At 35.9% G+C, this 129,725-nt stretch overlaps 2 protein-coding genes across 7 annotated transcripts; both read left to right on the forward strand.

Moving 5' to 3' along the window:
• Window positions 1–5,640: 5,640 nt before the first annotated feature.
• On the forward strand, window positions 5,641–53,706 carry LOC121410061 (general transcription factor 3C polypeptide 2-like). 3 transcript variants are annotated; one of them, XM_041601910.1, is made up of 17 exons: window positions 5,641–5,810; window positions 13,335–13,516; window positions 18,692–18,810; window positions 24,703–24,775; window positions 29,503–29,623; window positions 30,653–30,686; window positions 31,273–31,359; window positions 36,562–36,692; window positions 39,507–39,714; window positions 41,834–42,066; window positions 42,496–42,636; window positions 44,363–44,506; window positions 44,916–45,087; window positions 46,549–46,612; window positions 47,501–47,614; window positions 49,911–49,982; window positions 51,752–53,706. In XM_041601910.1, exons 1-17 carry the CDS (start codon window positions 5,693–5,695, stop codon window positions 51,857–51,859), a joined length of 2,121 nt encoding a protein of 706 aa, XP_041457844.1. In that variant the 5' UTR covers window positions 5,641–5,692; the 3' UTR covers window positions 51,860–53,706. The 3 variants fall into 3 exon arrangements, with proteins under 3 accessions (XP_041457844.1, XP_041457845.1, XP_041457846.1); XM_041601911.1 differs by having other exon boundaries at window positions 42,499–42,636; XM_041601912.1 differs by lacking the exon at window positions 13,335–13,516 and having other exon boundaries at window positions 5,671–5,810.
• Window positions 53,707–68,460: 14,754 nt separating this feature from the next.
• Window positions 68,461–115,680, forward strand: LOC121410062 (telomeric repeat-binding factor 2-interacting protein 1-like). 4 transcript variants are annotated; one of them, XM_041601913.1, is made up of 14 exons: window positions 68,461–68,601; window positions 76,364–76,419; window positions 78,444–78,548; window positions 86,042–86,098; window positions 91,189–91,297; window positions 95,309–95,423; window positions 95,773–95,988; window positions 101,299–102,082; window positions 105,248–105,348; window positions 107,410–107,449; window positions 109,262–109,368; window positions 113,041–113,117; window positions 113,590–113,704; window positions 115,538–115,680. In XM_041601913.1, the coding sequence occupies exons 1-14, from the start codon at window positions 68,476–68,478 to the stop codon at window positions 115,654–115,656; spliced, it is 2,127 nt and encodes a 708-aa protein (XP_041457847.1). In that variant the 5' UTR covers window positions 68,461–68,475; the 3' UTR covers window positions 115,657–115,680. The 4 variants fall into 4 exon arrangements, with proteins under 4 accessions (XP_041457847.1, XP_041457848.1, XP_041457850.1 ...); XM_041601914.1 differs by having other exon boundaries at window positions 113,041–113,112; window positions 113,588–113,704; XM_041601915.1 differs by lacking the exon at window positions 68,461–68,601 and adding an exon at window positions 73,904–73,921.
• The last annotated feature ends 14,045 nt before the right edge of the window (window positions 115,681–129,725 follow it).

The following is a 129,725-nucleotide window of genomic DNA, read 5'->3' on the forward strand; positions in this document are numbered from 1 at the left end:
ATTAATTCATCACAAAACCCCAAACTTTGCAAGTTCCAAACAAAAAACACTTAAAAAAGAAATTGGAATTCCGATTCCGGCCCAGCCTAATTTTTATACCCTTTGTTTCAGTAAGCAGTGCTTGCTCAAGAATGAATGGTTTTCCAACCTTTTGGTGTCTTGTGAGAGTTGACTTTATTGGCTTTTCATATAAATACGTCTCCCCCCAAGTGATATATCTTTTTTTATTTGGTAGCCATTTCAAATGTGTATAGTTTTTCTTTTGGACGCACTGTAAAACATTAACATATAAAACATTTACAGTTCGTGCTTACGTTCGCATTAGTGGATTGGTGAGATATAACTTGCTCGTGAATTCCTAAAGAAAAAAAAACAGTCCTTAAAATGTCCCTTTTTTCTGGTCTGAATGTAAAAAGAGATTCACATCGTTTGGTTAGTGAAATATGGATGGTCTTAATGAATTCATACAAAAAAGCCTTAGAATGCCCATCTTCAGGTCTGAAAAAAAAATCAGCTCGCGCTTCGGGCTCGCAATATTTGATTAGAGAGATGTACGTACCATATGATTACCTTATGTTTTTAGGAGTCATTCTAAAGAAACTCAGCATCCACTTGGCGCTTGCATTAGTATGCTCTTCATGAATTCCTTGAAAATAAAGTCCTTCAAATGTCCCTGTTATGGGGTCAATAATACAAAAATTCAGCTCGCGCTTCGCGCTCGTATTGTTTGTTTCGTGAGACAGGTATCATGATTACAAAAATTGCTTACAATTTCCCTTCTTAAGGTCTTTTTAGGTCTGCACTTTCACTTTAATTCAACATTATGATTACAACTTTTTTCATTTGAATTTTTCCCTATCTACTTTTTTGGTAATATTTCTGTTATTTTGTGCAATAAAAGATAAGTCTCTTTTATTGCACTGTTGATCTGGTTTTCTTTCCCTTTTCCTTTCGAGGCCTTATCAATTTAAAAGCTTTAATCTTAAAGGACAGGTCCACCCCATCCAGAAGTTGATTTGAATAAAAATTAAAAAATCCAACCAACATAACAATAAAAATTTTATCAAAATTGGGTGTAAAATAAGAAAGTTATGACATTTTAAAGTTCTGCTAATTTTCTCAAAATATGCACATCCTGGTCAATATGCAAATGACAGATGATGTCATCCACTCACGATAGGTTTTTGTATTATGATATATGAAACATTCTAATTTTCTCCTCATTGTCAAGTGAAAACAGCGATTAATTCCTCACTGAACATGTTGAATTAGCATGTTTAATACTATATGACTCATTCAAGTTGGTCCTCGTCAAATTTGTAAGAAATGAAATAATGTATAAACTAAACAATAAAACCAAAAGAAATAGTGAGTGAAGGACATCATTGACTGTCTCATTTGCATGTCCTTGAATTGTGTATATCCATGTTTTGTGAGAAATAAGCAAAACTGAAACATGTTAAAAATGTCATAAATTTCTTATTTTACATCCGATTTTGATGAAATTTTCAGCATTATGTTAATAGGATTTTTTTCTATTGATTCACGTCAACATTTTTCTGGGGTGGACTTGACCTTAAAGAAGGAGGTCTCCCATTTACGTCTCAAAATGTATTATGTCGATGATGAATATATTTTGTTCTGCTATTTGTTTTAATAATTAAAAAAAAAGAAATTCATCATGTATAAATATTTTTCAATTAGATTGTTAGAATGTATACATGCATATGTTATTCATTATGTTATTGGAATGTGGGAGCAAATAAATCAAATCAAATCGCGCTTCGCGCTCGCGCTATTTGATCAGTGACACGCATAATCTTTTAATGGCACAGTCCTTAAAATGTCTTTATTAGCTCAGAATATCTGGCTATATTGACCTGGCTTCGCGGGCCCATTAAGCCCGGGCAATTATCGCCTATGCAAATGTCGTGAAAAACCCAGGCATAAACCGTTCTGGAAACCTTGCTCAGTGTTTCCACTTTGAAGGAAATTTCCCGAATTCGATAAATCATTTTCAGATAAATTTTGAGAAATGAAAAATCTCCAGGAAATTCCAGGAAATTCCGGGAAATCTGAATATTACACCCTAACAAAAAATTTATTGTAAAAATAGCAAAAAAAAATAAGAATATTGCCGAAGGTTTGAGAAAAATTCCATTCAAGAATTAAAAAATTATTAGAATTTTTATTAGGGCCTATTAGATTTGTGACGTCACATGCGAGCAGCGTAATGGCGAATGTGAAAAAATGAATGAAATGTCATTTTATCAGAAACTTGATTTTGATCTTTTACCGTACCTTTTTTATATCAATATACAAATCATTTCACACCTGATCATGAGAGGAAAACAAAAGTAAGTCATCAAAAAATGAAATTCATGCATCTCATATGGGGCAGCTGCTCGTTAATGTCGTCACAAATAAAAAAAATCAAAATTCTAATAACTTCACCAATATTTGTTATTATTTATTTATTTTTTTACAACAAATTTTTATTCAGGGTGAACTTCCTCTTTAAATACAATGAACGTAGCAGCTGCTATACAGGGCAGGAGAGATGGTCTTGCACGATTTCTTGAGATCTTTCCTTATAAATAATAGCTTCTTTCCTTTTACTTTTCCTAACAAATTTTTAGACTCAGTTTCAACAACGAAATTATTATGCTTTTGAAGAAACTGAAAAAAAGGAAAGCAAATTAAAAGGCAACAATAGTCAAAACTGACTAGTTTGCCTATGCAAAATAATAACAACAACCACAACAGCTTTTATATTAATATTCATTTTATAATTGTTTTTTATCTTATACCGGTAGCCCGAGCTCCGCTCTTGAACTTTGTAATTTTGTTCCTATTGAGGCTGAGAACCAAAGATGTTGAATCTCATGATTTTGGTAATTTGGACCAAATTAAGGCTCGCTCTACTATTATCCGATTTTTTTAAAAAATCAAATTTGAAAATTCCCACAGGAAATGTCTATGTATTGCAGGAAATTTGGGATTCAGTTTTGGGAAATTTGTTTGGGAGCAAACGGCTTGCCATGCCTTACTCATGCTACGTTGCGCGAGTAGTCTGCTATGCAGACTCTGAATGGCTCGTGAGGTGGGATCTGCTGATTTGCGAAGCGAGCATGACAATGACAATGATTTTATTTCTTGACGGCCCCTCCTGGGGGCATAGAAGAAATATAACAACTTATAACAATGGCAATAATATTCATAAGAAAAATACAAAGGTGACAACAATAAATAAAAAGAAAGAAAAAAAAGAATCAACACCATGCACCCCACCCCAGACATGCCAGAGAGTATCTGGAGACCAACGAATGTATTTCTGTGCTGGAGACCGGTATAAAGACACATACCCCACTGAGCATGTGTGGGCGCAATCCAACAAAATCTGAAATCATGCACTAATACGAACCAAGACAGCACACATGATATCCGGGGGGGGGGGGGGGACTTCCATTCACGAGTGGATACCAAGCGCGACCATGGGATCTCGAAAAGCACCCTAAACACGTTTCCGTATTGAAAATGAACCCCTCAACAAGTATTGGCGTGCAAAACTCTACCCTCAACAAGTATTGTAAACAAATATACTCCTAATTGGAAAGTGTGAAATGAACCCCTAAACAAGTACAGCCATATTTTATTGTTATATCACGGTTGCTTCTGTCGTCGGTTTTACCGGCCTTTACACATCATTTGGCTTAGTACGCCCTCACCTTCCACACCTCGCGCAAATCGTAGTGTTGGGGCAAAAAGGACATCCTTTATGGGCCTTTATAAAACATTTTAATTTTGTTTTATCATCCCCACAAATTTGACCCTAAGCACGTAACTTTCCTAGCGAAATAGATACCCTTTTTATGTGTTTTTGACACCCTTATCACGTTACGTACGTAACGTGCCCTATCTTGAAAAAGACATCTTTTTTAAACGTGTTTTTTTTTTTGGTCGTGGTATCCACTCGTCAATGTAAGTGGCCCCCGGGGATGATATAAATCTTTTGACATAATGAATTTACAAAACCTTGACAAATTTTTCAAGTCTTTTGTATTTCTCATATTAAACAGCTTGTGCATTTTAATCACGTAACTTTCCTGGCAACAGGCAATCTATGATTTTCACAACGATATTTACAGAGTTCAATCCTATCTGCAAAATCTAATTTCACTAAGTAGATAATTATCAAAACCGAAATCTTGTTTGAATATCCTATAATTCATTCATAAACGATTTCTATTAATTTCAGTATTCCATTCCTGTTTGGCAATATCATCCAATCTGAGACCCACAGTTGACTTTACCCACTTAACGTCCAAGACCATATTCTCATGCAGCACTCCACAGGTTATCCCACATCTATGTCTTTTACTTTTACTATCCATGGTGACTTATAAATTAGGTCCCTGTCATCATGGTCATGAAGGTGACGCAAAAGCCTATAAATCATACTTGATAACTTAGATTTTCCATTTACACTTTGACGAATCCTAGCCCAAAAATTTATCATACGCTTTCAAACTGCCTCTTCCCAATTCACCATATGCCATGCAATTCGCAGATCCTCGACTACTAGTACGGAATTATGGGGGGGGGGCAAAATGGTATGTTTGCCCCCCAAATATTTTCATTGGTGGGGCGATCGCCCCCCCCCGCATCCCCCCTGCCCCCCCGCCCAGAGGCGTCGATCCTGGGGGGGCAGGGGGGGCGATCGCCCCACCAATGAAAATATTGGGGGGCAAACATATCATTTTGCCCCCCCCAATAATTCCGAATATGGCAAAAAAAAAAAACAAGATTGTAATGCTCAGCAAGCGAGAATGAGATACACAACTCGTTCTTTATTTAAAATCGTGCTCAAAATGCCCGCTTTTCTGATTGGAATATAAAAATTTTCAGCTCGCGCTTCGCGCTCGCATCATTTATGTAGCAAAAACCCATACTTTTTTATGATTAAATAGGTGAATGCAAATGTCCCGTTTTCACTTTAAAGCTTCAAAAGAACTCCTGCTTCGATTTGCAATCATCTTTTCTTGGATATATATCTTGTTCTTTATCAAAAACGTCCAGTAAACTGTCATTTTTTCAGATCAAAAAATCAAAATTTTCAGCTCGCGCTTCGCGCTCGCATCTATTCTTCTTTTAGATGCCAATTTTAATCATTGGTACCAAAAATGCTTAGAATATCAAGCTTTCAGGTCAGACTATAATTTTTTTAGCTCACTCTCGGCACTACTATCTGTGTAGTGATGTATCCTCCTCATGAGTTACTACAAACAGTTCTAAACAGGCACCCTTTTCCTGCCAGTATACTAAAAAAAAATCAGCTCGCGCTTCGCGCTCGCATTAATTTGTTGGTGAGATACGTGACTGTGTATCATATGTCATATATATATGTGTGCATATATATATATATACATATGTGTGTGTGTGTGAGGGTGTTCGTGTGTATGTGTGGGTGTCTTGTACGATCCAGCGCTTTGGAACGTTAATGATTTTGCCCCCCCAATCTGAAAAATGGATCGACGCCCCTTCCCCCGCCCCCAGGATCGACGCCTCCGCCAGTCTGATATGGCTCCTTGAATCAGCTGTGACTGCAGCAGATGTGCGGGTCTTTACGTCTACAATTTGTAGATCGTACGCGTGCGCTAGCTAGCTGCATGCACTATTTGAGTCGGTCACCATGCCCATGAAGCATCGACGACGAGTTCGTGGATGTGCACCTGGCTGTGGCGGTCCTGGACCGGGCCATGGTCGTGATCGTGGCAGAGGTCGCCCTCGAAACGCAGGAGCTGATCCTGGTAATATCGATTTTTGTGGTACCATACAAAAAATAACACGTTTAATAATCAAGTTCATTCTTAGGCCGCACTGCACATTTTGACATCTAAATGATGTAGCCGGTGATTTTTCTCATGTACTATTCGAATGCATGCATCAAGAAATCGGGGTATGGCTCATTCGCTCGTACAGATAAGAAATTGCACACATTTGTAATCGACATGGCCTCCTTTGCGCAACGTCTTGGGAAAAGTTCCATTGTTCATTTATTTCTTCCTTTCACAAAAATATTGTTCAGAAAATGATAATGAAATAAATAAGGCCATAAATAGCAAGATAAAAATAGATTGTTAGCTCTAAACTTTTACATAAAGGGGCCCGTTTCTCAACACCCGGACAAGTTAGTCATAACTCGTATGATATATTTATCCACAAACCACGGAGTTAGTTCCAATCTTACTAAACCTGTTTCATGAAAGGCTTCATCACAAAATAGCATAATTTTCAAAAAGAAAAATTATGACAAAATTGCAAATATTGTGAATTCGAGATTACAATTACATCTTTTAAAAATAATCAGTAGAGGCGCTGGTCAGAAAATTGGGATCGTCCCAGTTTACAGGGACTGTCTCAGTTTATAAAGATTTCTTCACACAAGAAATCTAGGAATGTTCATTGACCTGTCAAGTGCCGACACCAATCAAGTGTGCTAGTCAATGTAAACATATCAGGTTTCATAACAAGATTATTGGAAGACGGTGAGTCATGAAAAATAGACGGTGAACTGGGGGGAATTGAGGTCGCTGAATCTATTTTTAGCACTCTCATTTTCCGTAATTGCTGTTTTTGTCCCGTAGGAGGAAGTGAAAAAAAACATCCCCATAAACAAGGACAGTCTCAATTTATCAAGACATGATTTGTCTTGGTTTATGAGGATATCCTTGTTTTCTGGGACAATCCCAATTTTTGGACCAGCGCCTCTACTGATAATAGCACAGGTAAATTATGCATCATACATACTTAGACCATGAAGTCTGGGGCATTCAATTGCTGAAAATTGAATTATGAATAATTTATTTCACGACTAAAAATATCACATGTGGTCGTTGAGATGGGTACCCCCGGGATATCCAATTTTAATAGTTTACGAAAGTAAACCATAACGGTTTTATTTGTAAAATTATAATTATACAATGTTTTACGATTCCAAACATCATCGAAATATAGTTTAACATTTTTTTTTTATAAATCTTTGATACCGATCTTACGATTTGACAAATTCTATGCATAAATTAGAGATTAGAATTTATCCAAATGTCAATAGGGTCTGAAAACGACAAATACAAGTCCAGTTATGGATGGCCCGATGTGGTAGAATTTTTATCGATTAAATTATTTTACTATTTCAAAATGAATGGGCATTGTACCAACACTTTTCATAGTTACTTTGTATTACAATGATCATTGAATGCATTATCCCACTTGTTTTGGGATTTAATTTCAACCTCTATGGTTGATTACGTAAGATTATAATTTTCAAATTTCTCGGCACTTTCGCATGTCACAGTCTACCCACGTGATGCCATACGTCATTAAGAAAGAAGTTATGACAGGTTCGGAGGTGTCATAAATATTTAGTGAGGTTGTTGGGCCCGATCTTGGTAAAGAGGGCTTCGTGAAACAGCAGACAAGTAGCTCACTATCTCCGATTTAGTCAAGAAGTTAGACTTATGACGGTGTTGAGAAACGGGCCCCAGGTTGTTGCATGAGTCATATCATCTCACAAGACAGAGTATTCCGGAGACAAAAGTTATACACAAAATTTCACATTTGGAAAGAGAGTAGACCTTAAAAAGTTAGGCAAGGTTCCCCCAATAAGGATAAAATAAGTGTATAGGGGCATGTCCAAGCTATTTTAGCCAGGCAGGAGGCTTCTTCTAGGGAGTAAAAATAATTTACTAACGTAAACGGTAAGGTTACTCTCATAACCTTGTTCATTGAATGAGTGCTCTCATACGAAGTCAGGTCTTCCTTTGTATTCGTTTGTGTTTACCACCAAAAATCCTGAAACTTTTGCCCCCGAGATTTCTACTTTCTAAAATATCTAGCCCTAAATCATGTACATGGGATACAACTTTATTTCCGACATTTCTACGCTATGGATTTTATTTTTAAGCAAGAATTCAAAAATATCATGAAAAGACGGAAGAGACTTGCCGGATGTTTACGCTGCCATCTTGTTTCCTAATGTTCTTCCCCAACGTTACCCGACGCAAGCGTCCGTAAAAAAACCTTTAAAAAAACTTTATGACCTTATAATTATGAAAAATTTCATTAATAACTTAACCAGGGCTCGACACTAGCGGCGGTCCGGCGGTCCGACGGTCCCGGACCGGTAAAAATCGCTGTCGGGCCCGTAGATTTTCAGAAATAGGAAGATTTACTGGTCCGACATGACCAGTAAAAAATATCATTGTCGGGCCAGTAATTTTTCCAAAAATAGCAAGATTTTAAGGGTCCAACATGACCAGTAATAAAAACCATTGTTGGGCCAATAACTTTTCCAGAAATGGTCAAATTCACTGCAAACCATTCCCCCGATAAATTCTGTCATTCACACACAGAATACACACAGAATGAATCGCACGTAATTGCTACAAAAGCAGATACAGTACAGTGTACATATGTAGCTAGCCAGCCACACAACTCACGTGGTAAATTCTTTACTGGCTGCGCAAACGAAGCTTGGCTAAACTCTGGCAGAAATCTCTCACAGAACTGTCAAAATTCGCGGTTCATACTCATGAAAGGCTCTTATAATGTCCATATTTCCTAAAAATTGGAGTAACTCTGTCATTTTTAAACAGTAAAAGGATAAATTTTCACTTCTGTTTGGTTCAAACAGATCGGGTTTCGGGTGATATCGTCTGAATACAAGTTAGCCCCACATATGCATTTATGTGTGTGTTGATACACTTGGTTTCTGACTTTCTTTCGTAGCTATTTTAATTGAGCCAAAAAGAAATTGATAAATCATTTATGATGATAGTTTTAGCTTTCTTCCTCTGTTTTCTTCCTATCTTTCTTTCCTTCTTTCTTTTCAATCTTTGTTCTTCCCTAATTTTTTTTGTTACTGTCTTTTTATTTTCTCTTTTTTTTTCTTTAATTCGTTCTTTCATTCTTTCTATCCTTTTAAAAAATATTTTTTTCTGTTTCTTTTTTTTTTCTCTCTTTCTTTCTTTCTTTCCTTCCTTCCTTCCTTCCTTCCTTCCCTTCCTTCCTTCCTTCCTTCCTTCCTTCCTTTCTTTCTTTAATTCTTGAGTCCATCCATCCTATATTCATCTCTTCTTCCTTTCTTTCCTTCCTTTTACCCTTTTCTTTCCTTCATTCTTCGTTACTTTCTTTTTTTTATTTCTTCCTTCCACCAATCATTTATTTACCTTTTTTTATTTCTTCTTTTCTTCATCTCTCTTTTTTTCTTCCTTTCATCTATTCTTTTACCTTTTCTTTTTTTATATTGCTTGTGTCTTTCCTTCTTTCCCTTCCTTTATGTCTTTCCTTAATCTATCATTTTACCTTTCCTTTATTTCTTCCTTAATTTCTTTCTTCTTTCAATCCTTCCTTCCTCTCTTTCTTTTGTCCTCTTTCCATCTCTCCATTAACCCTTCCTTTTTTTATTGCTTCTTCTTTCATTCCTTTACTACTTTTCGGATTCGTTCTTTCTTTCTGTATTGCTTCCTCCTTTTTTCCTTCTTTCTTTTTTCTTTTCCTTTCTATCTTTCTTTCTTATTTTTGTTCCTTCTTTATTCCTTCCTTCCTTTTCTTCTTTAGTTCTTTTTTTTTTCCTTCCTTCACATCTATCCTTTCTTTACCTTTTCTTTTTTACTTCCTTCCTTCCTTCCTTTTTTATTCTTTCTTTCTTTTCATCCCTTTCCTTTCTCTTATTCTTTCTTTCTTTTCCTTCCTTTCTTCTTTCCTTTCTTTCTTTCCTTCTTTCTTTCTTTCTTTGTTTCTTTTTGTCCTTCATTCCTTCATTTCATTGGGGGGGGGGGGAACGAAAGGCTAGACAAATAAACTTGCGCCTTTTTTTAATGTTTCTTTATTTTTGGGGACCAGTAGATTTTGGGTTCGGACCAGTAAAAATTTGAAAAACTGGGTATCTACTGGTCCGACATGAATAGGTTGGACCAGTAGAAAAAATGGGTTAGTGTGGAGCCCTTAACTAATTAATAATAATTAATGTTATTTATTACATGGTAACTGTATTATCAGCCTTTTACCAATATTCAACTAGTGATATATTATTTATCTCAATTTACATTATCTTTGCTCCTTATTAAAAATAACCTTAATTAGAAATACATACAAATCCCATGGTGTGTCCCGTACTGCATACATTCATAATTCTGAAGCTTCATTATTTCGAAGGTTCGGATATTCCGAAAGTTCGTTAGTCCGAAGGTTCGTTAATCCGAAAAAGAAATGAGGTTCGTAATTCCGAAAGTTCGTTAGTCCGAAAACTAAATGATTAACTAATCTTATTTCGTTTTCGGACTAACCAACCATCGGAACAACAAACCTAATTTTGTTTTCGGATTATTGAACCTTTGGAATAATGCCACAAATGTTCAGATTAACAAACCCTTTTACGTTTTTGGATTAACGAAGATCGAGGTATATGCGATTTACGTGTTTCGGAATTACGAACCTTCGGAATAAAGAACCTTCGGAATTAGGAAGTGTAACCGTCCCGTACGTCACAAAGCTTAATTAGCTGATATAAGTAAACATGAAATTAATTCGGTATATTCACTTTAATTTTTGGATGTATAGTAATATAAAATAGAACTCTCCAAAGTGTGAAGAAAACTGTTCAACTTTTTCTTAAATTAGAATTAAAAAAACATATGCTAAATTGTGACGTACGGGACACTGCCTGTTGGACACCAGATGATTAACTTAATTAGTTAATTTTCAAAATCATTTTTTTCTCAAATGTTTGCATGAAATTAGCAGCACAAGTCCCCACAGAAATATTTTCTAATATATAATTTGCATTATCTGCAGATAAAAAATGTGATGTCCCGTACGTCACGCTAATGAATGATTTCTTGGATTCGTGACCTTGGCATTCATTAACCTCGCGTTTTCAGAAGAAAAAATATAGGGAAAAAAACTTTAAAATGACATACAATATGTTAGATTTAGGCAAAGATTTAATTTCGGCTTCAGAGGGGACAATAGCTTGGACTTGCCCATAGATATTTTACATACTTTGAATAAGAGTAGGCTATGTACACAGCTAAATCTACATATCGAAAGAAAAGGAGAAAAAAAGAAATACGGAGAGAAATTAGCAAAAGAAGGAAAGAGTGAATATATTTATGAATTTATATACAGAATGAAAAAGACATGAGAAAAGATAAGAAAGGGTTTATATACAATGGAAAAATTTTTTTGAGATGGCAAAGAGAGAGAGAGAGTTATATGGGAAGTGTATAAATGAGGTTATAAGATAAACACCAAAAGAGGAAAGAAGAAGTGTACAACAAAAAACAAAGATTAAAATAAATTATCTATTTTACACTAAATGTTTTAAAGGGGAATGAAATCTTTGGAATAAATAGGCTTGTGTAGAAACAGAAAAATCAAAGAATAAGAATAAAGAAAGTTTGAGAAAAGTCGAGAAATAATGAGAAAGTTATGAGCATTTGAATATTGCAATCACTAATGCTATGGAGATCCTCCCATTGGCAATGCGACAAGGATGTGTGATGTCACTGATGAACAACTTTCCCTTTGGTGGACTGTAAAATACCCTCAAAATGTCTCTTTTTGCTTTTTCTTATGATGATACAAACTCTTTATCCATGATGTATTCTTAAAAAATATGTATTATATGCCCTCATGTAGAAAGAACACATGATCTATGGATAGATGTGATAAAAGAGGCAATTCAAGTGAAATATATACTAAAGTAATGGGAGAGTTGTTCACAAGTGACATCACACATCTTTGTCGCATTGCCAATTTGCTATCTCCATAGCAATAGTGATCGCAATATTCAAATGCTTATAACTTTCTCATTATTTGTCCGATTTTTCTCAAACTTTTGTTGATTTGTTTCTTTGATTTTTCTGTTTTCACACAAGCTATCTTGTTCCAATCGTTTCATTCTCCTTTAAGAGTTTCAGCATAAGCTTTAATTTAGGCCCGTTTCGGGTACACGTGTACACGCACGGTCAAGTCAGTGCACGTGTACTAAATTCCATCACCGTGTACACGGTAGCATCTGCATAAAGCTTGCGTGGGACTGTAAAGTCAGTGAACAAGCTCACAGCCTCACATTAATTCTTAGTTCTAAGACACTGCACATGTTTTAATCACTAATATGTCAATATATTTCAATTAATCTAGAGTGAGTTTACTTCCAAAATCGCCGATTTAATCCACATTTATTCTGGAGACTCAAGTTTTTGTACCACACGAAATGGGTATGCTCCGGTCAGTGCAGGGCCCTAGTTAGCGCCGACGTTCGTTGGATGCGCAATTTGCATACTGTACCGTACATACATGCACAGATCGCTGCAGAATTGAGTGTAACTGAAGTTATCGATTGATTTTCATTATTTTAATGCCAATTTGAGGAGCGTGTGTTTGTAGGCTTGTAGCTCATGTGTATGAGCGTGTAACACGTAACGAGACTCTCGAAAGCGTTCTTCAATCACTTTTAGAGCCAATTTGAGAATCACCAATTGCGACAGCGATCATTGCTCCAGTTACGTGTTATACGCTCATAAACATATGCTACAAGCCTCCAAACACACGCTCCTCAAATTGGCAATAACATAATGAAAATCAATTAATAACTTCAGTTACACTTAATTCTGCAGCGATCTGTGCATGCATGTACGGTACAGTATGCAAAGTGCGCATCCAACGAACGTCGGTGCTAACTAGGGCCCTGCACTGATTTACTTTTGCATTCTTTATTAATTTAATGCGCTGCTAAGCTGAGTAAACTTTTTAATTGCACCAATTTTTGTGGATTGACACTTCTAACTTCTCAGGTAAGCTTTAAAACTGTGACTTAGGCTACATGTAGGAACATACTGTAACTCACTCTCACTCAGTGTTTACAACGTGTACACGACCGAAAAACACGCCGTGTACACGTGCATCAAAAATGGACTTTCAAACCGGGCCTACTTTAATTTCAGTTTATGTTTCAAGACCGACACACTGACAGAATGAGTTACTTCAATGGGAAGTGTGTTTAGGAACAAAATGCAATATTAAACATCTTTGAAATTGGATGTAATTATTAAATGTGCATGCAATAACAGATAACCATTTGGTTTTTGTTAAGGATTATGATATGCCACCATGAAGATATTCTGTAATGATGAAAAGTGAGCCACTGGAAGGAGTGTCATGAAGTGCAGAAATGGTGATAGATAGATGAAGCAATCTGTATAAAAAGTGATATAGTTAAATTTTAAATATCCCAATGATTAAAATTTTCTTTATATTTATTTGAATAGAGACAATGATCGTAAAAGATGATAATGCAGCTGTTTTGAAGACCAAGGGACGCATCAAATGCTCTCAACCTGGATGTCCAAAATCCTTTAGCAATAAAGCTGGATATGATTATCATGTGAAAAGATGTGGGGTGAATCCTGAAGATATCCAGAAATACTACTGCCCTCACTGCCCAGATAAGGTAAATCATTTTGCACACTAGTCTCATATTGATTTCTGGTATTTATACCTAATGAAATATTACCCAAAGCCTTATATCAAATATTAAACCTACAGTGTAATGTGCTTCAGATATTTATAATTTAGATACTGTAGGGTTTTCAGAGGTGCAGATATTTTTTGACATCTTGCGAGGTTGTTTCAAAGAGACAAAATATTAAAACTGATTTTTAAAGTGTATACCTATCAAAAGCATATTATTATCCATATTGGATGAAATGAATATTTTGCCCTACCCACAAGATTATCATTGGTTAATATATGATTGTACGCATGAAAGTATTGTTACATCACAATGAAATTGCAGTGCATATTAGTTGCCAGGAGGTATGGCAAATTAGCAAGATTGTGTTAATTTATTGAATTCAAATGCACTTGCATTGTATGCTAGCGCATCTTTATGTACAGAGATTTCTTTAAAAAAATGACAATACTCAGTCACCATGCTCATGATTTACATGATTGACATAAAATCATACAATTTTTTTTTGCTTTATATTGAATTTATGTTTAGCTTTGTGGGGGTAGCTAAATAATAATAATAATATTGTATGACTAATTTTCGTAGGATGCGTAGAAATACTACTACTTGCTGAAGAACAATATTTCTATGCATCCCACTCACAGGGATGCTACTTTTCCGTATTTATACGGAATTCTGTCTTTTTCCCTGTTGTCCGTCTTATTTCCATATTTCCGACTTTTCCTGTTTTCAGTGTACTAAAAAAAAGTCGGAAAATCCTCATTTTTTCCCCCTACAACTCTCGATTGCGATGCGTGTCGATCGACCGAGTGGAAGATATTTCCCTGAGATATTTGCTTTTATACAGTACATAATTTATAAACGCGCGCACTGCCCACTACGTTCATTGAGTTGTGCTTTTATCAAGGCTTTCCGATTTGGAATCCTCAATATCCTGGCCAATCAATGCGAGCGACAAGTTCCGAACGCATGCACTTAGACAAGCGCAAAACAGCGGCACGAATCGCGATGTAATAGCGAATGGTAAATACGTCTGTAAAGATGATGACGTCATCCAAGATGGCAACTTACAATGACCAACGAAAGGATCGAGGATGACTAAGTTTTGATGATAATTTGAAAGGAATTAGCAGTAACTGCTGTATAAGGTACGATGTTTCTGAATTTTATTTTCTCGTGAATTTGGATGTGATTGTTTTTTCATAATGTGACATTTTATGTACCAAAAACGATCCAAATATCAGTCTGCCGAATGTTGGATCTAACGTTACAGCTGCATTCCGATACGGTACATAACCCAGGGAGCTCCGGCCCGCTTCGCTGGCCGGTGCTCCCTGGTAAAGGGTTAGCACTTTGTCTTCATGTACAGGCCAACAACTCTTCAGTCTATGTATTGGTGAGTGGAGCCAACGCGGTTCAGCGGAGCAACCAAAATACAGAGACTGAAACTTTTAGTCTAGCGTTCTATAGGTTTTCCAGGTCAAATGTCCGCAGATTGGAACCAATTGTCCAAATAGATATTTCAAATGTCCGTGTACACGAACAAATGTCCGAATAAGAAATCGGATGTCCGATTGGGGAATTTCAAATGTCCACGTAGGTTCAAAGTGTCCATATAGCTAAATCAAATATCCGATTAGGGAAATCAAAAGTCACATAGGGAACTAAATGTCCAATTAGAGAGTGAAATATCCCACTTGGGAAAACAAATGTCGTATAGGGATCTCAATTGTCCACGGTTTGAAATAATGATGACTCGAACGTGATAACTTCATTTTTCATCTTTCACTTTTTCATTTTCTGTCACTCACCTTTCCCTTTTTCTTCCTGCTCGATCTATCCATTTGTTAAGCAAGGGATTTCGCCCTCCCCCCCTCGTTTCACAAATTTGTTGACCTCCTTGATTTTTATCCTTATTTTTATTTAATTATTTATTCATCTTTTATCTCCTTTTTTTTGGGGGGGTGGGTTTGGCCCTGTATGTTTATTTATTTTTGTATAAAAGTATCAAATAGTGATTTCAATAGTCTCTATGGGTGTAAAATTTCAATTTTCTTGCATATTCTGTTGTTATTTACCAAATAATTACATTCCTTCCACTACATATTGAACACCACGCAACATGACCTACAGACAAACGACGGATATATTATTTACAATATTTTTTTTTTCTCCAACCCAGAATATATAAATCTATGGCATTTAATTTCATCATTCATATGAAAAACTCATTGTTTGTGAAAATGTTTGTTCCTCATGCACAGTTATGAAACCTATTTAACTCATAAAAATAATTATTGTTTAATTCTTCTTATAAAGTATTAGTTTATATATAAATAAATTTTCTCAGTCTCTCATCCATCCCAAACATTTATCTTCCTGCAGGCACAAATAAAAATTATTTCTATTTATGTCTCTATTTTTATAATGAATATACCTACAACCTTATTTTTTGTGCCATGTGCTAAATCAACTCTTCATGAAAATGTATGTTAATTCAAAACGGTTACATTTTCATACACTCATTTGCATTACCTGCAAACGTGCAACAATCTTGAATGCTGTTAGAAATCCTCTTAATTATAAATTTATTTTGGTAATTCAGATAAACGTCTTAGACGAAGTAATTTTCAATGTGGGATTTAATTTTGATTACTTTAAGTCGATTTGATTAGATGGGGTGGGTAGGGTGTATCTAACTCGATAAGAAGTAATCATTTTGATAGGCTCACTCAGGCAGGGTAGCAATTTCAAGTTTTTGTTGTTAAAACAAAAATCATCATTATGCAACTAACTCTGATTTATTAAAAGTACCTCCTAATAATTCAAACAATAGTTCTGCTATGTTTATTAACGATTATTTATTTTTTCATATCTTTTTCATCATTAATTACCTTGTTTTGGACCCTAAATGGTAAGCTAGCAGAGTGATCGATGAGAACAGATATTTAGACATAACAATCAACTTCAACGCATTTTCCATTAAGTAAATGTTATTTATACACTCTCGTAATGAAGCATGTTTGTTTCTGTAAATCTTTCTATATATTTTCAAGTATCCTTCCCCCCTTTCTTTCAATAAACCAAATTGTAATTGGTTTTTACTTTGTTTGAATAATCTTTACTACTGAACAGAATTTCGATACTTAATTGTGTACATTTGTCATACATCAAAATCAATCTCTTTTCAACATCATTAGCAAATGGACATTTGAATTACCTAAACGACATTTGATTTACCTATGTACGACTTGATGTCTTAATTTATGCATGATTGTGTAACATTTGCTATTCAACGGATATTTGAATTCCCTATGGACATCTTATTTACCTATTAGGACATTTGATTTGCAAGATGGACATTTGATTTACCTATTGAAAAATAAGTTCTATTGTGCGGACATTTGAATTCTCTAAGGACATTTTATTCATCTATTGGGATACAAGTCTGGCTAATGGGACATTTGAAATCCCTATTGACATTTGAATTACCTAATCGGACACTTGCTCTGACACGGCGGACATTTGACCTGGAAAACCTATATTACTTTAGAAACACACAACTAACTACAGTCAGTTTTTTCAAACCTTGGCTTCAATTTCATTGATCACAACAAGGTAAGAAGCCTCTTGCCCCACCCCCTAAATTTTTTTTTTTTGCTTGCTTGTCCAATTCTTTACCTGTGTCCATCCCAATATTGAACATGGACTCCCTAAATTTTTGGGCTTCCGGCGCCATTGCCCCAATTCACTGATCTTGGACACTGTCCCCGCCCGCGATAAGTTTCAGTATTTTTGGAGGACGCCTAGTGGCATCCCTGACTCAAGGCCATCCAATATTTCTAAATATTGACTTAGGTGGATAGGACGATGTGTCCCTTCATTCTCCTTTGGGTGATCCTATTCCATTCACTTCTACCCTGGGCTGGGTCTTCAGCATCCAGTAGAGGGAGACCCACATCTCATCTGTCTTGGTCCCTCCATCTGGAAAGGAGACATCCTGGTGGTCTCCCCTTGTCAAAGTCATTTCTGTATGCCTTTTGAAAGCAGTTTTGTGACATACGGCATATGTGCCCAAACCACCTCAGATTTTTTTTTGTAGCTTCCTTACATATTTTGTTTTTGATATGTACATGTGTAATCTCCTCCGCTTTCCTGACTTTGTCCAATAAATGTACACTTATAATGATGCAAAGGCATCTCATTTCAAAGACTGTAAGCCTACAGGGTCCATGTTTCTGCACCATATAATGCAATAGGAAGAATTAGGGATTTGTAGATCCTGATCTTCAGTAACCTTGGGATGTTTTGGTTGCACCAGATGTTACTTTTTAGCCTCCCAAATGCCCAGGTGGCTAAGGATATGTGTTGTTTTAAGTCATTCTCCACCGTGGGGACTACACTTCTGAGGAAAACAAAATAATCAACTTTGTCAATGCTAGTGTCATTTAGGGTAATATCATGATAATCTTCAGTCATAATTCAGCACTTTGAGGCATTAATTTATTTCTCCAGGCCTTCTCCAGGGTGTCTGTTGAGAGTTAGTTTTGGAGTTTATCAGACCCATATTGACTAAAATTGTGAATTCATGTGCAAATCCTGTGTCAAGACAAAATAATGTATATAACATGTAACTATCTTCAATTTTTACTTTCACTGATAACACTCTTTTAATTATATGTTGGTTTATAACGGGAAAAGTATTCGCTGGTAGCTTCCATAAAAAGAAAAGCCAGGGTAAATATGCTGAATTACTGTACAGAGCTTAGAGACTTCTGATAAAGTAAGTGCTAAACATTATGAGCATGTATGATTATTCATTATTAGTATTAATTGTCCAATATTTATTTATGTATAAATCAGCATAATTGATTCATACATGTATAACATGGAATAAATACATAGCTTAAGTGAACTCATACATTATGCAACCTTTAAAATCATAGTGTAAGTTTACCCAGTATGAAAATTATCAATATTTACACAATCCATGGCTGAGATCTTAAGGCACGCCCCCCCCACCCTCGGCATTTGCGAGACTTAGAATACGTATAGAATATTATAGCCAGATACAGAATGCATATGTGTTCAGCATTTTGTATACAATGTGTTTGATACAGCCTCTTATGGAGCAAAACTTATTTTTCTTCACAGGTTTATACAAGTAAAGCTGGTTTGGATATTCATCGGAGAACAATTCATGAAACACCTGAACCTATTCTAGACCAAGGAGAGGATCTCGGAAGACATCGTCAACGCAAAGCTGCTCAGAAGTGGGTACTTATATAAAATGATGATGATAATGATACTACTACTACTAATAATGATAATAATAATAATAGTAATGATAATAAAAAAAGAAAAGAAATAATAATAATTATTACAAAATAATAATGATAATAATAATAACAATAATAATAATGATAATAATGGGACTTATAAAGCACCAATTCCACTCTCAGAAGTACCCAAGGAGTATACAGTGGGCACTGAGAAAGATTAAAAAAAAGTTTTTGAGATTTTTAATATAACTTAACCTACTTGTCATGCATGATTTGGATAACTTATTTTGTAGAAAATTGTAGAAAGCTTGTTTCTACGTGCTAATATGACATGTTAATCAAAAAGTAGCAAAAGGTATCAAAGTTCTGTTTTTATGCATTTCCGTGTATTCTTTTATACACATACTGTATGTACTTTATATTTCCAAAGGTGTGACAACGGCTCAAGCATCTGCCTTTATTGCCATACAACTGCCTGTTTGTTAGTTGTTACTTCAATATCTTCTAAATGATCATCATTTTAATGTAATATTTATTATATTTACTTTTGTGATGGTCACACTGTGTACATTGTCATGACATGCAGAAATGAATAAATAAGATATTTTCAGTTCACTGGTTCCCTCTTAATACTATAAGCTGAAAATGACTTGAGTTCTGGAGGCCACCCAATTCTTGAATTATAGGTAGAAAAATTAGAGAAACATGTTAATGAAAATCTACCAATTAATAAAAGAGTTACTGGGGTATTTATTTTCAAAGTTTTGCAGTTTGTTAAAAAGATGAGTGAAAATGAAATTTTTCTATGTTTTATATAATGGCAGGTGATCATGCAAACAATTGTTTGGTAAAATTATGAGAATGCAATTAAAAAATAAATGAACAGTCGTTGATTTTAGCTGATTCATCTTTTCTTGATTGAGGTATTGGGCTTAAGTCCAAATGGTCAGTCCACTAATTGACAAACTGATGCTGCCGGTCACCGATGTACATGTAATTTTCTTTCCAGACTGATGGACTGCAAAAATAAATACATTCAGACTAGGAACATTATGTAGGAGAAATGTATAGATTGTGGATATGGTCTTAAATGCTAAGGTTAAGATATGGGGATAATTGTTGTGTCATTAAAAATTAAATGAATATGGTAGAGCAGAAAATGCCATTTAAAAACTGCTAAACTGCCACTCCGAAGTAAGCCTCAAATCCGTCTCTGAGAAGACCTGATTTTGATGACATGTTTTCTTGTACGAGACATGATCGGTTTGCTATATCAAAGTGTAAAAATTGTGTTTACGGTGCTCTCCCAGAGTGTGGGTAGCTAAACTGTTAGAGCTGTGCATTTAGAAATAAAAAGAGCATGTGATAAATTCTGAAGACATGCACTTGTTCATATACGGTGGATTTTTTCCACCCTGCAAAGCAGAGTGAGACTATAGGCGCTGCTTTTCCGACGGCAGCGGCGTCAACACCGAATCTTAACCTGAGGTTAAGTTTTTGAAATGACAGCATAATTTAGAAAGTATATGGACCTAGTTCATGAAACTTGGCCATAAGGTTAATCAAGTATTACTGAACATCCTGCCATAGTTTTTGGTCACATGACCAAGGTCAAAGGTCATTTAGGGTCAATGAACTTAGACCATGTTGGGGGAATTAACATCAAAATCTTAAGTTAAGGTAAAGTTTTTGATATGTCATCATAACTTAGAAAATGTATGGACCTAGTTCATGAAACTTGGCCATAAGGTTAATCAAGTATTACTGAAAATCCTGCTTGAGTTTCACGTCACGTGACCAAGGTCAAAAGTCATTTATGATCAATGAACTTTGGCCAAATTGTTGAATTACCATCATAACTTTGAAAGTTTATGGATCTGATTCATGAAACTTGGACATAATAGTAATCAAGTATCACTTAACATCCTATGCAAGTTTCAGGTCACATGATTAAAGGTCAAAGGTCATTTAGGGTCAATGAACTTTGGCCAAGTTGGGGGTATTTGTTGAATTACCGTTATAACTTTTGAAAATTTATTTCATCTAGTTCTACAATGTATATCTAGTTCATGAAACTTGGATATAAGAGTAATCAAGTATCATGAAACATCCTGTGCGAATTTCAGGTCACATGACCAATGTTATAGGTCAATGAACTTTGGCCATAATGGGGGTACTTGTTGAATTACCATCATAACTTCGAAAGTTTATGGATCTGAGTCATGAAACTTGGACATAAGAGTAATCAAGTATGTCTGAACATCCCATGTGAGTTTCAGGTCACATGATCAAGGTCAAAGGTCATTTAAGGTCAATGAACTTTGGCCACGTTGAGGTATTTGTTGAATTACAATCATAACTCTGTAATTATTGGTCTACATGTAGTTCATAAAACTTGGACTTAAGACTCATCAAGTATCACTGAACATCTCATGCGAGTTTCAGGTCGCATGACGAGAGTCAAAGATCATTTAAGGTCATTGAACTTTGGCCATTTTAGAGGTAATTATTAGATTGCTGTCATAACTTTCATAGTCTATCGATATACATGTAGTGGAAAAAATGTTGATATACAAATGTAGGCGTAATCAAGTTTCACTGACAAGTTTTAGGTCACATGATCAAGGTCAAATATCAATGAACGTTGTGTTGTATCATATGAATGGTGTTTTTTGTGAATAGTAGTTTACAAAGTCAGCACTGCTGCTATATTGAATTGCATGATACAGATGAGACCGCCAGAGGCATTCCACTTGTTTTTTTTGTACAACGCCTCCTTAACTCCTGAGGAAATAATTGATTATTATTTGTATAATTTTTTCTAACTTCTGAGGCATTGTTCAACACAAATAGTGAATATTCTAATATGTGCAGTGGTGCGACATTTTGCATTTGATGAGAGAAAGACACACTCTATTCAATGAGGTGAGCCGAGTCAAATAGAGCATTTGTGTCGCCTGCATAGCAGAGCGAAACTATAGGCGCTGCTTTTCTAACGGCGGCAGCGCTGTCAACATTGAAATCTTTACCAAGGTTAAGTTTTTGAAATGTCATCATAAGGTGGAAAGTATTTGGACCTAGTTTATGAAACTCAGGGTAATTGTGTATCACTGAAGATCCTGCCTGAGTTTGAGGTCACATGACCAAGGTCAAAGGTCACTTAGACCAAATTTTGGCCATCTTGGAGGTATTTGTGGAATATCACAACTAAAATTTTATGGATTTAATTCATGAAACTGAGACATGAGAGCAATCAAGGATTCCTTAACATCCTGTGCTAGGTTAAGGTCACATGACCAAGGTCAAAGGTCATTTAGAGTAAAAAAAACTTTGATAATGCTGGGGGTGTTTGTGGTATTGTGGTAACTTTAAAATTTTATGGATCTAGTTCATGAAACTTGGACATAAGAGTAACCATGTATCCTTGAATATCTTGTGTGGGTTTTTGGTCACATGACTAAGATCAAGGGTCATTTTAAGAACTTTGGCTGTGTTTGGGGTATTTGTTGTAAATATTGGTATCATAACTCAGAATTATAAATCTACACATTTACCTCATGAAATCAAGTATAAATGACTGTCATGCACACATCTTAGGTCACACAATAATGGTCAAAGGTCATTTTGGGTCAATGGACATAGTATATTAATTATCATATGAATTTTACTTTTGTTAAGAATCATTTAATAGCTGTTTTCAAAGTCAGCACTGCTGCTATATCGAATTGCGTCATGCAGGCGAGTCTGCCAGAGGTGTTCCACTTGTTCTTTCACCTTATGTGAAAATCTTTCACCATCGCACTCGCCTATAGATGCCTATTCGCTATTGGATTACTAATTTCCTTTTTTAATATAAAAATGCAATACCTGTGAATTCAATTTGACATTTAAGTTTGAAAGTGATAAATATTTTTTTAGATTAATGCTCGGCACTAACGTTAGTAGGAGTTTTCAACACAATCAACAGTAGGAATTTTTATTTTAAAAGAGGTGGGTTCATCTGTGATTTCTGAATATATTTATAAGTTTATTGTCTTAATTTCCACTTTTCACATAGATCTAAACATAGTTGTTAAAAGTAGTCGCATCTCCATTTAAGTGCACACGCATTGCCAGTGTGAGTGTAGTGTAGTAGGCTGGGAATGGACGTAAATATCAATCCATCCATCCATTCAAGTGGCATCTGATATTGCCAACATGTCAAAATATGTTCTTCTCTTTCTTTATAGCAATGACGTATGATGTTAATGGGCTGTGTGTCTGTAGCATCACTATAAAGCCAAGAGAAGAATGTCAAGTGTACTTGTGCTCTCTTTTGTTCTATAGTAAAGGCCACTGTCTCTAAAGTGTTTTTGTCTCACCTGCGTAGCAGAGTGAGACGATAGGCACCGCTTTTCCGACGGCGGCGGCGGCGTCTCCATCAAATCTTAACCTGAGGTTAAGTTTTTGAAATGACATCATAACTTAGAAAGTATATGGACCTAGTTCATGAAACTTGGTCATAAGGTTAATCAAGTATTACTGAACATCCTATTAGAGTTTCATGTCACATGACCAAGGTCAAAGGTCATTTAGGGTCAATGAACTTACATGTAGACCGTGTTGGAAGAATCAACATCGAAATCTTAACCTGAGATTAAGTTTTTGAAATGTCATCATAACTTAAAAAATATATGGACCTAGTTCATGAAACTTGGACATAAGGTTAATTAATTATCACTGAAAATCCTGCATGAGTTTTATGTCACATGACCAAGATCAAAGGTCATTTAGGGTCAATGAACTTTTTCCAAATTGGGGGTATCTGACTATCTGTTGAATTCCCATCATAACTTTGAAAGTTTATGGATCTGATTCATGAAACATGGACATAATAGTAATCAAGCATCACTGAACATTTTGTGCAATTTTCAGGTCTCATGATTAAGTCAAAGGTCATTTAGGGTCAATGAACTTTGGCCGATTCGGGAGTATCTGTTGAATTACCATCATAACTTTGAAAAGTTATTGGTCTAGTTTGTTAAACTTGGACATTAGAGTAATCAAGTATCACTGAACATCCTGTGCGCATTTCAGGTCACATGACCAAGGTCAAAGAACTTTGGCCGAGTTGGGTGTAACTGTTGAATTACCATCATAACTTTGAAAGTTTATGGATCTGATTCATGAATCTTTGACATATAATCAAGTATCACTTAACATCCTGTGCGAGTTTCAAGTCACATGATCAAGGTCAAAGGTCATGTAAGGCCAATTAACTTTGGCCATGTTGGTTTTTTTTGTTGAATAACCATCATATCTCTGTAAGTTTATTGGTCTAGTTCATAAAAACTGGACATAAGAGTAACCATGTACATGTATCACTGATCATCTTGTGCGAGTTAGAGTAGTTTTCAAAGTCAGCACTGCTGCTATATTGAGCCGCGTGATGCAGGAGAGATGGCCAGAGGCATTCCACTTGTTATGAAGAATGTGGCCTGATTTGGAATATTTCATGGCCGCTACTTCCGCATTCTAAGCTTTCTGAGAGGGGTCTGAAAACCTCATAATTTCATAGTTTCCATTGGTAAACATGATGATTAACATATTACACCATGTTCTGCATAATTTCTCCCTTAAGTTGATATATATACATACAAGTTGATCTATGGAAATATTGAGCATGATTTCTCAATTGTCTTTGAATTTATTGGCCTTTGATAGTATGATCCCATTGCGGGGATGTTACTATTTTGTCCTGTTTATGATGTTTAATACACTGCAGTAGTGGAAGTTACAGTCACAAGTGGATGAAAAAATGTGTGCCCCCTCTCAGCTTGATTATTCCTGTATGTAGATATATAATTGTAATATTAAAATTCTTTTTCATATACTTGCATGCAGGGCTTTGGCACAGGTGAAGCTTTTGAAGGATGCAATTTGTGATGTTCCAGGTATAAAAAAGGATAGACAAAAAGTAAGTTTGAGTATTAAGCAGATAACATTGAAAAAAAAGGAGGAAGATAATGATTAGGGATGGAATATATCAATACATTGTATGTGCACCATGCAAGTTCATATGGTAGTGTACATAAAAATTTTACATTTAATTAGATGGGAAAAGCGTTTCTTTACTTTGCCCATACAATCGTCTACTTGGGTTTTAAATTTAATGATTAGCTTTGAAAAGTTTGTTTTACTTACAATCATTAAAAGGGAAAGTTCACCTTGACAGAAAGTTTATTTTGAAAATAGCAGAAAAAATAGTATAAAGTATTGGTGAAGATTTGAGAAAAATGGATTAAAGATAAATAAAAGAATTTTAAGGTTTTCATTTGTGACATCGAATACAAGCAGCCGCCTCATATGTTATCAAGTAACATAATAACCGTATAAATAATGTTAATTTTTGAATGGTTCTTTATGACTAAATATTTCTCCGTTCAGGACAGGTACAATAAAACCTGTTACCAATTTTTTAAAGAAAATGACATGTCATTGATTTTTAGCTCATCAGGCCCGAAGGGCCAAATGAGCTCTGTAGGTGGGGATTCAAGACTTCTACACAGAATTTTCAAATTCATTAAATATGCTAATTTGTGTGCATTTTTCAAAATTCACGAAAAATGCTTCTTCTTTATTTGTTGGCTGATTTTAAATTTTGTGCTTCCATCTGGTAGAGCTTCATGAGGATCACCAAACTTTGAATTGTGAAGTTTTGACTCACTAGAACATTTTTTATGCTAATTCATGCAAAATTAATTTATGCATATGGTCAATTCCATTGTGACTTATGGGACATTTGATACTTTTTTCCACATAACTGAGGTGCATATCTGAAATAGTAGCTGCACAAACATGGATTTACTTTATTAAACTGTAAGAAGAATACTTAAACTTACTATATACAAAAATGTATGCTTTCAGCTTGGTTGCATAGGGTGCTAGATATTCAGAAATGTCATTGTGACTTATGGGACATCGATGGACCACACAAATTGGGCTCTTTTGTTCAAAGTGCCATATCTATCTCAGTTTTATGACAATGTTTTTAGATTTGGGCTTGGAGATTAACTAGTGATAGGGCTCACTAACAGTACTTGAATTGGACTTGAATCATTTCATTTGTTTCAGTAGTTGTGTGCAATCGTGTGTGACTTATGGGACAAGTGAATGTGACTGATGGGACCCTATCTCATTTCATGGAATTTACATTTCCTCTCGATGACTTTTTAAGTCAAACTTAATTTCAGCATGAATAAATATTCCCTAATAAGATGACACCTTTAATAATTCATGCCATTGTGTCAGAAATAAATTCAACAAAGGGCAGAAACATCTTTTCATGCACTTCATTTATATAAAGGGAACATTAACCAAAAAAAAGCTTCCTTGTCATCAAGTTTTAAGAACTGTAATCAAATAAGTACAAAATAATCAATAAACAATTACAATCATACATGTAAATCTTTAGCAAACAGATGAAAAATGAACAATTAGAAAGAATGTACACACTTTCAATTGTGACTGATGGGACATAACGATAGGACATATTTGTTACAGATGGGACAAATAAATGTTGCTTTTCTCTATCTGTCTCATACAGTATGGTAAGAAAATGACCTTTACAGTGTATTACATGTAAGAAATTAAGACATTAATGCTGCCATGAAGTATATCAATATTCTTGTTAATATACTCTATTTTGTGTCAAATGCTCATATTTTTCATTAGCTGTTGATGTTTATGATAAAACAGATGGATATCAGTGCACAGGCAAATTTTTGACAAAAAATATTAAAATTTTGGCATAAATTTTTTTAAAATTCATTAATTGGACTGTCTAGAAAACGGTTGCAATCGCTTTCTACTATCTAAACTGCACGTACATGTATACTTGTATTCATTTACATGGAAGATTTACCATTGTCTGTGCAAAAAATATGAAAATAATTGATTTTCATGAAAAATCCAAGATGGCCGCCAAAAATTGCCAATTTGGAACCCCATGGGACATGATTTGACAAAGGGAACATCAAGATTCATTAACTATACACTTCAGGCAATACAAAAAATGTTGGTTAAAATATACCATGGGGATGCACCCTATCACAACTTCTTTTTTTGCCAGCTGCTTGGGTTGATATGTCATCTCTTTCATAGAAATTCTGAATGCCTGTAAGGACATCATCATTTATAGAGTACCAAAGTGATGTTAGTTGTCATGGTGTAATGGCAGCCCGGTTCTAAACAAAATAACCTGGGGCCATTTCATAAAGCTGTTGTAAGTTAGGAGCAACTTTTCAGAATGACTAGTGATCCTTTCTTATATGCTAAAACATTGCCAATTTATGATGACATTTACCACAAGGATCATCGGTCGTTCTTAAAGTCGCTCTTAAGTTACGAAAAGCTTTATGAACCAGTGCCCTTTTACGACTATCAGAATGATGGTAACAACCAGGGACAACACACATCACCATTTTTGCAAATACAAATGTGTAAGACGATCATGCAGCTGCGACTAGGTTTAGAACCGGCGATTCGATGTTCATGACATTGTGACACCACCCTTTGGTCCTTTTATATGTGCATGTTCCTTTCTATTGGCAGGCGGCAGGAATGATTCTGAGAAAACTTGATTGCAAGCTTCTGAACAATTTTTGGGCATTTACATGTACAGGGGCTTTAATAGCTCTGCTCATGGTAGCCTTAAATGCATCTGAGGACTGGTGCTCTTATTTTGACAGGATCCAGAGGGTCGCTCAACTACAAAATTTGTGACTGATGGGACATTGACATAGGTTTTAATAGTTTCCATGGAACTACATGTATATACCAAGTTCACATCATATGTAAAACAGTGGATGCATACTCCAAGGGGACAAGAAAACCAAGGGAATGATCTGGACCTAAAAAATGAATAAAAGCTAGGGTGAAACAAACCCAATTTACCTGCACTCAGCTTTGCATTTTAGCGATCATATTCAGTTTTCTCCTTCTTTCTGGACTGGGCACACAATGCAAACTTTTTTGTTGTTGTTCAATTCACTGCCTATGATATTCAGACTGTTTTTTTTTCTGACAGTCAGCATACTGTTCTCCAGCTTTTAAGCATTCTTGTCTCTCTCTTTGCTGTCATGGACAGCTTTAAGGTGGCATGGTTTACGAACTGTATATGTGACTTATGGGACATGTGACTTATGGGACTGAAATGTATGTCCCCCCAGTATAGCTATTTTAAGTCCAATACAGATGCTGCTTGATTTGTTGAAGCAAGCATGTACTATGGTAGATAAAAAAGTCCAATACTTGTCTCCAGGAGTCTATGGCAGCATATGAGGGAAACTTAATGCTCAAAACTGTGACTTATGGGACATCAAACATACACACCTTGAAATGTATTTTGTGCCTCACAGTTTAACTGCAGCGTGTAAAACAATACAGCTAATGCTGAATTATAGCTTGGAGGTCACATGGACAGTGGAATTTTTCATCAGCAGCCTTTGCTTGCCAGGAGCCAGGGATGGGTGAAAGTTGTACATTTTCTATGAAATCTTAGTACCACAATGCAACAGAGTGTACATTGTGTATTTTATGAATGAATGAGGGTATAGTAAATATAAGTGTGTTTTTGTAAACCTTAAACTGTATACTTACAAACAGTATAAACAAAATTGCTCAGAAAAGAAATTTTTGAAAATGGAAAAATGCAACATTTGGCTGGAATTGACCATATATGTTTTTTGAATTCACATAAAATGCTTCTTCTTTATTTGTTAATTGATTTTGATTTATTTTCTCCCATCTGGTAGAACTTCATGAGGTTCACCAAACTTCTACACAGAATTTTGAAGTTTTCAGTAGAAAATTATTTATGCTAATTTAAGCGAAATTTATTCTTAAATCACAGAAAATACCTCTTCTTCTTTATTTGTTGACAGATTTTGATTTTTTTTCTTCCATCTGGTAAATCTACATGAGGTTCACCAAACTTGTACACAAATTTTGAAATTTTGTCTGGAAAATTATTTATGCTAATTTATGCAAATTTTATTCATAAATCACAAAAAATGTTTTTTCTTCTTCATTTGTTGATCAATTTCAATTTTGTTTACTTTATATGATAGCTTGAGGTGGTGATACAAAATTTCAACACAGAATTTTGAAATTCATTAAATATGCTAATTTATTCATATATTTTCAAAACTAAAAAAAATGTTATTTGTTGATTGATTTTGATTATTTTTGTGCCATCTGAGAGCTACATGAGGTTCACCAAGGTTCTACACAGAGTTAAGAAATATAGACTAGAAATTTATTTATGCTTAGTTTATATGAAATTTATTCATAGATCACAAAAAATGCTTCTATGTCATTTCTTCATCAATTTCAATTCTATATCCTCAATTTATGTCACCAATATAATTCACTACAGTGTCAACTGGGCTGAAATTAAAATTGTGTTAAATTTTGTTGCGAGATGGCGGATGAGCTCCACATACATCTGCTTGCATATATGACCTCACAAATAAAAAAAATTAAAATCTAACTTTTTAAATTATTGATCGATTTCCCTCAACCTTCACTTCAATTTTTTTATTATTTTTATGCTATTTTTACAATTTCAATTAAGTTTACACATGAAAAATGTTTTGAAGTTGATATTGTGCATTTTATTTCAATTGTCTATCTTGCATCTAGAAACGCAAGCGAGAGTTGGATCGAGATGACTTTTTACCAGAAGATGGTGAGTCTGAAGATGATGATGAGGATGATGACTGTGATGAAATCAATCGCTCATCACTCAGAAGGGACATCAACCGTAAGCTTAAATTTTTAATTGCTTTTTTCACTTTGCTCTTATTATAAACATTATCATTTTGGTTCTTGAATATGGGATAAACATGAAGTTCCAAAGTATATCTGAAAGAACCATTTTACAATTTTGGAGATGTAAACCAATATTTGAAAATGAGTGGGGTTGGTTTCATTGACTGTGCATATAGAGCGAATCTGTACTAAAACACATAAACTCAGGGTGAGTCCACTATGACCTACATACAGTGCGTACAAGTACCCAAATTTACAGTGTGGATAATGATAAGTTTGTTCCAGTAGCATATGCAGGGGATGGTTACAGGTGTTCTAACCCTTGACAACATTTCATACAGCTTGAAAACCCCCCCTTTCAAAAATCCTGCATATAGTACTGGTATGTTCATAGGAGTTACACACAATGAAATGTAGTCAACACAGCCAACAGAATTTTTAAAGGAGAATGCAACTGTGGATATTAAAACGTGTGGGAAAGGAGAAAAGAATGGAGAAATATTGCTTTAATATCCGAATGAAAGAAAAATATAGTTTGAAATTAAAAAAAGAACATTTTAAGAATTTTATGTATTGTAGTATTTCTAATGGGAGAGTATTCTTTGCCTTACATTGCTATGACATCACCAATGCGGCCAATTGGAAATCTACATGGATATAGCAATTACTAATTTTTACAACTTTTAAATTCATAACTTTCTCATAGATTGTCCGATATTGTCAAAACTTTCACCAATGTACTTCACCCAAGCATTTCAGAGACCGTTATCAATTTGATGGAATGCCTGCCTTAGCTGTCACATTATGGTTGACAAAAGACTTTATGCACGGTCGATGGACATCAAAATGAAGTGTTTAGTAATTCTGGTTCTGCACCCTTAATTTTTTTTTGATGGGGGAGGGGAACCCCCCCCCCCCCATGGTGCAATGCAAAGCACTCAAACCTCTTAAAAAAAAAGAAACATAAATACTTTTATTTCAATTTGAAAGTAAAAAATGGATTCTTTTTCTTTATTTTCAGGAAATGCAAAGTTACATAAGATGTCATATTACTAGTAAGTATTTACAATTTTAAGACTTTTTGTCTGAGAGCTGAAATGTATTGCTGCTTGACTACAGAATTATCACATTTAAAAAAAAATATTATTAAAGCTACATTATGATTATGGTATTAATAACCCAGACTGGACCCAAAAGTGAAATTGACAAATCATATACCAATCAAAAGCTTACATGTATAATCTTCTGAACACAGCAATGCAAGCTTGGTGCAAATTCAATGTTTACCAGCTTAGTATTTTTCTTAGCATTGTGATTTCATAGGTTTGTACAGTGAAAAACTTGGTCAATGTTTGGGTGAATGGAATCTAAAATGGAGCAAATTACCAATTTGAGTCAGTGGGGCTCTTATGTCTGATGCTACAGGATAAAAGCTCTATTTAAGTAAAAAGGGCATGGATGCCAGACACATTCTTGAGTGTATCCTAGTCTACTTGTGGTATAGCGATAATGCCTTTTTATACTAAATCAAGTTGGCCAACTTTGATATTGCATGGCAATAAACTATATGGTGGATCATTACTTTATCATCACCGTTGTTTTCCACAACAATGCGAATAATTCAATCTTTATATTTTGCAGCCACTGTGAAAGATTATGTTTGATGCAGGAAATACTATTCCCTGGTCTTAGGAGCAAGGTATCTACATGGCCCAAAATTCTAGAAAGGTGAACAAGAAAAGTAATTTTTTATGCTTACTTCCTCTTACTCCTCCTTCTACTCTTAATACTTCTACTGTTATTGCTGCTGCTGCAACTTCTTCTGTTTTTAGCTCATCCGGCCCGAAGGGCAAGATGAGCTTATGCCGTGGCGTGGCGTCCGTTGTCCGTCGTCTGTCGTCCGTCCACAATTTCAAAATGCTACTTCTTCGCCATTTCAAGTCCGATTTCAATTCTGTTTGCTTTATATGATATCACTAGGTGGGGGAATCAAAACTTCTACACAGAATTTTTAAAGTCATTAAATAAGCTAATTTATGCGCATTTTTCAAAATTCACAAAAAATTCTTCTTCTTTATTCGTTGACCGATTTTGAATTTTTTGCTTCCATCTGGTAGAGCTTCATGAAGTTCACCAAACTTCTACACAGAATTTTGAAATTTTGACCAGAACAATTTTAATGCTAATTTATGCAAATTTTAAAAAATTCACATAAAGTGCTTCTTCTTTATTTGTTGACTGATTTTGATTTTTTTCTTCCATCTGGTAGAGCTTCATGAGGTTCACCAAATTTCTACACAGAATTTCAAAATTTTGACTAGAACAATTTTTGTGCTAATTTATGCGAAATTAGTTTATTCATATTTTTAAAAATTCACATAAAATGCTTTTTCTTCTTTAATTGTTGACCGATTTTGATTTTTTTTCTTCCATCTGGTAGAACTTCATGAGGTTCACCATATTTTTACACAGAATTTTGAAATTTTCAGTAGAAAATTACGTATGCTAATTTATGTGAAATTTATTCAGAAATAACAGAAAATGCCTCTTCTTCATTATTTCTTGACTGATTTAGATTATTTTTTCTTCCATCTTGTAGAACTACATGAGGTTTACAAAACTTCTATACAGAATTTTGAAATTTTCACTAGAAAATTATTTATGCTAGTTTATGCAAAATTTATTCATAAATCACGAAAATGCCTCTTCTTTATTTGTTGACAGATTTTGATTTTTTTTCTTCCATCTGGTAGAGCTGCATGAGGTTCACCAAACTTGTACACAAATTTTGAAATTTTGTCTGGATAATTATTTATGCAAAATTTATTCATAAATCACACAAAAAAGATTCTTCTCCATTTGTTGATCAATTTCTATTTTGTTTGCTTAATATGATAGCTCGAGGTAGTGATACAAAATTTCAACACAGAATTTTGAAATTCATTAAATATGCTAATTTATTCATATATTTTCAAAACTAAAAAAAATATTTAGTTGTTAATTGATTTTGATTATTTTTGTTTCATCTGAGAGCTACATGAGGTTTACCAAGGTTCTACACAGATTTAAGAAATTTTGACTAGAAAGTTATTTATGCTTAATTTATATCAAATGTATTCATAGATCACAAAAAATGCTTCTATGTCATTTCTTCATCAATTTCAATTCTATATCCTCAATTTATAATTCACTACAGTGTCAACTGGGCTGAAATTAAAATTGTGTTAAATTTCGTTGCAAGATGCCAGATGAGCTCCACATCATTGATGTGCTAGTTATACCAGTAATAGTGCTACTTCCACTCGTACAACTTCATGAGGTTCACCATATTTCTTTCTATGTACTACATGGCAGGTCCAAGCTATTTGACTTGTGACGTACGGGAATAGAGACTTTAAAGTTGTGTAACATAAAAAATAAATGCACAACAGAGAATCTTTTATGGATTTTGGAAGGCCAGTCATGCCCAGTTTATTCATGAAAAAAAATTAGTGATCTACATTTTCATTAACGATGTAATATTTTAATTAATATGCACCGTGACGTACAGGACCAGACGAAAGTTGATTTTTTTAGAAAAAAAGTTTGTCATTAAAACTCTGTGAATTGGAATAAGCTGGAAATCTTTCATTATCATGTTTTCATCTTGTATCTTATCAAGTTTCATTAGCCATGAATGAAATGATAGAACTCATTGGTGTTATTATGTAATAGCTCAAAATATAAACAACCGCGCTGTGACGTACGGAACATGTGACGTAGGGGACATTTGTCCATGTGTAAAACGAATGGGGAAAGTGAAATTTCATGAAAATTTATAATTAACTTGATGCAAACCAAAGTAAGTTAAGTTTTACATGGATTATCATGATTGATATATATTTCTTAAATAGCACACACTGAAACAAAACATAAACACTTTACAACCGTATAAATATTACGAAAGCTGTAGTGCACATAGTTCCATTGTTAAACGAATGGGGAAATTGAAATTTCATCAAAATTTATCATTACTGGATGTAAACCAAAGTAAGTAAGTTTTACATGGATTATTATGATTTATATATATTTCTATTATAATATATGATTAAACAAAACATAAAAACTTTTATGACCTTATAATTATGAAAGATTTAATTAATAACACAACTAATTAATACTAATTAATGTTATTTATAACAAATTTTAACTTTTTTATCAGCCTTTTACTAATATTCAACCACTGATATAGTATTATTTATCTCAATTTACATTATCTTTGCTCCTTATTAAAAATAACCCTAATTAAAATTACATAGAAATCCTATGGTGTGTCCCGTACGTCACACATTTGTCCCGTACGTCACAAAACTTAATTAGCTGATATGATTAAACATGAAATTAATTCAGTAAATTTTTGGGTGTATAGTAATATAAATTAGAACTCTCCAAAGTTTGAAGAAAACTGTTCAACTTTTTCTTAATTAGAATCTAAAAAAACATGCTAAATCGTGACGTACGGGACACTGCCTGTTGGACACCAGATAATTAACTTAATTAGTTTTCAAAATCCTTTTTTTTTCTCAAATGTTTGCATGAACTTAGCACAACAAGTCCCCACAGAAATATTTTCAAATATATAATTCGCATTATCTGCAGATAAAAAATTGTGATGTCCCGTACGTCACACTAATTAATGATTTCTTGCAATCGTGACCTTGGCATTCATTAACTTTACGTTTTCAGAAGAAAGAAAATATAGGGCAAAAAACTTCAGAGTATAAGCTCTAAAATGATATACAATATGTTAGATTTAGGCAAAGATTTAATTTTGGCCTCAGAGGGGACAATAGCTTGGACCTGCCCACCAGGGAATTTTTTTTTTCGGGGGCTCCATTTTCATTTTTGTTTCGCCTGCGTAGCGATGTGGGATCACCAATTTCAGACCAGAGGTCCATCTCCTGAAGGCACTGGTCAAGTTCGAATATGAGTCGAATTTGAATAAGGTCAAAGGTCAATGAACTTTTCATGACTGGCACTGTGCTGTGTTGTACACCCAATAACTTTCTATAGCTTGGAGGTGGGATCACCAAATTCATACCAGAGGTTCATCTCCTGAAGGCACAGGTCAAGTTCGAATATGAGTCGAATTTGAATAAGGCTAAAGGTCAAAGGTCAATGAACTTTCCATGACTGGCACTGTGCTGTGTTGTACACCCAATAACTTTCTACAGCTTCGAGGTGGGATCACCAAATTCATACCAGAGGTCCATCTCCTGAAGGCACAGGTCAAGTTCGAATATGAGTCGAATTTGAATGAGGTCAAAGGTCAATGAACTTTCCATGACTGGCACTGTGCTGTGTTGTACACCCAATACCTTTCTACAGCTTCGAGGTAGGATTGCCAAATTCATACAAGAGGTCCATCTTTTGAAGGTGCAGGTCAAGTTTGAATGTGAGTTGAATTTGATTAAGGTCAAAGGTCAATGAACATTTTACTTCAGAACTCAGTACTCTCTATACTTGAACCAGATTTTGTATTTTACTTGTTTATTCTTTAAAAGCTGTTGTTATTTATTTAATGAGCTATAGTTCTTGGCACCATTTATAATATTCACACAAATTTGCCAAAGGTACAATAGAAAAGCTGTCAAATTTTTCACTCACATTATTATGAATTACATTCTTTTTCACTAACATTCATTTCCTTACTTCCATGGAAATCATTATAGCTTCATAGTATTAACAGCATTCTTAGTGTTATCTCATTTCCTAGGGATAAAGTAGGCCTATAGCATTATGCATATGTAAACTGTCAGAACCACAATTCACCCCCTAAACTGCTGACAGCCTCGGAAGTCATATAGCATAGTTTTGACATACATTCTCTTCATGACTGCAATATGCAGGCGAGACAACGCTTGGCGTTTGCCTAGTTTTTATAATTTTTGGGGCTCCATTTCTATCTTTCAGGGGCTACTTTTTGTATATTGGGGGCTCTTTCAAATGCTTTTTTGTGCTCGAGTATGTAGCACTAGGGGCCCACTGAATTGTTATTGTTCAGCAATTATTTCGGGGGCGACTTCCAGATTTTATGTTGCCCCCGAAAGCATGATTTGGGGTGATTTCGAGGGTGACTTCAGGCATTTCCGTGATGTACTACCACTACTGCTACAACTAATTCTACCTCTACTTCTTACGCTGATTTGTTTATGTTTGCTTTGATATGATAAAGAGATGAATTAAAGTTGTAGTAGACAAACCTGCTTTTAGTATCTTTTCTAGTTTTATAACAACAGTAATTGAAGACAAAACGAAATCATATTGAGATTACTTGTGTACCATCCCATTGCCTGTTATACTAAGCAGAGCAGTAAATTGTACTGAAGCAGCCTCCACTCTCTGTGACATGCTATGGCTATGAAGTACAGAAGCACTCTTTAAGGTACTGGTATGGTATTTGTAAGACATGAATTCTGTAACCGCTTGGTCTCAAGCTCAGACCATTCATGTCTGTTCTACAGTGTGTCCCAGGAAAAAACAAAACCGAGAATTATTAATGATTTATCATAACTTTAACAAATACAATAGGCAAGTGTTATATCAGTGAAACAACATTTGTTCTGGTTGGGCAATTGCTCTCGGCTTTATTTTGTCTGTAGGGTTGACATAAGAGGCACTCCACTTATTTTGTATTGCTTTGCATATTGGGTAATGTGTTATATTCTGAAATTTTGAGCCCAAGTTTTATTTTTGCAATTAATTATACGATCATTCTGATGAGGGAAATAATCACAAACTGGGGAAACATTTTTTCACTATCTGTGTGTTGAGAATTTATTCAGTGAATTTCTTCATCTGAGTTATGAAATGAATGCTTTATTCTGATCATTTCGAAAGTAATAATTTGGCTTATTGTTAATAGTAATCTGGCCTTTTTTTTCTACTTAGACCTGATGACTTGACTTCTGAGAGCCTTGGAAAAGTAATTCAAGATGGCACTAAGAAAGATGTAGAAAGTTTGTTATTGCCATTATATAGTGCAACTGAGATCAAACGTGACACCAAAAATGGTGTAAAAGGTATGTCATCTTTACGTTGTATAATGCAACTGAAAGTTTATCTTCATTGCCATTGTTATAGTGCACCTGAAAGTATGGGATAGTTCTTAGAAAAAAGGTAGCAATTCATTATCCCACCCATGTTTTGGCCTAGAGCTTTGTATTTTCTGTGATTTCTGTTACATGGATAGCTGGTCATGGTATCATGTAGTGGCCTCTATTAAGTAGTTTAAAGGAATGGTCCGAGCTGAAAGTATGTATAGCTTTAATGAATAGAATAGAATTTACTGAGCAAAATGCTGAAAATTTCATCAAAATTGGATAACATAACAAAGATATTGAATTTTAATGTTAAGCAATATTTTGTGAAAACAGCGAAAACACATGAATATTCACTAGATGGGCTGACGATGTCACATCCTCAATTGTTCTTTTGTATTTTATTATATGAAATTAGGTTTATTCAATTTTTGTCCTCCAAGAACAAGAAACATTGGATTTAGAAATGATTTAGTGCATTATATATTTATTGCTGCAATTTATTTCATCATAAGGGAGACATCTTATTCACACAAGTATGAAATAATGAAAAAAAATTTAATTTTATGTAATAACATAAAAAAATGGAAAGTGGAGATATGACATCATCAGCCCACGTAATGCAAATATTCTGTTTTAAAAACAGACAGTTCATGTAATTTCCTTGTAACAGATGACTGAAGTGGATAGTAATTAGGCAAATTGTTAGCAATGTCGGAACCTATTGATGAAAAATAGCTAATGAAAGAATTAACAATTTACTCTGCGTGTCGGAAATCGCTAGACCATTGCTTTCAATGAGGTCACATTGCACTTTACCGTGGGTTCTATTGAATAATTCATTGATAACATTTCATGTTGATTTGACATCATTTTTTACATCATTAAATTTGTTAAAATAATAATTATGTTTTCTATTATGTACTTCATTTGTAGCCATGTTTTCATAATTTATATATACATTTATATAAGGTGATGGATTCTTGAGGTATTTTTGATAAAATAAGTATTTCTTCTTGCACAATTTTTAAAATTCATTATCAAATCATGGTTAATCTATTTACATTTAACCTGATTTTCCATGCAAGGAAAAGATTCATTGTAAGTATCAATAAACTATTTCATAAATATACTGAAGCAAACATTAAGATTGTCATCAACTAGGTTTCTCTCCCAGTAAATTTCTTCAAGCTTATCACAAAATGTAGAAAGATTTGCATCATCTGGTCTCGCCTGCATAGACTATAGGCGCCGCTTTTCCAATGGCGGCATCGTCAACATTGAAATCTTTACCAAGGTTAAGTTTTTGAAATGTCATCATAACTTAGAAAGTATATGAACCTAGTTCATGAAACTTTGACATAAAGGTAATCAAGTATCACTGAACATCCTGCCTGAGGTTCAGGTCTCATGACCAAGGTTAAAGATCATTTAGGGTCAATGAACTTACACCATGTTGGGGGAATCAATATCGAAATCTTAACCAAGGTTAAGTTTTTTTAATGTCATAACTTCTAAAGTATATGGACGTAGCTCATGAAACTTGAACATATTGTTGATAGTGTATCACTGAAGATACTGCCTGAGTTTCAGGTCACATGACCAAGGTCAAAGGTCACTTAGGGTCAATGAACTTTGACCATGTTGGGGGTATTTATGGAATTGTCATAACTTTGTCATTTTATGGATCTAGTTCATGAAACTTAAACATAAGAGCAATTAAGTATCCCTGAATTTCATGTGCCAGTTTCAGCTCACATGACCAAGGTCAAAGGTCATTTAGGGTCAACAAACTTTGATGATGTTGGGGGTATTTGTGGAATCATCATCATAACTTTCAAGCTTATAGATCTAGTTCATGAAACTTGGGACATAAGATTAACCATGTATCCCTGAATATCTTGTGCTTGATTTTGGTCACATGACCGAAATCAAATGTCATTTAGGGTCAATGAACTTTGGCAGTATTGGGGGTATTTGTTGAATTGGCATCATAAATTTGAACGTTTATGGATCTAGTTCGTGAAACATAGTATAGACAACTATGAATAATTATTTTGCACCTGTCTTAGGTCACATGATCATGGTCAAAGTTCATGTTGGGTCAATCGACATAGTATTTTATTATCATATGAGTGTTTTCTTTTGTGAAGAATTATTTAAAAGCTGTTTCCAAAGTCAACACTGCTGCTATATCGATTCGCATAATGCAGGCGAGACTGCCAGAGGCGTCCCACTTGTTAGTTGTCTTTTCTTGTTTGAAGTATTTTCACTGATAAATTGTCAAAATAAAAATATGCATATAGTGTCAAATGATCACTTATATCTGTGACAATCATTCCAAAGCTCAAAATTTTTCAGGTCTATTTGTAAGTATGTTATCTATTAATCTAGCTGAGTAACTGGTTACTTTTGTTGGTTTAAGTATCAGAGTTGCAAAAGAGAAGGATGCCAATATATCTGTAAATTTGATGACATCAGGAGAAATATAGGAGTTAATTAACTCATTATTGAAATCACCAGTAACTTTATGTTCATCATTTATTCTAGACAGATGTGATTCAAAGTAATTAAGAAATTAAAGTGCAAGGGAATACATGTACCTTTATACACTCTGAAAGTATATCATCATTACAATTGTATAGTGCATATTAAAATATGTCATCACTCACATAACTGTAATGGCTGTGATTTATTGTTCTGATACAAATCAAAAGAAACGAAGTTACATTAGGTAATGAATGGTATTGATTTATGTTGTATACTGAGCACTTTCTTAAAATGTCTTTCCTACAGATGGTCATCTAACATACTTTGCATTTAACATTGGAGGCACTGTACGAAGTATTGCATGGTGCCCTGTGCCATTAAGTGAGGATAATGCTTGTCAGTATGCTGCTTTCAGCCCATATAACAATGAATTCAAGCATCAACAAACTTTACCAAGTTACACAGGTTCGAGTTGTATTCAGATATGGGGGTTTGGACCACTTCACAATGAAAGGTGTGTTTGTATGTTTATATCATGATTAACTACATGCTTGTTCAGTAGCCAGCTTCAAGACTGAGGTGCAGAAAAACTGCTATTAAGACTGCTTTTTCTTTTTAACCACACATAGAGTAGATCTTTCACAGCAATGTATATGCTCCTGCACAACTCTACAAGTACATTGTACACTAACCTGGCAGACTGTACTTTCAAAGATGGTGATGATGATACTGAATTCTGTAACTTCCATAGGCTTTGATCAGGGAACTCGTAGTTCCAACTAAATAGGTCAAGACTGTCCAGCCAGCCGTTTTATGCAATTTCTCATGCTCTTGTTTTCTACTTTTGAATCCATAGAAAGTAAAAAGAATGTATTATAACATTGATCTTTGATGTCCTTATTCCAAGGCTCCACATTAACTTTTTTTAGTGGTGGCCCGTTCGGGCTACCAAAACCTTCAAATAATTTTTTTTGGTGGCCCATTAGTAAAGTTTGGTGGCCCCAAAAATATAAAGAAAAACATTAATTAAAAATGAATAAAACAAACTGAAATATTCTGCAGTCATTACCACGTACCAATATTCTTTGTATATCTTGTATGTAAATCGTGCTTGCTGTTATTTTACTTTGCTTATTTTGTGGTAATATATAAATTGTTCTATCATTGTGAATATGAAATGATTGAAAGAGAATAAAAGAATTGTATTGTTCCCAGGTTGTGTGGACTTTTAATCTCTGTATAGACACACACTCATAATGGTAAAGTAAATAAATAGTGCATATAGCAAACTCAGATTGATTTACAAAACAATGATTTTTCCTTCCTTTTTGATCGTAAAACCTAGATTATGCAGGCCCCAAATCCAGTTTATTTTCTCTTTTCCAGCATATAATAGCAGGAGAAAATCACAGAAAATATGCTGCAGAATTAGAACAATGTATAACAGGGGGAAATAAACAAAAATAATTTATAGAATAGTATATTGAAAAAAACACAAAAATTGTAAAAATGAATAAGTGAAATACATGTAAGACAAATAAAAAAATGAAGTAATGAAAAACAAAGAACAGGAAAAAAAAATTGAGAAAAAAACAAAAGAAAATGTAAGAAAAATGAATAAGACAAAATTATCAGAAAAAATGGGGAAAATTATTATCATTATTCAGTAGAAACATGTTCTTTAATCAGGCATATTCAATGGGAAGGGGTATTAATGGTTTAATCACTATAAAAAATGACAGAAAATATAAGAAAACAGCAAGTTATCTGGAAAAAAACAGTGAGAAAATTCCTTCCTATATTTGACAAAATGATGGAAAAAATTCACATTTCATATCAATAAAATGCCTTCTCAAAATATTTACTTCCTTAAGAGTGGTTTAAGAAGTCATTTATAAACAAGAAAGAAAGAAACTGTCTATTCAAGACAGCTTCGAAAATAAACCAAATATCAACATACATACAAATGCACATGTGGGACTGTGATGTACTCACCTGCGTGTTTTATGTGTATTAATGCATTTGGAAATTGGTCTTTTTGAGTCAAAAGAGAGGTCATAATTCCTCCTTTTAATGCTTGCAAATTATCAGGTTTCAGTAATATGGACTGTAGAAGGGCATTTCATTGGTGTAAAATGTGACTTTGACATAGATTTTCAAAGTTCTGGGGAAGATTTCTTAGCAGTAACATTTCGCATCGCAGCTCCCTGAGTCTGAATAGTCTGCTAGCACACAGCCAGCTGCAGTGGTTTCACGCATGCATGCAAAGCTCAGCCAGACAGCCGGTGCCGGCTGTCTGAATAATAGTTACTGTATGCTAGCGGTAGGCCTACATACTGTCATGACTGTGCAATCTTTGTGTGTGTGTGTATTTGTGTGTAGATTAACAAAAAAGGCGCATGACGAATTGACTTGCAATTTGAACTGTAGAAAGTTGATAAATGCATGCAAAATCGGGAGAAAAATTGCGCTACTTTGAAAATTATTGGTTGCCCGATTCGGGCCACCAAAACTTAACATTTTTTCAATAATGGTTGCCCGAGATGAATTTTTGGTGGCCCCGGGCCACCGCTAATGTCGAGCCTTGGTTATAAGCAACATTAATTTGTTTTTTATCTCTTGTTGTTCGGCAGGGAGAAACCTGAATTGAAGTTGTGTATTTTACATGATGCTGGGAGGGTTAATGAACTAAAATGGTGTCCATCTGGCTGCTATGATGATCCTAGTCTAGTGGAATCCAAAGGAGATGATAGGTTTGATCAACGACTTGGTCTTCTTTCAGCAGCATGTTCAAATGGAAGTGTGTTGATTTATAGTATACCTCATCCACCTGAAGATCAAATGAATTCTCATCTACAAAACAAAGGTACATACACACACAGAGTGTGTCCTAGAAAATAAATGAAACCCATTCTCAGAAATAGAAAATAATCAAATATAATTTGATGAAGATTAAAACCTTTTCTTTGATTTGAGATCAAATTCTTAGTATATCACTCATGCATTGTAGATGATATGAGGGCTGTCAGAGACAATTTACATAGAATCTTACACTTATCTTATTATGTTTATATTTCCCAATAGTGTGTAAACCTGTAATGGTTATATTTCCCAACAATAGTTTGTAAACCTGTAATGGTTATATTTCCCAATAGTTTGTAAACCTGTAATGGTTTATTTCCCAACAATAGTTTGTAAACCTGTAATGGTTATATTTCCCAATAGTTTGTAAACCTGTAATGGTTTATTTCCCAACAATAGTTTGTAAACCTGTAATGGTTATATTTCCCAACAGTAGTGTGTAAACCTGTCCCAAGTCTAGTGCTGTCACCAGGCATGGAGAAGAAGAATGCAGACAGTTCATTTGGGCAATGCTTATGTCTTGATTGGCAACAAAGAAAACCACATCCTAAATTAGCTGCTGGCTTTTCATCGGGTAAGTTTTTGAAATGACCCCTTAATTGATAAAGTATATAAATTGTTTTTCCCTCTTTTTTAATAATTGGTCTATTTCAGACCAGGATATACAAAGGGGGGGGTCAATTTGACTCCCCCTTCAGATCTCGGCCGCTGATTGTCGCGAATATTTGCACACGTGTAGAGCTGGATGTAAACTACAAGACTGTATAGAAAAATTTTCAAAAAATAACTGAATATTTTCATTAATTGATTATGCCAATAAGGGTATGAAAGTTTCCCCTGAATTTGTATTTGTGTATGTTTTTGAACTCACTTTACATAGATAGTAGAATGCAAATCTTTGGTTAGGTATAAAGTTTACTATTCTTCAAAAAATTAAATTTATTATACTTTCATTTGCCTTTGTTGGTAGTTCATGTACAGTATCACCTTTCAGAGGATTTGTTCTCTTCGCCAACTTTGTTTTCAGTTGTACTTTGACCAAGTTCCGTCTTTGCGTCAGTATCTTGTCTATGGTGACCACTTCACTTGGCTCGACTTGAAGCTTGGTCTGGAATACATGTAGATCTCCAACTGCTTTTTGGACTATTCTCTGTGTGCTGTTGGGTGTGGCCTCTGATAGGTTGCTTACAACCAAGTTTAATTGTCTTTTGCCCTGTTCAATAGCTACTTCACTATCTCATTCAGTTTATCACTCAACACTGAGCTTAGACACTTCCACATCTAGACTAGAGATTTTTTTTTATATCCCTCATTTCATTCTCTAACTTGTCTTGCCTTCTTCTGCGATCAATCATCTCTCCAAACATAGCCTTAGTATATTTTTTTGCAAATCTTACAGTGCCAATGGATTTCACAAGATCCTTGTGTACCATATTTAGTGATGATAGCAAACAATTCTTTTGTCACACCTCCACATATGTAATGTTAGTATGTCTTGCATATATCACATTGTATTACAGTTGACATGCCTACTTCCTTGTGACATGTTCCACATTTTTCATTCTCCATGTTCAAGGATTTGGTGCCAATCTCAAATTTATGACCATAATTTGTACTGATTGAGTGTTTTTGGGAGTCACTTCCTTGCTTGATGAAGGTATACCTATAAGGTGTATGAATGTCATTGTCAGAGCTTGTTTCGATTGGGGGTATTTGTTGAATTACCATCATAACTTTGCAAGTTTATTGATCTGACTTTTGAAACTTACACATAAGAGTAATCAAGTGTCACTGAATATCCTGTGCAAGTTTCAGGTCACATGATCAAGGTCGAATGTCATGTGAGGTCAATGAACTTTGGCCACATTGGGATACCATCCTATCTCTGTAAGTGTATTGGTCTAGTTCATAAAACGTGGAAATAAGAGTAACCAAGTATCACTGAACATCTTGTGCGAGTTATAGTAGTTTTCAAAGTGCTGCTATGTTGAACCGCGTGATGCAGGTGAGACGGCCAGAGGCATTCCACTTGTTTTTAAATTTGTGACATTATTTCAACCATAAATAGCATCACATCAAATAAACGACTGTTGTTAATAAAGGTAAAAAATTATAATTATGAAATGTAAATAGTGTTATTGATGTCATTATAAAATAGCAGCCATTTTGTATCCCTTCTCTATATATATACTTCATCACATTTATGGTGTTGAAGAGAACCTTTTTTATCAAAGATTTTTGATAGAGGAAATGCTAGCTAGTGATTAATTTCTTCTTTATAACAATCTTTTTTTTAATAGGAGCAATTGCCATATGGAATGTAGAATATCAATCATCGTTCCTGGTGAGACAATCAAAGATAGATGACTCAATCATTCTTCATCCAATTCAAGTCTTCACTGCTCATAATGGACCTGTTTTGACTATCTCATTCTGCCCTGCTGGTAATCTTTCAATTCATTACCATTTGTGTAGGAGAAATAATGTTTCTCATATGGCAATGCAATAAAAGAAAATATAGAAGGTACTCTTTCCTTATTCTAATATGAACTGTTTTAAGGGGTAAATTGCTAAGTCTGCAAGTACAGACACAACTTTGATACTTTTGGCACTTTATTTCACAGCATTTGAAGTAATCACATTACTATCAAAAGCTGTGGCATATCAGTGTTTTTGTGTGTATAAAACAGTTTTTACTCTCTGAGAAATATGGTGAGATGCTGATGGAATAAGATTGAACTTTAATTAAAGAATCATTACGAGGAAATATTGATTCAATGCAGTAGTATGTGTATCACTTGTAGAAATAGGATGAGTAAAGATTGAATGTATATCATTTATGATTGGTTGTAGACAACAGTTTCATGTGCAGCAGTAGCCGCAATAGGATGATGGAATTCTGGGATATTCATCAACCAGGGATACCTATATGCAGTCGTTTATTTCGCAGTCCTCCACAAACTTGTCAATGGCTTTCTCAGTATAATGCAGTTCTTACTAAAGAGGATGTCTCCCTGCCAAGAATGTAAGGATATTCTCTTTATAAAGAAACTTATAATTCTTTGTAAAGAAATTCAATTTCTTTCTTAAAAGAACTGGTCCCCAATTGAATAAAGGGCAAATCAAAAGAATTTCAAGAGATGGAGGATTATCCAACACATTTACTTTAAAGTGACTTTGATGCAGCAAGGATGAAATATGTTAGACATGTTCTTCATTGGATTTGTCTTGCAGATTGTTGACGAAAGATTCCTACCCAACTACAGACTTACTGGCCAGATACAACAGGAAATATGCTTTTGTAATGATATTTTCATTTAACTGCCTCTGGTCAGATATTATGAGCAGACGCATTGCTAGATTTGATTTGAAATTACTCGACTGGCCCCATGGTTAAATTTTAAAATCACATCATAACTCATGTGAAACTTAAACTCAAGGGTACTCAAGTATCACTGATCATTTTGCATGAGTGTCTGGTCATGTGGTCAAGACATGGTCAAAGGTTATTTAGGGTCATGGGAATGTTTTTAAAATAATTCTTCATATTAATTGTTGTCTCATCTGCAAAGCAGAGTGAGACTATAGGCGCCGCTTTTGCGACGGCGTCAACATCAAATCTTAACCTGAGGTTAAGTTTTTGAAATGACATCATAACTTAGAAAGTATATGGACCTAGTTCATAAAACTTGGCCATAAGGTTAATCAAGTATTACTGAACATCCTATTAGAGTTTCATGTCACATGACCAAGGTCAAAGTTCATTTAGGGTCAATGAACTTTGGCCGATTTCGGGGTATCTATTGAATTACAATCAAAACTTTAAAAGTTTTTGGATCTGATTCATGAAACTTGGACATAATAATAATCAAGTAAGTTGCTTTTCAACCAAACTTGGATTGAAGATGGACTTGAGGGACCTGCATGTTATGCTGCAGTCGGAGGTCACATGGTAAGGTCAAAGGTCATTTTCAGGTTAACGTTTAAGTTTACATTCAAGACTCTTTTATGACACCTAACTCCGCAACCGGTCGCTTTTCAACCAAACTTAGATGGTAGATGGACTTGGGGGACCTGCATGTTATGCTGCAGCTGGAGGTCACATGATAAGGTCAAAGGTCATTTTCAGGTCAACGTTAAATTGTTATTCCATCCCAGTTATTTTACAATGAAGTTTCGACACAATTCTGTTGCGTGCCTTCGCAAATCATGATATTTCCGTTTATTTTTTTAAGTGGGCTAGACGCAAAATCGCTTTTGCCTTGTTTGTAATTTATGGTGTTTTATGCGACTGATTTCAGATCTTTGTTTAAAGTGTTTTATATAATTAACCTTAAATCTTTGTTACATAAGGCACCCTTCAGCACTCAACAGAGTGGATTTGGCACTTTATAAGTCACATTATTATTATAAAGCATTATGATTAATTTCAGGTCTTTGTTCAAAGTGTTTTATATGATTAATTTGAAATCTTTGTTATTTATAGAGTTCTTCAAGAAGGATCTGCCAATAATCCAGCCCAGATATTTTCTCAACAGTGTTATGTCACTGTGAGTATCCCAATTTTCTTTAATTTAGTGTTTTGTGTATTGATGTAGAGAGATATTCTAATTTTGGGACATCCAAACAAGCCTGATGAGCTTTTATGCGGTCCACCACTATTTTAAGATGTATTTGTTTATTGCTTTGTATATATTTTAATTTTGTGGAAATAAATGAAATGAAGTGAAAATTATATTGTGGATATAAGTCTGCAGACCATTCCAATATTTCTGTACGTAACTTGTAATGAGTTTAAATTTCCTGTATGTTGTTCCTATAGAAAATCATGACATAGCTTTTCCATTGACACTTCTATTCAACTACATTACCACTGTTCAAAGAATAATTATAATTGTGCTTTGTAATTACAAATGAAGAAGATATTATTATAATAAGAAGAACAATAACAAAAATAACAATATTATTGATAATTAGGAGAAGAAGAAACACAAAGAAAATCATGCATAGGATGATTTAGTTTGCAGTCAAAACATATTTAAATTTGTCTAGCCTGAATGAAGTTCAGCAGAGACAAAGTAATCACTTTCCTGTTGGTCCTCGAGTCTGTTGGTCTGTTTAAAGTCACTTTTCAACCCAACTTGGATAGTAGATGTACTTGGGAGACCTGCATGTTATGGTGCAGTCAGAGGTCACATGATAAGGTCAAAAGCCATTTTCAGGTCAATGTTTAAGTTTATGTGTAAGACTCTCTTATGACAAATGTTATTCCATCGCAGTAATTCTGTTGCGTGCCCTCGCAAATCATGATACTACTAATTTGGGAATTAATGATTGCCATTATTGCCTCAGTTTCAGTGTACGTTTCATAATCAAAATATGATTGAATTAATGATTTAACACTAACAAGTTAATGCATTCTTTTTTTATCCCATTAGGATGTGACTTACTCTGAATGGTTAAACTGTCTTGCAGTGAGTGATAAATCAGGCAAGATTGAAATCTGTAAAATGTCTAAACAGTGGCCAGGGAATCACAAAGTCAAGCACAAGGTTAGTAGATGTATCATTTAAGCTTCGAAAATCTGAAGCAAAAGTCACATTTACAATATTCATTTATTCTTTTTGAAAATATTTTGATAATATTTAGTGTCTTATCTCTCTAATGTTTTCATTATTCTAAAATAGAAGGCCCCTTGAACACTTAATTTTTTTAATTATTGATTGTGAATCAGGAAGCTATAAAGAAAGATTCTAGCCTATCCTTAAAGCTTGTGTATAGTTTTGGTAAATCCACCAAAATGCACCTATCACTATTCCAATTCATTGCTAGCTAATATGAATGGATATGCCCTATAACAGTTATGTGGAGGATATGAAATGAAAATGTGTTTTACAGGATAAATTTTGCGATTTTACATGGAAATTTAACTTGATCGGGTCACCCGATCAAATAAAAATATCTGTGTGTTTTTGTCTTTCAATTAAATCCTATTCCAAATCATGGAATGGGCTGAAACTTTCAAGATATGTTCTTTGTCTGTAACTTTTGGATATCTAATCACTAAATTTATAAGATAAGTGCTTGAATAGCCATTTTTAAATTTAAAACAAGCATCGCCGAGAGAGGGCGCTATATATCCAAGATTTGAATATTTGAAATTTTCTCAGAGAAGTGCAGTTGGAAAAATATCTAACGGTCTCTACGCTTCAGTAAGACTGTCATATTAGATGATATTCGATTATCAATCACATTATTGACCCTTTACCAAAGCTATACACAGGCTTTAATGGATGGTCCAGGCTAGAAATATTTATATCTAAAAAAATAGAGTAAAATTTACAAAGCAAAATGCTGAAATTTGATCAAAATCGGATAACAAATAACAAAGTTATTGAATTTTAAAGACTTGCATTATTCCGGTGAAACAGTTCTAGGCATATCATGAATATTCAATGAGCAAACTGAAGATGTCATATCCCCACTTGTTCTTTTGTATTTCATTCAATGAAATTATGTTTAACAAATTTTCTACCAAGAACTAAAACAGTTGAATTGACCAACTGATTAAACCTATCTAGCAATCTGCCGGGGGGGGGGGGGGGGGCGCTCGGAGGCCCCCCCTCAACGAGTAGCGCGATATTTTTGCAGTGCAAAATTTTTCGACTGCGCTGCTAGCTGAATTTTTACTTTGAAGTCTTGCGCAACTTTTGAGACCAATTTTGTGTCACCCAGGTATGTGGTTTCGAGGATATGCAACGTTATGTTATGTAAGTGCATGTCAGACCAAAAATTGCTCAAAAACGTGATTTTGTGTACAAAGTCAATGTAAATAATGTTTTGAACCAGAAATCATAAATGTATGTTTATTTTTAGTTTTGCTGGCCTAAATGTATGTATTTATGCTGTTTATGATCTTAGAAGAGTCCCCAATGAATTTCGTTGAAAAAACAATGAAAAAAAAGGTCAAAAAAACAAAAATACATAAGAAATTGCGAAAAACAATATAATACATAAGAAATTGATCTGATATCACAATATTTTTCATGTACACTTGCTAAGAACATCATAAAGAGTTTCTATGCCAAAAATTAGAACATTTGCAGCTTTATTTATGGAGTTAGAGGAAAAAGTATGATTTTGCATACTAATTATGCATAAATTAGCATAATTATGTAATAACAATTCGCATGAAAAAAATTACTATAGAATTTTGTAGATTATATCCCAGACAACCTGCATGCCAATTATCGGCGCGATCGCGCGGTCAAAGGCTGAGAACTCTAGGGGGCCTGGGAGGGTGAACTTCCCCTTTAAGCAAAATACTTGGCCTGTATATGTAAGCTATGAACAGGCATGATATTCTCCAGATTAAAATTAGAATTCTGATTTTTTTTTTCAATAATTTTTTCATTTTTTTCTTAAATAATAAAATTTTTTATTATATTTTTTATTTTAATGTGAATTCCTATGCCCAAGAACATTATGCTGTATTTACTGCTTCTTAAAGTCAAGTGATGGAACCGTCATGCAGACTCGCCTTGAAAAATCACTTTAGAATTCTTTTATATGAAAGACCTTTAACTCCGAACTGGGCGCCTCAGACTTTGGTGGTGACTTAGCAACCCTTCGCTAATTTTTAGATTTTTTTTCAGAGGGGAATATGATGCCTGTTTGCAAATGCATAACGCTCGCATGGCAGTGTTTACGAGTTTAAGAGCTTTTGATTGGCATATATGATTTGTCATTTTCACTTTTTGGTCCGGTCTGAGTCTTAAAGCTTTTCCTGAGACTCAGAATAAGAAAATTTGCATTACTTATCATTTCACTATGTGTTCTTTGATACAGAAAATGTTGGTCAGGAGTCCATCTAGTAATGATCTCTCTGATGTATGCATCAACAATGATGTCATCTACAAGGTACATGGTTGCAATGTCTTATTCTGTTATAATTAGTGGTGATTTATATGTAATAATATTGGTCCCATTTCTACACCAATGATGATGAAATATGAACCAAAATGATTAAAGACAGGGTTATAAATTACACATGTATTGAATGCAAACCTTAATGTTTAGATAGTTCAATTAATGAATTGATAGATTTAATTTGATTTCATTTGATTAATGAACAAATCCCTTGTTCATGTCTGAGATATTAAAGCATATTTGACATTAAAATTAATTTTGGTCAAAGTGGAATTAGCTCCTTTCTGTCTCACCAATTAAAAAAAAATCATGACCAAGAAAAAAAGTGGAAGGAAAAATAATAGAAAACATAGAAAACGAAATATATCATTTTCTTAATATTATGTCAAAATCACAAAATTTGATATTTTGATAAAAAATATGGAAATTTTTGCTTTCTCGCTTCACAATTTTTAAATACATTTTACCTGATCTGTCATATCTTGCCCCTTCAAAATTGACTCAATACACCATTGCCATTGAAAGATGTGAGTTCTTTCCTCTTTGTCCTGTCAAGAACGTAATTAAACTTGATGAAAGATTCAATATCCCCTTGAAAATGGATTCATGTCTTTTAAAGGTACCATACCATAATTTGTTTCACATAAAAAAATGAATTTGAATAATTACAAATTCTCCCAATTAATAATGTAAATCTTCTTACTTGGGTTGACAAAAAATCTTCTTGTCTTATTTATGAAGGAAAATTCATAGGTAAAAGAAGTTTAAATGAAAAACAAAATAATTCAGGTAAATAAATAAATTTGTAAAAAAAAAGGAATTTGACAGCATAATTCGAAAATTATGGCAAAGAAAGTGAAAAGATTGAGAGAAAGTCTGCTGATTAGCTACAAGTCTATTCAAATTTTTCATTTCTGCCATTTTGGCGCAAGCCTTCTTTTGAACCCCCGACAAAAATGTCCCGTGTTCGCTCAAGCATGACCAAAATTTATTTTTTTAAGTGGCAATTGAAAGATAAGATCTAAGAGCATCTATTAACATCAAAATATAGATATAATATTTTGAAACAATTTTTTATAGACTTTTCAAAACTGTCCCGTTTTTTTTTATACGCACTGTAGAATAGCCCCCCTCCCCCTCCTTTCCAGGGAGAAAAAGGCAATTCAAGATAAGAGAGAAAGCTACAAATCCTCCTTCTATTAGGGTACATCCCTCTAGTAGTACTTGCGCATAAAAGATGTAGATATGAAAATAAGAAAATATTTTAAAGTGAAAAACAAAATGAAAAGCAGCAAAATTGCAAGAAAAATATCAGAAATTAAGTGACACGAAAGCAAAACTTGAACATCATTCAACAAATCTCTAATCATGTTTCATACACAACTTTCAACATAATTTTCAGCAAAAGATATTTGCTGAAATATATCGAGCTTATGGTGCATTGCAACTGTGGCTCAGCTGCAAGCCAGCCAAATGGGGGGACTCTGTGCATTAGCAGAAAAATCTGCATTGTAAATGTGCATTCGATTGGCCTTAATCGACTTAATTGAGCACTAATAGTGTTCAGTATACAATTTTGGTGGTCTGTTCAGCACTTCATTAAATGGGGAACTTATGAGGAAATCTCCAAGACTTTCCAGAATTCCATACCTAGCCCGTGATTCAAATCTTCATGTATCTTGTACTTGATGTATTGTCAGTTTAAAAAACAGGGGTAGTGCCTACTTGAAATTTATATATATTTTTTTTTTTTTTTTCAGTTGCAATGGAGTCCAAATAAAGCATCTTGCAAGTGGTTTCTAGCTGGTGGAAAATCCGGTATAGTACGTCTATATCATCTTCCATCTAAATTCATTGAGAGCAGATGACTGATTGTTCCTACAGTTCAGTGTTGATTGTGGTCACTGCAATCAATCAATGTTCTACAATAATTGCTAGCAAGCTTTATATTACAGGTGCCTGGTCACAGAAGGTCTTAGTATGTAAGAGGGGTATTTATGAATTCTCAATGTGTTCTCAATGATGGACATTGTGATTATCAATGGCTTGAATGATATTGTGTCATTCTATATGAATGGAATCACATGCTTTTGTATACTGTAGAAAACATTATTTGATTGTTATCCAAATATTCAATGCAATAAATTCACACAGAAATGTAGCATTAAAAGTATTACTTCCTTAATTGATGAAACTAAAAGCCCAAGAAGTTACATTTGGCTAAGTCTTATTTGCTGCTTATTTTACATAGCTTTCCAATCTCGTGTCTGTATGAGATCAAATAATCATCTTTGTCTAACATACATGTATCAGCTGTAAACAAACAAAAACGATAACATGAAAATAAGGTGTAAAGGTATGAGGTCCTATCTGTTTAAACACTAATACTTTTTTTCTCTGAAAATCATCTATACAATATTTGAAATTGCATTCTGCAAAACAACATTATTAGACTTTTCTTTATGCAAATGCATGTTGTCACAACTCTTATCACATGACATAAAGTCCTATTGTCGTTTCTGGTGAATAGCTTGAGTGAATTTAAGTGTTTTTGTCTCGTCAGCTTACCAGAGTGAGACTGCAGGCCCTGATTTTCCGATGCTGATGACATTGGTGTTGACATTAAAATCTCATAACCAGGATTAAGTTTTTGAAATGTCATCATAATTTAAAAAGTGTATGGACCTTGTTCATGAAACTTGGATTCAAGGGTCATGACAAGAGTTTCACTGATCATCTTACATAAGTTTCAGGTGACATGACCAAGGTCAAAGATAATTTAGGGTCAATGTCTCAATGAAATTTGACCATGTTTTGCTTTTCAACAATGAAATCTTAACCAAGGTTGTTAAGTTTTTAGATATTAGCATAACTTTAAAACTATATGGATCTAGTTCATGAGACTTGGACATAGGAGTAACCAAGTATTACTGATCATTTAGCACAATTTTCACATACAGGTCACTCACATGATTAAGATCAAAGGTCGTTTAGGGTCAATGAACTTTTGGCCATGTGGAGCTTATTTTTTCGAATTGTTGTAACTTTGACAGATTATGGATCTGGTTAATTGACTTGTAATTAAATATCACTGATTGTTATTGGTCACATGATTAAGTAAGGCCAATAGGATCAATGAACTTTCACCATTTCAGGGTTGTTGTTTTTTTTTAAATGTCTTCGTAACTTTGAAATTAAATGGACCTTTGCCTGAAACATGGGCATACATGTAAGGGTAATTAAGTATCACGGATCAATGTGCACAAGTTTCAGGTTACATGAACAAGGTCAAAGGTCATTGAAGGTATGAACTACAAACATATATGAATGCCATTTTTTAGTGAATAATCATATCGTATTTGCTTTCAAAGTAAGCTCTCCCTTTTGGAATAATGTAATGGTGGCAAGACTTACAGAGGCATTCCACTTATTAAATGAAATATGTGGCTATAAAAATGCATGAAACTGAAGAGTTAGAAAAAAGAAATCTTCATTCTTGGCCCATGTATTCGAAATGAAGTGAGTTCTGCTGATGAGATTGGGTTTTGAGATCACAAGTGAGCCCTGGGTCAAATATCAAGGAGGTCAATCATTTTAATGGTTCTTTTATACTGTCGTCCACTAACAGGGAAACAACATTAATTTTTTTAGATTGACTGTTTTCTTGATTTGAGATATTTCCTGTATGCTCTACATGTACATGGTGCTAAATAGACAAGCATAACCCCTGATTTCTGAAATATAGACGTTTCAAAAGCAAGTGACTATTTTTCCACATGACACAACGACACGATATCTATACTGATTATAAGAAACTCATTTTCAGTGGATGGCACTATAGATCCAATGAATTTAATGAATTAATGTTTGGTTCATAAGTCCATCTGTGAGTAATGATCTGATTAGGTACTAAGAAAAATTTGACAATTTTAGAATATAAATGTGAGACCTGGGCTCCGTAACACAAAGGTTTGCGATGAATTGCAATTACGAAAGAACCACACTGATTTGTCCCTGGTCAGTATTTTATACCTATTGCTTGTGTAACATTGATATTGATTGGTCAGTTCATTTAGCGATGGATCGCTAATCTTTGTTTCACGGAGCCCTGGGCTGGAAAGGATATGGGTATTAACTTGTGTGGAGTTGAGAATTAATCTGAATTGCTTGTTATCCACCCTCACCATTGCTAGGGTTTTGTTGGATATATCGTTAGGATGGTAAGTTTGCTGCTACATGTAAGTTTCAGTTTGAACATTTTATTTTAGTTGTATTTTTAACTTTGTACATGACTGTATTTGATTTGGGTATATATATTAAAGGAGAATGAAACCATTGGAACTAGATAGCTTGTGTGAAAACATAAAAATCAAAGAAACAGATCAACAAAATTTTGAGAAAAATCGGACAAATAATGAGAAAGTTATGAGCATTTGAATATTGCGATCACTAATGCTATGGAGATATCAAATTGGCAATGCGACACAGATGTGTGATGTCACTTGTGAACAACTCTGCCATTACTTTAGTATATATTTCACTTGAATTGCCTCTTTTATTACATCTATCCATAGATCATGTGTTCTTTCTACATGAGGGCATGTAATACATATTTTTTTAGAATACATCATGGATAGAGAGTTTGTATCATCATAAGAAAGAGCAAAAAGAGACATTTTGAGGGTATTTTATAGTCCACCAAAGGGAAAGTTGTTCATCAGTGACATCACACATCCTTGTCGCATTGCCAATGGGAGGATCTCCATAGCATTAGTGATTGCAATATTCAAATGCTCATAACTTTCTCATTATTTGTCCGATTTTTCTCAAACTTTCTTTATTCTTTGATTTTTCTGTTTCTACACAAGCCTATTTGTTCCAAAGGTTTCATTCCCCTTTAAGTTATCTATTTTGTTGATTATAAGACAGAGGTATAAAAAGCTCCTCTGGACAATTTAGATTACCATGATTTACTTGTAGGACCCTAATACTAGTATCAGATTAATAACAGGCCTTGGTACTTCGCTGTCCATTGGTTGTAATCACCTATACAAGGTATTTTAGCAGATAAATAAAAGTCATATTTGCTTGCTACTTTCATTCTGAGACCGACGAGGTTAACATTTGCCATGTTGTCCTCCCTTGGCTTTACCCATAGGAATCCTTTACAAAACAGAGAGCAATATTGGCCATATTTCTTCTAGTGCACTTGCGAAGTAGGAGCCGATTTTGATTGCTAGTTTCAGTATTTGAGAAATCTGGCTGGAACCAGTTTATGAACAAACGCATTGTAGATAATGCACGGCGCAAGATTTCTACGTGTTGAGTGTATGTGCGCGCCATGCATGATGCGCGACTGCAATGTAACATTACGTCACAATTGCTTATTAAGGGTTAATTTGCTAAGGTTGTGAATAACCTGAAATCAGAAAGAGTGACAAGCAAAAAGGCATATAATTTGCTTCAAATAGTAGCTTGAATTACATTGTACTATCCACCAAAACATTTCAATGAAACAATTCTTTCAAAATATTTGCTTCTGATTGATACATGACATCCTATTCAAAACAATTTAAGTTCTCACATTACATTCACATGAAATTTGTGGGAAACCAAAATACCCTCACTCAACCTCCGCATTATTTTCAACCAACAGTCTTGAAATGACTGCTTTAATTTTTTTTTTTTAAAGTAATCAAGATCGGCATCTCCTGCGCACTGGCAGAAATATCGACCAGCATTGCCCTCTATTTTTATGCAGCATTCCTATGGGCAAAGCAAAGGGAGGGTAACCTGGCAAATATTTACCCCATTTATTGTCTTGGATTGAAACTAGCAAGCGAAATATGACAATTATTTATCTGCTAAAATGCCTTTCATAAGTGATAATAGTATTTATTTTATGGTCCCAGGTGGTCTTTTATCAAGCTGTCCATAAAATAATGCATGACATTATGAGCAGTTAGAATATGACATGCAGAAATGCAACCCCAAAGTTCTTCCCGACATTAATCTTTTTGGAAAATATTATTCAATGTTCATTCGTCAGACAATGTATGCAACATTTGATATGGGATTTCGAATTACTAGTAGTGGGAGGCCCTGTTTCTTGAAAATCCCACCTGGATATTTTTTTTTATCATAGAATGGAAGTGATTGGAGTATCTGTTGTGTATTGTATAGGATAGCAGTATTTACACTTTATTTCACATTTACTTATTTGTTTATACAGCAATCGAGTTTCACTTTTATTTATTTGATTTGCCCCTTGTCAATGAGAACAAAGAATAAATATAGTATGTAATATACTTTACCAGTGTCTTCTGTATCATCAATAACATCAATATTGATAATAATAAACTCTCTAAATCCTGAAATTAAGTGATCACTACTATTGTCAATATCACATTAAAAAATGTTTTGGGGCAAACTGTAATTTGTACGGAACCCCTAAGGTGACATGTCATTTTTTTTTGTAAGTCGTTCCCTCGACTTACTAACTCGTTCCCTCGACTTACTAACTCGTTCCCTCGTCTTATTAACTCGTTCCCTCGACTTACTAACTCGATCCCACGACTTATTAACTCGTTCCCTCGACTTACTAACTCGTTGCCTGGACTTGAATGAGCAGCAGACCGGCAGGAAGTTGGTTGGATATTCAGGTTCGATATTTAAACGCCTGTGAAGCTGGACCAATATACAATATTAAAAAAATTAGGGGTTTCGAAAGCTAACTAGGGGGTTTAACAGGTGCAGCAAGTCTCGGGCAACCATATAAACACTGGCTTGCCCAAGTACGAGGACATTTAGGGGACAAACTTCAGTGAATAAAAGGGCATGACATTTTTTTTTTTTTTTACAAGGGGCCCCCAGGGATATCCCGACGGCCTAGCCGGGGTAACCACGTATCCTAACTTGTAGAACTTGACTCGGGCAACCAGATAAACACTAGCTTGACCCGGCGCATGCATATTTAGTGGGCTCAAATTAACAAAATTAATGAAATAAAGGGCTATTTAAATTTTGTTTTCATTTTAAAGAATAATTTTTTTCAAGGGGCCTCCAGTGACATCTTGACGGCCTAGTCTGGGCAACCAGGTATCCTAACTTGTAGAACTTTACTCGGGCAACCAGATAAACACTAGCTTGACCCGGCTCTTGTACATTTAGGGGGCTAAAATTAAATTAACGGAATAAAGGGCTATTTCAAGCATGGGCAACCACGGTCATGACTTTTCCCTCATCCCTTGGTGCCGCCAGTGGGTGGAGTAAAATAAAACAAGGAAAGAAAGAATACAAAATAGACGAGAGAGAAGCAAAAGGGAGAGATAGGAAAGAAAATGAGGGGGAACGGGAGAGGAGGGAGAATGGATGGAAAGGATGTTTTTTAATTGTGCCCCGGGGACACAATATCAACTGTTCCCCCCTACTATTTTTGCTCTTTTGTGATGGTAAGAAATTCATCATTCAAAATCGAAATAAAACGTGTATTTTAGGACAAGATAACCTTCCTTTAGGATAATAACTTTTTTTGTTTGTTTTTGCTTGTTAAATTTATTTTCGTCGAAATGACCTGAAATTTGTGATGATAACTTTTTTTTGCTTGTGAAATTTTCCGGTCCCTTGTCCCCCTACCTTTTGGGAGAGATTTCCGCCCTTGGTGCTGCAAAGTATAATGAATATGAATCCGAGTTTGAATAAATGGGAAAGTGGTTCGGAATTTTCCTCACATATACAAAGCTTTTTTACATTCCTCTTAAATATTTAGCGGAATAAACATGTCATGTTTGATATCGAATTAAATCAAATTCATAATAAAATCCACATAATATGAATCACTATTGGCATTTAAAAAAAATTCCAGATCAATTGAATGTCATTTTAAGGTTATAAAAGGTCAAACTATGCCAAAAATGTAACTTATACTTGGTACTTGTAGTTCCTCCAAATTACTCCTGATGGAATTTTAACTGGAGGTTGTGGTGGTTGAGGGTTGATTGAGGGAGCTTTTAGAATCGCGGCTTTGAATTTATCTGGGTCGGTTTGACCTACCAGGATAGGGTGGAGATCATTCCACGATGCAATTGTGCGGGGAAAGAAAGACTTCTTAACAACAATAATAATAGCTGGATTCATACAGCGCTTTTTCCAGAGGATACAAAGCGCTGCTATTATTACCCCGGCTTTAGCTCGAGCTACCATATCACCGGCGCTCAGTGCATGTGAGGAATTACTCCTGCCGGGTACCCATCCACCTCACCTGGGTCGAGTGCAGCACAGTGTGGCTAAATTTCTTGCTTAAAAACACGCCATGGCTACGATTCGGAAACACGACCCTCTGTTTCAAAGGCGAGAGTCAGAACCACTAGACCACGACGCACCCAAATGTACACATTGTACACATCGAGCCTCGAAAATGGTACCTCAAACTGGAAGGAATGTCCCCGTATGTTCCTATTTGGCTTAGGTTTTGTGTTTGCTCGGGCGTCTATATCCAGTTTGCCATGTAACATTTTGGAGAATCAGCTTAAACGGTGTGCTTCGCGTCTCTCTTGGAGAGAATTCCATTTGAGTGAATTTAACAGTTGGGTAACGCTCGATTCTCTTTCATATGTATTTGTTACAAATCGGGCTGCTTGTTTCTGGACTCGTTCAAGGGAAGAAATATTTGACGATGTGCAAGGGTCCCAAGCAGCGACTAATCCAGGTGTGGTCGAACGAGGGTAAGATAGAGTCTTTCTTTTACAGAAATTGAGCAGTGATGGAAATTTCGTCTAAGGAAGCTCAAGACTCCTATTGCTTTTGTTGTTGCAAGGTGAGTTTGGCTGTTCCATCGGAGATCATTTTGGATTACAACTCCGAAGTATTTGATCTGCTTGCATTCGTCCAAGGTGACACCGAGGATTATGAAGCTTCACCTGCATTGTTTCCTCTTTCTTGAAACATGCATTGATTCACATGTCTGGGGGTTGAACTTCATCCGGCCCCCAGGTTTGTGACCATTTGACCATTTCATCGATGTCCTTCTGAAGAATATCTGGGTCACTTGTTGGTTTAATTGGGCGATATAGCAAACAGTCATCAGCAAATAATTTAGTAGTACTTCTTTTCCATTAAGTATCAGAAACTCAAGGAATATTAATGAAAATATTTTTTCTCGTAATTTTGGCTTCGAAAATATGCAAAGGTTCAAGTGTGATTTAAATGCAACCGATTGGAGTGTTGTCTTAAATGAGTCTGACGTTGAAAAAGCTTACTGTAAATTTCTTGAATTGGTAACAGCTCTATATGAAAAGAATTTCCCTCTCCTAAGCAAGAAACATAAAGATAGAAGAAAATATTCTCAGATGCCTTGGGTATCCAAATCTTTATTGAAATGTATCAACAAGAAAAATAAACTATTTTGCAAGTTTAAACTAAGAAGAACATTAGGAGCAAAGCAAAAATACTCTTGCTATAGGAATATTTTAACATCTGTACTACGAGACGCTAAAAAATCATATTATGATGAAAAGTTTAAGTCAGTCTTCAAAGATATGAAGGGAACCTGGAAAGTTATAAGACAAATGCTAAATTCAAAACAAAAGAGTCAGGGTCCCTCTAAACTTTTAGTAGATGGGGTTTTGACTGAAGATCATGTACAAATGAGTAACGCTTGTAATCAATTGTTTTCATCAATAGGAAATCATTTGTCATCTAGTCTTCCCGCTAGTCAAAAACTATTCCATGATTACCTTGGTAGTCGACTTCCCTGTTCATGTTTCTTTACTCCTGTCATTGAAAAGGAAGTGATTGACATTGTTCATAATTTGAAAACAAATAAGGCTGCTGGGTATGATGGACTATCTAACAAGCTTATTAAAGAAGTCATTTTATTGTTTCTCCTATTACCCATATATTCAACTTATCTATTGTACATGGAATCGTTCCTTTGAGTATGAAGATAGCCAAAGTTGTGCCGATTTACAAAAAGGGAAATCCTCAGGAAGTTGGAAACTACCGGCCCATCTCTCTTCTTACATGCTTTTCTAAAATTCTTGAAAAAATAATTTCTGTTCGTGTTATGAAGTTTTTGAAAATCAATACTATTCTCGCTCCTGAACAATTTGGTTTTCGTGAAAAACACACTACCTCTCATGCTCTGTTGCATTTCATTGACAAAATTTATTCTGCAAGAGATAATGGGCTCCATACTGTCAGTATATTCTTGGACTACTCCAAAGCCTTTGACACGATTGACCATGACATTCTTTTGTATAAACTATCTATGGATTCCGGGATAAGGTTTTGGAGTGGTTCAAGAGCTACCTCTCTGACAGAAAACAGTTTGTATTTTAAATGGTGTTAAGTCACCTATGCAGTCAATTACATGTGGAGTGCCACAAGGTTCACTCCTTGGACCTATATTGTTTCTCATATATATTAATGATTTCCCTCAGTCATCAAAAATCCTTTCATTTATCCTGTTTGCAGATGACTCAAGCATATTTTTTTCTGAAAAGAACCCCTGCAATTTATTGCAAACTATCAATTCAGAATTGATTTCTGTTAACGAATGGATCATTGCTAACAGGCTTTCCTTAAATCTTGTTAAAACAAACTACATGTTCTTCAGCAATACCCTATCAATATTGCCAGATAATATTAAAATTAATGATGTTCAGATTACTGAAGTATTGAGTACAAAATTCCTTGGGGTACACATTGATAGTAAGCTGAATTCGAAAGTTCACATATCTCATTTATGTAAACTACTCTCCAGAAATTCAGGAGTCATTAATTCATTGAAGAGTATATTCCCAAAACATTTTATGCATGTTGTACTCAACTCTCATTTTGCCTTACTTGAATTATTGCATCCTTGCCTGGGGTAACGCTGCTAAAGTTCATTTGGATGGGTTATCAAAAGTGCAGAAAAGGGTAATTAGACTAGTATGTGGAGTTAGTTCACGATATCACACTAATATTTTGTTTCATGAAAACAAGTTCCTTAATTTACATGACATATTTGATCTCAACCTCGGTTGCATTATGTATCAATTAAATAAAAGAGAACTTCCTCTTGCCCTTTATTCATTATGTGTTAGAAATGACCAAATCCATTCTTACTATACAAGACAAGTTTCTTTTCTCCACTTGCCATTGGTCAAAACTAGTTTTCGGCTAAATACATTTGTTTATACTGGGCCAAAATTATGGAACTCTCTTCCTTCTTCTTTGAAGCAATCAGTTAGCCTCAGTGTTTTTAGAAACAAGTTAAAGACCGATTTGCTGAAGAAATACTTAGATCAGTAAACGAATGCCTGCTTGTTATATCTCGTCTAACTTTATAAATTGTATTCTTTCCACAATTATCTATGCAAAAATAGGGCTCTGCCTATTTTCTTTTTTTCTTCTTTTCTTTCTTCTTTTTGAATTTTACATTCTTATAGTTTAGGTCTAATAGGATTTGTTTTGCATTCTGCATTTCACTTTCTGTTACTTTTTAGTTTTTTTTATACTTTTTTACTGTTGTTGTTGTTTGTTATCGGATTTGAAACGAAATAAAGATTCATTCATTCATTCAACTTTGTCGTGAATATCTTTTATATAGGGCAAAAACAGATGTGGGCCGAGTAAAGTACCCTGCGGCGTTCCACTATAAGTACCGGCTGCCAATCAGAGTGTTTTCAATTTACACATACATGTTGGAGTGTAAGTGTAAGAAAATTTGTTATCCATCTTTTAGTATTTGAGCGGATTCCATATAAGTCCAATTTATAGAGCAGCTTTTGGTGGGGAATGACAACATAATTATAATGTGGAATGACTCTTTTTTGGTTGAAGGTCGAGGGTGTGTATATTAAAGATGTTACGGGTTCTACGGGATGTTACGGGTTCTACCTCCTCACCCTTTGGCAATTTCCATTTTCAGACGTCACGAACCACGCCCAGATTTCACGTAGGCCTATATGACAGAATGTGGCACCTATATAAGAAAATTACTTCTACAACTCAAATTCACAGTTTTAGACAAGTATCCATTTAGACAAATTTGACATTTTACATCCTAGTTTCACTACATTTTGTTCTCTCATTCATCTTCCAGACTGATTCCCCCCTCTTTAGTCTCAACTGCATGTTCAGTTTTTCTTGTATCTAGAATGATACAATGTTATTATCATACGGTACACGAAAAGTGAAATGCTTAGCCTAGAGCATGGTGCGTGGCCCCGACATGGAACAAGTTCTGATAATTCCTTGGGGTACTGGAGAGCCCTATAACTTATACTTCCCATCCATACATGGAGGCAAGTTGCAGGGGAGTCATTTTTATCAGTTGCTCTCTCCAGACATGCCAGATAAAGCTCCTGAGGAAGAGCGCCTTTAATGATACTCATGCTCTTTGCTGACCTGTCATTTGGGGGTAGGCTCATGATCTTTGAAGCATCTGTCTTCTTGCTAAATAATGTGAAGTAGTGCTAAGTATTTTAGAAAGACCATATTTTTTTATATATATATTAGTTAAGATGAACAGTATGAATATAACACATTTAATTTCACTTCTTCTGCATCAGATTCTGTAGATTAAGATCTTATTCACGCAGCAAGTTTAAAGTGGAAAACTTTGCCTTGTCAAATTAACACAATGTGATATCACAACCTGGGGAATTATCTGTGCAATTTTTTTTTCTACAAACTTCAATGCCATATTTACTTTTCCATCAGTATGCAAAAGACTTGTAAACCCCAAAATGAGAACACTGGTAGAACAGAAATGTCAGCGTCATCAGAAAATATATACATATTATGCTTCTACTCAGCCATTACATCTTCAGAAGATACATGAGTAGGACATTGGGTCTACCTGTACTTGTTCATGACACAGTGGTTGTTCCCAAGGAATTGAAAGAACTTTCTTGTCGATATACAAGTCAGCTTCACCCTGTTCTATAACTTTTGAGGATTAATGCAGTTGCTTGTCGGCCGTCGAATCATAGCATCGACCGAGAAAGCGGTGGGGGGGGGCTTCAGGCCCCACTTCTTTCCAAAACCGTGTACAAAAACGTGAAACTGACTATATGATATTGATTTTTTGCATGGTCAGCCCCCCCCCCCCCTCCCACTTTGAAATCCGTTCCGCGGCCACTGCATAGTAATTCATGTACTGCAAGTATGAATCGAAGTAATGAAGGGGAATCCTTTGAGCATCTGGTCAAAGAGGTACAGGGGGAAGTTGTGAGAGGAATAGTATATACAGAACATGGTGTAAAATGTTTGGTGTAGATTATTTGGAAACACATGAAACGATTTGATACAAAATGATGTATTAAACGTCCTGTTTATTAACTCGCGCAATCATCAACCTTTCATGCGTGCCCCTAAAGGCCACCTTTACATGTGCTTCATTTTCCCCAACCTTTAAAATGTACATTCCATTTTCCATAAGCTTTATTTTGATACCAAACATGATGTTTATTTTTTTTTCACTAGATAAGTCAAAATTTAGAGGTTGACCTATATGAAAAGGATGGTGTGGTTTATAACGTCAGAAAATGACGCTGCCCACGGTTGCCAAAGTAGCCTTCGTCGGATTCTGCACATCATCAGCATAACTTTCAGCCAAAAATAGACATACATAAATAAATGCCAAAATTGTTTGTATTCCAAATATGATTTATATTCTACATTGTTGCATTATTTACATTTGTGACCTATAATTTGATCTTTCATGACCCTAATAGTGACCTTTGATAGCCCTGGACACGTTTTAAATGCATAGCGATTCATATTAGGATCCTACGTGGATTTAATTTGCATTTTATTTAATGTTTTCAAACGTATGTTTATTTCGCTAGATAGAAAAGCCACATTTAATAGGAATGCAGCTAAAAGTTGGTGTTGTTTATGACGTCAGAAAAATAAAATTCCCGGCAAGATACCAATGCAGCATCCATTGGATCTTTTAAAAGGCCGTACCTTAATTACGACTGTTCGAGCTCCGATTTCGTATTTTGCTCATTTTCTGAAAATGTGAATAGAACATAATTATCATTTCATTTGAGGCTAAAATTAATTGAAAGAATACTAACATAACCATTTTGAAAGATTGCAGCCTTTATTTTGGAGTAAAGGCAAAATTAGTTTCAAAGCATAGCCAATCATACCACTGCTATGACGTCATTACGACTAGATGTCAAATTTGCTTTTATTCTATGAAGGATGATAGAATAGTCACAGATTTAAAGATAGGTGTTCTTACGATGATTTCGAACATTGCCAGGGGCGGATCCAGCTTTCGCCAATAGGGGGGGGGGGGGGCCGAAAAAATGTTTTCATCAACATTTTTCTCGATTGGCCGCTATAATCTGATTTTTTTTTTTTTGGGGGGGGGAGTTTCAGGGGGTAATCCTAACTAAAGACCGAAGTCTTAAGTATATGTATAAGTTTTTATTGTTATAAACAAGATAAGGTATCTCATGTGGTATTAATATATGATGCAAACGCGAAGGGCGAGCTAAAATTCTTTGATATTTTATGTCCTTAGAACTGAAGATTCTGAGCAGTTTTTATAATCATGAACAAACAGGGGCGGATCCAGCTTTCGCCAATAGGGGGGGCCGAAAAATATTTTGATCAACATTTTTTTTGATTGGCCGCTACAATCTGGCTTTTTTTTGTTGGTTTTTCAGGGGGAAGTTCTAACTAAAGACTGAAGTTTTAAGTATATGTTAGTATTTATTGCTATAAACAATATAAGGTATCTCATGTGGTCTTAATATATAATGCGAGCGCGCAGCGCGAGCTAAAAATCTTTGATATTTATGTCCTTAGAACTGAAGATTCAGAGCAGTTTTTATAATCATGAACAAAGATAAGTATCCGACTAAACAATGCGAGCGCGAAGCGCGAGCCGAAATTTTATCATATAGTAACGTGAAAAGTGACTCAATTAGGACTGTTTTTAGTGATTAATGAAGAGGATACAAGTATCACCAATTAAATAATGAGAGTGCGAAGCGCGAGTTCAAAATTTCTGATATTCCGACCTGAAAAAATGAACAGTCTAAGCGCGTTTTTATATAAATAAACAAGCTGTGTGTCTCAAACAATTAAATGCGAGCACGAAGCATGAGCTTAATTTTTTGATATACTGACATGATAAAGGAGCATTTTGACAAATTTTGGTAAGAATTTCCAAAGAGCATAGGTTTCTCACAAATCAAACAATGCGAGCGCGCAGCGCGAGCTGAACATTTTGATACACATTAACAATTTGTGTAAATCGAACAAAATAATGAGAGCTTGATGTGCGAGCTAAAAAAATTGTGTGCAAATTGATATCAGAACTGGATATATTGTATATATATTGGTTATATATTAGTGTCATTTAACCCTCTTGACTGGGATTCATTACACAGGCAATGCGAGCGCGAAGCGCGAGCGAAAATTTTTATATAAAGTCTATTTTCCAATTCTTTTTTTGGGGTATATCCTTTCGGGGTCGGGCCGGTCGTTACGAGGCTGTAAATTACCCATCATGGGTAAAATACCTCTTTCTTACTTTTCTTTATGTTTTTCGTAGTTTCTATCAAGGTAAAGAGTACACTATTTTCTGCAGGTTGTCAAAAAATAGGGGGGGGGGCCGGCTCGGCACCCTCCTGGATCCGCGCCTGACAAAGATAAGTATCCAACTAAACAATGCGAGTGCGAAGCGCGAGCCGATATTTTATTATAGTAACGTGAAAAGGGACTCAATTAGGACTGTATTTTGTGATTAATGAAGAGGATACAAGTATCACCAATTAAATAATGATAGTGCGAAGCGCGAGCTCAAAATTTTTGATATTCCATCCTGAAAACTGGACAGTCTAAGCGCGTTTTTATTTAAATTAACAAGCTGTGTGTCTCAAACAATTAAATGCGAGCGCGAAGCACGAGCTTAATTCTTTTTTATACTGACATAATAAAGAAGCATTTTGACAAATTTTGGCAAGAATTTCCAAACAGGATAGGTATCTCACAAATTAAACAATGCGAGCGCGCAGCGCGAGCTGAAAATTTTGATATAAAAATTTGTGTAAATCAAACAAAATAATGAAAGCTTGATGTGCGAGCTAAAAATTGTGTGCAAATTGATTTCAGAACTGGATATATGAAGTGTCATTTAATCCTCTTGAATGGGATTCATTACACAGGCAATGCGAGCGCGAAGCACGTACGAGCGAAAATTTTTATATAAAGTCTATTTTTCAATACTGTAAATCAAACAAAATAATGAAAGCTTGATGTGCGAGCTCAAATATTGTGTGCAAATTGATTTCAGAACTGGATATATGAAGTGTCATTTAATCCTCATAAATGGGATTCATTACACAGGCAATGCTAGCGCGATGCACGAGCGAAAATTTTTATATAAAGTCTATTTTTCAATTTTTTCCTTCATCTTTTTCTTGTTTCCTTTCGGGGTTGGGCCGGCCTTTACGAGGCTGTAAATTGCACATCATGGGTATAATACCTCTTTCTTACTTTTCTTTCTGTTTTTCGTAGTTACTATTAAGATAAAGAGTACACTTTTTTCTGCAGGTTGTCAAAAAATAGGGGGGGGGGGGGCCGGGGCCGACTCGGCCCCCTCCTGGATCCGCGCCTGATTGCACAGTACGATATTCCTTAGTCTCAATACTAGCATCATTTCTACTATATACGTTTTATTCTAAAACTGAATCGCAGACAAATCGTGATTGTGCGGTCGCCTAGTATGCACACTCTCAAACTTAACCTTTGTAAAAAAAAATGCTTAACCTAACTTGATTAGCATTGTATGTTCCGTAGTTTACTAACATTTTAAAGGCAATTTGACCTTTTTTGACCTCCAATGACCTTTAACTTACCTATCTAAGTGATTAAAATGCCCAGTAATCCATATATTAATGCTGTTGCAATAGATTTTTCATTATTGTTTTAATTTGATACCAAACATGACAAGTTAATGCCGTAAAATATGAAAAATCATATTGAATAGGTTTGTGAAAAAGTGTGCGTGGCATATGACGTCAATAAAAAAAAAACCAAGGGTGCCCAGCACTACTATACCGTAAGGGGGGCAGACTAGTACCGCCTGACGAGTCACAACTCATGCAAGGGACGTACCCCTGCCCCGGGCCCCCCGTCCCCTCGACGAGTCACAACTGATCCCTGACGAGCCACAAGTGGCCCCCGGCGGGCCCCGCTCTTTTGAACTTTTTTTTTTGCTGCTTGTCAATTATTTTGGTGTAGAAATTTGCCCCCCCCCCCCCGTTGCCCAGGTGGCACCCGTCGATAGACACCCTATACTACAACTTCCAGCAAAAAAAGGGCCCCTGACGAGTCACAACTCATGCAAGGGACTTACCCCTGCCCCCCCCCCGTCCCCTCGATGAGTCACAACTGATCCCTGACGAGCCACAAGTGGCCCCCGGCGGGCCCCGCTCTTTTGAACTTTTTTTTTTTGCTGCTTGTCAATTATTTTGGTGTAGAAATTTGCCCCCCCGTTGCCCAGGTGGCACCCGTCGATAGACACCCTATACTACAACTTCCAGCAAAAAAAATGTAGTCATACCCAACTTTACGGTTATATAGTGTTGGGATTTTACTTGACCATTGCCTGTTACGTGGGTCATATCTTGTTCGGCAATATGGAGTTTAAAATATCAAGTTTTGAAGATGTCCCGGTCCACTGGGGGGGGGGGGGGGACTTACACGAGTGGATATACCATGCGCGACCAAAAAGTTGGGATGGGAGGGCCTTTTACTTCGTTTACTCATTCAGTTTAATTGCGTCGTTATAAATTCTTTTGTTATATCTATTTTGTTGGCTTGCATGACTCGATCTATATTCTGTATTTTTTGTGTATATGTACAATTCTTTTTTGTATTATGAATAATTATTTATTTGACTTTGTGAACAATGTAATTTTGTTAATATAATTTTGAACTGAATGATTTAATAAATATTACTTTAAAAAAAAAATGGAAAGTCCAGAGTTCGATCCCCGGCCGCGGTACCTATGCCCGTGAGCAAGGCAATGCTCTTTTATCCTGCTTTTAAATAAATGGAAATGCTATATGCACTATTGGTAACTAGGCCGGTGTGCACTTGTTTTTTAAAAAAAACCCAGTATTAATAATTTGAACCAGTCATGATATTCCGAGGACCCTCCTTTTTACAATAAGCCCGCTCCAAGGACCCCGTTTTTTGCTCCGCCCGCGGCACACCCCTACCACTTTTTTGGTCGAGTGCCCCCCCCCCCCCCCGAGATGCGGGCCCGACTAGCCGTATTGTACTCGGGCGGTACTAATCACCTAGCCGTTTTGGACCGCCGGTACCCGGTCCAATTTTTTACTATGACACCGTTTACGTATACGGTATACGGTATACGTACGTACGGCCGGTACCGCGATATGATGCGCGCGTAAATTGAAATACGGTACTATACTGTTAACTGTATTCACAATAGCAGTCGAAATGGCCGGAAATGAAAAGGAGTTCTGCAATATTTCCAGCATTTTGTTCACTGACAAGGATTGCCAACCTTTGGTATTCTGTATTCGTCCATCTGCAACAAGAGCCAGGTTGAAAATACTTATTGAAGTGAGTGTAGACCCTGGCCTAGACTGCTAGTAGAGGATGGGCCTAACGTTTAACTTTAACCCAGTCCCAGGGAGCTCCGGCCCGCGAAGCGGGTCGGAGCTGAGCTGGGTCCTACCTCGAGCGAAGTTCGTGCAGTATGATGGGGTGTCCAAACTTCGCGCACTTTTCAAAAATATTCATCAGGCTTAATTTTGTCCACAAATTATTCATAATTTATACAAAACCAATTCAAGAAATAGTTACCACATTGACGACAAGATCGTAAACTATAAAATCATGGACGAAAATGTAAAGTAGGTCACGGGGTTTCGCCAGTATCGCGATCTCAAAATTCTATTCCGATCGGCGATTGCGGGCTGTGCTTGAAAACCGTTCAGAAAAAGTGTGACCTAACTTCGCGCACCAAAGCTTTTGTGGAGATTTAAACAAAAACTCAAGCTCAAAAAGTGAAATATTCATATCAGATTGATGGCAAAATGCTATGGAATAGGTTAGTACCAAATTTAACTCACAGTTTTTATGATTTCTGCTTGTAAAACATGATATCGTGATGCTTGTTGCTTTCTCCAAAACGGGCGCTAACGGTGACAAATTTGCCGATCTTTTGCCTATATTTTCATGAATACTGGACTCCTAAAGAAACTTTCAGCGAAGGGTAATTTTAGGTCGCTTTTCACATTGATGATGTCAGATTTTAAGGATATTGGCTAGTTTTTGAGATAATGACCGTCCGCGAAGTTTGGACACGCGCGAAGTTTGGACTCACTGCCATACCTCTCCAGGGGCCCGTTTCTCAGCTCAAGGACAAGTTAGTCATATCTTTATCGACCAACCACGGAGTTAGTTCCAATCTTACTAAATAAACCTGTTTCTCGAAAGGCTTCCTAACTAGAATTAGAATACCTTGCAAGCAACTAGGCCTACTTCTTGCAAGCATGATCATGATGATATCGTCGATACTATTATATTACTATCGCCTATCGGTAAAAAGAGCAGACGAGACGCACTCATTCAATGAACAAGTCCTAGGCCTAGGCCTACCTTGTTCTCAGAATACCGTACATCTCCATGTGTGGCAAAATAAGGGTGGCAATTTTGGCTTATTTCTCTATTTCTAGTATATGGGACAAAAGCTTGATTTTCTTACACTGTCAGTTTTCATTACAGCTACTTGCTAACTTTAAACGTGGCTCTTAATTTAAGTCTTCATGGTCTTATGTAAATGTAATTCTTTAGGCCCCTAAATTATTTTTTAATTAAAAATAGAGATTGAAAAATGAAAAATTTTCTTACCATATTACTTTCCACCAATAGAGGGTGCATGCAAAAATATGCCCAAAATTCACTCTGGTGAATACAAAAATTATTCCCAAGTTACTTAATGAAAAATAAATTGCAACTGTATCGAAATGAGTAATGGTCACACAAGTGATATCTTATGATTTTTTAAAGTGTGTGATATGTTTAGCATTGGCAAACCATAGTCCTACCTGTTCTCCACAGGCAGGATGGCAGAGCTACCAAGTCTCGCGCATTATGCGTGAGACTCGAGCATTTTGGACCCTTGTTCATCCCCTCAAACCTCTGTCTCACGCAACTATCACAGCCTATCCCCATATACATTGTACACAATGTCTGTGATCTCACTCAGATTCACAGAAAATCTCACGCATAGCTGGTCTTTGAACTTGGCATCTCTGGGATGGTTGCAGTGAACAAGTGACGAGACGTAGTCTTAGAGTCCAAAATAGCATAATTTTCAATAAGAAAAATTTTGACAAATTTGCAAATAATTGTGATAAATTGGGAAATAATTCTTTTCAAATAGACTATTAAGACTGGATCATTCAATTGCAGAGATAATTAAATTATGAATAATTAATTTCATGACCAAAAAATCATTTGTGGACGTTGAGATGGGTACCCCGGGATATCAAATTTTCATAGTTTACGAAAGTAAACCATAACAGGTTTTCTTTGTAAAATGATGATGATTATAAGGTCTTTTACGACTCCAAACGTCATCAAAATATAGTTTAACGAAACATTTATGATCATTGATACCGAAACTTACGATATTTGACAAATTATGCATAAATTAGAGATAGAATTTATCCAATTGCTAATAGGGGTCAGAAAACAAATACGAGTTGAGTTATGGGTGGCCTGGCGTGTTAAAGGTAAATGCTAGTTTTGGTGACGATATCAAAATGAGTTCATACAGAATCCAATGAAATGACCACTAAAGTGTCTGTTTGTATAAATAAAACGCATGTGCCAAAGGATTCTGGAAGAAATTGTGTAATTGCTGAGAAATCAGCAAATAAGCACGGGATTCGGGTAGGGCGTCGGGCCCGACGCCCTGAGCAATAATTATACATTGTCCCACGTGCGCTTATCTGTGTTGGGGATTTTCGGTGTGAACATTTTTCAGCGTAGATTTCAATATTTCACAAAGTCCAGTTAATGTAACTGTACCAGATCTAGATCCTCGATGATATACTTGCAATTAAGCCTTGTTTTACAGACTTTCTCATGAAATCAGTGTTAACTGCAACTACTGGAATTTCTCTTTAAGTTAAAATCTTTATCATTTTACTATTTCAAAATGAATGGTTTTGTAGTGTACTTTTACCAACAGTTTTTATAGTTTCTTTACAATTATCATTGAATGCATTATCCCACTTGTTTTGTGATGTTTCACGAAGCCCTCTTTACCAAGATCGGGTACGACAACCTCACTACATATTTATGACACCTCCGAACCAGTCATAACTATTTTCACGTGGGTAGACTATGACATGCAAAAGTGCCTCGAAATTTTAAAATTATAATCTTACGTAATCAATCATAGAGGTTGAAATTAAAATAGTTATGACTGGTTCAGAGATGTCATAAATATTTAGTGAGGTTGTTGTACCCGATCTTGGTAAAGAGGGCTTCGTGAAACGGTTAGCGGACAAGTAGCTCACTATCTTAGAGTTAGTCAAGATTTATGATGGTGTTGAGAAACGGGCCCCAGTACTCCACTTCACCACCTCTGCACTACGCTCCACCTACACGAACTTCGAGATTGTGAACTCAATCTGATATTCCAAGTGACAAAGATGGGATTTTATGGGAGAAGATATAAAATTCATGCAACATCACGATCTTTAAGAACGAAACTAATTTTATTCTTATTTTACCCAAATTTCACTTCTCATGTTTCTTTCAGACTCAAAATTGGTGATTTAGAGCCAACATGCAGCTCCTCACACATATAAATAAATTGCTGCCGATTTCAAAACATCGCATGCGGATGCGATATGTGTGAGGTCCGAGCTCGACCCTCGTGCATGGGAAGTTTTGAAATTGGCAGCGAATTATTTGTGAGGAACTTTATGTCTGGCTCTAAATCACCAATTTTTAGACTGATAGAAGCATGGAAAAGAATAAATAGACAGGAATAACCGTTGTTTCTGGGGATTTATTCAACAATGTCTGACATTTTGTTATCCTCCCCATTCACCGACGTGACGGTAGTATGTTGTTTGAATGTTCTTCATTGAATGAGTGGTAGTGCGTTAGTGTGAGCCTACATGTGTAATCATTTCTTCCAATTTGGGTGACTGGGTTTATAGATTTTTATTTTTTTTAAATTTTAAATGGCATTATATCATCTTGAACGAATGCCCACTATTTTTGTTAATCTTTCTTTTGATACTATACAAATCCAATGAAATATTGAAAATATATGTTACCGATGATTTATTCCTTATTTTTTTTATTCTTCTGCCGGAGATGAAAAAATGGCAGCCATGTGTTGCTGCCCTCTACGTTCAATGAGTTGTGCTTTTATCAAGACTTTCCGATTAAAATTTTCGATATCCTGGCAAATCAATGCGAGCGACAAGTTCTGAGTGCACGCACGTAGATTACAAGCGCAAAGCAGCAGCACAAATCGCAATATATAGCGACTGGCACCCATTTGGCGCATCTCTGCCGCAGTGCACAGGAAAATTGAAGGTACGGCATATGCCATAAATTTCCGCAAATTTAATAAGAGGACTTTATACAGAATGAAGTACGAAACTTACCAAACATTGTGAAGTCAATTCCTCCTAATACGATGAATATCCCTCAAAAAGCGTCATTTAAACGTTAATTTTTCTTCTCGTTTACAAAATACAAACCAACCTTGCGAGTTCTCAAATTTTCATCTAATGAGCGAAAGAGGGTTAAAGTTATTGCATTTATTGGTTCTCTATTTTATCAAACAATCATTGGAATTGTGCATACAATGAATCATGAATCTAGTTGTAAAAATATCGACAAGCTGAATTAAGGATGTGAATTGTATTAGCGCCACCAACGACCTTCATTTTATTTCCGTGGAAGAGACATGCGAAGCCACTTTCCAGGATAAGGTAAGCGATTTTGCTCTTTTTTGTGTCCTTTTTAAATTAAAAAAATATGTTAAATATTGAAAATGGAATGCTTTTCACCAGAAAAACCCCTGGTGTGCAGCGCAATGGGTTTCGGCTACGACAACTCTAAAATCCATTGCGTAAACACATTGGTTGTGGGAGGTTTGTAAAGCATATACATGTACTAACCTCGCAAAAGTGTGAGTGAGCGACTGGTAAATACGTCTGTAAGGATGATGACGTCATCCAAGATGGCAACTTACGTTGACCAACGAAAGGATCGAAGATGCGATACTACATGTAGTTTATCTGCTGATCGAAGCTCTTCAGTCCATGTATTGGTGAGTGAGCCTACGCGGTACAGCGGAACAACTAAAATACAGAGACTGAAGCTTTTGGTCTAGGAAAAGAAGTGAAACTTTGTTTAAAGTAAGAATATATTAGTTTTAGTTGTTTTTAAAGATCATGATGTTGCATGAATTTTATATTTCCCCCCATAAAATCCCACCTTTATCACTCGGAATATCAGATCGAGTTCACGGTTAACAGCCTCGTCGTGCCGCAGCAGAGATTTCCTTGGGAGCGCTCTAACAGCTGCATTTTTTATCCGATTGTCTTCAAATTTGGCATGAGGGTGGAGTATGGTATAGCGGAGACATTGCCATGGTAACGAGTTTTTGTGGAAATAGCAGAGATGTCCATGTGAGCGCTCTACCAGCTGCATTTCTTCTCCGACCATCACCAAATGTGGCATGAAGGTCCATTAAGCAAAGCCGCCTATTGATTTTGGTGTGGGCGGAGGCTTCGTTGCTATGGTAACAAGTTTCTGTGGAAATAGAGATGTCCTTGTGAGCCCTCTACCAGCTGCATTTCTTCTCCGATCTTCAAATGTGGCATGAAGCTCCATTATGGTAAAGCTAAGCCGCCTAATGATGTCGAGTGGGTGGAGACTTGGTTGCCTTGGTGACCATATTTTGTGTAAAATTTGGCTAAACCTGTAGCTTCTGCTTTTTTTCCAGTTTGTCATAACAGTTGGCACACAGAAGCAATATTAGAAGGTGAAGCTATTAAAGATGCCTCTCATGGTGGGGGGTCTTAGGGTTAGGTTTATAAAATATATCCAGATTACTCTATAATTGTATTCCCCAACAGGTGATACTGGACAATATTTTAGGTTCTGCAGAGTCATGTTGCTAGGTCATATTATTTTCTTCAAATTTGGTACCCACAGGCAAAATGTGGGCAGGGTCATTGTCGCCATGACAATTGTATTTATTTGTCTAATTTCTGAGTGAGCTATATCGCAATAACAGATGACGCGGTGGGTTCGGGGGATGCATGTGCTCGGCCGCGCGACCTGCCAAGCATCTCTAGTTCTAATGTGCGACAGTAATGTTATTTCTGACAAAGAGGCAACATTGTGCAGGCATGCTCATTGTAGTCAGTCATGGGCACTGGGTCACTGTAACCATCTTGCCTGTAGGGAATCTACCTGTAGGACCATGGTATTCCAATACTAAACATAGCACACACTTTTAAAAATCATTAAGATATCACTTGTGTGACCAAAATTACTAATTTTGATACAGTTGCAATTTATTTTTCATTAGTAACTTGGGAATAATTTTTGTATTCACCAGAGCGCTCAAAAACTTGAATTTTAGGCATATTTTTGTGTACACTCTCTATTGGTGGAAAGTAATATGGTAAGAAAATTTTCATTTTTCAATCTCTATTTTTAATTAAAAAATAATTTAAAGAATTAAATTTACATAAGAGCCAAGTAGCTGTAATGAAAACTGACAGTGTAAGAAAATCAAGCATTTGTCCAATAGAAAAAGAGAAAATAAGCCAAAATTGCCACCCTTATTTTGCCACACATGATGATGTAACAAGATTCACTGAATGAATGGTCATCAATGTCCATCATCATGCTGATGTGATGACCATTACTCGATCTCTGGAGCCAAGAAGTACTACTACACATTTCTGATTATGTGCTGTCATTAACACGGCTTGAACTATTTTATCAAGTTTGTTTTTTCCAGAGCATACAACATGAAACTAACTCTTCATGGCATTCGATTGTTCGAAGAACAATGGGACAGGGGACGTCTATGGAAAATGTGTGGTTGTGCAAAACTGCGAACGAAACACGCCTACGGATGTGCAATAATGCGAACGTAACACATGAAGAGCTAAACTTAATACCAATTCTTTTGATAGTGATGTGCATAGATGCTGATTTTGTTTTTGTTCTTTTGTCATTCTTGATTCAGGGGGGGGGGGGGGGGTGGCTGCCCCCAGAAATTGTGAAGGCTTGCATTTTTACTGAAAAATAAATGTAATTTACCAAAAGTATGCACTAAATCCATAACTTTGACTATACAAAATGCAAAAGGGCCCCAATGAGAAGCTCAGAACAGCACAGCACCAGAAATGTGTAGTCATTCTTGGCTCCAGAGATCGTGTAATGGTCACAATATATGAAATCAGCATAATGGACACTCAAAACTACAATGAGCATGCCTGCGCGATGTTGCCTCTCTGTCAGAAATAGTAAAACCGCCAAAGATTAGGATTAATTAAGGAGCAATCAGAGCCCAACTTATCATATCAACCTCAATCCTAACCTCATTATCTTATTCGTAAGTTAATCCAAATAAATTGTTAGGCATCTTTCTTAGGAGCTGGGAGCACTGATCAATAGATGTGTTTATTCTGTTAACATAGTATTACCGTTATATACCCCAATACATTACAATTTCTGTTAAATGAAAATATTCTTTATAATAAAGCAAATGAAGGAAATACTTCTTTACATATCAAAGACTAGTAAATTGAAAAAATGAATTGAATTCCTAAATTAAAAAAAAGACGGAAAGAGCTGGTTGCACTTTCACATCATGAAGATGATAAGATTTCAAGGGCATAAGGGTTGTCAAAGTTGTTTCAAGTTATTCCTGCAATACCATGATACCACACTGAATGTATCAATGTCTACTATCTGTTTATCTATTTTATTCCTACATAGGCACATTTGACCCCTTTATATAAATGTCTCTGAGATAGACTTTTCAAAATAAAGAACCCATGATAAATAAGACTTCTAAAATTCTAACTGCTTTTAGTGTATTTTGGCTACCAATGAAAGTTTGTTGAGCTTTTGACCTTTCCCTGACCTTGTCTTCACCCCTTATATCTTCTGGATAAGGATTTCTGACAATGGACTTATCAAAATCGAAAATTAAAAAGTATGTACACTGTATAATGTATAAAAACACGAAAAGTGAGCTTTTTGCCATTTACCGAAAGTTTGTTGACTAACAGAATTTTACTCCTGAATTTTACAGAGTGGTGGAGGGAAAGTTACAAGTCGACTTGATCCATCAGATACTAATGTTATCAAGTGAGTAATATGATTGTCATTTGAATTCTTCCTCTGGGTCCCCGATTGTATAAATGTTATTATTATGGTAACTTGCATGGAATCTTTGATTTTGATGGGCTATTGAGCATTGTTACCATAATATACAGGCAGTGAGGACCAGGGCCCATATTCAATTCAATACTGCCAGAATTTTTTCTGCTTAATCCTGAAAGGCCGGGGGGGGGGGGATGGAGGCAGGATCCTCCCCCCTCAACATTTTTTCACGATACTATATGTAGTTAATCTGCTGTGCAAAATTTTAAGACCACGTCGTTCGCCGACTTTTACTTTCAAGCCTGGTAACTTTTGAGACCAAATCTGCAAGGCCTGGATATGCAGTTACAACATTTTGCAACATTATCAGACCAGAATTTGCTAAAAAACGTGAATTTATGTACAAATCCTATGCAAATTGTGTTTTTAGCCCAAATTTATGATGTATTGATCATTATTTCTACTTTTATTATTATTTCATACTTTGTATACAAAGTCTATAGGAGATTAAAGGGTGATTATTTTTTATTCTATTTGGTCTGCTTAATTAAGGGTTTAATTTAGGTAAATGGTCTGTAATTAATTTCCATTGAAAAAAAGAATGAAAACCAAAAGATGAAAAAACACAGAAATACATGAAAAATTCTAAAAACAAAGAAATCCATAAGAAAAAAATTGGCTTATGCACTTTTTCTTTGAGGAAACCTTTGAATTAGATTAAAAAAGGTGACATCTGGAAAAAGAGAAGAAAATATGAAGTGAAAGTGGGTGTTAAATATGCAAATGCTTTTCATGGATAAATTTGCATATTCCTGATAAAAAAAAAGATTTTTTCAGGATATTTTCTTTATACTGGCTTCTAATAATACATAGTTCTAGTTTAAGTGGTGAAGAATGGGCATGCTAAATATTGGCGCAAGTGTGAACGACAACTGAGATCGGAAGGGGGTGTGGGCTTAACCCCCCCCCCCCCCCCGTCCTCAATACATCTCAAATGGCCATGTCCTTTGGTTTAAATATACATCATCCCCCTACCTGGTTTGTAAGCAGTTTATAGTCAATCATGCTGCACAGAAATGAATGATAAGGCTTTATGATGTCTCAAAAAGTACTTTGCTTGATGTTTGAGCATTTTGCCAAATGAAAGGCTTAAGTACGAGTACTTTAAGTGCTGATATTTTTACATACATAATGTCTCAATGGTATTAAAAAGTACTTTGCTAGATGTTGGAGCATTTTGCCAAATAAAAGGCTTAAGTACTGTAACTGCTGATATTTTTACGTACATAATTTTTAATGAATTGTGGGGTCTGACATTTTCGCAGGTTGTTGAATTTGTGATGAAAGATGTAGCAAACACTTCGACAGCATATCAGAGAATATAATTTGTTAGGTTGGACAAGTGAAGACTGCCAGAGGTATTCCACTTGCTTTGATGTTATGCCAATATTTTCCCAAATTTAAACTTTTATCTTAAGGCCTGGTCCTACTGGCAGACGAACACAAAACATATTCAAAACGGATACATAGGACAAGCAAACTTTCTGGGTTACTCCATCTATTTTCATCCGCTCCAGACAATGAACAAAATGGGCAAACGATGAATCACAGTGGACGGATGCTTGATGGATATATAGCGTATGAAACATGTATGCAAAGAGTACACAATGTATGCAAATAACATTATTCAGCAGGTGCCAAGATTTTTTTTTGTTTTTCATCCTCTCTGCATCCATAAGTGCAGTGGGACAAAGCTTTTAAAGACAATAAACTGGGTATTTTTAGGTCGCTTTTTCTGTTTGGTATTTTCAGATCTTTAGACTTAAAATGTATGTGACCATGTGCAAAAAATGGTAATGCACAAATAATGGTAACACCACCATGTTATCAGGTGAAAAAAAAAGCATTGAAAATTGTAGTGAATCAATGTCAAGTTCACCTTGATTCCAAATACTAAATGCTATTGATACATGACAGCATTTTGGCATATTTTATTTTCTTCTTTATAGGATATTAGCAGATGGAGATAAGCATTCGTCCCCAGAGTATCTCATACCTTCATTTGTTGATGACTGTGTAGCTGCAAACACTCTTTTAGATAAATATAGTTACAGGTTTGTATATTTGGTAAATTTCATTTGATGTAAAACAATAATTGTGAAAGATTACCATATTTCGATGGCATTTGCCCTGTTTACACATACAATGTGTTACAGAAAAAAAGAGAATATGACAAACTGACCTATTTTAAAGCTTACTGAGTCTCTTTAATCTGGTATAACTTAAATAATTCGTCATTAATGCATGAGTGAGTAAAAACAATTTGAGGAAAGGATTAAAAAAGTCACTTGGTAAATAGTATCTGAAATTGAAAAGGAAATTAATTGCATGTCTAAAACTATCCATAATGCCATATCTGATCTTTGATAACTCTAATCAAAGGCAAAAGAAGCTGCTGAAAACTGCTTATCTAAAAGAAGAGCCAATGGAGTAAAATAGAGAGTCAAAAAGGGGCCTAAGCTTTCGATCCTAGCAGAATCTTCTTCGGAGGCAAAATGACAAACATATTTATATGTTTGTATGTTTGTCATTTTGCCTCCGAAGAAGATTCTGCTAGGATCGAAAGCTTAACTCTATTCAAAGAAATGAATTGAGGAATGACATAGTTTTACTTCCTTTTAAAATCATTTTGGCATTTCTACGAATTTGTCAAATGCATTTCATGAATTGCGTAACATAAGTATTGCATTTTGAACAAAATACTTTGCCGATCATCAATAAATCTGATATCTAACCTGTCAAATGTCTTCGTTTAATAATATTATTGAAATTTAAGAATGACTTATAAAGGGGAAGTTCACCTGGACAAATCAGTTTATTGTACAAATATGCAGAAAAAATAGTATAAATATTGGTGACAGTTTGAGCAAAAATCCATCAAAGATTAAAAGAATTATTAGGATTTTTTTTTTATTTGTGAGTGTGATGTCATACATGTATGCAAGCAGCTTTCCCATATGTTTAGTAAGAAATAAATGAAATGTCATTACAACAAAATGGAAATGGTTTTTACATCGCTCCACTACTTTAACAGAGTGAAAATGAAATCTGTGTACATGTATTTGAATATTGACCAGTTGATACATATATGGACCTCAGACCTTAGAGCAGACCCTTAATAATAATATCAAATGGACAGAATTACACTGTAGACAACGATTTCCTGAAAGATCAACTATATTGTACAGCGTGTCCCACAATAATACTAATGGCACCCTAAATGATATGAAAATTACCAAATCACATTGTAAACAATTTTAAAATCGTAAACAAGCATCTATTTTATACAACTGGCTTTATATGATATGGTCCATTGAACACAGAGATTTGAGCCTTCTTTCAGCATTCATCAGGAAACCTCTCAATCAAAGTATTATTATTTATATCCTGAACCTTCTGAAGTTTACTCTGGCAGGGCAGTAGACTGCAAATCACCAGCATGCTGCTCACGTGTGGGTCAGAGTGTTGCTCTAAAAGTCTACAGATACTTTTTTTTTATATTGGGATCCAATGAGTTCCAAGCTCTAGTTATTTTTTGGAAAGAATGAATTTTTGTAAGTTTCTGGCAAGGGTATTTCTATACGGGTACCACTATCGTTCCTGGTATCCCTTGTCGAAATCACGTTCATATATTCCCTTTTGTTTATATCAACAATATTATTCTGGATTTTAAACATTGTCAGTAAACATTCCACTGACGCTACTTTCACGGCTATAATCTCCACAGCAAAAACTGGCATCCTTGCATTGAACCCGTTCTAGAGCTTTAACTTGATCGACTTTATGTGGATCCCATGCACAAGGGGCATACTCTAAAAACTGGTCTGACTAATGATTTATAGGCTATAACTATGACGTCCCTTGTACAAAACCATAAATTTCTCCTTAGTAGGTTTTGTGGACTTTGTTAGCTGTTTTATCCACTTTTTCCCTCCATGATGATTTATTGTCCAGCTGAACCCCCTAATATGAATGGGATGAGGTCATTTCTTACACCTGTCCACAAAAAGTATAGTTCCTGAGATCCTCTTCGACACTGCCAAATCCTTGCACTTTGAAGGGTAGAAGCTCATTTTCCATGTACTTTGCCATTTTTCCAGAGACTGTAGATCGCCTTGCAAGTTGCAGATGTCGTCCTCATTTGCAACTGGGGTATACAACAAGCAGTCATCTGCAAACATCCTAGTCTGACATTTTAACTTGTCAGGCATGTTGATTTATGCCAGGAACATCAATGGTTTGAGAACTGTTCCTTGCGGAACACCCGCTACGACATCTTTGGAGGATGACGTATTCCCTCAGTACCTTAAAGGCCTAGTTGTAAAGTCCAATATTGCCATGTGTTATAGTCAAGGTTTAGCTAACAAGATTTGTTACCTATTCAAGTGGTGCAAATTATGTCTATTTACACTCTGTCACTGGTGTAAATATGCAATATCTATCAAGAGGGATAGCTCATCCTCGGGTCCTGAAGAATAGAAAATCCTTGCAGATTTGCACCTGTCGCTGAATGTTAAAGATATAACTTTTACCACTTGAATCGATAACAAATCTTGTTAGATTAACCTGACTACACATACTTCTTGATACAAAATATGAATGGAGAGGTTTCTGATACATAATGAAAAAATACTCATATCTTTGTGATTATTGGACCATAAAATATTATCCAGTTGTAGTAATTGAATTGCAGTTAATGGGGGTAATGATATAAACAATGTAAATTGTGTAATTTCAATGTTATACCCATCGAGAGTGCCATTAATATTTTTATGGGACAGATATATTTCAGGCAGAAGATTAATGATGCTCCATTCCAAATTGTGCAAAGCAATAAACTGATGTTTATGTTGTGTTGTGTTGAATCCTGCTGGAGTTTTCCCCTTTTCTCGACCAAATCTTGGAATTGATTTACCATATACACATGGACTGTGAGTATTACCTTTGTAAGATTGACTTTGATTAACAATGTGAACAATTCTTCTTTATTATTGGAGTATAAGCCAGGAAAAATCATGTTGATGTGGAAGTTTCTGTGTGTCTGAATTTGATCTACAGTCCCATGTATATGATACAGTGATGTTCCAGTGATCTAGAACTCTTCTTCTTGTTTATAAACACTGAAGGTGACCTTCAAGTTCATTGCACTTTCCTACATTTGAATTTGACTACTGCATGTAACAACCATTGTTCACCTTATATTGTACTGAACAGTTGAGAGTGAAAGCCTACTTAATCGCATTCCAATATAATAAGCTTAGGCTTTTTATTCTGAATAATGGCTGGTCCATCTCCATCTTCAAGCTCAATGAACACTAGACAAACTGCAGCTGTAACATGCCAAGTGATTAAAGACCTCTTACAGAATGAAGAGTTCCTTACGATTCTTGATTCCGCTGTCAGTAGAGCTGTTGATAAAAAAATGTCAGAGTTAATTGAGCGCTTGGACAAAATGCAGAGCTCCATCTATGATCTGCAAACAGATATGGATAAGAAGAATAGAGAAATTCAGAATCTAACAAAAATCAACACAACACAAAAATCCAAAATCGAAATGCTTGATCGAAGTATTAACAATCTGGAACAATATTCTCGTAGGTCATGTATCAGGATCCTAGGGAAAAATGAAACAAATGGTGAAAATACTGACACTGTTGTGTCTGACATTTGCCAGTCTAAACTAGGAGTACATATTGACATAAGCAAAGACATCGATAGATCGCATCGAACAGGGAGATTAAGGTCCCAGTCCTCAGACAATCCATTGCCACCACGCCCAATTATCGTCAAATTGACTTCCTATAGGAAAAGGAAAGAAATTCTGCAAAAAAGAAAACTCTTGAAGGGATCGGGAGTCATCATCGTAGAAGATCTTACTGCAAGAAATCAAAAATTGTTGAAGAAAACGCGTGAACACAGAAAAGTTGTACAGTGTTGGTCATCAGATGGCCGTATCATCGCCCTGCTACCAGCCCAAGGAGGGAAGACCATGACGAAGCTGATTACCTGCGAAGAAGACTTGAATAAACTATAAACATATCAAACTGAATGTAAACAAATGAAAAGGAAATACATGCATGAATCATATACTTCCAACTGAATCATACACATGGGAAATGCATTATTTGTTTGTACCCTGGTGAACTCCTATATGTCGACTGCTATTGAACAGACTCTGAACTTTTTTCACACTTCCATGTATTTTTAACAAAGATGGATTTTATTTGTTGTGATATGATTTTTATAATGTTGTATCTTTCTTCATTTCCTCTCTTTTCTCAAGTTCTTCTTTTCTGTCTTTCCTCTCTCCTAATACTTGGCTTGTTTAAAAACTTTACTCGTACATGTCTCTGTCAGTAATTAACTGTGATTCCTCTCCAGTGAATCTTGATAATCATTGGGTAAAATGTTCAATTTGTAGCATTATAGAAAACATTTATAATTTGAAACAGGATTTGCTTAGCTTCATACATGATGTAACAAACAATAACTTTTTATGTAATATGTGCTTAAGTAAAATTTTTCCTTTTAATAATATTAATGATGAACAATTCTATGATACTTGTCATATGTCTTTTAATACCGTGGAAATACGTTTTCAGATTCATTCCTACATGACATGATTAATAATGGCACACCAAAGTTATCCTTGAATAGAAGATTTCACAAATGTTTTTCAAAACAATATGATGAATAATTATGAGTGCTACATTATGGGTGATTTCAACTTAGATATGTTAAAAGTTTCACAAAATATTAAAATCGATGCTTTTTTCGATTTGATGCTTAGTTATTCTTTTCAGCCGCTTATTGGTGCACCAACTCGTGTTACAACTTCATCTGCCACTTTGTTGGATAATATTTTTGTTAACTCAGATTTATTTATCAATGCTGGTATTCTCATATCTGATATAAGCGACCATTTACCTGTTTTTGCAATTACTGGTTCGCTATTAAGTGTGCCACATGATTCTATTTATACTGTACGCTGTATCAATGATGACACAATTAATATGTTTTACAGTGAAGTTCAAAATCTGTCATTTAGTTTAACTGATGATGTTAATAGTTCGTACAATTCATTTCTCACAAATTTTACCAATTTATATAATAAATGCTTTATGAAAAAAGAACATCAACAGAAAAAGATATGTAATAAAAAAGTATGGATGACGCACGATTTAAAAAAGCTCTGCCAGAAAAAATCAGAACTTTATAAAAAGTTTTTACAATATCCTACACAGTATCGTGAGAAAGCATATAAAAGATTCAGAAATTATGTAACCTTAAAGCTTAGACAAGCTAAGAGTAATTTTTATGTCAAGAAATTCAATGATTTCAAAGACAACACAAGAAAGACTTGGCAATGTATTAATACAATTTTGGGAAAAAACAAAAGCTCATCTTCAAGTATTAATTCTGTAAAACTGAATGGTGAAATTGTAACTAATAAAAAAACAATTGCAAATGCCTTTAATGATTTTTTTGCTACAATTGGTACTAAATTGTCTTATCAACACATTAACAATTCTAATACTAATTTTGCTTCTTATCTAGATGACCCCAATTTGGAATCGTTATATCTCAAACCAATAAAACCAAGTGAAATAATTGATATAGTTTTAAAAATGAAAAGCAATACAAGTTCTGGTCATGATTCTATAGGTATCAAAGTTGTCAAGAAAATAATTCGTTTACCAGTCATTTGTGAAAATCTTAGTCATATTTTTAACTGTAGTATATCTACTGGCAAATATCCTGACTTAATGAAAATAGCCAGAGTAACACCAATTTACAAAAAAGGTGATACGAGTGAACTTAATAATTATAGACCAATCTCTGTACTCTCAATATTTGCTAAAATACTAGAAAGATGTATGTATAATAGAGTTGTTTCTTTTTTTGATAAACTCCAAGTTCTTTTCTGTACTCAGTTTGGTTTTAGATGTGGGCACTCCACATCTTCTGCAATATTGGAATTGATTCATAAAATTACGCAAGCAATAGAAAGGAAAGAATATACATTAACAGTTTTTATTGATTTGTCGAAAGCTTTTGACATTATAGATCACTCAATTTTATTTCATAAATTGCATTACTATGGGATCAGAGGTATTGTTTTAAACTGGTTTCGAAGTTATTTGAATGAACGACAACAATATACAGTTATAGATGGTATGGAATCAAAATATAATACAGTAAGATGTGGAGTGCCCCAGGGCTCTATACTTGGTCCCCTTCTGTTTTTGATTTATATAAACGACTTGCCAAAATGTTCAACCTTATTAAATTACATATTATTTGCAGACGACACCAGTATTTTTCTTTCTAATCCTGATCCAACTCAACTTATCAATACCATGAACACCCAATTAATAAAATTACATCAATGGATGTGTGCCAATAAACTGATTTTAAATGTAGATAAAACTAACTATGTAATATTTGGTACACGTAAAATTAGTAATAATATCCCAAATATACATTATAATCATCGTATTATTGATAGAGTGTCAAGTACTAAGTTCTTAGGTGTTATTATTGATGATAAGTTGTCTTGGAATAATCATATAAGTCATCTATGTGGTACCATATCTAGAAATATCGGAATTCTTAGGAAATTGTCATTTTTGCCCAGAAATATTCTCAAATTATTGTATCATTCTTTAATATCTTCTCATTTAAGTTATTGTTCCACAGTGTGGGGCTTCTCATCAAAATATAATCTCAATCGTATATTTCGTCTACAGAAAAGGGCACTAAGAGTTATAACTCATTCTCATCATTTACATCCTTCTTCCCCTCTATTTTCCAAAATGAATATTCTTTCAATCCATAGTATTATTTCTTTACAAACTGGTTCTTTCATGAATAACTGTTATCATGGCAGTATGCCACCATCCCTTTTAAATTATTTTATATTGAATCGATCCATTCATTCTCATAATACACGAAATAGATGCAAATTTCATCCTCCTCTGTGTCGAACTGAGCTAGCCAAATCAACCATTTTTTATCAGGGCCCTATACTGTGGAACAATCTACCTGTTAAACTTCAGACAGCAAAGACATGTAAACTTTTCAACTTTAATTACAAACGACACTTACTTTACACTGAGCAACCCCCTTTCTCTTGACATATTATCATAGCCTCTCCCTCTCTGTTTCTTTCCTCCTTCTTTCCTGTCCTGTCTTATGCTATATGGATGTATTTTTATGATTATGTATGTATTATGTTTTATGTATTACGTACTATGTGTACTTATGAATGTTATATTGGGCCATCCAAACAAGCCTGTTGAGCTTTCATTTGGTCCACACCTATTTTTAAATGTATTTGTATATTGCTTTGTACATATTTTAATTATGTGGAAATAAATGAAATGAAATGAAATGTTCCAACATGTTGAGATCAGATATAAATCAAACCTACATGTATTCTTCCAATTTGTTCGATGGAAATTCCAATGTAATATCCTTTATCAAATTTTTCTGCTTTTGTAATTAATAAAATTGTTTAATTTTAAAACTTTGTTTGGTTCCTCAGAGTACCATCCCCAACAGAGGATCAGTCAACAGTTGTATCAGATGTGACAGCTAAAGGGTACAGTAAACACTTATTTTATTGACTACCACTGATAAATATTGTAATATTTCATTTATGTTTCCTAATCATATAGTAAGCAATGAAGAAATAGCATTATGCCTATTTGCAATACTTCTCAAACATATTTGTAACATTGCTATTTTGAAATTCATAAAGTAGGCATTTTTGTACATGTAAGTTACTGTAATATTATGAAAAGATGGTTTGTACCATAAATTCATGAACTTACCATGTGCCAGATGAGCTCCAGCTTTAAAGGACAAGTCCACCCCAACAAAAACTTGATTTGAATAAAAAGAGAAAGATCCAACAAGCATAACGCTGAAAATTTCATCCAAATTGGATGTAAAATAAGAAAGTTATGACATTTTAAAGTTTCACTTCATTTCACAAGACGGTTATATGCACATCTCGGTCGGTATGCAAATGAGGGAACTGATGACATCACTCACTATTTCTTTTGTATTTTATTATATGAAATATGAAATATTTTCTTGTCATTGTCATGTGAAATGAAGTTTCATTCCTCCCTGAACATGTGGAATTTCATTATTTTAACATCTTGTGATTCAGGCAAGGAGGTCCTAATTGTCAAATTCGTAAAAAATGAAATATTGTATAATTAAAACAATAAAAAACAAAAGAAATAGTGAGTGAGTGACATCATCAACTCATTTGGATGTAAGTGGCTTGTTCATATAACTATTTTGTTAAAAATAAGCGAAAATTTGAAATGTCATAACTTTCTTATTTTACATCCGATTTTGATGAAATTTTCAGCATTGTGCTTGTCTGATTTTTCTCTATTGATTGAAATCAACATTTTTCTGAGGTGGACTTGACCTTTAAAGTAGAAATATATTGCAAATCGAAAAAATGACAATTATGTACATTTTTAAGGAGAAAACAAGAACACGATTGTATACATCATTTATTATGGAGACCAATGAAAGTCAGTTATTTGATAGTTTTAGAGTCCTCTCTGAACGCTTCAAACATGCAGAATTACATCCACGAAATTGGGATTTCTGATGATGTGCATGTATAAGAACAAGAGACGTGATTGGCTCTCCCACGTCAAGCTCCACTTGCATGCAAAACCTGTTGCTAGGGTATGTTTCTCCACACTGTCACTGAATAATTTGATCACCAAATGAAAGAAAACCCAGGTGTTTATCTAGATTCGGATTTTGAAATTGATGATTTTGAAGATGAAGTTTCTAGCTCTAGTGAACAACAAAGTGATGTGGATGGAGGTAAATTAGGGGAATAACGCCGATGATGATGAGTCAGACAAAATCCATGAAAAGGTATTTCAATATAACCACATCCAGACAGAGTCTCTTCCATCTATCAACAAATTTACTCTTGATAAGAAGGAAAATAATGATATGACTGTACTTTCAAACAAGTGAAAATATCTGAACCTGAAGGCAAATCAACTCAACGAATAGCAGCAGACGATCTGCACCAACAATAAACTTCATGTGGCTGGGATAGATTGTCACTTGTTCTGTTTGATCAAAATTCTATCTCATTGTTCTGACAAAATTACGAAGATCATACGCAACAAGCCTAGCTTGCATGTGATAGTAAACAAACCATCAAAACAGCCAGCTTGCTAGCCTTGGCTGAGAGAGTAGATGCACGTGCTGCACAGCTCTAAATCAGCAAGGCGAGCAAGCTGGCTCTGTTTTATAATGATTAATCGCATGCGAGCTATGCATGTTGTGGATGATCTTTTACATCTAATTCTAATTTACCTCACTATTTGCTTCAAAAAAGGTTTTATCATAATAAAAAAAATAATTGTAGGTGTTACAATATTTTTACATAGAAAATTCCCCGAGTGTCCTAATTTTGGCAAAATAATGAGATCAAAATTTGATCTAAGAGAACAAGCGAAATCTATTCCAGCCATGTAATCGTTAGTGCATATCATCTGCTACTTTTCATGAATTGATTTGCCTTCAGAAATTATTTGGTTTGGATATTTTCACTTATTTGTAAAGTACAGTTATATCATTATTTACTGCTCATTAAAGGTCAAGTCCACCTCAGAAAAATGTTGATTTGAATCAATAGAGAAAAATCAGACAAGCACAATGCTGAAAATTTCATCAAAATCGGATATAAAATAAAGTTATGACATTTCAAAGTTTCGCTTATTTTCAACAAAATAGTTCTATGAACGAGCCAGTTACATCCAAATGAGAGAGTCAATGATGTCACCCACTCACTATTGCTTTCATTTTTTATTGTTTGAATTATACAATATTTCAATTTTTAAGAATTTGACGGTTAGGACCTCCTTGCCTGAAGCACCAAATGTTAAAATAATGGAACTCCACGTGTTCAGGGTGGAATGAAACTTCATTTCACATGACAATGACGAGAAAATTAAAATATTTCATATAATAAAATACAAAAGAAATAGTGAGTGAGTGATGTCTTCAACTCTCATTTGGATGTAACTGGCTCGTTCATATAACAATTTTGTTGAAAATAAGCGAAACTTTAAAATGCTATAACTTTCTTATTTTACATGGATCCGATTTTGATGAAATTTTCAGTGTTATGCTTCTTGAATTTTTCTCTTTTTATTCAAATCAAGTTTTTGTTGGGGTGGACTTGTCCTTTAATAGTAAATTTTGTTGATAGAGGGAAGAGACTGTCTGGATGTGGTCATGCTGGAATTCATTTTCATGGATTTTGGCCAGCGATGCAGCTAGCAGCTGCACCAGTTGGTAGCGAATCGGCATGCAACAAGTTCAATTGTCCAACTCGTCACCGGCGTAATTTCCCTAATTTACCTTCATCCTCGTCACTTTGTTGCTCAGTTGAGCTAGAAACTTCATCATGAATTTCTTCATCTTCAAATCATCAATTTCAAAATTCAAATTTAGATAAACTTCTGGGTTCTTTCATTTTGTGATTGAAGTATTCAGTGACAGTTACCGTGTTCTCACTTAACTCCAGCTCGCGAGTCAGACTTTCCTTTTCTGCCCCAGCAAAAAGGTAGGATCAGACCCATGAGCTGTGGGAGACACAGCAATTTTTTACAGTTTGGACAGAGAGTCGAGTCTACCCCTGCAATTTATTGCAAACTTCCGGTGTATCTCGCAAGCTTTATTCGAGTTTTGTTTTTGTACGCACGCAGTCTATCCAGAGTACAGTCAATTTTATGCAGTTTTAAGTCGTAATTTTTAAGGTAAGCACACGCCAGAGTTGTTTTTCATCATGGTTTACATATTTATTGGGGAGGATTGTGGGTAACTCGCGAGTCTGCTCCACGAGCTGGGGCTAAATGTGAATGTGAGGGAGAAGACCCCACGAGCTGAGGCTGACTCTTGAGGAACATGAGAATACGGTCCTCGCGACAGGTTTTGCATACAAGTGGAGCTTGTCATGGGAGAGCAAATCATGTCTCTTGTACACACAAGAAATTTGAGTCAAATCAGAGACCAATGTGATGCATTTTGGCGCTATTTAATTGGCGATATCTACCTTATGTATTGTTTTCGTTATTTTTCAATGACCTAATGATAATTACCACATCATTACCTTTCCATTGATATATATAAAGGCCATAGATTCATAATCTATATTTCTCCTTTAAGTGATTTATGAAGGGTTGTACAAACACAGAATTTTCATAAACTTTCATGGGAATAAAGAATTTTGTGTCAATGTTCATTGTGTCAATGCATGAATACGAATGCATAATGCAACATTTTTAAACATGATAAGGCTCCAGTAATTTATATTCTACCCTTGAAATCAAAATCAATATTACAAATTTGAACTTTATTGGGGACCCTTTTGTGATCATGAATAGCATATTATTTTTTTTTATAAATCACCTTTTATTCATAAAAAAGGGAATTGATTACCATAATGGGCCCAGGTTATCAGTTTTAGACAACCGTAATACAAGGCAATTATAGTACACATAAACAAGCAAAAAACAAGAGATGATAATTATTTACATATCAAATACGTCAATTCATAACAAAATTCATACTTAGAGTGATTAGAAGGAGGGGGGGGGGGGGGGAAGGGATATGCTATCTGGTAGTTTAACTTAAGCTGTTCTGATTTTAAAATGAGTTCATTGTACTAACATATTTGTATTACAAAAATATATAAATTATACAATTATATATGAACAGATAAAGTGTTAATTCACATTAGTAGGCCTATAAAATCTTGTGTTTGTATTTCATATCCAGGTGTGATTTTGTTCGGCACGTTTTTTGAGCAAGTTTGGGTCTGACTTGCACTACAAAATGTTGCTTAATTTCGGAACCGCGTACCTGGGCGCCACTAATTTAGTTCAAAAGAGGCACAAGATTTGAAAGTAATAGTCACCGAGCAGCACCTGAAAAAGAAAAATGTGCGGCATCGTAGTGACAAAATTTTTAAAGGAATGCTCTAAGCCGAAGATAATATGATTTGAGCAGATAAAGAAAAATCAGACAAACAAAACACAGAAATTTTTTTATCAAAATAGGACAAGGAATAACAGAGTTATGGCATTTTAAAGATTAACATTATTCCAGTGAAACAATTTTAGGCATGTCTTTATGAATATTCAATGAGCAAATTGAAAACTTCATATTCCCTCTTTTTCTTTTGTATTTTATTACATGAATTTTAATCATTTTTTTTCCTTCAAGAGTGTATTAATAAGGGAGACATCATTCACATATGTATGAAAAAAAATGAAACAACTATGATTTCATTTGAATAACATAAGGAAAAGGAAAGTGGGGATGTGACATCATCAACCCACCTGATGAATACATGTATTTATGACGGCGTGCATACATGTATCTTTTCACAGTATATTGCTGAACTTTAAAATTCAATAACTTCGCTATTTGTAATCAGATTTTGATAAAATTTTTCAGCATTTTGTTCTGTGAATTTCACTCTATTTATTTAGATGTAAATGTATTTCAGCCTGGAGTGCCCCTTTAGAAGCAAGGGTTAATATATATTTAATTGGGATGATAATTAGTTCAGTAAGGGTTAATATATATTGCATATTATTTGTTTTTATACATGGTTGGATTTGATTACAGAAGATCATACTACTCTCCAGCTGAAGATGAAGCTATCCTTCAGTATATCGCTAAACATCCTTTTCAATATTCAGGAAACAAAATATGGAAAAGAATGGAACTCATGAAGGTAAATAAAAGAATATTAAATTGAAAATAAAGGAAAATGAAACCCTTGAGAAAGATTTCATTTTAATGAAAGGAGATAGAGCGCAGTAAAACAAAGGTTCCAAAAAACATTTAAACAGTTGAAAGTGTGGATGGTCTCAATTTATTGTATCCCCCGAACAGAGTTTGGAGGATACTATGGATTTGGCCTTGTCGCGCTGCGTCCGCCACCACCGCCGCAGAGATTTCCTTGTGAGCGCTCTATCAGCTGCATTTCTTCTCCGATCAACTTGAAATTTGGCATGAAGGTCAATTATGGTATAGCGATGCCGCCTATCGATTTTGGTGTGGGCGTAGGTCACATGTTAGGTCAAAGGTCATTTTCAGGTCAACATTATAGTTTACATGCAAGACTCTATTATGACGCCTAACTCCGCAACCGTGAGTCACATTTCAACCAAACTTGGATGGTAGATGGACTTGGGGGACCTGCATGTTATGCTGCAGTCGGAGGTCACATGGTTAGGTCAAAGGTCATTTTCAGGTTAACGTTGAAGCTTACATTCAAGACCCTCTTTCTACGCAACCATAAGTCACTTTTCAACCACACTTGGATGGTAGATGGGCTTGGGGGTCCTGCATGTTATGGTGCAGTCAGAGGTCACATGGTTAGGTCAAAGGTCATTTTCATTTTAACGCTGAAGTTTACATGCAAGACTCTTATGACACCTAACTCCGCAACTATAAGTCACATTTCAACCAAACTTGGATGGTAGATGGACTTGGGGGACCTGCATGTTATGCTGCAGTCGGAGGTCACACGGTTAGGTCAAAGGTCATATTCAGGTTAACGTTGAAGCTTACATTCAAGACTCTTTCTCCGCAACCATAAGTCACTTTTCAACCACTCTTGGATGGTAGATGGGCTTGGGGAACCTGCATGTTATGGTGCAGTCAGAGGTCACATGGTTAGGTCAAAGGTCATTTTCAGGTCAACGCTGAAGTTTACATGCAAGACTCTTTCTCCACAACCATAAGTCACTTTAATTTCAATCACACATGGATGGTAGATGGGCTTAGGGGACCTGCATGCTAGAGTCATTGTCGCCATGATAATTGTATTTATTTGTCAAATTTCTGTGTGAGCTCTAAATATCGCAGTGACGGATGATGCACTGGGTTCGGGGGATACATGTGCTCGGCTGCGCGACCCGCCGAGCATCTCCAGTTTTCTATTTGATATTTAATTTTGTTGGTTTAATCAAGATAATGTATTTTTCTGATTATAAAAAACAATATTGAATCTAAACCGACTCTGTGAATTTAAACTGAAAATTTGGTTCATTTATCAATAATTTGTCTTAGGAATGGAATAGCTTCTCTCACCCAGCTCTGCCTCTTGCACAAATACTAACGTAGAGGGCAGTCATATATCTTTTTTGTCAAATGCAGCAACTAAAATGCAAAACACAAAATACAGAAAAGGGAAAACACATGTTCAATTATTGTTTTGTCAAAGCAAAACTAGAATCTATTTCAAATTTGTTTTTAATTTTCTTGTTTTTTTTAAACAAAAACAAATATGAAATGTTAAATTTCCATTTTGCAGTGAAGAAACAGACCCCCCTCCAAAAAAAATCATTTTGTATGATGGTAAAGCAAAGTAAAGAATAATTTTTTAGAATTGTTTTATTTTTCAGTGTTCATTCCTTATTCAAATGATTGACCATGACCGTGTTTAATTGAAAGTAAAACAAATAATAGAATCAGTTTCTACTCAGTACTTTGGTTATGATTTTTCTAAAACAATTTCAAAATCAGAAAAGCAAATTATCTGATATTACCATGATTTTTGAGAGATAGGGAAATGAATTTTGTGTACAATATATATGAAGAGTAAAACCTGTTTCCTTGAAGCAACATTGCTAGTTTTAAGGACAAGTCCACCCCAACATTAGTTGATTTGAATAAAAAGAGAAATATCCAACGAGCATTACACTGAAAATTTCATCAAAATCGGATGTAAAATAAGAAATTTATGACATTTAAGTTTCGCTTAATTTCTTTAAATAGTTACATGCACATCCTGGTTTGTATGCAAATGAGGATACTGATGACATCATGCTTTCACTGTTTCTTTTGTATTATATGATATATAAAATATTCTAATTTTCTCATTGTCAAGTGAAACAAGTAATTCCTCCTGAACGTGTGGAATTAGTTTTGTTTAACATGACATTGTTTAGTCAAGTTGATCCTTATTGTCAAATCTGTAAAAAAAATGAAATATTGTATAACTCAAACAATAAAAAACAAAAGAAATAGTGAATGACGGACGCCATCTTTTGTTTCCTTTGCATGTCACCGAGTTGTGCATATCACTGTTTTAAGAAAACTAAGCGAAATTTTAAAATGTCATAACTTTCTTATTTGACATGTACATCCGATTTTGATGAAATTTTCAGCATTATGCTATTTTGATTTTTTTTCTATGAAATTTGTTCAAATCAATATTTTTCTTGGGTGGACTTGACCTTTAAGGATCTCTATAGAAATTTAATCAAACTTTCATAATTTTCTCCTTTTGTTACCAATCTTTATTTTACACCTTAAAAAAAATTATTTCTCCCTTTCCTCTCTTAATTGAAATCTCTCTCTCTCTAAGGTTTAATTCTCTTTGATATCTAATGAGGGTAGTTGTTTGACATTATGAAGACATTTGAAAATACATGTATGTTCATGCATGTATCTTGTATTAAATGATGCCAAAAGTTTATAAGTGAGATTTGAATTTAAATATATATGCAAATAACTTTTGCTAGATGTTTTGAAGTATACCAAATAATGATGCTTGAATTAAAAAAAACCCCACAAAATTTGTATTGAAAATAATTAAGGAACTTGTATTAAAATCAGTGCTTCTCAACCCTTTTTTACTCGACTACTTTGACTCTCAGATTTTTTTTGAGGCCCACCTACCAAAATTTTTTAGAAAAGGATATGACTACTTTTCTCGACTCAAAAAGATACACAACAATTTATCGAGTATGTTAGTGCGTAATTTGATAATCTTCTGCAGCAGTGGCATAATGAGCCAAACATTTTGAGGGGGATTGATATAGCATATCGCGTACAATTAATAAAATGTTGCGAGCAAGCAAAAATCCAAGTTTGTGTTCGATTTTGACATTATATTCAGAAAATAATATATTTCACCCTTATATCACTTTTCTTTTCTTCCCTTTTCTCTATTTACACGCCTGTTTTAAACAGGACGTATTAATGATATCACGCTCGGTGTCCGTTCGTCTGTCTGTCCATCTGTTAACTTATATAATTTGGTGTGTATGATACTAGCATGGATCCCAGGAAACCTATTGATTTTAAGGTCAAAGGTCAAGGTCAAAGTAGCATGTTTTTATCTTACCCTTCTGCAGACCTTGTAAGCGCGATAACTTCAGTTTAAACTTAGCCTAGGCTCATATTATTTGGTGTGTATGATGCTAGCAAGGATCCCAGGAAGCCTATCATTTTTTAGGTCAAAAGGTCAAAGGTTAAGGTCACAGTAACAAGTCTTCTCTGTGTGGGGGATACAATAATAATGTGAACATTTGTAATGCGCCGGTATCCATAATAAAAAGATGCTCATGGCGCGATATACAGAAGAAAGGAAGAAGAATAGGAAACCTACTTAAGGGGGGGGGGGTACCGGTAATAATTACTTTAAAGCTTGTTTGAATAACCAGGTTTTTAGAGAACTTTTGAAAGTGGTGAGATGAGAAATATTGCAGATATCTTTTGGTAGTTATATATCAGTATATAGGTTAGTAGTTCATAAAATTTGAACCTTGCCTCTTAATTTCTTTTCCTTTACTTTTCTTGTCCTTCACTTTTGCAATTACTTTTCTCCCCTAGATACGCACTGGTGTGGACATGTCTAATTTTCACTCTTATTTCGTGCTGTGGTATTAAATCTCATAATTTTTAGTAAATATTATAGAATTGTTTTAGTTCTATTTCGCTTTTTGTACAGATAACAAATCATTCTTGGCAATCCATGCGTGACCATTTCTTAAAGAAGCTTGAAGGTAGACTTCGAAAATATACAAAGAAACGTGAAGAAAATCTAAAGAAATATGTGCATTCAGGTATGTATAATAAATAGCTGCTGAGAATATTATTATGACTGTGAGTGGGGATAAACAACAAAATGATTTTGCAGGAATATTCCGACACTCATTGACCAAATTCTTTGTGGAAATCAGACTGTTCCATTAGCTCATGCATGAGTATTAAAGCAATTACTTAAAATAATCATGTAACTTTTATTTTGAGTAATGAGAGTCATTTTAGTGTCTGTTTAGTAGAGAATTTTGACTGGTAAATTATTGTATTAATGATGCAGTTTGTATGATTTGATATCCAGTTGATTCTTGTATGTGAAGAATGGTCTGCATTGTTTTGCCTTTACCTCATTATATGGCTTTAACTTTGAAGATACTAAAGTCAATGATGAGGATCAGACTGAAAGCAATGATGAGGATATAATGGAAGAAGAAACAACACCAAACAGTGCTCCAATGCTAGCTGGACAGAATAGCAGAGGGAACAGTGATCCAGAGTTTGCTAATGGAAATATGGAAGAAAATGAACATAGTGATGCATCATCATTTGATATGGATCTATTTCAAGCAGCTAATGAAGACCTAGAAAGTGAGATTCATAGTGATGTAGTATCTAATTAGAGTCTGAATCAAAAAGATTATTTCAATATCACCTCAAATATATTTACTCAAAGGAAACCAAAAAAAAAGGAAAAAATCTTATCAGAAAGAATAAAATGAGAGGAGCAATCTAAAAATTATATCAAAATTGGTTATAGAATAAGGGAGTTATGGAAGTTTGAAAAATCTTGTTGTACTTTCTATGAAGATACTCAAATTGGCAAGCATGCTTCAAAATGGCTGATTTGTGGACAACTCTCCATTTTTTTTGTACACAAATGTTTAGATTTTCCTCATTTTCTTTCAAATTGCATCTTGCCTCCTTTGTGAGCACAACATATGTCATGGAAAAATATAATTCACACCACATATGTCCAGGTCAGGAGGGGACAATGTGAAATTTGTAAAATAAAGGGGAAAATCAGAAAATTTGTGTATAAAACAAATGGAGAGTTGTCCATAAAATCAGCCATTTTGAAGCATGTTTGCCAATTTGAGGGTCCCCATAGAAAGTACAACAAGACTTTTTAAATGTCCATAACTTGCTTATTTCATAAACGATTTTGATGAAACTTAAAGGGGAATGAAACCTTTGGAACAAATAGGCTTGTGTAGAAACAGAAAAATCAAAGAATAAGAATAAAGAAAGTTTGAGAAAAATCGGACAAATAGTGAGAAAGTTATGAGCATTTGAATATTGCAATCACTAATGCTATGGAGATCCTCACATTGGCAATGCGACAAGGATGTGTGATGTCACTGATGAACAACTTTTCCTTTGGTGGACTATAAAATACTCTCAAAATGTCTATTTTTGCTTTTTCTTATGATGATACAAACTCTTTATCCATGATGTATTCTTAAAAAATATGTATTACATGCCCTCATGTAGAAAGAACAGTACGATTTATGGATAGATGTGATAAAAGAGGCAATTCAAGTGAAATATATACTAAAGTAATGGGGAGAGTTTTTCACAAGTGACATCACACATCTTTGTCGCATTGCCAATTTGCTATCTCCATAGCATAAGTGATCACAATATTCAAATGCTCATAACTTTCTCATTATTTGTCCAATTTTTCTCAAACTTTCGTTGATCTGTTTGATTTTTCTGTTTTCACACAAGCTATCTTGTTCCAATGGTGTAATTCTCCTTTAATTTAAATTGTTCCTCTCATTTTACTCTTTTCAATAAGATTGACTCCCTTCTTGGGTTTTGATTTCCTTTCAAAACTCACAACTCATATAGGCACCGCTATTCCGACGTCAGAGGCAGCGGCGTCATCAACATTGATATCTTAACGAAGGTTAAGTTTTTGTCTCACCTGCGTAGCAGAGTGAGACTATAGGCGCCGCTTTTCCGACGGCGGCGGCGGCGTCAACATCAAATCTTAACCTGAGGTTAAGTTTTTGAAATGACATCATAACTTAGAAAGTATATGGACCTAGTTCATGAAACTTGGCCATAAGGTTAATCAAGTATTACTGAACATCCTAATAGAGTTTCATGTCACATGACCAAGGTTATTTAGGGTCAATGAACTTAGACCATGTTGGAGGAATCAGCATCGAAATCTTAACCTGAGGTTAAGTTTTTGAAATGTCATCATAACTTAGAAAATATATGGACCTAGTTCATGAAACTTGGACATAAGGTTAATCAATTATCACTGAACATCCTGCGTGAGTTTTATGTCACATGACCAAGGTCAAAGGTCATTTAGGGTCAATGAACTTTGGCCAAATTGGGGGTATCTGTTGAATTACCATCATAACTTTGAAAATTTATTGGTCTAGTTCGTTTAAACTTGGACATTAGAGTAATCAAGTATCACTGAACATCCTGTGCACATTTCAGGTCACATGACCAATGTCAAAGGTCAATGAACTTTGGCCGAATTGGGTGTAACTGTTGAATAACCATCATATCTCTGTAAGTTTATTGGTCTAGTTCATAAAAAGTGGACATAAGAGTAACCATGTATCACTGAACATCTTGTGCGAGTTAGAGTAGTTTTCAAAGTCAGCACTGCTGCTATATTGAACCGCGTAATGCAGGTGAGACGGCCAGAGGCATTCCACTTGTTGAATTTTGTCACAACTTACCTAGTTCATGAAACTTGGACATTAGTTAACCCTACAGTCACTACGTGACTTTATACGAGACAATGTCACGCCAAAAATGGCTCATTTTTGTCTCACCTGCATATCAGAGTGAGACTACAGGCGCCGCTTTTCCGACGGCGGCGGCGGCGTCAACATCAAATCTTAACCTGAGGTTAAGTTTTTGAAATGACATCATAACTTAGAAAATATATGGACCTAGTTCATGAAACTTGGACATAAGGTTAATCAATTATCACTGAACATCCTGCGTGAGTTTTATGTCACATGACCAAGGTCATGATTCAGCCCCCCCTTGACATTTTTCGCGATAAATCTGCTGCGCGAAATTTTTTGACCGCGTCGCTCTTTGACTTTTTACTTTTAAGTCTCGCGCAACTTTTGAGACCAAAATTGTGACCCCCGGGCGCGCGATTTCAAAATTACGCAACATTTTGTAAGTGCATGCAGACCCAAAATTACTCAAAAACGTGAATTTGTGTACAAATCCAATGCAAATAGTGTTCTTAGCCAAAATTCATAAATGTATCATTATTTTTCCTTTTACTGCTTAAAATCAATTGATTTTATCTTTTTTATGGTCAAAATAAAATCCCCGACAATTTCCATTGAAAAAACAATAAAAAACAAAAAGTAAAAAAACAAAGAAATACATAAGAAATTTAGAAAACAATAGAATACATAAGAAAATAAATGTGATTTTGAAATCTTTTTAAAATCAATTTGATCAGATGCCTATCTAGAGTATGTGAAACAAAAATTAACATTTCAAGGCCATTATTTTATTAATTAGAGCAGACTTATGATTTTACGCATAAATTAGCATAATTAATGAGACATGAGATTTTTGCAGAATTTGATGTTATAGTTATAGTGGAGCTCAATAAATCGCTCTCCTTATTTTTTGAGGAGCTCAATTGAGCTCCTCGGAATCGCTCTCCGTGAGGAGCTCAAATCAATTCATTACAATACGTGTATGATAAATTGTAGATTTTTCTTAACATTGTATATATGCAATAGCTGTGTTAGCTATTAATTAATCTGTGGTGAAACTAGGCGTGGGTCATGTCAATAGGTTTACAAGATGTCGTACACGCTCCTACAAAAAATAAAAAAATAAAAAATTGAAAAAATTTCACATTTTACATCTTTAATTCCATGAAATGGCCTTCTTTTTTCCATAATTCCTTGAAATTTCTTTGATTTAGTTGAAAACTATCAGAAAAATGAAGAATATTCACCACTTTCCCGACTCTGATTTGAACTCACCTCGGTAAATATTGTAGTCCCACTTCCATGGTGTTGCCATGAAAATCTACATATGGGACTACATGGGACTGCAATATTTAACGAGATTAAATTAAAATCAGAGTCAGGAAAGAGATGAATATTCTTCATTTTTCTGATAGATTTCAACTAAATCAAAGTAATTTCAAGGAATTATGGAAAAAAAGGGCTATTTCATGAATTTGAAGATGTGAAATCTGAAATTTTAGCAATTTTTTTCATTTTTTTTTGAGGAGCGCGATTTTTTGCTCTCCTTATTTTTTTTAAGGAGCGTGATCGACGGCCGAGATCATAAGGGGGGGCTGAATCAGCCCCCCCCCAGTCTTCTTAGGCCCAGTCTATTTAGGGTAAAGTTTATGGATCTAGTCCATGAAAAATAGTTATAAGGGTAATCAATTATGAATAATTGTTTTGCACCTGTCTTAGGTCACATGATCATGGTCAAAGGTCATTTTTGGTCAATGGACATAGTATTTTAGTATTAATTTTATGAATGTTTTCATTTGTGAATAATTATTCAATACCTGTTTTCAAAGTCTGCATTGCTACTATATAAAACTGCATAATATGGGCAAAACTGTCAGAGGAATCCCACTTGTTTGATGATTTTACACAAATAATTTTTTATTTTCTCTGATGAACAGGGAGGACCCAATTCATTGCCCCCTTTTTGTTATTTGTTTGTTATTTCACTGCTACACTTTTGTACCTTTTGTTACCTTTTATTAACTTCGTTGTTATTACGACATTATTTGTATGGTTTTGTTAATTCTGTTTTGTTTTATTTCAATCCATATAGACCTGATATAGGCCCGCGGCCGAAAGATAGCCATTGAATGTTGCGTCCATGCCTTAACTCTTTAGACGTCATATATATATATATATATATATATACATATACATATATACAGTGCGTATAAAAAAAAAAAGTTAACACTTTGAAAAAGCCCTGGGAATCAAAAAATGTACAACATGTAGGCAATGTTTTTACACATAATCTTGGGTTTGGGTCTCATCTTTCCAATGAAAGTAAAAGTTTTGAAAGAATGTTACACTTGAGTGAGCACTGTCCATTTTTGTAAAGCTCATAGAAATCTGTTTGGGAAAGGGCGAAATCAGACTTACCCTGCAAAACATTTCTCATACATTTCCCTTGCACTTTTAGTCAATTGAAATAAAACAGATACATTCAAGCATTTTGCAACAATTTTGCCACCCAAATTGAAATTTCAACACCTAGTTAGCACAACCTTTACCCTTCCTTTTTGAGCATGCCGGATCTGAGGAAATAAATACATCTGAACAAGAATTTATATCAGACATCTCCAGCATTTTATCACCAAGTTTTATTCAAAGTCGGTTTACATTTCATTTTTCATTTAATACTTTTAATGTTTCTCCACCCTTTTCCAAGCTTGACAATGATTAACAAAATGAAAATCAAGCCTAAGCCATTTCATGTGAAACAGAGCTCAGTGTAAAGCAAATATCATCACAATGGCCTCGGTGTGTGGGGGAGTGGGATGGGGCGCAGTGCACTCTTCGAAGTGCTTAAGGCAAGGAAACAAGTTAGAAAAGGTAAAAGATATCTTCAAGTCAATTTTACTAGCTAAATTCAACGTGTTCTTCATGATTAAGGTCTACTTTTATTCGCATAACTATTTCAAGGTTTTGCGCAAATAATTTTTCACCAACCTTTAAAAAGTAAGTGGTACTCACTCAAGCGGAAATATTTTTTGACAGTTATATCGTCATCTGCCCTAAATGGATCTGTACAAATGTTAAAATTTTCAGGATATTACAAAAGTATAATTTTACAGGATTTTTTTTAAGTGTAAACTTTTTTTATACACACTGTATATAATATGAATGTTTTTTTTCTTAGGAAAGTCATTTGATGAGAACCAGAGAGTGCAAGAAGGCCCACCTGTTTCACAGGATCACATAGTACGGCGATCTGCAAGACATTCTAAGAAACAGACACAAGATTCAGCTCAGACAATAATAACAAGAAGTAAACGTGCTGAAATGCAGGAGAAAGAAGTGCAAAGTGACAAAAAAATTGATACAAGGAGAAAAATAGGGAGAAATAGCAAATTAAAAAAGCCTGAGGCTAATATTGATGATAGTATACAGACAGATGAAATCACTGATGCCAACCAGATAGATGTAGTGGATGATGGCCTCCAGATAGGCCAGGTAGATGATGGCAACCAGAAAGATGAAGTGGATGAGGGCAACGAGATAGATGGAATGGACGATAGCAACCAGATAGATGGAGTGGATAATTGCAACGAGATAGAAGGAGTGGTTGATGGCAACAAGATAGATGGAGTGGATGATGGCAACCAGATAGAAGGAGTAGATGATAGCAACGAGATGGAAGGAGTGGATGATGGCAATGAGATAGATGGAGTGGATGATGGCAACCAGATAGATGGAGTGGATAATGGCAACCAGATAAATGAAGACAACCAGTTAGATGGACACGATGAAAGCATGCAGAGAGATGAAGTTGAGGATGATGTCTTCCAGATTGGTAGAAATGATGGAGATGAGGAGACCACAGTCCAACAAAGAAATACTATGATCACATCAATGGAGATAATTGATGGAATTGGCAATGATTATGTACAACCAGAGGAATTGGATGTAAACAAGTCCATTAGGTAATTGTGACGCCATTTCTTAAGGTTAAAGAAATATACATTTGAAATCTAATGAAGATTTATAAATTTCATGCAATAGTATTGTGCTAACTTGCCAACTATCCAGATGGTATTGGAATTTTCTTTATTTGCAACTTCAAGTTGGCCAAAAAATCGTACATCCAAAATTTTTGTATTTTCATATGAGAAACAAAAAAGAAAGATGAATAAATTGTTGCAGTTTTGGCAGCCTTTTGCAATCAATTTGGCGTTGTTGGCATGTCAATATTTAATGGTTTTAATTCATTTGAATATTGTCAGCTAAGTTTTTTTTAGTTTATTTTGAGTATACAGTAAATCACAGACTCACAAAAAGGTATATACCTACAAATAATATGTTGTCCTTGTGCATTGTACAACATAAATAAAAGAAAAAACTCATTTTGATTCTTGAAATAAAACATTGGACAATAAAAGAGATTAAAATCTCTTTTAATGTACAATATATTGGTGACCTACACTTTTTCACACTACTTTCTGGTTTCCCTCATTTTCAAGAGTATTCAACACATTCTTTTCTTAAGAGAAGTTCAGTTTTCATCATGATGATCATATTGATCTCAATAAACATGCTGATTGTCTTCGTAATCATAAAATCAGAGACAGATCACCTACTTCGTCCTCATGACGAATTAAAATTCTAGTTATTATTAATATTATTAGGTGATGTGTTGATTGTGTGTCTACAAGTTTTTATTATTTATTTATGTGTTAATTCATTCACTCGCTCATGCGGCCATGGTGTCTGTCGCCCACAATTTCAAAGTACTTCTTGGTAGTCATTTCAAATCTGATTTCAATGCTGCTTGCTTTGTATGATAGTGTTATGTTATAAGACATATATCACATGTTCAATAATATATTGATACATCTACAGGAAGTATAACAGAAAATCATGTTTACCAATTCCAACTTTCATAAAGTATTACTCATTTTTCTTTCAGCTGAACTTGTGACACACACTTATTTATGGGTTTCTTATTGACTACATTCCTGGTTCTCACTAAAAGATCCACTCCCCAATTCAGAGAAAAGTTATGATAAAAATGTACAGAATGTTTTGGTCAAGTGCCCAAGGTTGACCAACACCTGTTTGGTTTTAGTGAGTCTTGACCAGACCAATATTAAAGGAGTTCACTTCTGAACCCAAGTTAGATTGCAGATTAGAGTTTAGATTACAGTTTTAGATTGGCTCCAGCGTGCAGATATATTAGAGATTGAGTTTAGAGCTACAGAAGAGTACATCAGTTTGAAGTATTTATGTTATATTCATCTTCAGAGTATACAATGTAGTCACCATCAGACTTACTCGTATTATTTGTCATCATCAACTTATTCATAATCTTCAATAAATGTATGAACTGTGCATCCTGCATTGCATTGTCTTAATTAAGACTGGTTGAAAGTAAAGTGCAATAGATCACAACAACAACATAACATGGTGGAGAACCCGTGCATCATCTATTATCTATTGTATCTGCATGCTGGAGCCAATCTAAAACTGTTTTCATTGGTTTACCTTTCAAGCTGCTCAATTTTTTCTTATAAAAACTTTGGGGCCTCTTCCTGGTTTAACCCATTACAGTCCAACCTCTCCAATCCGGACACGTTGGGACCAGCACCAATCCGGATAAGGGATTTATCCGGATCTGGGAGACCCAATATGAAATACACGCAGCTGCGCTGCCGGCTGCCTCCCCAGGCCACCGGCTGTAGCTACACTGCACTATTGTAGTGGGCGTATGGTAAAGACAAGAGTCAGTGCAAATTATAGGCAGTGTTTTTTATTGAAATAAAATCGATCGATGGCCAAAACTCTTGGATAATTTCCCGGGGGGGCCACTTACATTGACGAGTGGATACCATGCGCGACCAAACAAACACGTAAAAAGGATGTCCTTTTCACGATAGGGCAGGTTACGTACGTAACGTGATAAGGGTGTTAAAAACACAAAAATAATGAAAAAAGGGTATCTATTTCGCTAGGAAAATTACGTGTTTAGGGTCGAATTTGCGGGGAAGATAAAACAAAATTAAAATGTTTTATAAAGGATGTCATTTTGCCCCAATACTACGTGTTTAGAGTCCTATTTGCGCGAGGTGTAGAAGGTGAGGCCGTACTAAACCAAATAAGGTAAAGCCGACGACCGAAGGACCCGTAACAAAAAATTTCTGTACTTGTTTAGGGGTTCATTTCAGGGAATATTTGCCAAGAGTATCGTTTTGTTTCCAATACTTGTTAAGGGTAGTGTTTCACACGCCAATACTTGTTAAGGGGTGCATTTTCAGAATATGGAAATTACGTGTTTAGGGTGCTTTTCGAGACCCCATGGTCGCGCATGGTATCCACTCGTGAATGGAAGTGGCCCCCCCGGGGATAATTTACCTGCTAAAATTACTGAGGTATACATCGAGCATACTTCGAAAGAAAGTGAATGACCCGATGAAACCAAGTTTTAGAATTAGATCATCGCGGCGGGTATCGCAGCTTCGCAATGTCAGCCATTGTTCCACTGACTGTGGGCTCAAACATGATAGATGGCGCTGTCCGTATTGAGGCCTAAAGTTAGCTAGCAAGACATGTGTTGTTTTTCCCGTGAAACAAAAAGAGAAACGTGATGAAATGTTTGCGCTGCACCCTGATTTACTGGAAATTATCATTCCTAAAGTTCTTGTGGTGATTTGGGTTTGATATTTTCATGAAAAATATGTTTGGTGTAGGGTGACTATGTTGGGAAATATATGTAATCAGAGTGAGTTTATGTATAGGATTGAGTTTAGATTGAAATCTCATTTCCTCACGTACCTGTACTAGATTTAAAAAAAAAAAAAAAATCTCGGCAAGTGTGCGTCCGGATAATAGAGAGATCCGGATAAGGGGAGGCCGGATTAGAGAGGTCGGACTGTATATATATTTTGTCAGATGGCCCATTTGTTATGCATATGAAATTATTTTATCCATGAACATGAAATTTGTTTTCCAGTACCTCTACAGCTAGTATGACTCCCATCCTTACTAGTGTGATTGTAATAGACCAATGCATGCGAGACTTCATGTATGTAATTGATTAGGATATATTTCTATTGAACGTGAGGAGATTATATTCTTTATATTTCTGTTTTTAGATCGAGAAAAAGAAATTTGTCTTCTCCACCAGAGCCAACTGTAGTTCATCTGTTATCAACCAAGAAGAAAAAAACTCCTGTGAAGACACCACTTAAATTGGGTAATGTCATATGTTTATTTGGTATCAATAGTGAGCATGGGGCACTTATGCAGTTTTGCACTGGCCAATTTTGAACAAATATTCCCATCTATAGTAATTGTTGACAAATGTCATAGCAAGTCTCAATCGCATTTCAAGGTCATCATGCCCATCACTTTTTCCGATTATCGCAATAATAAACGGCTGTGTTTTGGCTTGACCTTGATGTCATTGTCAAAATCTCATTGAGACATCACTTTGCTAGGCATGCTTGGATTTACCATAGTTCTGATATGGACTAAAGTTAAATGACCAAAATATCTGCCTTTGGCAGCACACCAATTTGTTCGCAGCATGTTCGCCTGATTTTGCTAGCCCACTTCAGTCCATACCAGAACTATGGCAGAGCCAGGCGTAGCAATGTCTGACCGATAATTTGAACAATGACGTCAACATCGACTCCAAAATAAAGCCGTTTGTTTTGTGATATTTGGAAAGGCGGCGGGCATATTGACCTTGAAATATGATTGAGAAATTGGTTATGACATTTGCGAACAATTACTGGTTTGAAAATTTGCTTGAAGTCGGCTGGTGCGAAACTTCATCTATGCCGAGCATAGTACATGAATTTGTATGCCAGAAAGGGGTGGAAAATTGGTGCAATATTGTACAAACGTTACAAATACAAGAGTTTGTCAGTGGTGATGCAGGATACTTTATTTATGGTAGGGTGTCCTTTTCTTTCACATTGTAAAATTATAGTATGAATGAAATGGCAAAAACAATTTTTTGTCCTGTTTTAGTGTTGCTGATAGCTACAAAAGTACTGTACCACTCATTTCTTTTCATCATGGGTCCGGGATTTAATTTCTGTCTGTTGCGAGTCAGGGTCTGTAGATTAGTATGAGACTATTATGGTTATCTACTGTTCTACGTCAATCCTATTTCCACGACCCAACTACCCACTCAACAAACAATCTTATTTTCCTTGAAGTCCGCATCTCCTTCAGTTACATTCCTTATGAATGCCTCATCTCCTTCAGTTACATTCCTTATGAAGGCCTCATCTCCTTCACTTACATTCATTATGAAGGCCTCATCTCCTTCGGTTACATTCATTATGAAGGCCTCATCTCCTTCAGTTACATTCCTTATGAAGGCCTCCTCTCCTTCAGTTTTACATTCCTTATGAAGGCCTCATCTCCTTCAGTTACATTCATTATGAAGGCCTCATCTCCTTCCGTTACATTTATTATGAAGGCCTCATCTCCTTCAGTTACACTCATAATGAAGGCCTCATCTCCTTCAGTTACATTCATTATGAAGGCCTTATCTCCTTCAGTTACATTCATTATGAAGGCCTCATCTCCTTCAGTTACATTCCTTATGAATTCCTCATCTCCTTCAGTTACATTCATTTTGAAGGCCCCATCTTCAGTTACATTCATTATGAAGGCCTCCTCTCCTTCAGTTACATTCATTATGAAGGCCTCATCTCCTTCAGTTACATTCATTATGAAGGCCTCATCTCCTTCAGTTACATTCATTATGAAGGCCTCATCTCCTTCAGTTACATTCCTTATGAAGGCCTCCTCTCCTTCAGTTACATTCCTTAAGAAGGCCTTATCTCCTTCAGTTACATTCATTATGAAGGCCTCTTCTCCTTCAGTTACATTTCTCATGAAGGCCTCTTCTCCTTCAATCACATTCCTCTTGAAGGCCTCGTTTCCTTCCTTTATATTGCCCATAATGTCCTTATCTCCTTCAATCACATTCCTCTTGAAGGCCTCGTTTCCTTCCTTTATATTGCCCATAATGTCCTTATCTCCTTCCATTACATTTGTCATGAAGGTCTTGTTTACATGTTACTATACCATTTCAATCATGATGGGAATCATTACAGTGGGAACTAGATCTTTAGCTTAGATTTTAAGTTGTAAAAATATTCATGTGGGTATACTCTATACATGGCGATGTTTATGAGAGACTATTACTATATTGAGTTATTGAATGTATTCTTTGAAATATCAGATATTCACTTTTCGGTTGTAATACTAATGATAGATTTGATTGTCTTTGTAGATACCAATGATTTAAATGAGCCCCATGTAGAAGAATCAAGGTAAGATAAAGAATTTTTACCCAAAAATACATTTAGTGATGCAATAAATTGTGCAATGATAACTATGCATTCTGAGGGGAGGGGGAAATCAGCCCCCTCCAATTCTTTATACGCATCAAAATAGTCCAGTCTGTTAAGTTGAGAAGAACATTTTCATGGTCTTTCCGTAGCAAAGACATCAACTCGGATTGTATGCAGTCAAGACATCATCTTGTCCCCTATTTCTTGCAGATGTTAAAATTATATCTCTTTTGTCACTGTATACTATTCGTGGTTTTTGAAAAAGTATGGTGGAAATAGAAACGTCTTACCAAAATGCAGACTTTATGAAATAAGATAGCAATATACAAGATTGGTTACATGAAAAGGAAGCACTGTTTTTTTTTCTTGTTAAGGATGTTCCACAGATATGTTTTTGTCCATCTTTTATGTTCATGGACATCACAATGAATGAACAGCTTTTCATGTAGGTGTCAGCTGAGTTTTTCTGTGATCTGCACTCTAACTGTAAACTTGATATCTATATTGGTAGCTGAAAATAATCCATGGACCCATGGACTTTTTAAATGCCTCTACAACTTCCCTATATTAAACTATGTCGTTGTGCAAAGTATAATGAATATGACCTCAAGTTTGAATAAATAGAAGAGTGGTTAAGAATAATGAAGATATAAACCCTAACCCTAAAATGGCTTGGAGGAATCAATCCCCCCTTGACATTTGTGTGAACATTCTACCACACACAATGTGTTTCAACCATGTTGCTCACAAACTTTGAGTACTTTATAAAGGGTTCTGCAATAAATTTGGTGAAAAATGTAATACACAAGAATTTAAAAATCCAATAAAATCAGAAAATCATTCTAAAACCATTTTCATTTCAAAACTCAAGTGTTCCGAATGCTACAAAGAATGATCATGCCCAAAATTAGCATTCTAGAAGCATAATTTTTTGAATCAGTGCAAAACAACATGTATGATTAATGCATGAATTATCGGAGTTCGTTTAAGAAAACCAAATTATTTCAGGGAAAAAACATACAACCTTCTAGATTACATCACTCACACTACTTGATAGCCCATTTTTGCGGTGCTTGCTCGCTTGGTAGCCAAGAGGGGGGTAGATTGAGACCCCTCCCCTCTCTGCTGCAAGAGAACGGCCAAAAGGCCTGGCCTTGTTAAAGTTAAGCAAATTTTTTATGTCTTCAAAAACGCATTTGCTTTAACAAGAGTGTTGACATTTTTAAAACAAGCACAAGATACATACCCACAATATACTTTTCTCAACAACTTTGTAGATTTTGGTGAAAGTGCAGCATCCATTCATAAATTTTTCTTTAAAAATTCAAATTTTTGATATGTTTGTCATCTATCGCAACATTTTTTTGAAGGTGCTTATTGCTGTAACTTAGCTAATACAATGAATATCAGTAATAAACATCTCTTTCTTAAGTTTACAACTCTTTACTGTACTACAAAATTTAATAAAAGTTAGATAGATTATGACTAAGTAATAGAGGTTTAAACTCAATACAGATCTCTTGAGATAAAAGGGAAAATGCTTAATTCTTTTGCTTGCATAATTCTTGAAAACTTTCAAACTTCAAAGCTTGCTTTAAAATCAAGCTCATGAACCTGTATTATTTTTTGTCTGTTTTTATGCCTTAGTATCAATGTGGTGAAAATGACATAAATTTCATTTAAAGTTAGAATTTTGTTTCATTAATAGAAAGTTTGTAGAAAATTTGCATGAAGGGTGTTATTTTTCTTCAAAAGGAATATGAATGTTCTTTATTGATCATATGATTTTAGAACATTTTCAAGGCAATTGAGAGGGCCAGAAATAATCTCTGATTCTTCAGCTTCAGATGATGCAACAAGTGATGTCCTTCCAATGAAAAGAACAAGATTAACAGCAAGTAAGCAACTTTATTACTGTTTAGCTTACCCAAGTCAAGAAATCATAGCTTATTGTGATTTGTGTACATTGTATCATGCCTCCAATAATAATTTTCACTTTATAAAACACCGCACACTGACAGACTTTATATATCCTACTTTTACAACTTTTGCTTGTTCTCCTAAAGATGATAAGAACACAATTTTTTAAATGTTGAGATTAGGGGGTCCTTGGCTGGATCAAAATATGTTCATGAAAAGAAGTACATGGTCTATTATGAAACCAATACACCTCTTGAATTTATAAATTAATCACAAATGTAAAGCTAATGAGATACATAATACAACAAAGCCAATTTCATGCAAATTCACATTTTTCTACCAGCTGAGTATTTGTTATAGAAACTTTTTATTTCAAATCTTGTTTTCAAGATCATTCAAACATGTTTTAAATGGTTTGCAAATAAACATGTCAATGGAATTATTTAGTTCTTAAATGAATGTTGACCCACAACTCTACTCCATTTTTTTAAATCACTTCTCTTTTTGTCTCTGCCTGAACAAAGTTTAGCAAAGACCTGGTGATCACTTTTCCTGTTGATCTTTTATAAAATGTTAGAATTTTTCTTCAAATTGCTCATTTCTTTATATCTGCATCAATTGTGTTTACACTTAGATCCTTGGGTGATACCACTTGTGTCCTCATGAGGATGGGGTCAAAAGGTCAAATGATATGAGGTGGTGTTCATCCTTTTTTCAAGCCTTTGTACAACTTCTTTCATTTCTTTATTTGTACATCAATTTTATTTGCACTGGTAGAAACAATCATTGATTAATACCACTTTTGTATATGAGGGGTCAAAAGATCATATTGCATATTTTATGAATTGTGAAATCAGTCGAGACTTGTGGTTTGTGAACCAGCTTGTTTTTTAATACATAAAATTATATTTATTCAAATTTTGTCTTCCAGGAAATTTATCAACAAAATAGATTGAGAACTCATATAATGTATTAGATATTAATTAATCGCTAGAGGGTATTCATTTGTCTCGCAATCTACTATGGTCAACAAGGAAATTCGTGATCACTCTCGCAAAAAGTGTTCACTGGCTTTCTAGGAAATTCGTGATCACTCTCGCAAAAAGTGTTCACTAGCTTACAAGTTCACGAGCTTTCGAGTGCCGCTGCAACTCTTTATCAAGTGACAAGGATTGTCCGAAATCGTACTGTATTTATACTAATCTCCAAGACCGTACGCACAAGCGCGAGAACAATAGGTGGCACTGATCCGTTGTGTGATGGTCAGGAGTCATGCAAATTATATGCAAATACGCCGTGGGTCGGCAATATGCAAATGAGACCAAAATTGACGGGCTCGCTAGTTTCCCGTGGGCGGGGGTTGACTGGCTGAGCGGTCCCTCGATCGGGGCCGGGAACGATCGGGCCGGCGTGCACTGCCAGGTAAGGGGGTATTGTGCTGTCGGATGGTTCGCATCCAGAAATCGGGGATGTCGATCCCGCTGTCTCTGTTGAAGTTGTTAGGACAAAGACGTATACTAATAGCCTCCTTAATCCTGCGTGTATACCAATGTCTTTCTTTGGCAATGCAATGTACACCCTCCCAATCTGGGTGGTGTTGCTTCTCCCAAGCATGTTCTGCCACCGCGGATGTGTCGGTTCGCTGTAACCGAACATCGCGCTTGTGTTCAGAAATGCGTTCAACTATCGGTCGGGCTGTCTCTCCGATGTAAGACCCGTCACATCCCTGGCAAGGAATGTTGTATACTACGCCATCACGTCTGTGATCAGGGATAGGGTCTTTGGGGCGTACAAGCTGTTTGCGTAAGGTGGTGTCCGAGCGGAAAACCGTTCGGATACCGTGACCTTCTAATCGGCGTTTAAGTTGTTGTGAAAGGCCATCTATGTATGGCAAGACTGTACAAGTCTTGAAAACCTTCTGATCCCTTGGTGTTTGTTTTTTCTTGAAAGTGTTCTTGATAAAACGGCGTGGGTAGCCGTTGCTGTATAAGGCGCCACGTATGTGTGCTCTTTCTTTCGGGAGTTCAGGCGGGTGAGTTATAATAGGTCACGGTATCCGAACGGTTTTCCGCTCGGACACCACCTTACGCAAACAGCTTGTACGCCCCAAAGACCCTATCCCTGATCACAGACGTGATGGCGTAGTATACAACATTCCTTGCCAGGGATGTGACGGGTCTTACATCGGAGAGACAGCCCGACCGATAGTTGAACGCATTTCTGAACACAAGCGCGATGTTCGGTTACAGCGAACCGACACATCCGCGGTGGCAGAACATGCTTGGGAGAAGCAACACCACCCAGATTGGGAGGGTGTACATTGCATTGCCAAAGAAAGACATTGGTATACACGCAGGATTAAGGAGGCTATTAGTATACGTCTTTGTCCTAACAACTTCAACAGAGACAGCGGGATCGACATCCCCGATTTCTGGATGCGAACCATCCGACAGCACAATACCCCCTTACCTGGCAGTGCACGCCGGCCCGATCGTTCCCGGCCCCGATCGAGGGACCGCTCAGCCAGTCAACCCCCGCCCACGGGAAACTAGCGAGCCCGCCAATTTTGGTCTCATTTGCATATTGCCGACCCACGGCGTATTTGCATATAATTTGCATGACTCCTGACCATCACACAACGGATCAGTGCCACCTATTGTTCTCGCGCTTGTGCGTACGGTCTTGGAGATTAGTATAAATACAGTACGATATCGGACAATCCTTGTCACTTGATAAAGAGTTGCAGCGGCACTCGAAAGCTCGTGAACTTGTAAGCTAGTGAACACTTTTTGCGAGAGTGATCACGAATTTCCTAGAAAGCCAGTGAACACTTTTTGCGAGAGTGATCACGAATTTCCTTGTTGACCATAGTAGATTGCGAGACAAATGAATACCCTCTAGCGATTATTTCAATCCGCAATAATGAACCTATTTAGTATTAGATATTAATTGCTGCATTTATGTATTATATAATGGAGATGTGCCCTACACACATGTACTGTATAAAATATGGAATAATGATGTTATGTAATAACATGAGACGGAAAGTGGGGATGTGACATCAGCCCACCTAATTCACGGCGTACATACAACTATTTTCACAAAATGTTGTTACTCTTTAAATTCATTGTCTTTTATTCTTATCATAGTTTGATGAAATTTTCAACATTTTGCTCATTTTATTCTAATATTTTGATGTCATTATTTTCAGCCTGGAGTACCCCTTGATGTTTTGTGAATCTGTTGAGACCTAATTTACTACTGCTTGAACATGTTTCTGAAATAATGCAACATTTTGTATGTGCATGTCATACCTAAAACTGCCAAGATATGAGTTCATGTATAAATCAAGTGCAAGATCTCTTTCAAACTAAGATTCACATGTTTACATGTACATATTAACTTTTATTGATGAAGGTCATTTACCCAAGAAAACAGGCTTCTTTCCTTGCACATTGTATTACAGGTACAGTTAAAACAATGCGTCTACTTTTGACCAATGAAATCACATCAAAATTCTTTTATTGTCATAGCTTTTACACTCCCACCCAGACCTAGTAGGCAATGGTAGGGCTCCTTTTCAAACACTCCTATTTGTCTACAGCTATAATACAATATTAGTTAGAATTACATCTTGATTTCTTTCCTAGATACAGAGATGAATCAACCTTCAGATCAAGCTATGCAAGTAGAGGAGCAGATGACAGATTACATTAAATTAATACAGGTAGTTTATTATTTCTGTTTAATTTTCAGTGATGCAAAATCAAAGGAACTTGATATTGAATCATGATATTAAGACCAAGACACACAAATGACACCAACACAACCAATATAAATAGGGCCATAAAGGAGAGGGGAAAAGGGAAAGAAAAATATTGGAAAACTAATTTACTTTGCTTTGTTACATCATTAATTCAATAAATTTATACATGACAAGAAAGTCCAAAAGTGTACTACACAACACTTCCTTTCAAATTTTCAGATAAGAGTTATAGCCCTCTTATATTACATGGAGTATTATACCACTCAGAAGGGTTCACTGTGAGTATTAATACAACATGGGGTCAATACACAGAGTTTAAAAATATCACAGCAGGGGGAGGGAGGGGGGGGAATGTGGCTGTTGTTTTGCTGTCATTAGAAGCCCCTGATCCTTTGAGAAACAGATCTATTTCTACTCCTTCTTTTTATTACAGGAACTCTGCACCAAATACAGGCAAACCAAATTGGAGATTTGTACAGCTTTGTATGTCTGCAGTGGGGATTTCACAATAGCAGAAAAGTATCTTGAAAGTGGTCCTCAACCTGACAGTAAGAGTTTTTAATTTTATTATTTTTATCAAGATAACTGGTTTCCAGGAAAGAGTTAGGAAGGAGTGGAATCAGTTTCCTTTCCTTTGACAACATGTTCGACACATGTATCAGTACATTGTATGTCAGCAACTGTACCTTTTAATGTACATAGATTGATTTGTTATCAATGGTATGTGCATTTCATTGGAACTCTTCTACTTTCTCTTTGTGCAAAACAAGACCATAACCAATACACTGTTCTGCCTGAAAGACAAATTTAAGACAAGCTGGCAGCACCAAGAACTAACATTGGCAGTTTCTTGACTGTGTTATCATAAGGCACAGAGACAAACAAGATGTCAGGATAACTAGAGCCATGAAAGGAATAGCTTGCAGGAGAGACCATCCCTTGATAAGGTCAAAGTTAAGTTTAAGGGTCTGTCAACAATAGTGCTGTTATTGATAACCTCTTTATCGCTAGTCTTGTCGATAATTGCTAGTTTTTTCCCCCACTTAGCAATATCAATAACCTTTCTCTCGTTGTGATAATACCAGCTATTATGTAGGGACATATCACTGATTTTTCGCGGTAATCATGGAAATGGCCTTTTCAAAGTGGCTTTTCAACTGGAAAATCACAGAAAACAATTTTCCTCAAATTGCACAGAACAGACAGCACGATATAAAAATGGCGGCTAGGCGAAAGATGTTGACTGCTTAGAACGATGTCCAAAAAGCCCTCATTATCAATAAAACTTCATCCAACCCTAAAATAATGCTAATAACGTGAAAAGTGAGGATGTTTTTATGCTAAATATGTTTGTTAAAGGATGTTATGTAATTCGTTTACATCTGATGAACTAAGATTTTAAAGCATTCTTGATACAGTAGCAGATACTAATTTTGACCAACGTGAGTATTGTGACATTGCTATAATGCATGAAAAATGCGTATTGATTATGTTCTTTTGTCGATAGTTGTCAATATCAGTAATATATTTTTAGTGATATATCGACAGAGAAATTTCTTAATGATAATAGCACTAGTCACCAATGTAGGAAAGGGTCTTCTCTGCTACCAAGAAAACTGAAAAGCAGCCATTTTTAAACAGTCTGAAGTGATCGAATGAACCAAACTACAGAATCCTGTCTTCCATTTCACTAATTATTTGTAATGTAGAGGAAAAATCGAAAAACAAAACCTCTGCCGATTTTCTTGGATACAGCAAATGTAAATTCAAAGACTGAATTTGAAGAAGAATTATGCTAATAAAGAAAAAAAATGCTGATGATGAATTCTTTGCAGGCCTGCATTCTAAATTGCTGGTAAGAGGAAGATTTAGCAAGCTGTTAGAAGGATGCAAAGTGAATGGTTTATTATCCTAGGAGAAAACCTGGCTTCTATGATGAACTTCACCCGTTATGGACTGAGCACACACATTTACACAGGAGTCTATGGAATATGTGTGTTAATAGCAAAATCATTCGTTTTCCATCAGGTTAACCCTAAAAGGACTGGGCTATTTGAGATGTATTGTGGACTTTTGATATTGGCCGCCGTTCGCGCAGAATGTTGGCACGCAACATTCTTTACCACATAAACTATAAGCCAGTATTTGATAAAAAATCTGGAAATATTTTTCTATTCATTATGAATAAAATAAATTTATTCATGAAAAACATTTCAAATTTAACACCCAATTTTTATTCGAAATTCTTTAGAAAGTGGAAGCTATGTGAATTAATTTGCATTTTGTGTCACGCCAACTTTTTTACCTCCATTATTTTACTTAATGCTACAATATTTTGAATGATTCTGATAAAAGCCACTGCTACTATTTTATTTTCACAGTTTGTATCTGGTCAAACTCTCAAGATAGGTTACTACTGAGCTCATCTCCTGGACAAGATATCTCAAGTAGCTACAGCAGAACTGAAGCTAGTCACCGTCTACTTTGGTTAAAGTCATAAATCAATTGATTCAAATAGTAAATTTACTTCAATAACTCCATACATCTACTTGATTTGCTAGTTCAGCCCTCTGGACTGCCATACCCGAAAAGAACTCCCAAGAATTTAAAAAGCGCGAGCGCGCCCTCTCCCGTTCAGGCTTACTACCCATGATCACCGCGCAATTAGCGTCCATCTTCCTCTTTTGCTTTCGGCAAGCCACCTGTCAAGACGTGCTCAGATAAGTCTCCTAAGAGCTCAAATCTTTTTTGAGCTTTGGTATATTATTTTTGCTTATCTGTTGTGCATTCTCCCTTTTAAATTCAATCTTTCCGTTTGTGTGTAAGATTGTGTTCAGAATTTACACCTGGCGCGACTTTTTAGCGTGTTTTTGGTGACACTTAAATTGTTTTTCTAACGTTTGAGTTCTCGTCGCGCCGCATCGCTAGCGCGTTCGCGAGGCACCGGGCTTGGCCTGCCTACGTGGCAGCAAGACTTCACCACCTGCCATGGTTATTGTTCTTCACGTTCAAAGTGTGGTGGCTTTTGGTGCCGTTTTTGAATTAAATTCTAGACAGCCTTTACACTTTGTTGTCGAGGGTGTTATTGTTATTTCTTTTTGCAGGTTGGGATCTCCAACTCTGTTCCTTCCTTGCTTTCTGGAATTGATTTATTAAGATTTTCGATTGATTATTGATTGATTAATTCTTCAATTCTCTTTCCTTTCTGTTCTGAATAAATTTCTTGATATTTTATTCACAGGCGGATCTTAAAGCTCAATTCCTTTTCCTTCTGTTCTGAATAAATTTCTTGATTGATATTTTATTCACAGGCGGATCTTAAAGCTCAATTCCTTTTCCTTCTGTTCTGAATAAATTTCTTGATTGATATTTTATTCACAGGCGGATCTTAAAGCTCAATTCCTTTTCCTTTCTGTTCTGAATAAAATTCTTGATTGATATTTTATTCACAGGCGGATCTTAAAGCTCAATTCCTTTTCCTTTCTGTTCTGAATAAAATTCTTGATTAATATTTTATTCACAGACGCTTCGGGGATTGTTTAATTCGGCTTACGCAATTATACCTTGATTGATTGGTTATTCAATCCCCCCCCCAAAAAAAAAAAATTTTTTTTTTGTTCTTTACAGGTGGGGTCTCCTTCCTGTTAGAATTTTTTTTTGACCTTTCCCGGAATTTTCTTCGCTCAATTCCCTCTTCCCTCCTAGTCTTATATTTTTTACTTCGACAGGCGGGCTCTACGATTTCCTTTTGAGGATTTACTGTGTCGTTCTTCCTCTTGGAATCGTTACTAGAGACGTTCCTCCTGTTCTGAATTTCTTTACCTTTCCACAGGAGGTTACATTTTTCCTCTTGGAAATTATCGTAAAATTTCTCTTATCTGGAATTGTTTGTCTCTCAATCCCTTTTCTTCCTGCTCTGAAATGCTTGTTTTTGTGTTTCTTCGCAGGTGGAAACTTCGTTCTCTTCTGAACTTGCATTCATTTTTGAATTTTTGTTTCGAATTTTTCCTTCGGGCACAAAAAAAAAAAAAAAAAGAGAATATAGTAGGGGAACCTTGTAGGAGTTTCTTTTTTCAAAGTCTCCGACCTCCTTTTTATTTTCTTACAGGCAGATACCTAAACTATTCTTAGGTTCTTCTTCCTCCCTACCCCTCCCCTCTTGATTTGTTCTGTTTGCTCAAACAAATTCCTTATAGGAGGAGGGAAAGACCACTCCGGTCTCCACTTTTAATCTAAGCGAGATCTTTGTAATAAAAAAAAAATAAAAAAAAAAAAAATTCTTGTTTTTCCTTTTCAGGGTAGAGAGAGGTACCGATGAATGGGACTAACACAGCCCCAGAGGACCTGGTGCCCTCCACGGGGACCGTCCCGATTGCAAGTTTACAGAAGTCGGCCGCCTCCAGGCGAGTAGGAGGGACGCCGCGGTGAGCGCCCGGCGGCGGTGAGTATGAGGGTGCGTCGATCAGCATTCCGAATTTGCGGTCGGATGCTAAGAGAAGGAAGGCCGAGACTGTGTGGTGCCACGGTCTCGGACAAAGAAAAAAGTGGTAGCCAAGGCTTCCAAGCCTAAACTAGGTCCTGCCGCCGCAGCACCCATAGGGCTATGCGACCCACCGGCTACCGGGTCACCAGAAGTCCGGAGGGAGAGTGCGGTTCTCTCCCCCCGGCACAGGTCAGGATCTCTGCCGTATAAGTCGTCCTCCGTTGACAGCATCGGGAGAGATCGCCCAGCCCCTGACCGCGAGAGGCGTCACACATCAGACTGTAACCACAATCTGACCGTGACCACAATCTGACCCCGTCAGATTCGGGTGAAGTTTCGTTGTTGGCGGCCGCCCTGCCAGGGGCGGCAAATCGTAAGAGATCACCCGTGCCTCTTGTGCCTTCTTCTGCTCCGGCCACGCCGGCGGAGCCCGCAAAATAAGAAGAAGAAGAAGAGGTCGAAGGAGAGGTCGGCCAGCCCTGCTGCCATGGGCTTTTCCTCCTTCAGACCCTTGTATCGGTGGTCAGATGTTACAGTCATACATGCTATGCTGCTATATTCTGCTACCGCGAGAGGCGTCACACATCAGACTGTGACCACAATCTGACCCCGTCAGATTCGGGTGAAGTTTCGTTGTCGGCGGCCGCCCTGCCAGGGGCGGCAAATCGTAAGAAATCACCCGTGCCTCTCATGCCTTCTTCTGCCCCGGCCACGCCGGCGGAGCCCACAGAAAGAGAAGAAGAAGAAGAGGTCGAAGGAGAGGTTGGCCAGCCCTGCTGCCATGGGCATTCCTCCTTCAGACCCTTGTGTCGGTGGTCAGATGTTACAGCTATTCATGCTGCTACATTCTGCTACCGCGAGAGGCGTCACACATCAGACTGTGACCACAATCTGACCCCGTCAGATTCGGGTGAAGTTTCGTTGTTGGCGGCCGCCCTGCCAGGGGCGGCAAATCGTAAGAAATCACCCGTGCCTCTTGTGCCTTCTTCTGCCCCGGCCACGCCGGCGGAGCCCGCGAAGAAGAAGAGGTCGAAGGAGAGGTCGGCCAGCCCTGTTGCCATGGGCGTTCCTCCTTCAGACCCTTATGTCGGTGGTCAGATGTCACAGCTATTCATGCTGCTACATTCTGCTTTCAAGCAGTGCGGGTTCACCCCACCCTCGACGTCTACTCACCCCGCTGATGCCCCTGAGCATCAAGCGAGACAAGTGGGCAATAACCACCAGACACCCGGGAAATCCTCGAGCGATTCTGTTAAATCGCCAGCCAGTGCACCGGCTAACCGGGTACCTCAAGATCGCGTGTGCTTTCCAGCATTTTCGTCGATCTCAGAGCACGTGTCCCAGCCGACACGCGGGGCCACCCCGGCGCTTACTGGGCTCCCTTGCCTTCATGAGAGCCGACCGAGAGGCCATACGGCTCCCGCAGCTCCTCCAGGGGAGGAAACTTGTCACAACCTCCCGGTTCAGTCCATGGAGCGAGACTCCCTTTACGAGGAGTCTCTCGAAGGCGGCCAGTGCGAGGACAACCCCTATCCCGCGGTCGACTCTTCAGTAAGCGCTCAGGCGCTGCTTGACAAGTATCTACCTCACATCTACCCTCCGAGCGGGGGTAATGATGAAGCAAGGGAGTCCTTATTTTTTCGCCCCGCCTCTTCAGGCGCTCCGAGCTCAATCGGCCGAATTGGGGGTCTCGGAGAGTGACGGGGTCGCCCTAGACGAGGCGGCTCCTACGACGAGGAAGCCGCCAGCTCCGAGGGTGCAAACCCACCCCCGCTCTGCTGCTGCCCGGAAGCGCCAGGCTCCGGCACCGCCGTCTCGAAACTTTCAAGCCTCTCGAGGCTAGCGAGAAGGCAGGGGAAGGGGGGGGGGGGGCGATTATTATGCAGGTACTCCCGAATTCGCCCTCTACGTCAAGTTCACATACGGCGACGACTCCTTCAGCGGTAACTCTCTCCATTCTTCCCCTAAGCGGGCCCGTAGATTGGAGGTATGAATCTCTTACATACCGCATGCCGCACTTCTCTCGTGAGAATGTTTGGCTGCTTTGAGAGGGCAACCTATCACGTCCGCGGACCGTCCGCCCAGGCGACGGGACCGTCGTTTTCTGGCCTGAACCTCACTTTCTATTCGAAAGTAAGGGTGCCCTGTCTTACTTAGCTCCTACCCTTGCAAGGCCAGAGTCAGGGCTAGTACAGACACCCGTTCTCCAGCGATCGCCGCTGAAGAGAGGACGACTCTGATATGAGCACCATCACCGCTCAGCGGTATGTCTCACTATCTCATAGCTCTCCGAGCTCATGAGTATGTATATCGGATCTGAATGTCACGGCGATTAAAAAGTCTTCTGTGCTTAATAATCGCTATGCCTTCACCACCCGGTGCATTATGGTTATGTTAACCTATTTGTCTCGTATTCGGGCGGCTCGTACGAGCCCTGCCCGAGCTGCCATCACCGGTCGTCCCCCCGGACACCGCCGGCAGCACCCGCACCGAATACGTGGAAGGAATCAGCTTTTCATATGCTAGATATCCCTCCTGTTGACATTCACAGCTGTTCCCCGAGTCTTTCCCGGTTGGGCAAACATCATCTCGGAGGAAAGTAACCGCCGTACATCTCATGAGATTGTTGGCTATGTACGTGCGTTCAAGCTTGTTTAAAGCCCCAGGATTCTCTGTCGGCATTCTATGCCTACTTTCTGGGCACACCCACCGTACCGGGTCGGCGAGTTCACACCAAACTGTACACCGCCAGACCATCGGTCGAGCTCTAACTGTCTATCTTATAGACTGCCCTCTATGTGGGTCAAACTTGCGGGCGTCTCCGCCATTCCCTCCTTGTGCGGAGTGGTCTACGGTGGATGTCTTTACCGTACCCGTTTGTCGAATCGTCTTCTTACTTAGAAATTTTTTCACTCGGCACACTCGAGTCGCCTCGCATGCTGCTTTCATCCTCCTTCCATGCAATGCATGTGGCCAGGGTCACCTCGCGATGGAGGATGATGTAACCGTGGATGGATGTATGCTTATGCCTTCCTAACCACGATCACTACGACCCGCCTTCTCTCGGGCCGACTGTGGATGAGTCTCCCCATGTAAGTGATTTACTTCACTGGAGTTCTTCTTTTAGAAACTTAGATTCTCATCCCCCGCTGCTTAGGGCGTCATTTTTGCCGCCCCCCCGCAGCTTTTTGGAGCTCCTTATCTTTCCGATATCGGTCTGTTCCACGCTGCCGCAACCGGCGCCGGCGGTGCTTGCTCTTACGTTCACCTGAGAAACAGGCCTTGTGACTGTTTTCATAAACAACTGGTTCTCACCGCAGACTGATGGAAATTTTGTGATTACTTCCTCAAGTCTCCTTCGCTTGTTTCTTCAAGCGAAGACTTCGACACTCTTAGCCAGTTTCCGTCCCTAACTTGATAGGACAGGGCCGTTGCTACCTCATTCGATTCCGTTGGGAATGTAACGGTTGAGGTATCATATCTGGCGATGTCTGTTCGTTTAGAGCATCTCTTGATGGTCGTTTACACGTAATATCGTGACAGATTTTTTTTCGCCAGCTCCCTCTGGCGCACGCTTACTGCTGCTAGGGATCCCCCCGCCCAGCGGACAGCCATCGCAACCTAGCCTCACGGGCTCTCTCGGCGATGGTGGCTTGAGCCAAGCCACCTCTTCCACCGCGGGCACTGCACCCTCAGATGGGTGCTTCAATCAGTATGGGAGAAAGGGGATCCTGAGTTCTCTCTCGATCACTCGGTCTAACACACTTTTGTCGTGATGTGTACCGCGCTGTTTCCCTGACACGCCCGGTTGAGCTGTTTTGACCAGACTGCTCTATTCTACATAGGCAACAGGTCCGCGGCATTTCTTATTAACAGGATGGCACTCAGTCGCTTTCTCGACCCTTGACTGCCTTACGAGTGGTTTTCTTCTTAAATCCCTACTCTCCGTCGTTCCTGGTCCCCTTCGGACCGCTAGTAACTTTTTGCCACAGCTCTCTATCAGAATTCTGCAGATTTTCTGCCCTCACGCATTTGAGACAGATATCGAATTCTGGGCGCTTTCTCCCACGCGGAGGCTTCTGAGATATCTCGCCTTCTCAGATTGTTCGATTGATCACTTACTGAGCCTTAAAAGCTTCAGTTTTCCGATCACGATTCTTGTTGAAATTTTCAACAAATTCCGATTCTTACGCTCTAGTCAGCAGGTGATGTTGTTCTCCTGACACTAGGCCGAGGGCCCATGATACTTAGTATTCCTGAGTATACAGGGCATTCCTCTCGAGGACATTTTTGAGGGCCGCCTTTTGGCGCTCAACTAACTCCTTCACTTCTTTCTACTTGAAGGACATTCCGTCCAGCGAGGCGAGATTTGCTGCTTCGGCGCTTAAAGCAGCTGCGGCTTTTTCCCCCTCTCCCTAAATTTCGTTGTTTTTGTTTTTTTTTTTAAATTTTCTTAGGCTTACAATTGAAAACATGCCTCCCTACGGTTTGAGTCCGTGCTGGTCTAGCAAATCAAGTAGATGTATGGAGTTATTGAAGTAAATTATGAAAATACCTACCTGATTTTCTTATTTACGAGATAACTCATACATCTACTTGATACCCTCCCACCGACCCTCCGCCTTGCGTAGCAACATGTTTCAACGTATGGGCTTGCGAAAGGTGAGGAAGATGGACGCTAATTGCGCGGTGATCATGGGTAGTAAGCCTGAACGGGAGAGGGCGCGCTCGCGCTTTTTAAATTCTTGGGAGTTCTTTTCGGGTATGGCAGTCCAGAGGGCTGAACTAGCAAATCAAGTAGATGTATGAGTTATCTCGTAAATAAGAAAATCAGGTATTTTCATAATTAGTGGTTTTATAGAAACTGTTGTGCAATGCAATTTTTATTAACAAGATGAAGAAATGAGAAGGAATGCCTGTATTCCAAAAGTATCTGGGTAGACAAGTCAGAGGTTTTTGTAGAATTGTTAATGACATTCACAGCAACAATCTCATAAGTTGTTTATTTTTTGGTTTCCCAAAGAAGTAAAAATAAAAATACTTGAGTAGATCTATGTGATGGTGACAGCCTACCTGGATGTCTTTATGAAAAATACTATTCTGACACGGTTTCATATTAGTTTTCATTCCCATTCATTTTCTTATTCCTTGAAACTTGTATACAATTGAAATTCAGTAAATAAGTTTTAAGGTCAAGGTCAAAGGTTATTTGGTGTCAAATATATTACATTAACCCCATTCATCTTAGTTTTAGTCAAAGTCAACACTGCTGCTAATGAATATTGAATTGCATAATGCAGGCTGTCAGAGGTGTTCTACTTGTTGTGGCCTAGTGAATTACATGTAGTGTCTAGACTTTGAAATAAAGGGTTGTAGGTTGGATACGTTGAGCATGCAACAGTAGCTTGACTAAAATCAATGAGGGTAAGCTCAAGTCCATTTGAATAGTGAGCATAAGGGGATCAATTTTCAACATTTTGAAGGCTACCTAGTGCAACTTTACAATTATCTCAAGCTATGTTTGTTATGTCAGCCACCATCACATGTTCAATCATGTGTATATAACATTAAAGAAAACAAGACATGTGTCTTCTAGGGATTAACGTTTGGTACAGGCACATTTGTTATACAGTGCATATCAAAAAAGTTTACACTTAGAAAAAGTCCTGTAAAATTATACATTTGTAATATGAAGATTTTTCCACATTTTAACATTGGTACTGATCCATTTAAGCAAATGACAATATAATTGTCAAAAAATATTTCCGCTTGAGTGAGCACCACTTTTGAAAAGTTAGTGAAAAATGATTCGTGCAGAACTTTGTAATAGTTAAGGGAATAAAAGTAGACCTTAATCATGAAGAACACATGGAATTTAGCTAGTAAAATTGATTTGAGGATATCTTTTACCTTTTTTAACTTGTTTCCTTGCCTAAAACACTTCGAAGGGTGCATTGCACCCCACCCCACTCCCCCCACACACCAAGGCCATTGTGACGATATTTGCTTTACACTGAGCTGTGATTTACATGAAATGGCTTGAGCTTGACTTTCATTGTGTTAATGATTGTCAAGCTCAGGAAAAGTGTAGAGAAACAAGTATTAAATGAAATATGAAATGTAAACCCACTTTAAATGATTAAACCTTAGTGAAAAATGCTGGAGATGTCTGATATAAACTTTTGTTCAGATTCAGTTATGTCCTCAGATCCAGCTGGCACAAAAATGGTAAAGGTTGTGCTTACTAAGTGTTGAAATTTCAATTTTGGTGGCAAAATTGTTACAAAATGTTTGAATGTATCCGTTTTATTCAATTGACTAAAAGTGCAGGGAAATGTATGAGAAATGTTTCGCAGAGTAAGTTTGATTTCGCCCTTTCCCCTTGACACATCGTGAAAACAAGCATTTCTGCGCAAACAGATTTCTGTGAGCTTTACAAAAATGGACAGTGCTCACTCAAGTGTATTATTCTGTCAAAACTTTTACTTTCATTGGATAGATGAGACCAAAACCCAAGATTATATGTGGAAAGAATTACCCACATGTATATTTTTTAATTCCCAGGGCTTTTTCAAAGTGTAAACTTTTTTTTGATACGCATTGTACAGTATATTCTTATAAATGTAAAGTTGTTGAAAGTCTCCCACCACTTTATAACTACTTGTATATGTGTATATTAAAAGCCAGATGTATATATTTTAACATAATTACATTCACATGGTGTTTTTTAAAGCATCTAGTCAACATTTACTGCAGATTTATCATTCTATGTTGACCATATTTGTTACATTAGATTTTATACATTACAATTAGGTACCATTTTACGAGGCCGCCATCATCATTTTCAAGCTTAACAGCTCACGATGGCGGTCTCCTGCATTCGTTCAAACTGATATTTTTCTTTGAATTGAATATTGCTTCTTGTTGATATTTATCTTTCATTGCTTTATTATGACTATTGCTTTATTGTTTTGTAAAACTTAAATGCATCACCTAGATGTTTATCTTGAATGCAGAAATAAAATCAATCGATGAATCGATATTTTTTTCTTGGTATTTGAAAATTGTAACATCCACTAATCTGATGCAAAAGTGTAATTCCTCTGTCAGACTACCATTTGGCCAAGTTTGTAAGTTCATTCATGTACTAATTTTTTTCCATTAGTGATTTGTTGATTATTCAATCACTTTTTCAATTTTAGGCAACTACTATCATCTGCTTTATTAAGATGCAAAATGTATTTATTGTACATTTATCTTTTGAAATTTTTGTATGTTTCATGGAAGACGAATTAAATGAATTCAATTTAATAATTGTGAACTGCTGTGATATCATTTGAAGCAAAACTTTTAAAAAGAGACTTTGCATTAAATAACCCCCATTTATCTCCATTCTTCACTACATGAAATGCTCAAGTCATTATTATTTGTATTTAATACTAGTGATGCCAACCATTCATTTTGGGGCATACATGTAGCTTTTCCCTTCTTTTGCTATGAAAAAGTGATTCCTTTCTGTGCCATATTTGATTTTTTTTTGTTATGAGACAATATGTTTTTTTACAATAAAAAAAACTCTTATAATTGAGTATATGCAGCATGTATGTTTCATACAATACCTACGCAGTTTGAGACCTTCACGTCCTTTATAGTGATAAGATTGATTGAGATCATATTTTTTGATGTACAGGCTGACAATTGTTACATGTATATTCATAGAATGATACAAATATAAATATGAAACAGACACTAATACTTTCATATAGGTCTAACAAATGGATATTATCTGTTATACAAATCAAACATGGCAATTTTTTTATCTTTCAATTTTCAATACAAAGTGCATCCCAGAATTTGATAGTATTCCCTACACAGTGTGTTGTGGCCCAGTGGATAAGTCTTCTGACTTTGAAATAAAGGGCCGTGGGTTCGAATCCCAGCCATGGCGTAATTTCCTTCAGCAAGAAATTATCCACACTGTGCTGCACTCGACCCAGGTGAGGTGAATGGGTACCCGGCAGGATTAATTCCTTGAATGCATGAGCGCTGAGAGGCAGCTCGAGCTAAAGCAGGGGTAATAATAACGCACCTCGGAATAGAATATTTCTAGATAGATGGCGCTATATAAATGCCTATTATTATTGCGTTACTTCTACAAAATCTTTCAAAATGTTGCAAACCTACAAGACCTTTCAGTCCGTTTACAAAGTTCATATTTCTATAATTTCAACCTAAATGACCGCGCCTCTTACCGACTTTTTACTTTAAAAAAAATGTCATCAAATTTTCTCACCGATCGCACGATCAACGACCAAGATTTTTTTTCTGATAACCTTTGTCGGGACCCTTTTGCCATAATGAATAGCATAAGATAAATATATTTAAACCAACAGAAGTAAAAATCATACATTTATGATTTTTGGTTGAAAACAATTTGCATTGACTTTGTACATGGAATCACGTTTTTGAGCAATTTTGGAAAATGTTGCGTAATTCGAAACCGCGTACCCGAGCATCACAAATTTGGTCTCAAAGGATGCGCCAGACTTGAAAGTAAAGTCAGTGAGTGGCGCCGTCAAAAAATTTGCACCACAACGTAGTGAAAAAAATTTGTCGAGAGGGGGTCACATTGCCCCCCCCCCCGTTAAATAAGAGTCAATCCACCAGTAGTCCTGAACAAATTAAAAATGAATGGAGTTCTAATATTTCTTCCATAGATTTATTGAACACTAATAATTGCACATGGATACGTTTAACTTTTTACCACAATGCACATTTCACTCTCTATTTGACCTAATAGATACAACAAAATATTAGCTAGTACATTTGAAGAGTTGTGTTCCAAAAGGAGTTAAATCCACTTTTGGTATTTTCCTGTAAATCAAGGTTTCTTAATTCACCACTTTCCCTTAGCCATTGAAGTTTAATTTTGATATAAACTCCTCAAGTTTAGAAATCTGAGTTTGATCGATAATTCCTCCTTGGTTTTAGTAAATATCAAGATGTTATTAATATCAATGAATAGATCATTTAATTTTTGTTAAAATGATACGGTACATGATATGATTATGGTTCACATGGAGGTGCAGTGCCTTGAAATGTGGGGCAAGTCAAATTTCAAAAGTTGCAAAATGAGACAATATTGTTGAAAGGAACTGTCCTTTTTTTCTTTGTGATGAGTGAGTTTCTCAGCGTTTGTTTTTTTTTTACTTTGATCGATAATTCCTCATTGGTTTTAGTAAATATCAATGTGTAATTAATATCAATGAATAGATCATTTAATTTTTGTTAAAATGATACGGTACACGATATGATTATGGTTCACATGGAGGTGCAGTGCCTTGAAATGTGGGACAAGGTCAAATTTCAAAAGTTGCAAAATAACACAATATTGAAACTTTCCTTTTTCCCTTGGTGATGAGTGAGTTTCTAAGTAGTTTCTTTTGTTTTCATACACCTTAACGTCAACATTAGTATGGAATCAAACACACCTCGGCAAACACATAACAAACATGCATGAATATTTCAAACCATATTATCTCACAAAGCCATCACTACAGAAGCAGGGGCTTAATTTGAATGGATTTTCATCTCTATTGACACAGACAAAATCATGTTCTGGTTTGACCCTTCATGACTATTTCTGCTCGTTTTGCAGCTTTTCAATTCAGACCTCATCCAACACTTTTTAATCCTGCTCTATTTGTGATGACATGATCATAACAAGCATGGTATCATTTTCAAGAGAAATGAATGATCTTTTGAATGATATCAAACCTGCATTGTGTAAAATTGGGAGTTGGGAGAAATTAATGGCCAAACACAGATTTCCAAACTATTTTTGAGGGGTTTAGATGATAGTACTACCATCTTATATTAGAAATCATGATTTCAAAACTCTAGCACTATCAAGTTTTAAAGAATTTTTGAAATTTTATTTTTCATGGATTTAGCACCTTCAGGAACAAAACCCAAGTAAAATGCCAATTTTTGCCAATTTAGACATGTTGGATATTGAACAAAAAACACATACCCAGGACCAAAATCCAGTTAAAACCAATTAGAGCAAAACCATTAGAGCAAAACATTGAAACCAGTTGGCCAACTGGTTTCAACAGGGAGTTCCAATTGAAACCAGTTGCCATTTGGTTATATGACTAGCAAAGTACATTTCTGATGTTTATCCATTGAAAATTACAAAAAGAAAAAAAAGATATTTTTGTCATGTTTTGATATCTTATACCAAAAGGAGCTAAATCCAAAAATATTCATAAAAATTCTGTTATTTTCAGCAAAATTTGCACAGATGGTGTGAACTTGTATCTACAACATGTACCTAAATATGAATACATAACTTTATATAAAATAGGAAAAATAACCAATTTTAGTTAACTGCATAGTGGATTTAGCTCCTTATAGAACAAAGCTCAAATTTGCAATAATTTACTAAGATACTTATATTTGTATCAAAATATCAATTTTGGTCAAAAGGATTTAGCTCCGTTTGGAATCAAGCTCTTCATTTATACAAGGCAGTGCCATAACCTTAACTAAGTTAGGATCATATTTGAAAAGACAAACTCAATATATAAACTTTTGAAGGTACAATGGCAATTCAACAAATACCACAAACATGGTCCAAGTTTGTTGACCCTAAATGACCTTTGACCTTGGTCATGTATGTGACCTGAAACTCACACAAGATGGTCGGGGATACTTAATTGCTGTTACATGTATGTCTAAGTCATGAAAATTCAACAAATACCCCCAACATGGTCAAAGTTCATTGACCCTAAGTGACCTTTGACCTTGGTTATGTGACCCGAAACTCAGGCAGAATGTTCAGTAATACTTGATTACCTTTATGTCAAAGTTTCATGAACTAGGTCCATATACTTTGAAAGTTGTGAGGATATTTCAAAAACTTAACCTTGGGTACGATTTCGATATTGATTCCACCAACATGGTCAAAGTGCATTGACCCTAAATGACTTTTGACCGTGGTCATGTGACATGAAACTGGCAAAATGTTCAGTAATACTTTATTACCCCTATGTCAAAGTTTCATGAACTAGGTCCATATACTTTCTAAGTAATGACATTTCGAAAACTTAACCTTAGTTAAGATATCAATGTTGACGATGCTGCCGTCGTCGGGAAAGCGGCGCGTATAGTCTCGCTCTGCTATGCAGGCGAGACAAAAATAGAAAATTATGTAAGTAAATGTATGGTAGTAGGAAGGTCATCTTTTTTTAATGATGATTGTGGGAGAGCAGAAATACTCTCATTTATTTCTTTCAATATTATATCTTGTGTTTTAATACTTGATTACCCTTATGTCCAAGTTTCATAAACTCGGTCCATATACTTTGTAAGTTATGATGACATTTCAAAAGCTGAACCTTGGTTAAGATTTCAATGTTGATAACGCCGCCGCCGTCGGAAAAGGGGCGCCTATAAAGACAAAAATAGTAGGAATGTCATCTTATGTTTTAACTCCTATAAAAATTTCATTGGTCTATTATGTAATAGTGGTGCTTTTCATCCTATTCCAAGTTTGCATTCATGCAGCACTGCTACTCCTATTGGTTCTGCACTGCCTAGCATACATCTACCCCCTGTGATCATTCAGAATCAGGAAATTCCCCAAGCTGACCAGGAAATCTCCATGATCTAACCAGGCTCATCAAATCACAACCTTGCGCACATTCAGAAGGGCAACAATGTCATTACTTGACAGTTAATTTCAAGTTTGATAATGGGAGATGACATGTCATGCCTAATTCCAACAATATTGCATTCTTGATTAATTTTGAATTTAATGGGCTCAAGTTAATTCACTGTACGTTTTTTAATGAAAAAAAAACAAGGCAATTTCCACAAGTAGTGTTTGCTTTCGCAAAGTGTGATAGATTTGTGGTTTGCCCTTCATTGATCAGCTTATTGTACTTATCCATCATTCATATTTTCCTTCAAGATGGTGCATTCATGGCTCCCCTATCAATCATAAAAAAAAGTTATGATTATTTACCCTTCTGCATATGTTCAAGTTTATAATTCGATGATCCTGGATATCAGGGAAATGT

Source organism: Lytechinus variegatus, chromosome 3 (genome assembly GCF_018143015.1).
Source record: "Lytechinus variegatus isolate NC3 chromosome 3, Lvar_3.0, whole genome shotgun sequence".
NCBI lineage: Eukaryota > Metazoa > Echinodermata > Echinoidea > Temnopleuroida > Toxopneustidae > Lytechinus > Lytechinus variegatus.

Bases quoted from the DNA above. Each gene is read 5' to 3' on its own strand.
- LOC121410061 (XM_041601910.1), top strand. From the start codon at position 5,693: ATGCCCATGAAGCATCGACGACGAGTTCGTGGATGTGCACCTGGCTGT. The intron at 30,687-31,272 runs GTAAGTATTTAC...TATATTTTGCAG, and splicing joins CATAAGATGTCATATTACTA to CCACTGTGAAAGATTATGTT. The intron at 31,360-36,561 runs GTGAACAAGAAA...TTTTCTACTTAG, and splicing joins TGGCCCAAAATTCTAGAAAG to ACCTGATGACTTGACTTCTG.
- LOC121410062 (XM_041601913.1), top strand. From the start codon at position 68,476: ATGGCCGGAAATGAAAAGGAGTTCTGCAATATTTCCAGCATTTTGTTC. The intron at 76,420-78,443 runs GTGAGTAATATG...TCTTCTTTATAG, and splicing joins TCAGATACTAATGTTATCAA to GATATTAGCAGATGGAGATA. The intron at 91,298-95,308 runs GTAAATAAAAGA...CTTTTTGTACAG, and splicing joins AAAGAATGGAACTCATGAAG to ATAACAAATCATTCTTGGCA.